At 35.6% G+C, this 143334-nt stretch overlaps 12 protein-coding genes, 1 long non-coding RNA gene and 1 pseudogene across 22 annotated transcripts; 9 read left to right on the top strand and 5 right to left on the bottom strand.

Moving 5' to 3' along the window:
• Window positions 1-8761: 8761 nt before the first annotated feature.
• LOC142619341 (dual specificity protein kinase YAK1 homolog) lies at window positions 8762-29042 on the top strand. 2 transcript variants are annotated; one of them, XM_075792409.1, is made up of 18 exons: window positions 8762-9516; window positions 13849-14045; window positions 15528-15681; window positions 15805-15914; window positions 16008-16077; window positions 16187-16269; window positions 16387-16465; window positions 16556-16596; window positions 17317-17439; window positions 18557-18707; window positions 19073-19187; window positions 19405-19487; window positions 19584-19658; window positions 23058-23132; window positions 23258-24072; window positions 27617-27769; window positions 28192-28537; window positions 28721-29042. In XM_075792409.1, exons 1-17 carry the CDS (start codon window positions 9331-9333, stop codon window positions 28505-28507), a joined length of 2826 nt encoding a protein of 941 aa, XP_075648524.1. In that variant the 5' UTR covers window positions 8762-9330; the 3' UTR covers window positions 28508-28537; window positions 28721-29042. The 2 variants fall into 2 exon arrangements, with proteins under 2 accessions (XP_075648524.1, XP_075648523.1); XM_075792408.1 differs by having other exon boundaries at window positions 28192-28496.
• Window positions 29043-31095: 2053 nt separating this feature from the next.
• Window positions 31096-37125, top strand: LOC142620882 (RNA polymerase sigma factor sigA). 2 transcript variants are annotated; one of them, XM_075794186.1, is made up of 10 exons: window positions 31096-31348; window positions 32162-33014; window positions 33765-33963; window positions 34080-34172; window positions 34546-34674; window positions 34855-34908; window positions 34999-35076; window positions 35188-35250; window positions 35911-36023; window positions 36770-37125. In XM_075794186.1, the coding sequence occupies exons 2-10, from the start codon at window positions 32323-32325 to the stop codon at window positions 36900-36902; spliced, it is 1554 nt and encodes a 517-aa protein (XP_075650301.1). In that variant the 5' UTR covers window positions 31096-31348; window positions 32162-32322; the 3' UTR covers window positions 36903-37125. The 2 variants fall into 2 exon arrangements, with proteins under 2 accessions (XP_075650301.1, XP_075650300.1); XM_075794185.1 differs by having other exon boundaries at window positions 31120-31348; window positions 36765-37125.
• A 1021-nt stretch (window positions 37126-38146) lies between these two features.
• LOC142620880 (uncharacterized) lies at window positions 38147-61237 on the bottom strand. Of its 5 annotated transcripts, none has more exons than XM_075794181.1 (6): window positions 57803-61237; window positions 57568-57657; window positions 56875-56998; window positions 56285-56437; window positions 55659-55730; window positions 54653-55008 (listed from the first exon to the last, which is right to left on the bottom strand). In XM_075794181.1, the coding sequence occupies exon 1, from the start codon at window positions 61049-61051 to the stop codon at window positions 57869-57871; it is 3183 nt and encodes a 1060-aa protein (XP_075650296.1). In that variant the 5' UTR covers window positions 61052-61237; the 3' UTR covers window positions 54653-55008; window positions 55659-55730; window positions 56285-56437; window positions 56875-56998; window positions 57568-57657; window positions 57803-57868. The 5 variants fall into 5 exon arrangements, with proteins under 5 accessions (XP_075650298.1, XP_075650296.1, XP_075650294.1 ...); XM_075794179.1 differs by having other exon boundaries at window positions 56170-56437; XM_075794183.1 differs by lacking the exons at window positions 54653-55008; window positions 55659-55730 and adding an exon at window positions 38147-38159.
• On the bottom strand, window positions 41594-44836 carry LOC142620881 (septin and tuftelin-interacting protein 1 homolog 1). The gene is made up of 2 exons (XM_075794184.1): window positions 44706-44836; window positions 41594-44579 (listed from the first exon to the last, which is right to left on the bottom strand). Exon 2 carries the CDS (start codon window positions 44577-44579, stop codon window positions 41964-41966), a length of 2616 nt encoding a protein of 871 aa, XP_075650299.1. The 5' UTR covers window positions 44706-44836; the 3' UTR covers window positions 41594-41963.
• Window positions 47491-54100, top strand: LOC142618563 (maltose excess protein 1, chloroplastic-like). Its single transcript, XM_075791509.1, has 9 exons — window positions 47491-48070; window positions 49398-49571; window positions 49913-50203; window positions 50364-50453; window positions 52201-52302; window positions 52508-52626; window positions 53266-53328; window positions 53432-53493; window positions 53702-54100. Exons 1-9 carry the CDS (start codon window positions 47822-47824, stop codon window positions 53782-53784), a joined length of 1233 nt encoding a protein of 410 aa, XP_075647624.1. The 5' UTR covers window positions 47491-47821; the 3' UTR covers window positions 53785-54100.
• Window positions 61238-62746: 1509 nt separating the features above from the next.
• LOC142618849 (pentatricopeptide repeat-containing protein At2g27610) lies at window positions 62747-66242 on the top strand. Its single transcript, XM_075791882.1, has one exon. The coding sequence runs from the start codon at window positions 63286-63288 to the stop codon at window positions 65908-65910; it is 2625 nt and encodes an 874-aa protein (XP_075647997.1). The 5' UTR covers window positions 62747-63285; the 3' UTR covers window positions 65911-66242.
• A 4519-nt stretch (window positions 66243-70761) lies between these two features.
• LOC142620299 (subtilisin-like serine-protease S) lies at window positions 70762-75920 on the bottom strand (annotated as a pseudogene).
• A 4638-nt stretch (window positions 75921-80558) lies between these two features.
• LOC142619977 (uncharacterized) lies at window positions 80559-86821 on the top strand. 2 transcript variants are annotated; one of them, XR_012841623.1, is made up of 9 exons: window positions 80559-81190; window positions 82868-83388; window positions 84540-84590; window positions 84680-84787; window positions 85606-85701; window positions 85824-85922; window positions 86002-86061; window positions 86155-86290; window positions 86555-86821. XR_012841623.1 is itself a non-coding variant. In XM_075793393.1 (8 exons), the coding sequence occupies exons 1-8, from the start codon at window positions 80686-80688 to the stop codon at window positions 86218-86220; spliced, it is 1506 nt and encodes a 501-aa protein (XP_075649508.1). In that variant the 5' UTR covers window positions 80559-80685; the 3' UTR covers window positions 86221-86503. The 2 variants fall into 2 exon arrangements, 1 of the variants encoding a protein (XP_075649508.1); XM_075793393.1 differs by lacking the exon at window positions 86555-86821 and having other exon boundaries at window positions 86155-86503.
• Window positions 86822-89808: 2987 nt separating this feature from the next.
• On the top strand, window positions 89809-94267 carry LOC142618299 (putative folate-biopterin transporter 7). The gene is made up of 2 exons (XM_075791206.1): window positions 89809-90250; window positions 93058-94267. The coding sequence occupies exons 1-2, from the start codon at window positions 89992-89994 to the stop codon at window positions 94116-94118; spliced, it is 1320 nt and encodes a 439-aa protein (XP_075647321.1). The 5' UTR covers window positions 89809-89991; the 3' UTR covers window positions 94119-94267.
• A 1212-nt stretch (window positions 94268-95479) lies between these two features.
• Window positions 95480-96427, bottom strand: LOC142621173 (uncharacterized). Its single transcript, XM_075794491.1, has 2 exons — window positions 96166-96427; window positions 95480-95900 (listed from the first exon to the last, which is right to left on the bottom strand). The coding sequence occupies exons 1-2, from the start codon at window positions 96341-96343 to the stop codon at window positions 95707-95709; spliced, it is 372 nt and encodes a 123-aa protein (XP_075650606.1). The 5' UTR covers window positions 96344-96427; the 3' UTR covers window positions 95480-95706.
• Window positions 96428-108532: 12105 nt separating this feature from the next.
• Window positions 108533-110097, bottom strand: LOC142621211 (uncharacterized). Its single transcript, XR_012841724.1, has 2 exons — window positions 109958-110097; window positions 108533-108770 (listed from the first exon to the last, which is right to left on the bottom strand). It is a non-coding gene; the product is annotated as an uncharacterized LOC142621211 (long non-coding RNA).
• An 11311-nt stretch (window positions 110098-121408) lies between these two features.
• On the top strand, window positions 121409-123057 carry LOC142621204 (cytochrome P450 89A2-like). Its single transcript, XM_075794524.1, has one exon. It carries the CDS (start codon window positions 121418-121420, stop codon window positions 122945-122947), a length of 1530 nt encoding a protein of 509 aa, XP_075650639.1. The 5' UTR covers window positions 121409-121417; the 3' UTR covers window positions 122948-123057.
• Window positions 123058-124715: 1658 nt separating this feature from the next.
• On the top strand, window positions 124716-128549 carry LOC142618986 (uncharacterized). 3 transcript variants are annotated; one of them, XM_075792061.1, is made up of 4 exons: window positions 124716-125095; window positions 126668-126828; window positions 127608-127755; window positions 128282-128549. In XM_075792061.1, exons 2-4 carry the CDS (start codon window positions 126708-126710, stop codon window positions 128385-128387), a joined length of 375 nt encoding a protein of 124 aa, XP_075648176.1. In that variant the 5' UTR covers window positions 124716-125095; window positions 126668-126707; the 3' UTR covers window positions 128388-128549. The 3 variants fall into 3 exon arrangements, 1 of the variants encoding a protein (XP_075648176.1); XR_012841409.1 differs by lacking the exon at window positions 127608-127755; XR_012841408.1 differs by lacking the exons at window positions 126668-126828; window positions 127608-127755.
• A 12047-nt stretch (window positions 128550-140596) lies between these two features.
• On the top strand, window positions 140597-141259 carry LOC142620300 (uncharacterized). The gene has a single exon (XM_075793691.1). It carries the CDS (start codon window positions 140597-140599, stop codon window positions 141257-141259), a length of 663 nt encoding a protein of 220 aa, XP_075649806.1.
• The last annotated feature ends 2075 nt before the right edge of the window (window positions 141260-143334 follow it).

The raw sequence follows: 143334 nt of genomic DNA on the forward strand, positions 1-143334 counted from the left end.
AAACTGGACCTATAGTGGCGTTTGTGAAATGCCACTATAGGTCCAAAAAACGCCACTATTGGCCCATTTGGGCTATACCAGCGTTTGCTATAGTGGCGTTTATCTATAGGTTTGCCCTATTTTTACTTCCCTTTCTCTTCATTTTGGTTGGCAGTGGCCCTGGTGGGGAATCAAATTGATACATTGAGCGTTTACACATAAAATAATGCCACATGACGAGTATGTGAATGATAAAGTGGGTAATACATAGCTTTATATCATAGCCTTAAGATATTAAACAAAAAAATTGACAATTTTTTTGAGAATATGTGGTACAAGTAAGTTAAATGGTTTGGAAATTCAAATATATATGGCAGGAGTTTGATGACTTTATGAACAAATAAAATTCAAGGAATAACTGTGAGCACCTTGAGGCATGGCCACCATGACTGCCAACTGAATAGTTATCTTGGGTTTCTGCCACCAAAAAAAAAACAGAAGAAGAAGCAGAATAAGAAACAATAGTTCCCTTGGGTGGAGTGGTGTTCAATGTGGACTCATCCTATAGATGGGCTTAGGACTTAGGAGTATGTCACAAATTTCGTGGGTCAGGTGGAAAGAAGTTGTCACTTGGTTATAGTTATAGGTCCAAAAATCAAATCTGAATCCAAAGGACTACTTGTGTGGACTTAAGTCCAGAGTTATGGGTATATTAAACACTCAAACTATTCCAACTGTATGGTTGGCCTTCACTCATGTTGACCCATATTTGACAAAATTTTACTGAGGAAATCCTAACCCAATCACATAATTTATTTATTACGTTAAGTATGCACACAAAGATTACACATGCAACCCCCTTTTTTTTCCTAAAAGAAAATAAAATTAATGACTTTACGCTTTATTTGTTTCAGCAATGATATTTTCTAGAAAATTTTTCAAAAAACATTTTCTATAAAACTATCTTATTATCATATGTTTTGTAGCAACCTTAAATAAGTTGAAAAACAGTTTCTCAACTTTCCTTATTTAGCTTGCTATGAGATAGAATTGTTATCCACAAAAAAAAAAAAAATTAGTGGAAAACAATTTGTAAAAATAAACCATACTTCTTATGTTGACTAAAGATAGTTTTTCTTTGACTCATTTTTTCTGATGCCACCTAATACTGAAAAATACAGAAAACTATCTTTACACAATGTTTTCCATTGAAACAAATGAAGCATTAATGAAAAGATATCTCATCAAACCATTTTGTAGTAACCAAAACCATGCATGTAGTAAAGTTAGAAGCATGTGATATAATTAAAAGAGGAAATAAATATATATTTAGCCTTTAATTATTTCAACTAGCTTGTAACCTCATGCATATGCATGTATACACTTAAAAATATACAATAAAATGCATAATATAATTCCTATATATATAATTTAAATACTATTGATAGTCATTTTTATATTTTGTTAACTCTTTTAAAAAAATTTATAAGGATATTATTAGGTATAAAATGTAAATTGTCCATTTTAAAAATAAAAAAATATATTGTGAATCACTTTTTTTTACGATTCATTTATTCTAGATTCTTTGGTTTTATTACTTAATAACTCACTTGGATGAATATTTATAATGTAGTCCCACATTTGATTCTAAAATTAATAAATAAAACTCTTTAAGAATAAATAATTTAGGACACATGAGGCAAAATTGGAACTCTAATTTGGAATTCTAATTTGAGTTTCTCTAAGCTTCACCTATTATTATATATATAGATATAGATTTTCCATGTGATAGAAAAATAAATTCAACCACCACGCACCCTTGGTGAGATGGTTACTCCATAAGTATAAGTGCTTGTGGGGTGTGGAGGACAAGAGTAGGGATTCAAGTCTTCAAGAGGGAGCTTTGCACACATATACACTTAGATTAGGTTAGAGTAGAATTTCTATCTTGTATAAAACAAAATAATAAAGGTAAGTTCAAATTTAAATATAAATTCAAATTCTCTCATAAAAAAAAAAAGTCTAAATTCAAACTCTTTCATAAAAAAAAATATATAAATTCAAATTCAATCTCAAAATGAAAATTTGATTGTCTTGATTATGCTTAATTCTATCACGTGAGGCCAAATCACACGTACTAATGTGAGAATCCCTCTGTCCATTATTGGTTTAGAGTGTTTGGACCAAACACATGTGAATGGATTAGACTATGTTTAATTGTATTTCAAAATGCTGACTTGATTATGAACATTGTATCCCCTAGATAGATAGTTGTACATTTAGAGGCGCCACTTATTTTAATTCTTAGGAAAAAAAAAGCCATATAATAAAATAAATTCATCATTTTAATGATAACAAATGTGTAATTTAGATTGATTTAAATATAATAAGAACATTACATGGCTTTGATCCTAAATACAATTTAAGCCAATTACATGAATTAAAGTCCTAATAACATTTTAATATTACATTAGACATGACCAAGTGTATGGACCATTGATCTAAGATTAGAGGCTAAGTTACGGGGTGGAAATGTGTTAGGTATCCATCTCGCCCAATAAACTGATCTTCTAGAGTATTGGTGGCTACCATCATGTCATGTCATATCCAACCAACATGTCAAAAGAAACATAAAAACAAAATTTCATTCATAGAAAAATAGATCTAGCATCTGGGGTTTAATTTTTTTGAGGAAAGGTTTAAACATTCGAATTGAAAAAACAAATCTAGCATGCTTTGATCCTAAATCAACCTCTATCATTTATAGATAAACATGTTTTCGACTATTTGCATGATAGGAATGATTTAAGTATTGCTATGGTTGGAGAGGAGTGGACTAGGAGCTACTAGGATCAGGAGTTGTTGTTGCTGTGATCAGGTGCTGCTCTGTTGTTGTGCTGCTGTTATGTTGTAAGCTAGATAGTAGGAGGGCATAAGTTGGGAAGTTAGTAGTTATAATTGTGCATTTAGTTACAGCTGTGTCAAGTGATTAGATGGGCAATTAGTTAGTTAGAGGTAGTTATAGTCTTGTATCACTGTAACCATAGCATGGTCATTCTATTACAAAGGAGTAATTTGTTAAGGAGTAGGAATTAATGAAGATTGATGTACAATTCACTACCCTTACTCTCTCTATTCTCTATCTCTCTCTCCCTATTTCCTTCACTGTTCCATTCATTCTCTAAATAGGCCTAGTTCCCTCGAAGAACTACCAAAATTGCTTTCCTCTTGATTAGGATAGGAACCAGCAAATTCCTATCAATTGGTATTAGAGCTTACCTCTATCACCATGGCAGAGACTTGATCCTTTTCTGTTCTTAGTGATAAAATCGATACTCTCTATCAAACTTCAGATCTACATGATCAAGAATTACATGCAATTCACCAGAAATTAGATTTTGTCACTAGCATGTTGCAGACCCTATCTCAGACTGTGCAAGGATTAACTAAGGCTGACAATCAATGGCGACAGAAACCAGCCTTACCAGAAAGACCTTTGTCTCCAAGCCATCCAGAAACAACCTTGGCAACCATTCCCAGAGTAGTGAAGTTGGAATTTCCAAGGTTCAGGGGTGAAAACCCCTCAGGTTGGGTTTATAAGGCTCATCAATTTTTCCAATTGTATGGCACTCCCCCTAATCAAAAGATTCTTCTAGCTTCTTATCATGTGGAGGAGAAGGCCCTGATTTGGTTTCAAGAAGCAAAAGAGGCTAGTCAGTTTACCAGTTGGGAGGCCTTTGTGAGATCCTTACATGTGAGGTTTGGTACATCAGCATATGATGATCCAATGGAGACCCTAACCAGGCTTAGAAAAGTAGGTAGTGTGGCTATGTATAAGAAACAGTTTGAAGCTTTATCAAATAGAATCAAGGAACTATCAGAGAAGCACAAAATGGGCTATTTTTGAGTGGTTTAAAGGATGAGATCAAGTTACTAGTTAGAATGCTTAACCCCCAAAACCTAAATGCAACATTTAAATTAGCAAAAATTCAAGAAGAATATCTGATGGCTAGTAGGAGAAACATCAAATCTTGGGGTGATGGGCTTAAAGCTTCAATCTTTATTCCTCCATCACTAATCAAGAATGACCCTAAGAGTGCAAAGATGGCAATCCAGAAGATTTCCCCTTCTCAAATGGAAGAAAGGAGGAAGAATAGATTATGTTATTACTATGATGACAAGTGGTTTATAGGGCATAAGTTTAAGACTCCAGGAATTTTCTATATGGATGGTTTACAAGGAGTGGACAGTCAAGGTGTGCAAGATCTTCAATTGGAGTAAGTAACTAATGAACAAGCTTCTCAGTTGGAATTGCAGCATGAGGTGGACAAAATTCCTGAAGGAGTGGCTAAGATAACTCTTTATGCCTTGTTGGACAGTCCATCACTAGGTACTATGACGCTGTGGGGAAGAATCAACCATCAAGAGATGGTGATCTTGATTGACAGTGGAAGCACCCATAATTTTTTGGATATTGCACTTTGGAGGTTGTTATAGTTGCCTCTTTCAATTCAAGATTGCTTTGAGGTTAAGGTAGCTAATGGAGCTATTCTTCAAACTGAGGGAGCATGTCTTGATATTCAACATAGGATTCAAGGCACCCTTTTTAGTGTTGATTTGAATGAATTACCCATGGGAGGTTATGATGTAATATTGGGAACTCAATCGTTGTACCCTTTAGGCTTGATTCAGTGGGATTTCAAGAAATTCACCATGCAATTTGCTTGCCATGGCAAATCAGTTCTGCTCCAAGGTCTCAAACCTTTAACTCCTACCGTTCAAGATGGAGATTAGTTCTTCAAGCCCACTATCAAGAAGGGTTTGGTATTGCAGATTATGTCTTGTTCTTCTCCACTTCCAGCTATACAACAGTGTCCAGCCATTGATGATATGCTCCTAGAGTTTGCTAAGGTTTTTGAGGTACCAGTTCGCTTACCACCCCTAAAAGGGCATGAACATCAGATTATATTGAAGTAAGGTACCTCACCCATTTGTGAAAGGCCTTACAGGTATTCTTTTTATCAAAAATCTGAAGTTGAGAAAATTGTGCATGAATTGCTTGAAACTGGTTCTATTAGAGTTAGCCAAAGTCCTTTCTCTTCTCCTGTTTTGTTGGTTAGAAAGGTAGATGGGAGTTAGGGTATGTGCATTGATTATAAATCTTTAAACAAGGCCACTGTAAAGGATAAGTATCTTATTCTTGTAGTTGATGAACTGTTAGATGAATTGTGTGGTGCTGCCATTTTCTCTAAGTTGGATCTTAGATTAGGATATCATCAAATTAGGATGAAGGAGAGTGACATTGATAAAACTGCATTTAGGACTCATCAAATTAGGATGAGTGACATTTAGGACTCGTGAGGGGCATTATGAGTTTCTTGTTATGCCTTTTGGTTTGACCAATGCCCCTTTAACATTCCATTCATTTATGAATCATATCTTTAAGCTTTATTTGAGGAAGTTTATCCTAGTCTTCTTTAATGCCAACTTGGTGTTCAATAAGTCTTTGGAAGATCATATTGTTCACTTAAGGGAGGTATTAGCCGTTCTACTTTCCAACTAGTTGTATGCCAAGAAATCTAAGTCTGTCTTTGGTTGTGGAGAGGTGGAGTATTTAGGCCATCTTATCTCTGCTCAAAGGGTCAGGACTCATCTAAAGAAAACTGAGGCAATGCAGCAGTGGCCTATCCCTAGGACAATTTAGGCTTTAAGGGGTTTCTTGGGACTGACAAGTTACTATAGGAAGTTTATTTAGAATTATGGTGTTATGGTAGCTCCATTGACTGCTTTGTTGAAAAATGATGCTTTTCATTTGTAGTAGAGTGTGATGCTTCAAGACTTGGCAGTGGAGTTGTTTTGATGTAGGATCAAAGGCCTTTGGCTTTCTACAGCCAAGCGCTTAAAGAAGGAGTTTGCATTTGTCCACTTATGAAAAAGAATTCCTGACATTAATCACTACAGTGAAGAGATGGAGATCATATTTGGTTGGCAAGCCTTTTATCATCAAAATAGACCAACAGAGCTTGAAGTTTCTTTTGGAGCAAAGAGTAGGCACTCCTGCTCAGCAAAAATGGATTACCAAGCTTTTAGGGTACTGTACGGGCGCCACCTTCCTTCAAGCCCACTTACTCAGAGGCCTATAGAGGTAATAACAAGTGTAAGAGCCTAACGCTGATCACGTGTAAAAGCACTCACGGCATGACCAGCAAGTGTGGAGTCTCGCACGACATCACTTAGGGGATGCCGCATCCAAGCAGGTTGAACTCGGGACGCACGGCATCACTTAGGGGATGCCACTGCCGAGCAGAGAACCTACTGGCAGAGCGAGTTCCAACGCTACTGTCACCTTCTCCCACCCATCACCAAACATCCACTTAAGTGAAATGGTATTGGACATTCCTTCCATTGCCTAGGGAGTGCCCCTGCCGAGCACAAAGTCTAGCGGTGGAGCTAGTTCCAATGCCATTGCCACCCTCCCCACTCAAAATCAGGCATCCACCTAGGAGAAGCAGTATTGGACCTCTCCTTCCACCCACCAAGAGAATGTTCATAACCATTCTACTAACTATGGCTATAAATAGGCAAGGAGGATTCAGTTGGAATGGTTGGCAATTCTGGAGAGGAGAGACTAAAGAGAGAGAGATCAATCATCCTGGAAGAAGAGGGAGAGTGATAGGGAAAATTAGGGAAACTAGGTACTAGGTTTGCCGAGCATAGCATCACCCGTTGTAGGAAATCCGAAAGCCCACCATACAAATAGATTGTGAGTGCAAATACATCTTAGGCCCAATAACCATATTTGGGTCCGCACAAGTACTCTTTTTTGGTTGAATATAAGAAAGGTAAGGAAAACAAGGTTGCAGATGCACTCTCTAGAAGATTGGAGGGCCTTGATGATTTGTCTGATGACTTGTCTGTGGTAGAAAATTAGAATGCTCAGCTGTACCTTATTTCTTTTCCTTGTCCTACTTGGTTGGATGTTTTGAAGGATGGTTATAGGACTATCTCATAGTACCAACAGCTGCTCTCTAACTTGACAGCTGCTACCCCATCTAATACTCACTTTTTTCTTCAGAATGGCCTATTGCTTTAGAAAGATAAAGTGTTTCTAAGTTCCAACTCACCTTTGAAACCTCTGGTCCTTCAACATGCTCATAATAGTCCATTGGGAGGTCACTCAAGGTACTTGAAGACTGTGCATCGTGTACAACATGATTTTTTTTTTGGTATGATATGAAGAAAGACATCAAGGAGCATATCAGAACTTGTGAGACTTGTTAAAGAATCAAAGTGGATACCATTAAACCTGCTGGTTTATTGCAGCCACTCCCTATTCCTGCCAAACCATGGTTGGATATCAGTATGAATTTCATTACTGGTCTCCCAAAATCTCAAGGTTATTATGTCATTTTGGTTGTGGTTGACAGGCTTACTAAATTTGTACACTTCATGCCCTTGTCACATCCTTATATGATCAAATAATTGTAATCTTTGTTTATATACATTGAAAACAAAGGTAGGAAAATGAAACCTATTCTAACAAACTCAAAATATACCGCTATATATACAGTGTTAACAACTTTCAATCAGTACTTAACTTTACTACTAACCAATAACATTAAAGACAAATTTACATTAATGAAACATGATCAACTCGCATGATTACTTAAAACAACTATCATAAACATGTAGCTTTTTTTTCTTGATACTATGAATCAACCTTGTAACGGCGACTTGCACTTTCTGGCATATATGTAGAGATGCACGACATGTCGTCTAGCATGCATCAAGCTGAAAAAACAAAACTATATGTTGTTTATGTCTTCTCAATGCCAGTTTTAACTTAATTCTTTTGACTTTTGGCATATCACAAGTCCGATAATGCTTGAAAGAACATTATGATGAACGATGCAAATTGTTGATTAATATCACTGTAGGTATGAGTCTTATTAAGGCATTTATTAATAAATTATTTTTAAAAAGTTTTAATACCACTAATGAGAAATATAAAAATGTGTATAAAACAATGTTTTACTTTTTCTTTTTTCATAAAAGATTTTTAAAAACACTTCTTAAATCAATGCTCTTAAGATATATAATTAACAATTTTCTATTCTCATGTAAGTCAATAATCAATATATTGACTTATTAATAAAAAGTAATCAATACAGGACATTAAAAATTCAAATTTATGGTATCTCTAAAAAAAGAAAGAGAAAAAAGCAAAGCTTTTCAGGATCTGGTCAAGCTCACAATCAGTAACTTGAACACTTAAATCATCATTGCTTAAGACAAGAAGACATTATGTTTACTATTACCACAAGAAATAATAAACTGAAATTATAGTGTACAATTTGAACTTGTATTTTTTTTTTTTTTTTTTGTCGTGAACTTGTACTGGAATTTAATTATAGTAGTCGTATATAGCACGTTAAACGCAACCCTTCAGATACGACTTTACATTGTTACCCAATTAACATTAAATTAAATACAGCAAAAAGTTTATTAAAAAATAATTAAAAAAACCCAAAAAATAAGGTAAAAGAGTTTATCCATCAATAAAGCTGACATGGCCATGTGATTGTAAAATCGGACGGTCAGAATTGCGTGAGGTAAGACATGTAGTACAATTTTTAAGGAAAAATATATATATGAATAGATTAATAAGAAGTGCTTTTGTGCCAACAACAACAACATAAACAGAGAGAGAGAGAGAGAGGCCTATGTATGTATGTGTATGTTTCTAAGTTCCCATAAAATAACAAATGTGAAACACCTATTTGGACGAACAATAACAAAGAAGTTGTCTGTCTCCTCCAACAACAATTTCTCTCACGCTCTCTCACTCTATCCAAATTTCCTTAACCCCATCAATCTCTATCACTTAATTTTTTCTGTATTTTTTTTTATTTGTATGTGTTGTTGATCTCCAATTCATTACCTTGTTGTTATTTCAATTTCTGATTGTGGGTTTGAGAGCTTCGAAAAGAGAAAAAAGATAGTAAATTTATAATCAATCTGATAGATTATGATCTGGGTCATTGATGATTTGAGAGTTGGGAAGCCGTGATCGATTCTGTGAATGAAGAAGGATGGGATTGGAATCGGTCGGGGTTTTGAACGTTGAATTGGAAAAAAAGCTCGAGCCCCAATTGAGCAATTGGGTTTTCGGGTCGGTCCGATCGGTGATCGGGTAATTGAATTGGGATTTTTTTTGTTTTGTTTTTTGGGTGTGCTTTCATTGTTGTGTTGTATTTTGAAAAAAGGGGTGTGATAGAATCGATGTGGAAGGAATTGGGTGAGGTCAATTTGAAGGTGGGAGTTTGATTTTAAGGCTTCTGAATTTGGGTCATGGATGAGGTGAGCCCTAGCAATGAGGGTAAGGATTTGGGTGGTGGAAGTGGCGGTGCCGATGACTTATCGGCGGTGGCGATGGCGGCTGCAGCCGGGTTGAGTTGGCGGCCGAGGCAGCTCGCGTTTAGTCCTTATGGTACTGTGAACAAGTTGCAACCTCTGCGTGTTGTTGTGCGGAGACCTGTAAGTGTTTTGGCTTCTTCTTCTTTTTTGTTTTTTTGTTATGCTGTTGTTGTTATTGTTGTTGTTGCTGCTAGTTATTTTGGCTTCAATTTTTAAGTTTGCAATTTGCATGTTGAAATTTGAGTTTTGGGAATTGAGTATGCTGGTGTTGAAATATGGGGGAGAATGGGATTCTTTTATGTGGTTATAATTTGGAACCTCCATTGGTATTAGATTTTGGAGGAGTGGGTCTTATGGGGAGGGCTTAAGATGTCCCAATTCACAAGATGTTAGTTGTAGTAATGATATTTGCCTGCCACTTCAAAATAGTTGTTAAGGAACAAAATACTTGTTCAAAAATGGCAAAGGGGAAAGAAGGATGTAATGCAACTAAAGACTTTTCCTTTTGAGAATGCAGTTCAATAAAACTTTTAATTTAAATGATTTAAATAATTTCTCCCATAAAAAAGACAAATATTTCAAAAACCCTGAAAAGGGCTTAGTAACAAAGGCACTTGGCATGATTCCCTCAACGTGTACAAATGTTTAAGAAAAGATCTTTCAATCCGGCCCTTCCTATCTCAAGCATTTCTCATTAAATTGAAGTATTCTTGAAAGATGAAAGAAGAACACGGAAGGTTTGAGATGGTAGCCAGCTTGGGTTTAGAGCAACTGTATTGACTAAAGGGGGAAGATTAAATTCTTATAGTTGGCGCAAGTTCATGCAATGTCTTGGAAAGGATGCAAATAATCCTAAAGTGACCTGTTGCTAGCTTATATCCTTTGTAACATCAATCAATTGAAGATTTTACTATCAAAGCTTATCAGTAAAATCATCAATTGCCAATCACTTCCAATCCAACTTTGAATTTTAATTATCTTCTGCCCCTGCTCCATCAATGATGTCCACAGAAAAGCTAAAGTAAAGAAAAGTATATCCACACCAATTATTTCTCATAAAAATTGTGCCTTATGCAGTTCCTTACAAAAGAATACCTTTCAAGAATTGCTAAACTAATTAAAAGTATATCTCCCCCTTCAAAAATATCATTCAACACACCTATTTGTACCCTCCATTCTATAATGAAATTATTTGTTACCTGAACACCTATGTTCTATTCAGAGCATGTCCCATGTGGTAGCAGAATATCTTCCTTGGTAAGTTGTATGGCAATTTCAAGGAACCTCCCTTACTCTAGGAATATATGAAATACCATTCCTTTTCCCTCTTCCTGAAAGAAGTCCCTTTGAACGAAACCTGTAGATACAAGACTGGTGAAGGTAGGCGTGAAATATTGGAATTAAAAGGCAATTGGTACTGTCATTACCCAGGATGGTGGAAATGATAATACTTGATTTTCCTGTTATTTCTTCTTTTTAGATTTTATTGCCCTTTGACCTTTGAAATCTTCTGTTGGTAATTGGTACCGGTGCTTCTTTTTATACATCCAGTTAATTTGGTTGCGTCTCCTTGTTGTTGTTACTAAGTTTAAATATTTTCCAATGAGCTATGATTCAAATGGAGGGTGAGGTTGTGGATTTAAAACCCATTGGATGCATGTGTAACTTATTCATAATAATAAAAAATAAAAACAAGAAAATTCTCTGGCTACCAGTGCTTATGGTATGCTTGGATAGGGTGGGATGGAAGGAGAAGAGGAAAGGGGAAGAGGTGGCGGGAATGTATTTTGTATCTGTCCACCCTAGTTTATTTCACTTTTCCCTTCTTCTTTCCTCTTCCCTTTCCTCCTTTTTTATGCAAACATTGGGATAGGTTGGCAGGAATCCTCATGGAATGCCTTTTTGGGTAACTGGTTAAGGGTATAAAGAAGTTGCATGAAAAAGAACAATTAGGCTTTATATACTCTTTGGAAACCATATTACCCTCTGGAAATTTTCAAATTTGAAGTCCTTTTGTGGCCCTAAGACACAGTGTTCAAATTAAATTGCATTAAAAAAGATAACAACATGTAGTGGGAGATATTTACTATTCAACTTTCTGGGCAAATTAAGATGTTATAGAATTTATGGACAGTTTGTCTCTTGGTTAATTTTTTTTTCTTTCTTTTCTCTCCTTTTGAGTGTTTGTGGTATACTCCCTGTGCACTTGGCCTCAGCCTTCTTTTCTTACAGGAAAAAAAAAAAAAACGGTTTGGGTGTCTAATTCTAAGGTCCTTGGGGCCTCATCTTCCATCAATGCTATTCCTTGGTGCACATAATATGACAGTCCATTTTACTATGTAGATCTAAAGGGCTTTGATAAAAACTTGTCCCAATTATTTGGCATAAAGGGCCACCGGCCACAATCTACTTACTCATAACCATCTCTTGCTTGAAGTGACTATCAACCTCAATATATTTAGTCCTGTCTTAAAATTTATGGCTGTCTGATTATCATTCAAACATCTTAGATTCTTAGTATGCTTGCTATTGAAAAATCCTATTTTCAAAAGGAGATTTTACCCATAACTTGCCACTAGCTGTATAGGCCATAGCCTTATACTCTACCTTCACACTGACCTCACCATTTTTTTTTTGGGGGGGGGGGGGGGGGGATACTGCTTTTCCAAGCAGCAAGAAAGTCAATGATCAACTACTAAAGTGTACATTTCATTAGGGATCTGAATGATTGGGAATTGGATTTAGTGGTGGATTTCCTTCATATTTTGGAATCTAATACCCCTTCAACTGAAAATGGGGCATGAGATGGAAATTGGAGAAGTGGGGAATTTGATATCCATTCGCATTATAATGAGCTGCAAGGTCCCCTCTTCGCCATCATTCCTTGGAAAGGTGTTTGAAGAGTTAAGGCCCCTTGGCAAGTTTCTTTTTTTGATTGGATCACAGCTTAGGGTAAGATTCTCACGGGTGATAATTTGATTGGTGTTACATGTGTAAGAGATGTGGGGAGTCAGTGGATCATCTTCTGCTTCATTGACCCATAACATTTAAGCTGTGGTCTTTGGTGTTTTATTTGTTTGGACTTCATTGGGTTATGCCTCATATGGTATTTGAGTTGTCTGAGTCTTGGCAAGGTAAATTCGGGAGGCATCATAATATAAATTTTTGGAAACTTGTGCCGCATTGCTTGATGTGGTGTATTTGGAGTGAAAGACAGTCCTTGCTAGAGATTAAGTCTTTTTTCTTACATACTCTCCTTGTATGAAGTGTGGCTCTGTCACATTTTTCTTGTATTTCCCTTCCTGTTTTACTTGATCATTGTAATTTTGTTTCTTGATTTGTGCCCCCACAGTACATCCCTAATGTACTTGGGTTGGCTATTTTTTTCTTAATAAAATTTTTCATTACCTATCAAAAAAGAGTAGGGGTTTCGCTTTTGTTGACTGGTGTGTCATGTGTCATTGTGGGGAGATTGTGGATCATTTAATGCTTCATTGTGAGAAGGCTCATTAGTTGTGTTTTATCTTTAGATCTTTTGGGGTTTCATGGGTCTTACCAAGAACGGTACCAGATATTCTTTTTAGTTGGTGGAATTGGGTGGGGAAACACTTATCAAACATTTCGAATTTAGTTCTGCTGTGCTTGATGTGGTGTATATAGAAGGAGCACAATAGGCAAACTTTTGAGGATATGGATAGTTTGGGAGACCAGCTGCTTGCTTCTTTTTGCGGTTTTCTGTTTGATTGGTCTCAGGCTTGGGGACTCACATCTAGTGACTCCTTCTTTTTATTCATTGGTTCTCTATTCTCTTGTAATTAATTTTCTTCTCTGTTTCTTTTTTCTTTTTCTTTTTTTTCTCTCTGTACTTTGTGACTTTTTTTTGGCACAAAGTTGGCTTAATCAATAGAGATTTTTTATTTATAAAAAAAAGTAAAAAATTAAATAAAAAAAAAAAAAACATACACACGTGTCATCCCAAATTTTGTGTCTTGGGTTTTGCATGAACTGATTAACTATGCCTACAGCAATATTATACAAGGCCAAATGAAATTGGAGTAATCAATTACCCTGAAAGTAATCTGTACTTCCAATGATTCGTGTATTGAACCTCATCTTTACTAAATATTAGGGTAGAGGTCTATGAGATACTTAAGACTCACAATTTATAGCTTTAAAAATTTATTTCACACCAAAGTTTTCAATCAATTCAAATTTTCTATTCATATTTTGCTTTATGATACAAACAAAGGGAATGTTCAAACTCAGAATGCCTGGGTTGGAGAAAGGTGGATTTTTCAGTCTTAAGGTGGATGAAATAAGCAGTTGCTATTTCTATAGCTGCCATGTATCAATTGATATAGCATCATAATGACGTTTATATAGTTAGAAGATTACCTAGATCTGAATATACAAAGCAGATATTATGATGACATGTCGCTTTCACTTGTGCAGTTGGTGGCAAGACTAACAAAGGACATTGTTGAAACATACCAATTATGCAATCCACAGTTTAAGTATTCAGAGGAACTAAATCCGAAGAGATACTTAACTACCCCATCCATTGGAGTCCTAAATGATGGCCACGATAATGTGAACTCAGATCTTATTTTAACTGCGAACTATGTCTTAATCAATTCAGAACAGCGAAGGTTTGTTATTCTTACCTTTTTTTTTAATAAAAAAATTTAATCCACTTTATTTCAACTATTCTTTTCGAAATATTTTTCTCCTTTTGCCATATTTCTTCAAAGGGCATTTGAAATTTTTGTTTGCTTGAAGGCATTGGTGATTGTTTTATTGCATCTCAGTATAGTTGTTCAACTATGCTAATGCCAGCTTATGTTAGTTTCAATCTAGGCAAGATATATCTCAACTTTAATTATGCTGGACGAATCACCCTGGGGGTACATACTGTTGCTATAAATATCGTCTTCTCAGTTTCCAGTTTGTAAATATTCAATGTGTAAACTTTTTCTTCATTGTACTTTTGCTCTTGCTTTATGGAGTGAAGTTTTTCTAATGTTTGGGATTCAGTGGGTGATGCCAAGGACCGTTGCTTCTCGTCTTTTTGCATGGAGGAATTCTTTGGGAAACATTATTCCAATGTTTTGAATATGGTAGGCTTGTTTGATGTGGCTCATTTGGAGGGAGCAAAATATCAGCACATTTGAAGACACTGAGAGACCTATTGATCTTTTGAAGTCTTTGCTAGTTGGGACTTTGTTTGAGTGGTCTCAAATTTGGGGTTTTACACAGTGTCTTTCCATTTTTGATTTCCTACAATCTATCATTTCTTCTTCTTGATTTGTTTGTAATTGTTTCAAGTACAATATGTTCACTATCATGAACACGATGTACTTTTTTCATAAAGCTATTATTATCCATAAAAAAATGTGTAAACTTGCTGATGTAGGTTTTTTTTTTTTTTTTTTGCCTCTAACCAATGACATGAGATAGATGCGATCAAAGCATTCTGGCTTTGTCCAAGCAAAAGTATCCAACACCCCCACCACCCAAAATAAAAAATTGTTGGGAGTTCCACCCTCTCTGAGGAAACGAACTATGGGAGTAAAACATTGACGCTGGAAGCACTTTATTTATAGTTCTGTTATATCATTTGAAAAAGACATGAATCTGGATTGAAATTGTACCTGCTGAGATTATCTGATGTGCCCTTTCAGCATGAATGATCTCCATCCCTAAGGCTGAATTCAAGTTCCTATGGTTAACGTTAAACCCAGAAGTTAGAAATGCTATTGTTTGCATCATCATCAGTGCTTGAGCTGGCATAGTTTCTAAAGATACCGTTTTGAAGTTGATAACGATGTAGTGAAATATAAATTTGTTCTGGCATCTTAATACCTGTAGTAGACTTGTAAATTCCTCAAGTTTTTGTGTATGTGTGCCACTCCTCTACTAACGTCTCTGCCTAATGAGGCAATGAGGGACCACACTTGAGTTGTTGGAAACAAACAGATATGATTGATTATAGATTAATGGAAGAAGATAATTTGGTGTACATAGAATATATGTTGTCATGCATTTGTCAAAAATCCAATTTTGGCCTGTTATCTATTTGGTTTTTCATCCCAGGACTAACCATTTAATTGGATTCCTTTTCTCTTTTGTAGATACATTGTAAAGGATGTTCTTGGCCATGGAACATTTGGGCAGGTTGCTAAATGCTGGTGTGCGGAAACTAACAGTTTTGTTGCTGTGAAGATCATAAAAAATCAGCCTGCTTACTATCAACAGGCACTGGTTGAAGTAACCATATTGACAACGGTAAATATTTTCTCCATTATTTTTATGTTTCCCATGTGTAGTGACATTAGTAGTGAAAATTCTGTATTAATTTCAAAATAAAAGTAGCAGTGAAATCTCTGCCTCAATGTTTGTCTTTTGCAGCTGAATAAGAAGTATGATCCTGAGGATAAGCATCACATTGTTCGTATTTATGATTACTTTGTACATCAGCGTCATTTGTGCATCTGCTTTGAACTGCTTGACACAAATCTGTAAGTTACAATGACTAGAGCTTTTATCACCATTCAAAAAATTATTGTTTTAGTCTTGATGGGTCACAGTTTTCATATTCTATGTTTTTTCAGGTATGAGCTTATCAAAATAAATCATTTTAGGGGATTATCATTGAGCATTGTCCAAATGTTCTCTAAACAGGTAAAGCAGCTCTTGCTTGGGATTGGATCTAGTCCTGTAATGGATCTTCTTTGGATTATTTTGTAATTTTCTTCATCAATCTTATATTCCCCCTATTTTTCTCTAATAGATTTTGCGTGGACTGGCTCTGTTAAAAGATGCTGGGATAATTCATTGTGATCTGAAGCCAGAAAACATTCTATTGTGCACTAGGTATGTTACCTTTGATTATAGTTTAAACTCTTCAAATTAGGTAGTTGATGCTTCTTTTATAAAAAAAAATATTATACTTATGTTAAATTTTTTTTTGTGCATATTAAACACCAACAGTGTGAAGCCAGCAGAGATTAAAATTATTGACTTTGGATCAGCATGCATGGAGGATCGCACTGTTTACTCCTACATTCAGGTTCACAGAATGCTTACTCCCAGCCTTTTGCCTCATTATTAACATGCGGAGGATGATCTTATAATTTCATGCCTTTAATTTATTCTACAGAGTCGTTACTACAGATCTCCTGAAGTTCTTCTTGGGTATCAGTATCCTTTTCAGTGAAGTTACCGCTGTACTTTTTATTTTAGTTTTGTCTCTTTGGTTTGAGTTCACTTTCTGCCAAGTTTTTCCCCTTTTAAGCTTTACCTCTCTGTCTACTGTCTTCCTGGGCTGCAACTCTGTTGGAGTCAAACTGATCAGCTAGGCTTAAGCTAAACTGTCCGCAGTTGAGATCGGAATTGAGTTAAAGGAAACCCACTAAAATTGTGGTATCAGGGAAAGCCTCCAGCAATCTATTATTTTGTAGAAATTCGTATAACTAGATTTACAGGATTAATGATTTGCAAAAAGTAGATCCAAGTTGATCCAACTGGAGCTTGAGTTGACTGCTTCGAGCTGCACATATAATTGGTTGTACTCTCAAGTCAACTGGAATATTACAGGATCTTCTATTGAGAAGCTCTGTTGACAGTCCATTAGAAGATTTGTTTTTTGATAGTAATTGTTAGAACACTGGTTGAATGATTATCTTTTTTTTTTTTTTTAAAAGGTTAAATGATTTCACCTTTTCCTTGACGGCTTAACCTTTTGGGAATAAATGATTATTTATCATTAATTATTGAATAATTATTTTGTTAATAATAGTGTTATAAGGGAGGTAGATTTTTTATTTGGTGCATTTGAAATCTTAATTGTGATTTATGTATTCCATTGTCTTTCATCCTATTATTGTGAGTGTTCTGTTTGGTTCTTAACCCTTTTTCCAGATATACTACAGCTATTGACATGTGGTCCTTTGGGTGCATAGTTGCTGAATTGTTTCTAGGATTGCCATTATTCCCAGGAGCTTCAGAATTTGATCTCCTTAGGCGAATGATTGAAATACTTGGGTATGCCCTTTCTTTTTCTTTGTGATTCAAAAGTAATTATCTGTATTTAATTTATCTAGGCATTAGTCTACCTTTTCAAGTTGAGGGAATGTAAAAAAGACACAGGAAGACATTAGTAGAATTGCTAAAAAGGGACATGTCAATTAATGAGATAAGAGAGTATGACTAATTATAGAATCAAATGGCGAAAAGAATATTAGTGAAGAACCCTTATTATTCTATTGAGGATCCATAGCCGATCCCAAAATAATTTTGGGACTAAGGCATGCTTCTTGTTGTTGAGGCATTAGTCTGCTTTACTTGATCTAGGAAATTTTCCTCCTCCAAAGTCATGGATTGTCTGCTTTCAAAAACACAATAGCCAGTAGTGAGGCGACGACGATCTGTAACATCACTAGCATTAATTTCTAGTTCAGCCTTAAGGGGTGGGGGTTTCTAAACTTTGATTTGGTACTGCTCTCTGTCCACACCAAAAGATTGCGATATTTAAGCCATATGTGAAGAAGTGTTTAATCAGCATTTGCTTTATCAAATAATTAAAACGGAGTTTGGTATTTATGCATTGTTTGCTTCAAACTAGCGGTTCCATCTGTGGTATATAATGTTTGGAATAGGGGTTAAATTTACACAACGAGTTTTTTTCTATCATTAATTTTTTTTTTTTCTGGTTCTGCTGCCTTGAGGTAGTCAATTGTTTAATAACATAGATATGAAAGGTATTGATATGCTGTTTCTCCTCTGGCCACTATTTTCATGGAATTGTATATTGGCACTTCTATTGCCTTACATATTTTTGTATTGTCATTACATAAGCTGGCCCTTCTCAAAAGTAACCCCCCTCCTGCCCTCCTCCCTCCCCCAAAGCACCGCAGTTTATCCTGTGTACTAGGGTTGCACCCTTAATTGTGCTATCGTAATTAAATTTATTACTTATCCAAAAATACAAATAAAAAATAAAAAGGGTGTTTCCTTCTTTTCTTTTTCAAGAAAAAAAAATTCAGATTGTGTATAAGAACCAAAGATTTGTTTCATTAGTCACATTTCATTAGTTTGTTGTATGTCTTTCCAATTGTTTCAAACAGAAAACAGCCATTAATATATTGTCAACATTTTGTAGAGGGCAACCCCCGGATTATGTATTAAAGGAGGCAAAAAACACAAGTAAGTTTTTTAAGTGCATTGGGAGTGTCCAGAACTTAGAGAATGGTGAAGTTTCAACAAATGGCAGAAGGGCTTACCAAGCATTAACAGAAGAAGAATATGAAACTGTAAGTGGTTATATTATAGTTATCTAGGTAAGAAAAATCTTTATAGAAGTGAAAATAATATCACATTAATTGAAAATTAATAATAATAATAATAATAATAATAATAATAATAATAATAATAATAATAATAATAATAATAATAATAATAATAATAATAAATAAATAAATAAATAAACAAATAAATAATGAATATCAAAGAAACAACCTCATAAAATCTCTGTATAATTCATCTTTCTTTATCAGTTTATCTTGTATATAACTACAAAGAGTAATCCTTCTCTTATATCCCCCCGCCCATGGAGAGATATTCTGTTTATGTTCTGATGTTTTTCTGTTGGATTGTTGTGTTGCTCAATTATTTTCAGAGAGAGATGAAAAAGCCTGTGATTGGAAAGGAGTACTTCAATCATAAGAATCTTGAAACAATTGTCACAAACTACCCTTACAGAAAGAACTTGCCTGAGGAAGATGTTATGAAAGGTACTCTCTTCTGTTTTTCTGTCTGAAGTAGCAGACACCAATATATTTAATACATGGTTTTTTGAAAAGTATATATATATATATATATATATATATATATATATATATATATATATATATATATATATATATATCGGTCACTAAATATATTCACTAAATGTTGCTACCATCTCTAGAATATGTCACTAATGGCTGTCTTATCATGAACTTGTAACAGAAAGTCAAATACGATTAGCTTTAATTGATTTCTTGAGGGGGCTTGTTGAGTTTGATCCAGCAAAACGGTGGTCACCTTTTCAGGTTGTTGAATTTTGCTTCAACTGTCTCGATTTTGTCATCTCTTATATGAAGTTCAAGCTGCGAAATTAGAATAATTTGTAATCTATATCCATGCAGGCTTCAAAACACCCTTTTGTCACTGGGGAACCATTCACATGCCGCTATGAGCCTCCCCCTGAGACCCCCCGCGTGGTAAGCTGGTCTCTTTAAAAGTTTGTTAATTGGTTCATGAAACTTTAACCTGAGTTGATACAATTGTAAATCAATGTAACAACTATTTTCAGTGTGCCAAGAGCCTTGTTACTCAATGGCATTGCCTGGTCTCCTTTGTGAGGAGAACAAGGGTTCTGAATTATCAAAAGAAGTTCTTTTCCATGCCTCCCACTCATGCACTCTCTCCATCTCAAATTGTTGGTCCTAGAAAATTCAGCTTTTTAAGGGAATATCATAAGTTTATTTTAAATAAAAATGTACAAGTTTCCAAAACTATTCTCATTAATTTAAACTCTAGTGAAAGAATGGTGTTGACTTGTTATATAAAGTAGAGGGCAAGTTAGGGAATATATTCACTGACTTTTTAAAGAGATCTATATTTTGGGACATCCCAAAATGGAATAGAGATTTAACAGTTTGGGACAGAGGTAGTACTTTTCTAGACTCTAGTCTCAGATTTTCTATGTGATTTCTCTCGATATCCTTCTACGCTTTCTTTTCTGAATGAATAATCCTTCTACCCTTTAAACAGTATTACATTTTGTATACTATTGTGAACCCGATGTACTTTTTCAATAAAACTTTGATTACCTATAAAAAAAAATTTAAAAATAAATAAAAACAATATTACATCTGTTGAATTTTGGTATATTTGCTCTTTAATTTTTAATAATAGAAGCAATGGAGAATTTGATATTCGATCTTATCATGAAGCATCAAGAGGTTTGGTGCCTTTGGTGGGAAAGAATTGCTAGAAACTTTGAGTGGTGTGAACGGACTATTTTAGACCTGAAATTGCAGTTTTTCAGAACCTTGTTTGAATAGATGACAGCTTCTGGATTCTTTTCTTTTTCAAACTTAATTGATTTTATTGATCATTGTACATCTAGTATATGTCCTACGTACTTAGTGCATTCCATTATTTTCCAATTAAATTTTCATTTATAAAAATAAATTAAAAGGCATTCAGAGGTGTTCCAATGGGGTGGTTTTTCCATGAAAAAGTGTATGGGTGTACTGAGGCGTCAAAAAAAGTGATTTTTTTTGTGTGGACTGCAGTGTGAGAAAAATTCTTACATGTGACAAACTTTTTAGGAGGGAAATAATACTGATTAAGTGGTGTTGGATCTACCAATGCAATGGTGAAACAGTGGACCACTTATTAGTGCACTTATCTACCAATCATTATTTCTATTGTAGTTTACTTGTTAATATACTTTTGATATGCTTTCTTACTCTCTTATGTCTGACTTTTAAGTAGATCCCCGAACCCTTTTTCAAACTTTTTATATGTTCTACCTTTAATTTAAGTGAATAATACATTTTTATATTAATTGCATATATTTTGACTTTTTAATTAAAAGATATCTGTTTGTAGGTGAGGTGGCACCAGACACAAACTGATGATTGCATTAGCAAGAAATAGTAATATGATTAAAATTGGAGTGTGCTTTTATTTTTTTAGGTCATTTAATAGAAGTTACCTATAATATATATATATATATATATATATATATATATATATATATATATATATATATATATATAAAAACTGAAGTTGTTTGAATTTTAGTTAACCTCATAATATTGTGCCTCATAAACTTTTGAGGCCTCACAATTTTACTCTTCATTATTTTAATCTATATTTTTTAATTGAAACTAAATTCTATTATATATTTAAACCATGCATTAGAATCTTAGCACATCATATTTTCTTTAAATGGTAGACTATATAGTTCCATATACATATACAAAATCAATAAATGCTTAATCTAGTTCCATATACAATACTATCATAATAAATGCTTATTAATGACTACCTTAATTTTCAAATTTGATATTTAGTGTGCGTTTGGATGTGGATTAAAATTTTAAATTATTTCACTATTCAGCTTATTTTTACTACTATTCATGGGCCTCACTGCACTTTTTGAAACTATTCATGGGCTCCATTGTACTATTTTAACTAACTTTTACCTTTATCTATTGTATTTTCAGCAATAAGTTTTCAGTTTCAGCAAAATAAGCAATATCCAAACATACCCTTAGACAAAAAAAATTAAGAGAGAAAAAAACCATATTATTCAATCTTAAGATCTTTTCTGGTTGGAAAGGTGCTTCATGTTATGGTATATCAGTTTTTATTTTTATTTTTTATAAGTACTAAAATTTGATTGTAAGTGAAGATTAGTTCATGTTCATTATGATGAACACATCATAAAATATTACAACAAATCAGGCCAAAAAACAAAATGAGAGTTGGAACACTAAATAAGAGTCACAATGTATGAAATCCCGTGTGCAAGACCAATCAAACAAAGTGTGAATTAACATGAATTTCAGTTGATCTAGCGATCTCTCCCTATCCTCAAAAGAGACTATTACTTTGTCTCCACACTGGCAGAGTAATATTCCAAACATCTGAATGATGCTTCTCAAACCAATTCCTCCACTCAAACAATAGGTTAGCTATTGTTGAGGGCACCACCACTGAACACCAAACACCCTAAAAGCTTCACTCCACAAAGCAGAAGCAATCTTGCAATGAAGCTACAAGTGATATACTGTTTCCCCACTACAACAACACATGCACTAGCCCTGTAGCCATTTATTTATTATACTCTTCTTTTAGGTGTGTACTACTGATGTAGAATGTGAAGGGATTCTAGCATTTAGTAAATTAGGGTTAGAATTGGTAAATACCTGGGAATTTTGTTGAAATTGATTCTAGCAACTACACTTGTGATGCTTTCTTTCACCTATTAGTATGATCTAGTAGTTATTTCCAGCGAGTGTACTCACATTTGTGAGTTCTTAATTCCCCAACCAATTTCAGCAAAGTTCCCAAATCTTTACAAAACCTAACCCTAATTTCCTATACTCTAGAATCCTCCCTTGACTTTCAACATCAATTAATTAAATGTGTTTTGGTGTTATGAATTATTAAATTTATTTTTAATGAGCTAACAGGCCTGGTCCATTTTCGTAAATAATAAGTAAGATCCTTATTTAACACCTAACTAACTACTTATTAAAAATATATATATAAAACCTAACTCCTATAACATTATGAAGGTTTTTTTTTTTTTAATAATTCAATTGTTTCAACAAGTGGGGAGGAGGAAACTGGTTCTCCTCATATAGAAGACCAGGTAATGCCATTGAATCACAAGGCTCTTGGCAACATTATTAAGGTTTTATTGGAGTTTACCATTTGACTTATGAATTTCCTTCATTTTTTATGGTAATATTAATATGCATATCCTGTTGGATATCGCATGCAATTTGTACATATTCTGATTCATATAGCATGCTTAATACACATCTAAAAAGTATTCTTGCCCATGTGTTTATATATTTATCTGTGTGTGTGTTTAGCCTGTTGCTCAAAACATCAATGTGGACCATCACCCAGGCGGAGGGCATTGGTTTGCTGCTGGTCTCTCTCCTAATGTAAGCATCTTGTTCCTTCAATTATTCCATTATTTGACTACTGGGGGTTGTTCATATCTAATTATTATGTCTTATACAGCATTACTGCATTATATTCTCTCTGAAGTATATGTACTTTCACGTAGATTCCAGGCAGGAACAGAGTTGCTCTTCATAACAGCCCACACTTTCAGATGATGCCATATCCACATGCCAACAGTTATGGCAGTGTTGGAAGTTATGGTAGCTATAGTGATACTACTGGCCTTGGTAGTAGCTATGGAAGCTATGGAGATGGTAGCAATATGTTTCAATATTTTTCACCTGTTGGTCCTTCTGGGATGAACATGCATCCACAGGGTAATGTCTCGATGCTGGGAAGCAGTCCTGATGCTAGAAGAAGGGTAATGCCATACCCACATGGAAATGGACTTGGTGTGAGTCCCTCAGCAGGAAATTTTGCACCATTGCCCCTTGGCACTAGCCCCTCACAATATACTCCACCAAGCTCCTATAGTCAAGTTTCTGCTGGCTCTCCTGGACACTATGGTCCAACATCTCCAGCAAGAGGCAGTCATGGATCACCTTTAGGAAAGATGGCTGCAGTTAGCCAGATGAATAGAAGAAAGAGTTGGGGATATTCTGGAAATCCCCAGTCTCAAGAGTGCTCGTCATCTTCTCATTGGCAAGGGCAATTTACTGATGGCTCCATCTCTACACAAGCCGAAGGAAACTCTCAAGTATTTGGTGGTTCACCATCCCATCTGCAGTCAAATTCTAATGCTGCAAGTTGGAAGCAGCATCGAGGTGGAAGTGGAATTGCTGCAGGTTACTCTTCCATTCAGAGCATGCCATGTTCTTCTACGCATGTGCAGTTCCCACAAACTGCAGGAGTAACTAATGACAAGCCTGAGGCTGTTCTCTCTCTTCCTGATCCTGGAGATTGGGATCCCAACTATAGGTAAGGAGAAAAGAAATTTCAGACTGCAATCTAAACTTGCATACACAAATTACAAATATTAGAGAGATATCTGTTTCTTGCACATAAACATGGTTTATTTACGTAGGGATATAAAGCAATCAAAATTGGGACATGGGACACATTCACAACAACCAGTTGTCCATAATTTTAAAAAACTTATAGAGAACAAAGCATCTTGATAAGTCAGACTTGAACAGCTAACTGCCCAATGGGTAAACACCATTGCCTAGGCTACTGGTGTTTGTCACTGAGTGTGTATCTATTATATAATTCTACTATGATGCGTTTAATCCTTGTAGAAGGTATGAATGACATGATACTTTTTGATGTTATTATCAAAAAATAATGTACTTATTGATGTTGGAGAATTTAAGCCCCCCTCCCCTCTAAAAAAATGTACATTAGTCTGGTTGTCTATTATTTCTTTAATGTTATTTATTATTTATTATTATGTTTTTAGTATTTTAAAAGGTCATGTGATTAGCATGTGACTTTTAAAGAAGTTCGACATTTATGATTTATTATCATATGAGATGAAGGGCTAGAAATCTAGGGTCACTAAAGGCTGTTATAACTGGCATCTTTTGAGTTATTGTACGCATATCCTTTCCTTATGTACTATATGAAATTTCATGTTTGAATATTTCTTGAGCTCTTAAAGCCTAGAAATTGATATTTGATTTTTCCAACTTCAATCCTTTTATCCTTTTCTTTGTTGTAATCTTGTTTTTTGCTGTAATTTCATATTAAACTCTTCTTCTACACTAGCTCTTAGTTGTCATCACATTAAGATGTATCAGCTAGGAAGCACGAACACTGACATGGGTACGAGTTCAACACAGCAATATGGCAATTTCTGAAAAGTCAGGATACTACATGGCGGGGATACATATATTAATTAATCATTAAATATATTTTTATTTTTATTTTTAAGATATTGTTAAGCATTTATATTTGATCATTGTTAAACGGATATCAATTTAAGAGCAATACTAGATATTAGAATGAATCTGTGGCTATTAAATGATGTTTAGAATACAATTATTTTTATTTTTATTTTTTTTTAAAGAGTCTAACCCATCAAATACTAATCAGACCATCATTTATTAATAACCAAATCTTATAATTTTAAATATTCAAAAAATATTAAGCAAAGAATTAAAGTTAAAAGTTAGTAAAATAATTCCTGAAAAAAATTATTATTATTATTATTTGGCCGAATACGTTGGGGACACACAGGTAGCAATGTCCGAGGTGTGACCAGTGTCCAATATGTGTCCAACATGGATGTGCAACCCATGCTGCAGTGTCCTTGCTTCCTGGGATATCAAAGCAAAAGAACATATATCTAATGCACAAAATTCATATTTGAGTCAAAGGTTGCAACTTAAGATATAATTGGTCGTGGGGTATAGGAAATCAAGACCAGCAGACATGGATGGTTGAGATGAGGCATATAATGTGTCGCTAGTTTTACAAGCTATTCAATGATAGGAATTAGTGGGAGCCATATGGAGATTCCGGGAGGTGACTGCAAAGGGAACGTGGTCTTGATGTTGAGAATGATGATTTAGAAGATGAAAACTTCTTTCATGATGATAGACTTGTAGTTCATGTGGCACAAGGCAGATTGGAGGATCAGTTGGTGTGTGTAGTTGAATTGAAGGATGAAATTTTTGAAAGAGTTTGTATCATAGACTGGGATTCTCGCCAAGAGATTGATGCACACCAAATGTTCATGCAAATCCTAAGAGTGTGTTTTTGGGACATGTAAGATTTGCATACACAGGTTGATTTGGAGAACCCACTAGTGTTCAATGAATTCCAAAGAGAACTTTTAGAGTTTTAGTATAGATGGATACTTTTACTTGGAAAGATGTGATGTTTAATAATTCTCCTATTGGCATAGTGCTGAATCTTGAGAATCTTTATATTTCTGAAGATAGAGATACAAAATTTTTACATTAATTATCAAAAAAAAGGATAGTGATACAAGATTTGATTATGTTTGGAAGAACTTATGGAGTGAGACTCAATTCGACAAGATTCAAAAGATGCAAGGGTGAAGAAATTGAGATAATTTTGGAACAAAGTTGTATGGTGACAAATGATGGTAATTTATTTTATGTGACTTGTTTATAGTATAAACCAAAGAAAGGTTCTCAAGCTTGTTATGCACGAGATGGGCATATAAAGGTGAAGGAGCTATTTAGCGATGTACTTAAGACAATAAATAAAGAAAGGATGGAAAACATTTGAGATTAAAAAATCATGAAAATTGAAGCTAAACTTGAGGACAAGAGTAATGGTGAATCAGTTGACCATCTCTTTCTTCACTGTCCCGTTGCTATGGATCTATGGTCTATGGTTTTGGGCTTATTTGGTGTTTCTTGGGTTATGCCGCATACTGTTTTGGGGCTGTTAGGGTGTTGGCAAGGCAGCTTTGGTCGTTATCAAAATGGTTATATATGGTCCATTGTTCCCCATGGCTTAATGTGGTGTCTTTGGAGGGAGAGAAATAGTCGTTGCTTTGAAGATTTTGAGAGATCTATTCCGGACCTCAAGCTTCTCTTTTTTAGAACTTTGTTAGATTGGTTGTTTGCTTTGCAAAACCAATCATTTCCTTCTTTTATTGATTTCCTAGATTCTTGTAATTTTTGTACTTGATTTGTCGTACCCTTGTTTACTCCCTGTTTACTAGGGTGCTTCCTTCCTTTTTGGTATCAATATATCTTATTACTTATAAAAAAAAAAATTTATTTTTTCAGCCCAAGGAGAACTGATGCAGGAGAATTTAAGCCCAAAGGGAGGGAGAAAAAAAACTCATTAGTCTTTGTCTTTTTATTATTTGTGCTATTTTATTATTATCATGTCAATTGTATTTTAAAGGTCATGTGATCAGCATGTGACTTTTAATGAAGTTATATGCTTAGGACTTAATTGTTATATGTAAGATGAAGGGTTAGGATTCTAGAGTTTTCAAAGGCTATAATAAATAGCCTCTTTTGACCGTTGTAGGCAGCCTTTTCTTATCTACTTTATAAATTTTCATTTTTGAATATTTCCTTAGCTCTTGGAGCCTAGAAATTGATTGTTTCAACTTCAATCCGATCATCATTTCTTGGCTTTAATCTGGTTTGTTGCTGTAATTGTAATTTCTTCTTACAGGTTTCTTCTACACTAGACTCTATTTTTTTTCGGATAGATAGGATAGAATTTCAAGATCACATTTCTTCTCAACATATCACTTATCAAAATCAAAAATAGATGTTAGACAAATGCAAATTGTTTTGTCATTATCATCATCGTCATCCATTCCATGTATTAATCTGTATAAAACTATTTTGTTTTATGCATGCAAAGAGTGAGCTGAGTATCAAGTCATTATCATATTGAATTATTGGGTTTTATTCCCTGCTGCTTAACTAGATTTAAAGTGTTAATTACTATGCATTTTCTGGTGATTTGAAAACCTTAAGCGTGTTTAACTGTTGGTTTGACAGTTTTTATGTTTCTATTTCAGTGATGAACTTCTTCTGCAAGAGGATGGTTTGGATGTGGGCTCAATGACAACTGATTTCGGCAAAAGTATGCATCTTGGATCTTCAGAACCGTTGGTCGGGGTTGGAAGATTTAACCCTGCCCCAAGCACAAGCTCAATTCTGTCCGTACAAAGGTAAGTTGTGTTTTGTTTAAGTATTCATTTAGTTGCATGGTCAGCTTTTGAATTTCCTAAATCCAGCTTATTTCTTTACAGGTTTATTCCATTTATTGTTGAAGCCTGAAATATGTCTAGTTGTGTGGCGTTGGATATGAACTAATGTACCAAATGACTTGAACTCTTCATAACAACTATAGAATCTTTTGATAGTTTGAGGATTTTGTACATAAATATAAAACACTTTAATTTGGATTAAATTTTCTCAAGTGACCAAATCCATGGACCCATATGTATGTGAGCGAGATTTTGCAGACACTGTTACATTAGATACCTCCTCCCCATAGGGAGTGATGGTGATTAAGGGGCAAATGAGTGGTTTTCTTTCAAATTCCTTTCTATTGTTTATATTACTTATGGTTTTTAATGATGTGCTTCAGACAAAATGGACCTGTTCAAGCATTTCCACATCTGGAGGTGGGTAGCCCTCCTTCAGCTCATGATCCACATTCTGGATATGGCCGCTCCATGTCAAAGCCCTCTCATTTCATGCCTCATATGTCACAAAATTCTCCAAGCCGTTTGGGACAGCAGCAACCTGGTCAGCGTTTCAATTATGGGAGATCTACCAATGTTAGAATTGGTGAATGGAATCATATGAAGGTTCAGCCCCCTCCTGCCAGCTTCAACTCTGGGGGGCCACGTTCTCCTGGGAGTAGCTCATTCAACAATGGCATGTCATGGGGTACTTCCTGACTTGATACTGTCAAGCCACACCAACATTCTGTATTTTCCTTTCTTCTCAATAAGTTTTAATCAGAAATATTAGAGTCAAAATATACAAAGGAATACTTACCTATCCATTTATACACACACTCGCACAAATACAAAGGTCCAAATTATATCTGAGATGAATAGAGGAGATGCAATGAACTGATCATTTAAACTGATCCTGGCATTCTGTTGTAGGGCGTAGGGCCAATCATCCTGTCACAAGCATTCCGCCAACTTCCCGTGGAAGAAAAGACCTCGGAAGGATTGCCTAATGTTGAGTCAACTTATTCTTTTTACTGGGAGGGGTCATGTCTGAGAGTTGGCACAAAAGTTGTACTCAATAGTTCAGCTTCCTAATGGGCTTATGCTAGAAAAATCCCCATCAGACCATATGCTTATTCATTGTGGTTGCAGCAATATAATTACGATTATGATTTCTATTGTCTTCTTGTTACTTATGCATGCAATCAATATTCATTTAGTTATGACCCATCAAGGGCCGTGATTTTTGCGTATATTTCCTGACCACCTGGTTTTGTTGTTTAAGTGTTGCACTAATTGTTTGATTGCCTTTTATTTGTTTGGGGGAATCTAACCTGATTATTGAAGTATTTACACTGCAGCTGCTGAAAAGAAATTCGACAAGGTGTGAGTTGATCTAGGAATAGCCAATAGGTCTTGTAGTTTCTCTTGTTTAGAGATGTATGAATTGTAATAGACTTTTTTTTTTTTTTTTTATCTCCCTATTATTTGTTATATTTATTATGTTTGGTTGAAAAGCCAAATAGTTTATATACGAAGTTTCCACTTTCCAGTCCACTAGGCCATTCTTATTGTAAATTAAACAAGTTTTTCAATTTCTTGAATATAAGATGATGCTGGTGATATTTATTTAGTTGAGTGAATTGCAGTTGGGGACTGGACTGAGAACTGGGGGAAAAAGTGAGTTTTTTTTTTTTTTTGGTTTTTGCTACATGATGATGACAAGTTTGGAAATAGAAGACTGCTTCATCTGTGAATTGATGACCAAAACGGTGGAAAACAATTACATCAACATCAACGGAGAAATGGCTGATTACTCCTGGTTTTGTTTGTGTTTCTTTGAGATATTTATTTTCATCAAATATGCTGTACATGATTTCTGTTACCTGTGGTACCAAGTAACCCATTTTGGCAAAAGGTATAATTAGTCCTTTGAAGCACAAATTTCAATTGACTAACCTCAACAATAGTGGGAGGGGCACAAGATCACATACTGATATCATTTTTATTATAGAACACTAAGCGACGTTAACAATTGTGAAAAAATAGTATCCTACACTTTTGTAATAAAAATAGTATTTTTGGTGAGTTGATGTGAAAATAATGTTCTAATAATAAAAAACGTAGCCTTATCAAAAAAATAATAATTGTTAAGACATGGCTTAGGGGAAAAGTCTTTACTATGCTTTAAAATAAATAAAACTAGTTACGCACAACAATGTTCTAAAACTATCTATACACAAGAATACACAGTTTATAAAGAATGAATTCTTCTGACTTATCCAGTATCATAATCTTATTGTAAGAATAACGTAAATCTAAATTACGAATGGTCTCCCAAAGTAGTAAATTTGAGTATTCCCAGTTCGAAGAGGTCAATTTTATATATGTATATAGTTAGAATTCTAAATGTGGCCATTGGAAAAGGATTCTAGGGACAATATTTTCTACAAGTTTTGAGTTGACCCAATTCACACAATAAATTTCTGGACTTTAACATAGAATGTTATAATTAGTGCAACATTTTTTTTACATGGATTTTCACATGCATTACTTCTGACACAGCCCATTGGTTAAATATCTCATTAAATATGCCTGTGTTTTGGTCTAAATCAAATTGTAGGATAGAGAAGTTCATTTGTTTGTTTGGCCAAGAAAGAGCCAAATATAGAGACGTCCTTTCAGCGTGGTTAACAATTTGTTTTATCCTAGCTATATTTGTGCATAAAAATGCCTCAACAATTAATGTTTAATTAGATAATAATCATCCATCGTCCCTTTTCTTTTTTATTTCATTTCTTCCTCGAATCAAATCATTTATATATTTTTTTCAAAATAAAAGCTGTTGTGTATCCATGTGCATGTACTTTGTTTTTCTATTGAAAATCCATGGGATTGATGCAGCTGATGATCCAAAACTCTGACTCTAGAAGCGTCTGCGTGCATGAAAATTTCTTGGGGTGGTTAAGCTGTGATGTGTTAAAAAATTTATGAAAGATGGGGGTTGTGGGGTCCACTCCATCGATTTTTACTCAAGTTTTATGTTGTTTGGTGGTGTGTGGCTCACCCAACACCAAACAAATTTACACACAAAGAAAGTGACCCCATCTCAACAAAAATAAAAATTTTAAAAAAATAGAAAATATCATCCAAAAAGAGGAAAAGGATTGAGAGAAAGAGCAAAAAAATATAAAATGGTTGAATTTGCACCACCCAATGCAGGACCTAATATCTCTTCCAGCCAATGGCATCTCTTCTTCCCATATCTCTAACTCTCTTTCACAACCCCTCCCATTTTTCTATTTTTCTATCTACTTTCATAATTAATAAAAAAATTATTAAAAATATATATATGATTGGAAAATAAAATCATCCTAGAAAAAAAAAACAAAGACTCTTTCATGTCATACATAGAAAAAATAGAATCAGATGTCAGTTGAAGCTTAACTAGCTGTCCTACTATTACTACTCACTTTGTGTTCACCGTCTCTTAGTCCCTTCATTCTTCTTCTTCTCAACTACCTGGAAGTTTCTCTCTTTCTCATTCTGTAGTGGATTCAGGTATGCCATTCTTGAACACCCACATAGAGCTTTCTTTTATATATATATTTTTTTCTTTAAAACTCATTTTTAGTATGAGTTAAACTTCATTCAGTTTGAATAACTTTACAACAATCCTAACTGAAACTGTTAGAACTTACAACCTTTATTCATCTTCTTTTTTCCTTGTCTTATGAGTCATTAGATTTCCTACCTTCCATTCATTAACAAGTTGAGAGGTAAAGAAAAAGAATTTCAGATAGAAAAACTGTTATATAATTATATTATGGAATTTCTATATGTTTATTGAATATAGAAACAACCCTTCATTGATACTAACACTAGTTATTCATTGAATCTAGAAATAAAAATTGGTTTCTGTTAAGAATTGAATCTGTCATTTGCATATGTTTGAACTTTGGAAACTTGTAATTCTGCAACAAATGAGAGAGATGGATATAGCAATTGTATGACTTTAGATAGAATAGAATGATGGACAAGAATATATGTGACCAACTTAGTCTATTAAGGAAATCCTTAGTCAATTCCAAAATTTTGGGACTTAAGGTTTGATTGTTATTGTTGTCTTTTTCTTTTGAAAAACAAGAGGAAATCCTTTATCATCAGAACTTACTAAGTGTTATCTATGCTGTAATATTCATGTACATTTTGTTTAGTGCAGAAGGTATCTGCTGGTTATAGGGTCTGCTTAAATTGGATACACATACACTCCTTACATAATGTGCCAAACCAATCTTGTGAACAATTTCTTTTGAGAAGAAAAATAAAATACTAACTATATTTTTGTTTTATTTTTTATTTTGGCTTTACCAGAAGAATATCAAAGTTATTTGGGGTACATCTTGGGGAGCAGCATAATCAATTCATTGGGGCTTCTCATTTGAGTTCATTGAAGAACTATAGTTTACGTAAATTTGATTTGCCAAAATTGTTAGACGTGTGATGGTAATTCTACATACACGAAAAGAAGCCATATGATGGCCACAGCAGCAGTCATCGGGCTTAGTGCGGGGAAGAGGCTTTTGAGTTCCTCCTACTATTACTCTGATCTCACAGACAAGCTCTCATATGTTAATGATCATGCACTAGCTCACAATCAAATCACTTCAACTAAGAAAGTGATAAGTTCCAAAAGGTCATCTAATTATAGCCCCAGTTTTACATCATCTAATCAGCAAACACAGTCTATCAAGGCTGTCAAAGAACATGTGGATATTACCTCTTCTCCTTCCACTGAAGAGCCATGGTTTCAGAGACCCACCAGCCTTGAGGAGGAAAGTTCTGATCTCAATTATTCAGTGGAGGCACTTCTTTTGTTGCAAAAGTCTATGCTGGAAAAGCAATGGAATCTTTCTTTTGAGAGGACAGTACTAACTGACTCACCAAGAGGAAGAATTCTCAAGAAAATACCCGTCACTTGTTCTGGGGTATCTGCTCGGCAAAGGAGAATTACAACAAGGAAGAAAAATCTGAACAAAAAAGGTTATATGATGCAACCTTGTACAAATAAGCAGATGAGATCCATGATCAGTCCAGAGCTGCTTCAGAATCGTTCAAAGGGTTATGTCAACGGTGTATTAAGCGAATATTCACTCACTCATTCAGATGTTGTATGCCTGTCAAAGAAAATTAAAACTGGTATCTCCTTAGAGGAGCACAAATTGAGGTGACAACATTTTCTCTTAATCTGATGGATTTTAACATGCTGAACTGTTTTTATTTATCTCCTGTTAACCTTCTATTCCCAGTAGTTCTTCCATATATGAATATATATTCTGCCGGAAGAAGACATGTAGAGCAACCAGTTGATACATAATGAAAGTGTTGATTTGCTTATCTGAAGTTGAACAACTGAAACCAAAGGCCTAGCAGTGCCTCTGGCTCCCCAAATGGGTGAGATTGAATTTGACCCACGGTTCCCCAACTTGACTTCTTCTAGCACCAAAAGAAAAAGTGATCAACAAATGCCAAGAGGATCTGTTTTGTCCTCTTTATAAGTAATGATGATTTGACCCTAGGGATATGTTTTGCTTTCACACTTATAGAAGTTAAACAACTGCTGACAGTATGTATTTGGCTAATTGCTTTTGTGCTCATATCATTTGCATTGCAATACAAAGTGTACTTGAGTTATTCCCTTCGTACTTCTGTTTCATACCAATACATTGTTTCTTTTCATTCAAAATCATGCAATTGTAATAGTAAGTGTGTTTCATGGAAGCCCCTTCAAATTTTTCTGGAATTTTTAGTTTGAAAGAGGAGGGTAGGGGGGAGAGATACAGAGAAAATATCCCTTTCAGAAACTTTCGGGTTTCATGAATGGCTGTCGTTTAAGATTAGAGTATACTTTATGACTCTTCTGGCAGGAGAAATCTCTTACTCTCTTTCTTTTTAATTTTTGAAATGGGACAACCAGGCTAAAGGAGAGGTTAGGATGTGAGCCTTCTGATGACCAACTTGCAACTGTATTGAGGATTCCTCGTGCTGAGTTACAGTCAAAACTGATTGAGTGTACTTTAGCAAGAGAGAAGCTGGCAATGGGTAACATTCGTCTGGTCATGTCTATTGCTCAAAGATATGATAACATGGGTGCTGAAATGGCTGACCTGGTTCAGGTGATCATCCGTTTCTTGCATAATTTCAAATATAAGATATCAGTGAATCCATAAACTAAACTACAGTAGACAATGTGGATTCCGGTTAGAATAAAGCCTTTTTTTTCCTTATTTAGGGTGGTTTGATTGGACTACTGCGTGGAATTGAGAAATTTGATTCTTCAAAAGGGTGCAAAATATCAACTTATGTCTATTGGTGGATACGTCAGGTAAGGCTAATTTTTTTCCAATTAAGATGAGTAAATAATGTAGCCTATGGCAAAAAGTCAAACATATTGCTATCAGCTTCCAATCATCCCTGTATTTAAAATGCTTACAATAGTTTAACCAAGTTTTGTTTTTGGTTCAATTTTATCATGTATGATTGTGTGAAACATTAAGCTACTAAAGATGGTGATCCCTTAATTACCCACACAAAAGAAACAAGGAGCATAAATATTAGTAAAGTAGACCATGTGAGAATAATCAACTCTGGTTTTTAAAGCAATAAATTCCATTCTACTGTAAAATATCTTTCTGCTTATGACTTTGAAATCAATGCCTTCATTAATTATTGGAAAGCTAACCCGATATTCTTACCAGGGTGTTTCACGAGCATTAGTTGAGAATTCTAGAACCTTGAGATTGCCTACTCATTTGCATGAAAGGTTGGGTTTAATCCGGAATGCAAAAATTAGACTTCAAGAGAAAGGAATAACTCCTTCAATTGATGTAAGTTGATTACCATTACCAGATAAGCAGCTACTTTCACTACATTTAATCTTTGGCACACTAAAATATCAGTGAACATGACTAATCCAACCTATAATAACATATAATCACAAACTAGAATGTTTTACCTTTTTTTCACCTTGACTGTCAGTTATCTTTTTGTTTCTACCTTTGTTTCAGAGAATTGCCGAATGCCTGAACATGTCTAAAAAGAAAGTTATGAATGCTACAGAGGTACTACATGTTCGAAATTGTAAATTGTCTAGTACACAATGCTTGGTTTAGTTGTGTAAAATGCTAATTGTATAGTGACATTTTATGTAGGCAATCAATAAGGTCTTCTCTCTTGATAGGGAAGTATTTCCATCTTTGAACGGACTTCCAGGAGAAACTCATCATAGTGTAAGTTTGGTTGTTGCAAGTTAATTCTGTCTGTGAAAAGTTTTTTCCTCAACATTTTACACTTCATTCATATATTATTTATTAACTTTTTTTTCTTTATTACTATTTCAGTACATTGCAGATAATTGCCTTGAGAACAACCCATGGCATGGAGTAGATGAGTGGGCGCTGAAGGTAAAAGAAATAATTAATTGAAAATATAAGACTCAAATGTGTGTTAGCAGACAGTATTTCAAAAAACCATTTAATGATTCCCTTGAAAGTGTTCCAAATCAAATGAATTATTTTGTATTAATTATTGAGCTCCAAAATAGTTCTTTGGGGCTCACCTCAAACCTTATGACTTGATTTTGAATATTGAGTCACCCAAGGGATCAAGCTCTTGACACCATGAGTCACATTCCTCATGCTTTTACCAAGGAGCTTCCTATGGAATTTCAAGAAACACTTTGTACTACGTATTTTTCTTATATAATCTGAGTTTATTCTTTTTACTTTAATTTTTTAGTGCTATTTGTTTTTCAATGAATTTTACAGGATTCATGATACCTTTGTTGTGATATCTCATGTTTATGGCAAGATTGACTTTTAGCAATAAAGATCTCCTGAAATTGCATAGGCTAATGATCATGGAACCCATTTCTCAACTAATCATGTGCTACATCTAGCATCAGGAAATTCACAGATGACCTATTGCTGAGTTCATGACCTTTTGTGTATTTTTGTGTGCTTAACTTGTTTCCTGAATAATGATTGTCTGACAACTCTTTACTCTGTATTCATGTTTCTGGGCTGGTGAAGAAATAATAATTGTTGCCTGTAATACATTTGCAGGATGAAGTAAACAAGCTCATCAATACGACCCTTGGAGAACGGGAAAGGGAGATTATACGTCTTTATCATGGTCTGGATAATGAATGTCTTACCTGGGAGGATATTAGTAAACGGTAACTGCAAACTACATAGTACTATTTTCCTAGTAAAACCAGATGTGATGCTTTCTTATAAAATCTTTAGATGCATGAGAATGTTTTTCAAAATAAACATGTTTACCGACACTAATCGTAAGCTCCTATGTTAAATCTCATGTGCCTTCAGTGAAACTTTTTTTAATGGATACCAAACTAAATATATGAATAATTTTTTATTCTACAAAATAACATTTATGTTATGTGTGTGTGTGTCTTTAACATGATTTATTGTATATGTTTTTTTCTCAAATACATGAAAATTTCATCAAGTTTTTTATATAATTCGAGACATATATTTTCTTTCACTAAGTTGTGTAATTATCCTTTAAATTAATATTCTTTAAATATATTTGAAATTGAGGTTTTTTTCCTGGTTAAATAAATAAAAGATTACACATTAGAGAATAACAATAGTTTCAGACACAAAACTCTATACAAATCAATTAATTTCAGATAAATTAAACTCTCTGATAGAAAACTTTTCAGCTTGATTTTTGTTCATGATAGTATTTCAAGTGAAAATGTGGTTTGCTAAGTTTCAAGGTTGTCTTAACTAACTGCTATATTTGACTCTAAAAATTAAAGGTTGGATCATGTATTGGTTGTGTTTATTGACTTTATGCTTCTAGGATCCTTCTTGCATGCAAAACTGTACAAAGTAATTAGTTTTATATCTAGTTTTTTTTTTTTAACAATTATATTGTGCTTACTCTTCAGCATAGGTTTGTCCCGAGAAAGAGTCAGGCAAGTTGGGCTTGTTGCACTAGAAAAATTAAAACACGCTGCAAGGATGAGGAAGATGGAGGCTATGCTAGTGAAATACTAATTTGCTGCATTTCATCAAAGACCCCATGATTGTATATATACAGAAAAGAAAACTGTATCTTCAATTTGTTTTGCTAATCAAAAATAGTTATAGAAGATTATGTCAGGGTTTATGACCCTAACTTTCTGTAACAAGAATTAAAGAAAACACTGATTAAGAGCCTGTAAGTTGGAGCGGAATTTTTTTCCTGTATCATATGTTGGGAGGGACAGAATCTCTTATGTGAATCAGATCTCATTTTCTTTAGTCACAGTACTGAACCAAGAAGTTTCCTTCAGGACCTTGATGTGCAATTAGCCAACACTGTTTTGAAGTTTACATTCAACAAATACACACAAAAACAAAAACAACAACACTGTTTCGAAAATTATTTAACAAACTATCAGGAATGCTTTTCAGTATAGGAGTTTTAAATGAATAGCAAGAAAGCTCAAAATACCCTTTATCGTTCCATCAGAAGCAAGAAATTTTAGAATTGAACATGGTTCTTGATTATGCCGATTTTGAATGGAATAGAATTAGTACCTAAAGAGTTTAGAGGAAAACATATCTTTTATTTGGAACAACAGAAGTTTTACAAAACAAGTTATTGTCTTCTATCACTATAACATGATTAAAAATGAAAGAAAACTGCCTAGGTCAAATACATCTGGCCCAGGCCATGTATAAGATTTTGTGTTGTCTTCCCCCTCTATCCCTTGGCTTCGGGTGTTCCAGACTTCCAGCGCACTCAAGAACCATGAATTAAAGAGGATTCATGAATTGTGGAGAAAATATTACAAATGTTACCTGTTGAACTAGAAATTTGGGTGAGATTATACAGCAGAAATAAGTTGTCATCAACTATAAGCCTCAATCAAGTTTAGAAAATTCAATGGATTTTAAGTAATAAGATGCAAATAGAATAAGAGTGAGTTGGTCATATTGGAATAGATACAGCAGAAGCACCATTTTAAACTTTAGACCCGTTTCTGAAAGTTTTGATGTGTAGGCAATTGCTGATTCTAACGTATCTATCAAGCATGTTTCATGTTAAACAAAAATAAAATAATAAAATGAAGGAGAGGATTTATGTTTCTATAAACAATATTTTTATAAAGTTATGCAAGTGATAAAGAAGTAGAAAACTCGAGCAGTCTCCTCTTTTAAAATGAATGATTATTTACTTATATAAAATAAATAAATGATAATAAAATTAGAATTTACCAGAATGGCAGAATCATGATTCTGGAAAGCTATCCCAGCTTTCTAGGATCCATGCTCCTCCAGCACAATATTAGACCACCCTAGTAAGGATATCAAACAGTTGAAGCTGTGTAGTGTAAGCGTAACATAAAAAGTATAGCTTGTCGTCCAAAATGCATTTCCACAGTAGCATCTATAGAAATGTACCGTCAGTATATACAATAATCAAATAGTATACCAAAATTTTTTCTTTTTCTTCTTCTTTTTTTTATGAATAGAAAACTTAATAGTACACCAAACTATTATCATCATTGTTCATGCAAATCATTTTATGGTAATTATAGCCAACTAAATGCAACAGCAGAGTTTTACTATTCAAGGAGCACAAATCATATCTTCACAACGAGAAATTAGACAAATTGTTTAGTATATGGAAATTAAATCTTTTTTTTTTTGTTTTATCTAACACTTTAAAAGGAAAGAATGTATAGAATCAACATTCAAATGTGGCAGCCCTGATTTTTTTTTTTTAATTTGATAAGTAAATAATTATCTTTTCATTAATAAGAAGAGCATCAAAAATTGTCCTTGGCATCCCCCATTAACTCAAAAAACAAAAACAAAACACAAAAAAACAAAAAACAAAAAGAAGAAGACTAATGACCAAAGTTCTCTTACCATCAAACAACAAAAAAGCAACAATATATGTGCTTCTGCATTCTTCTAGCACATACAACACCAGTTAACTATAATTATACCCTTCTCAAGAAGATTGTCCCCTGTCAAAATGATCCCTGATGCAGCTATTTAACCAAAAAATCCTAACCTGTGTGGAACCCTTTTCTTCCAAACATTCTTCCATGGAAACCCAATATCCCAGTTTCCTCTGAAGACTTTATAATAGGATCTAGTATCAAACTGTCTAGAACATGATAGCCTCCAACATATTAAACTGATATTACCATTAACAAAGCAATAAACTAAATGCAAGAGAAGTAATAAGGCTAAAATCAAATGAATATCACCATCCTACATCCGTATCAACTTGGCCCCCTTTTGTGTTCTTTGAACTAATGCTGTAAAGTTCAAGACATGGAGATAACAATTATAGAAGTACTATTCAGAACTTCAGATACGCCAGCAAATCAGGCTTTCTGTGGCTCCGTTTCAGGGCCCGTCTTTCCACTCCAATAGTTCAACCAGCAGGGCATGTTTGTAAAGCTTATGCCGGAAGGCAACAAATAACTTAAAGCAGACCAAAAGAAATCAAAAAACAAAACTTAGTGCTAAAAAGAAGAAATATAGTAAAGATTTGCCCACAGAAGATTCACAAGGAACTAAGAGCTCCATATTATATTTTGTAGTTTACAAAGGGAAGTGCCATTCACTGGATCCAAGAGAGCAAAAAATAAGACCAAGGCCAGAATAGAGCATGAGAGGAGCTCCTTGATTTTCTGTTTCTCTTTACTTTTAATTTTTGTGCATGGTCACAAAATGACAAAATACAGTGTGAGAAATTATTACCTTTGATTTGACATTTATGTTCTACTTAATGAATATTTTGCCTTCATTCTTTCCTATAAGAGTAAAACCAACCTCTATTTCTGGTTTGAAGCTTTGACTAGTAGTTTAACATTTCTTCCTTTCCTGTATTTCCCAACACTCTGGAAAATGGAAATGCCATTATGTTTATAGATTGCCAAAAAGGGATGAAGAACTTCTGCAAAGTAAACATTACAAGAATATTGCTACTTAAATGTAACTGGGCATTGCAACTCAGTAGTACAAATTGAAAGGATTCACCAAGTCTCCAAGACCCAAACTCAAAAGAACCAAACTCCAGAAACCATGGCTCTTTCCACTGTAATACATAACATCTACTTTATATATTAAATTAAATCATAGATCATATCAATGGCTGGAAAAATCAAGGAATCAACTAGTAACCAAACCAAACACCTCAGGATAGAGATCAAGAATTGATGTTTTTTCTTTAAGTATCAAAATAAAATTGCAATGAGAGAGAGAGAGAGAGAAAATAATGTCTGCAGATGTTGAAAGAATGGTGAAGAAATCATGCACCAAGACTTAAAGAGCATAGTCATAGTAATGGCACCTCCCTAGAGCTAGAATGATATAATTGACAAAAAAGAAGACCAGAAACGTAAATGAGCCCCCCATGCTACCAGAAGATCTACAAGTTGTAGGTTGCAGTGCATAAATAAAGGTTCTCTATCGGATCATATATATTGATTAAACTTATGAATGCAGTTTAGAACCCCGAGTTCAAAGCGAGGATTTACACATGCAAGTCCAGAACAGGAGGCTTTCAACCTTATTCTCAGTGTTAATCTGGCAAAGATGCTCAGTAATAATGGCTAATGGCTGAAATCTAATGCTACTTTCATATCAGTTTAGTGAATAGTAAGGTATGAGATATGAATGACACAGGCCAAACCAAGGTATCAAAAATGCATACCATATTTGAAGTACTTCTCGGCAAGCATCCAACTGGAGAATTGGAATGTTGTTGTAAAACATACTTTTATTGGTCCTTGAGCAGCTGGTTATCCATAACAGAAATTCCCTGCGTTCTGCTTTTCATCCCATCTCCCATATGCTCTTTTCTCTTATAAAGTTCCTTCAACAGCCTCCAAGCATTGACCTCCTTTCCTGGTTTAGAAAAAGCAGAATTGTTGATATATAAAAGGGTACTTTCACAAGGGATGAACCATTTCTCATGCATCTCTGTGTATGATTTTTTTGCTTCGGCTCAATATGACACTTTCAATTTTCTGTCCAACTCTGGTCACAGAGAACCACAGATTAGTTTGTTGTAAGTTAATGAATTAGGGGATACCCCTCTCACTTGCATCTCATTTAGAAGCTCACTAGCCTGGCCCAGTTTTCCCACCTTACAAAATCACTAATAAGCACATTGTAGGTGTTAGTTTTGGGAACAATGCCTTAAGTTACCGTTTCACCATAAAGTTTTACTGATTCCTTTTATTTCCAATCTTACCATGTCCAGAAACCAAAGTATCATAAGTAGAAGCATCGGGGATAAATTCTCTTTCCTACATTTCACCAAATATTTGTCTGCCCCTCTCATGAAATCAAGTGTGTTTATTTTCTAGTTTTTCTTGTGCAATTAGTCTCCCTTTTAAGATATATCCTAGATGAAAAGATAATACAATAGTTTAGTAATGTAAATCGTTAACATGAGATCACAAGCAATTTATATAGCTCTTAGTAGCTATAGTGGCAAGAGGCTTGGTTCAGTGAAAATCACTCTAGGTACTGATTACTTTGTAACTCCATTATGGGAGAAGGGCCAGTTGAGATATAGCTCATTGGCTTTTCAAAATTAAGATTGCTTTGCACTCCAATCAAAAGCAGATTATGTTATCACAGGAACTTCTTCAAGGTCAATATGGTTGGCACAAATCCAATGGAACCCAATCTGAGTTGGGTCCCAATTTGAATGTAAACTGCAAAAGGATTTAGAATTTCCATGCCAAGAATTCAATTGTACAAGTTCCCAAAAGATAACTGCAAAGATGAGTCACAACTATGTATGCACTTCAATAAATGCAATTGGTATTACAGAACAAGCTACCTTCCAGTGCCAACTATCTAAGTGAAAAGACCTACTATTTTTAACAACATAGTAAGTATAAGGGCAAGACATATTTACAAAACAAGAAAATAGGAGAAAATCAAAATGGAAAAAAAATGTTAATGTCAAGGAAAATTAAATTTAGATATCAATTCTTACAACAAAAATCCCAGTCATGACAGGCTGGACCAATTAGGACAAGCTAACCTGTGACTTCAGAATCTGAATCTATGCCTAATGAATACGCTCTTAAAACCAGAAACACTGCTCCATCTCAACACAGAGTTCATCGTCTCTTTGAAAGAGAACCATGCTGCTTGTCCAGTAAGTCTTGAAAGGATACAAGGGACCACCCTTCCTCCGTTTGAGCATATAACTTTTGATTTAAGTGATCAACAATAATGCTGACGTTCCCAAATCCATATATCTGGTGCCCGTTGTGCATCCTGCCTACCTTTGGCTTAAATAGTAAGCCATGTTGTTGAGCATGGGCTTCAATAACTTCTTTCAAGCTCATCTCAGCACCACTCGTATCATCCATATAGGTTGCACCACTGAAACTCGCAGCAGCTTGTTGTGCAGCTGCTTTCTGCTGAGCCTCAAACTGCCTTTGCTCAAGTACCCTAAAATAGCTAATGTTCTCTTTCAAACCAGGTTGGACCACCTCCAAACCTTCCACAGTCTGGTTCATCATCTCAAGACCACGATTGAGCTGAAACCGGATACTTTCATTTGCAAGAAGTTCCTTCGGAAGAAGTTCTTTCCAACCCAAATACCATTTTGTTATCTCCTCAAAGTTTGGGCTCGCTTGTAACCAATGATACAAGACCTGTAGCCACTTGGAAAAAAAGAACCTCTCCATCATATCAACCATAAGATGAATTGGTACATCAGAAGCCCACTTCATAACCCAATAAAACTCATCAAGCTTCTGATTAGCGGGGTTTACTTGAAACTCTTGCAGAACAAGCTGCAACTTAGGAACTATAAATCTACGCATAAGCTGTTCCCAACTTGCTGAATCAAACACAGTCTTCCAAGGTGACAATATAGTATAAGCAGACACATCACTTGGATGCCAAGCACCAAGAATTTGACTCAACTTAACACGTATCGTTTGATAAATACCCTCCAATTTGTGTCCCAAATACGGTAACCATGGATGCACCCAAACATGGATTGGAACAGTTTCCCGTAATGGTTCCCAAGAGCCCACTGCACCAGTCAGTTTAGGCATAACAATGTTATCCAAAATAAAATGGAGAACTGATGGAGGTAACAACTTTTCCCAAGAATCCATAAACCGAAGCATTGGTTCTGGGTCCCTAGCCTGCCAAGTGTTGACACCAGAAATTCTAACAGCTGGTAACACAACTTCGGAGATCAATTGGGAATAAGGCGAAGCAGTATCCCAGATATCATGACATTCTTCACCCTCAAGTACTCTCTTCCACAAAGATACAACCTCTAACCCGTGGAAGGGATTCTGAAGAGGATCCCATCCCTGAAACACTCTGATAAACAAAGGCAGAGCATACGAGCAGGCAATCCAGGACAAGTTACACAACTTGTAATCCTCAGCAAATTTACTCCTTAACGCACTGAAACGCTCCGCAAGTGAATCCAATGTCAACTTCCCCACAGAATCCTCTTCCCCCAATTGATCCAACACACTCATTATCTCTCCCATACTATACAACTGCTTCTTCTGCCTCTCAGCCTCAATCATCAACCTATCCTTATCCTCCTTCAATCGCTCTGCCGTGGCCTCCTCGTTCCTCAAATCCCTATCAATCTTCTCTATTTCAAGCTCTGCCAAGTCCACAATAAGCTTCACATTGTACTGAAGCTCCGGCATTGGAACATCATCCTCCCTTGCCTTTTCCTCAGCATTCAAATTCTCCAAATTCTTCAACACCCGAACCTGCGGTCCCCTCATATCATACACCTTCTGAACAACCTCAACCTTCTCCCCTTGCTCCGCCTTTCTCGCCAACAACTCATCCGCAGTAAGAAACTCCTCATCCTCCTCCTTCCTCTTCCTCGCCTGCTTCGACCACCGCTTCCCTTTCCCTCTCCCCACACTCTCACTCCCCAACAAACCCTTCTTCTTATCCACCTCCAACTCCTTTATTCCCACCGGAGCCGCGAACTTCTCCGCCTCCCTGAAATCATTAAACCCCATACCCATTTTCTTCGGCCGCATTTTCGCCTCAATGGGAGCCACAATCCCTTGCGCATTCTTCCCAAGCCCACCACCTTTGTACCCCATTTTCTCCAACAATTTCATACCAATCCCTTTCGTGTGCTTCTCAAACACACCAACAGAATTACCAGTACCACTCACAAAACCTTCATCTTTCGCTCTCTTCCCCTTATCCAATTTCACCTTCTCAGCCCTCTCCTTCTCTCTCCTCATCGCCCCTTCCTTAATCCTCTTCCCAAACGCCGTCGGCAAAAACAACTCCTCCTCCTCCTCTCCCTCCTCCTCCGCCGCCTCCTCCTCTTCGTTCCGGCTAACTCCGTTAGTCCCCGAACCAAACCCTAGACCCGACCCGGAGTTGAACCCGACGCCAAGACCGGGCCTATCGTCGGCGATATCTTCCTTCAAATTTTCTTCAATTTCTTGGGTGGGCATGACGGTACCGGTGGAGATGAAACTGACCGGCTTGGTGAGGTCGGCTTTCTTGTGAAGATCGCGATTCTTGCGACGCTTCTTGGAGGACGACGAGTAGTCATCGGAATCGGAGGCCGAGTCCGCAAAAACGCCATAGAGAACGTCCTCCTTGGTTTGAGAACGCTTCTCCTTGCGCTTCCGATAGTAGAACTCGCCATTGATCCATTGTGCGTCCTCGTAATCATTATCCATACCGAATTTCTCCATTTCTTGATAATCATCCATCTTCAACAACAACAACAACAAAAAACACTAGGGTTTCGAGTTTCGAATTTGCAAGAAACCAAAACCAAAATCCGAAACAACACACTAGGGTTTTCGAATTTAAAAAATGAGACTTAGAAAGCTAACCGAGTGAAAGTAGTTGTTGGTGTTGTTTGAACAGTCCGGACCCCAAAGCTCGCAATCGGAAGCGAGTTCGAAAGTGTACAGAAGAGTAGACCAGAGATTCGAGTTTAGCTTAATAAAAGTCTAAAAATAACAGACCCGTTGAGCCGACATAACTCATGTCGGTTACAAAGAAAAGCCCAATATAATAGCATTAACCAAACAAGGCCGGCCCAAGTCCTCCACTACAAAAAAGTTCTCTCACCCTTTTAGATAAAAAGGCCTCCAAACCAATCCCAATTATGAAAAAGCCCAAAATATTTATGGTATAATTTTTTTTTTTTAAGGTTGTGAACCATTTTTTTTCCATGAGTGATTTTTGAGATACTAAAAATTGTATTATAAAAGGCTTACAAATTGATATGAAACTTTCATTAATTAGGTTTTTAAGTTCACTAACAAGGCCTCCAAAATATTAAACTAATAGAAACATATCTCAATAGCTTGAAACTTTAATTTTTGTAAATTAATATCCTATATGATAGACTATTAACATTAGCTATCTAATCTCTCACATTACCACACACCAAACAATTTCTAGCTCTCTCTTGTCGCCAAAATATACATTCAAAAATTAGATTGCAAATTTACTCAACCATGCATCATCTTATATCCAAGATGAAGTAAACTTCTTTTAAAAAAAAAACACTTTTGTTAAATTGTACTTGGAACTATAATATTTAATTATCTATATAAATATAAATTGATTTAGTTAGTATTAATTCATCAAATTAACCTTAGATTCTTTATTATTAAATTTAATGTTTAAATAAAAGTCCACCCTTCAACTTATCACCTTAGGTTTCAAACTATTCCTAGCCAACCTTGTATCGAAAATAAATCATATCTGCTAAATAGGTCATATTCCATTTACTCAAGTACTAGAATAGTCATACCTCGATATGACACAAACATAACTCACCAACAAAAATTGCCACTCATAACCCAAAGATGAACTTAGATTAGGTGAGTGTTTTGACATCAATGAATGGTGTTAAGATATTATGTATGTTCATTTTCTTTTGTTTTTTTTTTAAGATAGAATTTTTAATATGGATAAAATGTTCCTCCAATTCATTACGTGACAATTAGAAAAACAATCTATGTATACTTTTAATCATCTAACATAATTAAAAGTTACGTGACTTTTTAAAATATTTTAGCAAATCATGTCATTAAAATACACTATTGGCCCTATTGGGTTTGGTTCAAGGAGCATGAAGGCCCAACCATCAACCCATTTAATCCAAGTAGGCCCAAGCAATCAAAAAGGAGTTTTGACCAAAGGAACAAGTAGCCCGAGGAAGGCGTTCAGACAAAAATGATCCAAAGAAAGTGGGAGGAAAACTACGTGAGGCCGAGGGTTATGATACAAAGGAGGAAAGAGTGACTAGTGTAGACAAAAAGAAGAGGAAACTTCTCAGAAAAGCTATTATCACCTCTACATTGAATGCACTGCAACAACTAAACCTACTTCATTAATGACTAAATAACATGTGAACAGTGCCAACACAGCCTGTTACTTATTCAGCATGGCCTCAAAAGGAGGGATGAGACAAGTATCTTGAGGGAGGATCGCATGGTCTCAAAAGGAGAGATGAGACAAGTATCTTGTGAAAGGATCAACAACCCTCCATGTGGAGGGTTAAGATCGAAGCAAAAACACTATAAAAGGGAAGAGATCCCCAGTGAACATGGATCAGATCTCAAATATTAGAAAAAATGATATTCATACTAGTATATCATTTAGTGTCAAAGGTTCCTTGGCCATTCCGAGGAAGATAAGTTAAACACATTTACCCTTAACAACAATCCTTATGCTAATATCTTGTTGTATTTTTATCTTTGAATAAAAATTGTTATTCAAAAGTTCAACTGTTGGTCCGAACACCCATATTTACAAATTAATTATGGTGGACCTCAATCCAAGCCCCATTACATCCTGGGCTTTCAAATTTTTAGCCCATATAACTATGTATTATTTTATAAATTTCCATGTAATTAGTAGAAGGAGATTTCTCCAATCCAGTTTGGAGGAGAACATTTTTCTTTTAAAAATTGTTGCCATATAATTTTAAATCATTATATCGTTTTTTTTAATGGATCAATCATCACACATGTAAATCATTATATCGTTTTTTAAAATGGATCAATTATCATACATGTAGACAAAACGACTATTTAAAAATTTCCTCGAACATAATTACAACTTACAAGAAGAATCAAAAGAAAAAATGATACAAATGGAGGACGAAAATGAAAACATTTCAAGCCAACCATATAAGTCAGAAAGTATTTTATTATATGTTATTTTTGATAACCAGAAAGTAAATATTTACAATTTCAAAAGTACAATAATAAAAGAGTATGATAATATCTCTTTTGACATGATAATAATTAACATATTAATTAAATTCATAAATAAAATTAACAATTAGAAATGAATATCAAGTCCTTATTGCTAAGGATTAACTAATAAAGACTTATTTAGTAACGTTATTTATATTTTTTAAAAATACGTATAAATAAAAAAATATGTAGGATAATATATAATGTTATTTAAAATTTAAAAATGGTTACTTAAATACCATGTCAAACCGCCCGTAATTTTTCTGAAATTAAGTCAAAGACTCATAGGCAGACAGCTCACGAGCTTGGACGGTGGACAATGAATACTCACTTTCACTTGGATTGGATTTCGGATCCAGTGAAGTCTCTGCTTCTCGTACTTCTTCTATTCTAGTTAATAATGCATTAAATATCTCACACATTGCATCAAATCTCAATGCACAAACACATCAAAAACCCACCGTACAAATGCAGCAAATATCACTGAACTTTCCACGTGTCCTCCCCAGACTCCCCACATCTCACCCCACCCCAATCTGCACTGTAACACTTTTTTTCTCTCTTTCACGTTTCACCAAGTACAGACACTGTCACTGCCACTCTCTTCTGAGTCCTATAAATCTCTTTGCTTCAGGCAAAACACAATCTTTTTCACTCTCTTTTTGAGTCTCTTTTCTTCTGAAAGTGTTGTTGTTTTACTACAAAAAGGTTGAAAATCCAATCCTAATTCAATGGCTAAGTCTCTAGTAGTTTCCTTTGGTTGTAACAAGGTACCACATAGTCTTCAACATCGTACTTTGTATCCAAACAATTGCCACTCTCTTCCACCACTAAAGCCCACCTTATCTTTGACCCTTCAAAACCAAAACCAAAAGTCTCTATCTTTGAAATACAACTCGCTCACTACTTTGATAAACCGACGAGTCAGTTCTCCGATTACTGCTGCTCTTGACTCGGATGTCCCACATCCACTTCACCAGGTATTTCCGCAATCCCAACTCTCTGTTTTATGTATTATGATTGTTATTAACAAATTGGTGCTAGTTTCGTTGTGTTAAGTGTTTAACTAATGCTGTGTTTGCCAGCTGAGAAAATAGTATGTCTTTACCAATGAAAGTAAGAAAACCCCACTAACAATTTCTGGGTCTGCCGAAAAATGAACAACAGACTAAAGTTTTGCTCTTTGTCGGTTGTGGAATAGTTGCACACTTTGTTGACTTGGATTTCACTTTTTCCAAATGATCATTTTGTATTTTTTTTTTTTTAATTGGGGTGTAGAATTCTTATCCAAAAGATTCAATTTCTTGGCCTTTTATTTATTTTAGCAATGAAAATTCATTTCTCGTTATATGATTCTTAATCTCAAGAAATGCATACCTCAGCAAACTTCTGATTTTCTTTTTGGTGGTCGTGGGTGACAGAAAGGTTGGGGCACTTGTTTAGTTTAGGAGCACTTATTTGACTTGGATCTTATATTTCAAAAGATTCCATTTCCCTTTGTACTTTTTTTTTTTTGTTTGTGTTTTTGTTGTCAACAAATGGAGCTTAAGGTAAACCACACATATGAATAGTATGAAAATAAAAGCTTTGGCTAAATAAATTTTCCATTATTTTGGGCTTTGATATACAAGTATTTGGCCAGAGGGGAGCGATTAATGGACCAGCTAGAAAGAGTGAGTAGATTCAAGTTGAGAGAATGAAAAAAAGGTAGAGGAAAGACCAAAGAGTAATGTTTGTAGAAGTAGTAAAAAGTGACACGTTAATGACGAAGATAACAGAGAGTCTGAATTTAGTAAAAATAAATTTTAAAAAAAAAGAGTATAACTTAGGATAGAATAGAATAACGGAAAATAATTCATGTGGCTAAATCTGGCTAATCTATTGACAATTCATAGCCGACCCCAAAAAATTTGGGACTATGGCTTGTTGCTTTTGTTGTTGTATATATAACTATTTGGCTTGGTTCTATGCATTCTCTTTGGATCATCTATTGTCTAAGATTTCAATGAATTGCTAATCATTAATCCTGTCTTTTGTGGTAAATTATTTTGATTTCTTATATCTTGTGCTTTCTGGTTCTTAAAAGCTTGACTTCATTCAGCAGATTAACTACTTCAGAAGCTCAGTTAATCCCCACAATTCTGAGGACCAAGAACATTGTTCTCCTATGATGTCTCAGATTATTATTATTATTATTATTTATTTATTTTTTTTTTATATTATTTTTCTATTAGCTTGCATAAGCTGAATTGTAAGCCCTTGGTTTGAGTTAAATATACTGATGGATTCTTTTGGGGGTTTTGAAAGGGATCAGTGAAATTAAGGAACAGTAAGAGCTTTGAGCAATGGGATTCATTGACAGCAAAGTTCTCTGGAGCATCAAATATCCCATTTCTGTTGCTGCAACTGCCTCAGATCATCCTCAATGCTCGCAATCTTTTGGCAGGGAACAAAACAGCCCTTCTGGCGGTCCCATGGCTGGTACAGCATTGCTGTAGCTTCTTAATCATTTATAGAAAAATTTTAAATTCTTTTTAATCTTTCAATTTATTATTGTTTAATGTAACCTCAGTTTAGGCTCTTAGAAAACATTCAGGCAAAAGTAGACATTGACAACATCAAGTTTTAGAATTGACATTCTTTTCTTAGGCTTTGTTGAGTGATGTTGCAATCCTCTTCTGTTTTTATGTTATGGAGAAAAGATTCAAAACTTCAAACTGTCCCACCCCCCCTCCCCCTTCCCCCCTCCCCCCCTACTTTTTACTATCAGCCAGACAACGCATTGCCTTTGGAACCTAAGGGACTGAATGTTGTTAATGCAGGGAATGTTCACTGGTTTACTTGGAAACCTTTCACTGCTCTCATACTTTACAAAGAAGAGGGAGAAGGAGGTGATTGTTGTGCAAACATTGGGCGCAGTATCACAATATGTGGTATTCCTGCAGCTTGCAATGGCAGAAGCCATGCCTCTACCTTATTTTGTGATTACTTCAGTTGTTGTCGCAGCCGGGCTTATATTGAATTTCATGTATTATTTTAATTTGCTCAATGCCGAAATCTGGCGCTTTTGGGAAGATTTTATCACTGTTGGCGGGCTATCTGTCCTCCCCCAAGTAATCTCCTCCAGCCCCTCTCTTTCTCTCTCTCTATTCACATGCCCAAACACATACACAAACATCTATTCTAAAATTTATTTTGGTATTTAGGCAATGACAATATTTATTTATATCTGGCACTTATAATTCTGATCCTTTTAAACATGTTTGGATGCAGATTATGTGGTCTACATTTGTCCCATATATACCAAATAGTATCTTGCCTGGGGCAATAGCTTTTGTTATAGCTGTCACGGCTGTTATTATGGTAAGCTTTACCTACCTGTGGGCTGTTTATCTACTTTTATTCATGTTACTCTGATAAGATATGAGTCCTAAATGTGGTGAAACCATTAGAACATGAATCATTCAGTTTAGTTCTAGGTGCATAAAGTTTCCTTTCTCTCTCTCATGTTGGTAGATTAAGGGAGAATAGAACTGTAACAAGGGCAAATATAGCTGATGGGAACAATGTGTGCTGGATCATGGGTGAATCTCTTCATTCTAGGAGTCTGGATGCTTAATTACTCTCTGTAGTCAGATGCCTTTTGAGTTACTTAAAATAGTCTAGGGTGTGAAGTCTACCTTGATTTTCACATTATTGAACCTCATTGAATAAGGCGCTCTTTACAATCACTTTCCATAACATAAAAATTCCTTCTCTGAGAGAAATTTTAGATTATTGTTCACTGCATGCACAAATAGAACCACTAATAAATGGGGTCCTCTTGCTATTCTTATGTATTAGTTTCATGTCAAAGAGAACTTAAGGAAAATGCATTCTATAATTTCTCCAGGCACAGCAGCATCAGTGATTGCCTTAATTTTGGAATCCTTGGGCCTGAGCAGACCTATCAAAATTAATATTAGACAACTCAAGCATGTGTGCATTGTAGAAAATGATAAAGAAAGGTTGCTCTGTGTCAAAACATGGTCAACTTAATACAAACAATAACTTCAATAATAATAGAATGTTACAATTCATTTTACGTGGTTTTTCTTTTTTTGAACTTCACTTACTGAACCAAATCAAGTACACACTTAAGCGACCTGGCCTTGTCATGTACAGTTCTAAAACGCATCATTCAGGTGTATGTGTTGATCTTTACTTTTGTATTCAAGAGCACCAAAATTGATCTCTGATGATTTTTCTCTCTATATGTTTGCCTGATCCACCTAAAGGTCTCCATTACCTGAGTAATGTGGGATCAAGCTCCCACTATTGAGCAATAAAAGTGCTGATGTACAGGACATTTTATTTATGATATTATCACAGTTCAAATAATTGAATAACATGCTGATGATTTTTAAAAAATTAACTTAAAAAAAAAAAAAATTTATAATCCTGCTATAACCTTGACCAGGCACATTAAGTGGTAAGTCTCAAACCTTACAGGTTTTACATAATTCAGTGTGTTTGGATTGAGAGAAGTGGAAGGAAGAGAAGTGAAGTATTTCAAAGTTTTAATTACTTCTTATGTTTGGATCTTTAATGAGAAGAGAGTGAAGACAGAAATGAAAGGAACTAGGCTCTCATTGTACTTCAGTCCAAAATTGAATGGATTTGGTGAAAACTGGAAGTGTTCATGTATGTACAACATTTAAAGCATATTTACAAATTAATTATGACACAAAATCAGTAGAAACTATTTAGGAAAAAAAATCTTCTCTTTTCTTCCTTCCGATGCTAAAAAAAATAAATTACTACAAACTTCAATGCACTTCTTATCAATTTCCTTTGTGTCACTTATTTTCATTCTAAAATTGCCAAACTGAAGCAAAAAGATCCTATCCTTTTACCTTCCCATCCAGACATAATTCATTTGTAAAATTGTTGTGAGATTAATTTGTTGTCATTAACATAAAAGTGACTAATTCAGGGTTCATTATCTGCAATAGATGCCTTTAAAAAAAAGTTTTGTCATTCTTTTTAATGTTTCTTAGATTAAGACCAAGAAATGGGCAGTCCGATTCAGCTCTTTTCCCCCCTAACATGAAGCTGCTAATATTTGCAGGCACGAATGGGTAAACTTTCTAAGGAAGGTGTCAAATTTGTTGGAGGAATATCGGGGTGGACGGCTACACTTCTCTTCATGTGGATGCCAGTTTCACAAATGGTAATCTAATCTTGTGGTGCTGTCTTAGAATTGTGACATTTTAAATAGGAAAATTTATTTTGTATGTGTTAGATCAATAGTTGATCAATCAAACTCATGTGAAGAGGAGAGTTAGAATAATGGTTAAATGATACAAGATTAAGCTTCAAGTCAGCTGGTAGTTCACCGGTACATACACTGACAACAATTTGTGCTTCCTGTTCAGTGGACAAATTTCCTGAATCCTGATAACATCAGAGGCTTATCAGCTTTCTCAATGTTACTCGCTATGATGGGAAATGGACTTATGATTCCACGTGCCCTCTTTACTCGTGATTTTATGTGGTAATGCCCTTGTCCTTCTACGCTCTTTTAGATTTCAATGTTGAATAAGATATTCATAGGTCTGTTTTAACTTGCTAATGTTCCAAAGATTAACCCTCTGCATTTCAACTCTAGAAGAATAAGTTTGTTCTAACTTGCATTTGAACGCCACATTGCCAAAATAATTATGTGTATCATCTATTATGGTATTGTTTCTAACAATGCCTACCATGCTATATACTGTAAAAAGATTACCATCTAACTTAGTTCTTGGGTGAAAAGAAGGTATTCCTATGAAGTAACGAACTCTGATTGTTATCAGTTTCCATATCAGAAGGGGTGTGATAGGTGGAGTTGTTTGTCCAAGTGGCTATCTCCACTCACTAGAAATCTTCTATATAACATATTTATGACCTATACCAAATATATCTAAACATTTTTAGGTACGAATGGGAAGTATCATAGAATTCTTGAACATATATCATTTAACTTCCAGGGAGTTAGATACCAACTAATAAATTTTAGTGAACTCCTTACTGACCTGGTTTTAACATGCTTTTTTTTTACTTAATTCTTTGATGTTTTTGTTTTATTCGTTGATGCTTTGATGAATTGTTAACTATATATATTAGTAAAAAGTTGGTTCAATTGTAATTACAGGTTTCTTGGTTCAACTTGGGCTTCTTTGTTTTATGGATATGGGAATATTCTATGCTTGTACTGGTAAGAAATCCCTAATGAATAGTCCATCTCTACATATATTTTTTTTATGTTTACTGAGTGACAATTTGATCTCAACTGAAACTGTGTTGTATTGTGATTTCAGTTTCAACGCCATTAGTAGGGAATTCTTCTTGGCAGCAACGATTGGTTTGTTTTCGTGGATAGGTTGTCCCTCTATCCCCCATTCGTGCTATGAGTTGATTTTTATGAGTTTTTATAGACTGATAACCTTCAGCAAACCCCCCCCCCCCCCCCTCCCTCCCCCAAATCTTTGGGTTTCTTTTTTTAATTTATTTTATGTGCTTGAGCCGCTTGGTTCTAGAATTGAACATGGGAGGAAAAAAACCCTCTAATATAATTCTCCTTACAACAGGAATGGCTCTGTGGAGAGACCCCATAGTGTATGGATACAACTCACCTTTGAGATCCTTAAAAGAGTTGGTTTTTGGTTCTTGACTTGAAGCCAAGTTGATGCTGCAAATGGAGCTCAACTGATGTAGAAGCGACGTGGTCTCAGATCCTAAGCATAAAATGCAACAATTCTTTTTCTGCTGGGATGCTGGTGCAACATCTGCGACAATAGTGTGCCGCCCTACAAGCTTCAATCATACAGCATTTTTACCATATTACCACTGCTTTTTATCTATGAAGGGAACTCGAAATAGAACATTGTAACTTTTAAAATGATAGTATAAAATCAGCTCCAAAATAGTCCTGCATATAGCATAATCTCCTATAATAATTTGTCCAATTTCAGTCACTGGTTGTTTAAGAGTGTTCTTTCTCTCTAGGGTCAAATGCCCTCATTTGTCCAACTTATTTGTTATTTGTTCAAAAATAAATGAGGCTACAAGGGATGTTAATAATCATCTCCGTTGGAACATTTCTTCTGATTGGTAAGTTGTGGATCAGAGATTTGAATCCATTGCTTCATCTTCCAATTGGGCATTTGAGTTTTGAATCAATTCATCCTCCATCCCATTCTAAGGAGAGGAGGTTCTCCTTAATTTTTGGATGTTTCAATCTAGTAATTCAGCTCATTTCTTAAAAGGTTTAAACTATTACATGACCATTTTATGCAAGCCAACTAGTTTGAAGTTTCACATTCAAGAAATATACAGAAAAACAAAAATGTATGAAAAACTGGCAACATAAACTATCTGGAAATGCTTCTAAGTATGGGAGTTTAAAATGAATAGCAAGAAAGCTCAAAATACCATTAATCATCCTATCAGAAATCAAGAAATTTTAGAATTAAATGCTGTTTTTGATTATGCCGATTTGGATTGGATTGGAATGGAAATAATACCTAAAAAGTGAAGAGGAAAACATATATCCTTTATTTGGAACAACAAAAGTTTTACAAAAGAAGATTTTGTAGTGTCTTCTTCTCATCTCTTGAAACAAGTCTTCCAACATTCTGAAAAAAGGAGCTCCAAGCCTTCAACATGTCCCCTATATAGGACCAGAAAAAGTCTCAAGATTCTCTCTCTTTGGTCCAAGTGCACTTAAATGGAAACAAATCCCTTCAAAAGATATGGACAAGTGGCTATTGACGTTTTAGCAAACTTGGAACGCATTTAGGTCCCGTATCTCTTGAACAAACAAGACATGGCTTTTCCATGCATCAAACTTTTCAAGACCTTTTGATCTTGGCCCAAAGTGCAAAGTAAATTGATTCTGCAAAACAACGCATGTCAAGCTAAAATATATGATGCCAAGCAACATCCATGGATGCCTAAAGTGATACAGAAAGAGAAAATATGAAACAATAAAGTCTAGTTGTTATCTTGAGGATTAGCTTTGGGCGTCCCAGTGCACTTAAGGACTGAATTAAAGAGAATTCATGAATTGTGGAGAAGATTTAATAAATTTCACCCGTTGAACTAGAACTTTGGATGAGATTATTCCACAAAAATCAGTTGTCATCAACTATAAACGTCAATCAAGTTTAGAAAATTCAATGGATTTCAAGTAATAAGATGAAAGTAGAGAATAGGAAGAGAAAATAAATTGGTGAGACAAGGGAAGATAGAGTTTCTTTATTGGTAGAGAATCAGAAGATAGAGTAGGTGGTTTGTCATATTGGAATAGATACATCAGAAGGTATGCAAGAGAAAAAAAGTGGATTTCAAGTTTTTAATAACAATTTTTTAATAAAGGTATGCAAGTGATAAGGGAGTATAAAACTCAAGCATTCCCCTCTTTTAAAATGAATGATTATTTATACCAAAAAAAAAATGATAACATATTCAATTACAATGAAGTTTATTATTTAAAAAAAAAAATATATATATATATATATATATATATATATATTTAAGAGTTACCTAATTCATGATTCTGGAAAGCTCTTTCAGCTTCCTGGCATCCATGTTCCTCCAGCAAAATATTAGACCAACCTAATAAGGATATCAAACAGTTGAGACTGTGTAAGCACAAGATAAAAAGTAGAGTTCACCTTGCAGAGAGCATTTCTACAGTAGCATCTTTACAAATGTACTTTCAATATATACAACAATCTATAGTATACCCAATTTATAGCCAACTAAATGCAACCGCAGAGTTCTACTATTCAAGGAGCACAGATCAATATCTTCACAATGAGAAATTAGACAAATGGATTAGCATATGAAAATTAAATATTTGTTGTGTTTTATTAACAGTTAAAAGGAAAGAATGAATAGAATCAATGTTCAAATGTGGCAGCCCGGTAGTTTTTTTTTGGTAAGTAAATAATCTTTGTATTAATAAGAGGAGCATCAACAACTGTCTTTGGCATCCCCCATTTATCTCCCAAAAAAAAAAAAAAAAAAGACTAATGACCCAAAGTTCTCTTACCACCAAACACTGAAGTAAGAGGCAAAATACTGTATCTGCACTTTTCTTGCTCACACAACGCCAGTTAACTATAATTATACCCTTCTCAAAAAGATTGTTCCCTGTCAAAACCAACCTTGATGCAGCTACCAAAAAATACTATCTTGTGAGGAACCCTTTAATCCATATATTCTTCCATGGAAACCCAATATCCAGTTTCCTCTTAAGGCTTTATAATAGGATCTAGTATCAAACCGTCCAGAACATGATAGCCTCCAACGTATTCACCCTGATATTACCATTAACAAAGCAATAAATTAAATGCAAGAGAAGGGGGGAAATAATAAAGGTAAACTGTTTTCCACAAATATGCATTGCTTGATGCTTTGGTATGACATGCAGAATAGTGATATCATTTAACTGAACAGCAGGAATGTCCCAGTTGATAGACACACAAAACCTAAGAAATTAAGAGAGATTATATTTTATAGTTTACAAAAGGGCATTGCCATTTGCCATTCACCGGATCCAAGAGAGCAAAATAAATGAGACTCTAAGGCCAGGATAGAGCATGAGGGGAGCTCCTTGATTATCTGCTTCTCTTTACTTTTATTTTTGTGCATGGTCACAAAATACAGTATGAGAAATTATTACCTTTGATTTGAAATTTATGTCTTACTTAATAAATATTTTCCCTTCATTATTTCTTACAAGAGTAAAACCAACCTCTCTTTCTGCTTTGAAGCTTTGAATAGTGGTTCAACATTTCTTCTTTTCCTGTATTTCTTAACACTCAGGAAAATGGAAATGTCATTATGTCTATAGATTGCCACAAAGGGTGAAAGAAATTCTGCAAAGTAAACATTAAAAATATTAGTACTTAAATGTAACTGGGCATTGCAACTCAGGATTAAAATTGAAATGATCCACCATGTCTTTGAGAACCAAACTCAAAGGAATTAAAGAAGAAATGGCTCTTTCCCTGTACTAAATAATGTCTACTTTATAAAATAAATAAATAAATCACAGATCATATCAATAGCTGGAAATATCAAGGAATCAACAAGTAACCAAACCAAACAGAAACTATATGTATATGGATTGTACTCCAAGCCTCATGACATGGATAAAAAATTGGTGCTTTCTTCTCTGAAAGTGAATAGGTATCAAAATAAAATTCAAAGAGAGAGAGAGAGAGTGCTTTCTGTAGATGCTGAAAGAATGGTGAAGAAATCATGCACCAAGACTTAAAGAGTCATAGTGATGATGCCTCCCTAGAGCAACAACAATAGTATTGAGAAAAAAGAAGATTAGAAATGTAAATGAGCCTCTTATGCTACCACAGGATCTACAAGTTGTAGGTTTCAGGTCATAAATAAATGTTCTCTATCATATCATAAATAATGATTAAAAACTTACGAATGCAGTTTAGAACCCCCAGTTCAAATCAAGGATTTACACATGCTGAGTCCAAAACAGGAGGCTTTCAACCTTATTCTCACTGTTAATCTGGAAAAAATGCTAAGTCAGAATGGCTAATGGCTGAATTCTAATGCTATTTTCATATAGAAACAGACTTTAATCAGTTTGGTGAAAAGTATGGTATGAAAATATGAACGCCACAGGCCAAGACCAAGGTGTCAAGAAAGCATACCATATTTGAAGCACTTCATGGCTGGCATCCAACTGAAGAATTGGAATGTTGCAGTAACATATACTTTTATTGGCGCTTGAGTGGCTGGCTATCCATGATAGAAATTTCCTGTCTTCTGCTTATCATCCCATCTCTCATCTGTTCTTTTCTCTCATACAGTTCCTTCAACAGCCTCCGAGCATCAGCCTTCTTTCCTGGTGTAGAAAAGGTAGAACTGATACATAAAATAGTACCTTCACATGGGATGAACCCTTTCTCATTCATCTCTGTGAATAAACTTTTGGCCTCAGCTCGATATGAAGCTTTCAATGTTCTGTCCAACTCTGGTTGCAGAGATAGATTGCACCAGCCACAGACTAGTATGTCGTAGGTTGAAGAATTAGGGGACACCCCTCTTACCTGCATCTCATTTAGAAGTTCTCTAGCCTGGCCCATTTTTCCCACCTTAGCAAAATCACTAATAAGCACATTGTAGGTGCTAGTTTTGGGAACAAAGCCTTTAGTTACCATTTCACAATAAATTTTTACTGATTCCTTCTTATTTCCAATCTTACCATGTCCAGAAACCAAAGTATCATAAGTAGAAGCATTAGGGACAAATCCTCTTTCCTTCATTTCCCCAAATAATTTGTCTGCCTCTGTCATCAAACCAGCAGCTGAAAGACACCCTAGAAGGAGATTGTACGTAACAATATTTGGAGAAACTCCTTCAAGCATCATCTGAGAATACACATCAAAGGCCTTATTTACATTGCGGTTTACACTAAATCCCCGTATAAGGGCATTGTAGGTAATAGTATCTGCTAAAATTCTGCTTTGTTTCATATCTTTCAATACTGAAGTGGCTATCCTGGTCATCCCTAGCCTGCATAAGGTAGCAATTAGAATGTTATAAACTGACCGATCAAGTTTAAGCCCCATATCTAGGAGTTTCTCATGCATTTGCAAAATTGCATCTGCCCTGTTACTCTTTGAAGATGCATCAAGCAGAACTCTATAAGTGGTTAAAGTAGGGTGAAGCCCCAGAACCAACATTTCACTCAAAATGTCCACTGCAGTTTTAGTATCACCAACTTCACAAAGCCCTATAATCAGAATGTTACAAGTGATTAAATTTGGCAGAAAGCCTTGGTTCTTCATCTCATTCCAGAGTTCAAAAGCTTTTTCCAAGTTCCCTTGTTTGCAGTATGCATTCATCATGGTGTTGTATGTAGCATGGTCTGGAGACAAACCCAGTTCTCTCATTCCAGTATAAACAGATTCTGGTTCATATTTTCCTAACCTCAATAGACCGTTTATCAGAGCATTATATGCAACAACATCAAACCCTATATTTCTCTCTGTCATTTCTTGGGCCATCTTAAGAGCAGCTGACTCCTTTCCAAATTTGAAGAAGCCATCCATTAAGGATGTATAATTAACACGGTCAGGTAACAAGCCCCTAGACATCATATCTTTCACCAGTCCCTCAGCCTCCTCCATGCTTCCTCCTCTTTTCATATTGTTCACAAAAGCATCAAGTATAAAATTGTTTTCCTCTAATCCTCTGATTTTCATTTCATTATATAGATCAAGAGCAGTTGCTTGCTTGCCTGCCTTGAAATAGCCATTAATCAGTGTTACATATATAAAAGCATTTGGCAAGAAATTTCTTTGCACCATCTTCCTCAGTATATTGACAGCTTCATCAAGCATACCTTTCTTCACATAGCCATTAATTATAGAGGAATATGTAATTATTGTTGGAGAAACATGCTTCTCTTCCATTTCTTTAAATACAGACTCTGCAGTATTCATGTCCCCTAACTTGCAGAGCCCATCAATTAATGCAGAATAGGTGATATAGTTTGGAACTAGATTAAGTTTTGAACATGTTCTGAACATGACTTCAGCCTCATTAGCTTTCCCAACCTTAAAAAGTCCATCCATAAAAGCAGTAAGTGTGACCACATCGAAAACAATGCCACGAACTACCATTTGGCTTTGAAGGATAAAAGCCTCAACAGCTCTCCTTGCCTTAAATAAGGAATCAACAAGGATAGTATATGAAACATGATTAGGATCCACACCCATCTTCTCCATCTCTCTCATAAGTACATTTGCTTCAGGTAGTCTCCCACGCTTGCAAAGGCCATATATAATGGAATTGTAAGTAACTACATCAGGAAAGAACCCATTCATAACCATTTCCTCATACAAAGAAAATGCTTCCGCCAGCCCTTGCTGCTTACAGTATGCACTAATGAGGGTAGTGTGTGTAATAAGGTTTGGTTTCAAATCCACACTATCATCAATATTCAGAAGTGCATGATCTTTGTCACTCCAAGACCCAAAAACCTCATCCATAAGACTCTTGGCCTTCACAAAATCACCCGTCTTGCAAAACCCATTTATCAAAGTATTATAAGTAACAATATCAGGCAAAAAACCATCATTTCTCATACTCTCCATCAATTCGAGCGCATGAGTCACTTCCCCAGCTTTGCAATACCCATTAATCAATGTGTTCAAACCTATAACATCTCCACAAAACCCCCTACTAACCAAATCATCCATAACCCACTCAGCATAACTTACCAATCCAATTTGGCAAAACCCATTAACCAAAGTATTGCAAGTAAAAGAATCTATACAAACACCCTTCTTTACCATCTCAGACAAAAACCCAAAAGCCTGATGAGCCAATCCTTGTTGACAAAAACCCCAGATGACAGTATTATAGGTAACAGTATCATATTCAGCATTCCTAAGCAAATCCAAAGCCAAACCCAACTGACCCACTTTACATAAAGAATGAACCAAAATGTTGGTAGTGAAAACATTGGGCAGAACCCCACAAGAGAGCATTTCATTGTAAAGAACCCATACCTCAGAAACTAAGCCAGCAGCATTGAATTCGTATAGAAGACGATTCCAGAGTGGCAAAATGGGAATAATACCGTGACTTCTCATATGGAAGAAGGAGTCTGAGGCTTTGGAAAATCTTCCACAGGACAAGTAGAGGTGGATGAGGGTGCAGAAGAATGAGGCATAGAGATGAGACTTTGGAGGTGGGAAAGTGATGGCATTGGTTTCATATTTTGGATGGGAAGAGGTGTTTGTGAAAGAGGGAAGAGGGTTTTGATGGGGTTTAAGGTTTAAGAGATGGATTGGATTTGGATGCTTAGTTGAGGATGAGAAAGTGAAGGATTGGGAGAGAGATGCGAAGTGAAAGAGGGTCTTCTTTGTTTGCTTCTTCAAGTGCTGCATCACCTTTCAGGTAAAGCTTCTATTGACTGCTTCTATCTGCAGTCTGCTCCCTTAACTATTTATGCTTCTCTTTTCTGTTCCACTGCCTTCTTCTTCTTCTTCTTCTTCTTCTTCTTGTTTTTCCCCTGTGACTGGCTAGTTCCGTAGATTTTGGGGGTCTCTTTTTCACCTAGCTCAACTGTAATCTCTTATTATTATAGAGGCATAAGAGACATGAATTTTGAATCCAACTTAATTTCAAAATGACCTAATAATAATAATAATAATAACGGAATGTTATAAGTTGAAATCTTATTACCACCGCAGAGGTGGCTTAATAGGCCGAACTAAAATTTTTACTTCGAGGGAAGGAGACTAAACTATCGTATTGATTCACAATGCAAGAAAAGTAATATACACATAACTAATATATTGCATACAAAAGTTAAGTTTCTACAAATTTATCTTATATGAAAGCTTTACATTTTTTTAAACTCTCTGTTGAGTATACACAAATTTTCTAATTCGCTCTACTGAAATGTCATAATTAGGGGCCCAAGTATTTTCTTGGGAAGGGAGAGTTTATATATAAAAAAAAAAAAAAAAAAAAAATTAGTGAGTCTTATGTTTACCTATTACTAATTAATTTTTAAAATTTTTGTAGGGGCATATCCTCCCTTATGTTAGACATGGTTTCATCCCTATGGCTCGGTGAAGGAATGCCCTTATAACCCATTTCACCTGCAAGCCTAAGAGTTATAGGTTAGTAAGTTGAAATCCTATCATTAGTGGCCATAGCCTCCCTTATGTTAGACATGGTTTCGTTCCTCTGGCTCGGTAAAAGAATGCCCTTATAACCCATCTCACTTGCAAGCCTAGGAGTTATAGGTTAGTAAATTGAAATCCTATCATTAGTGGCTATATAATAGAAAACCTTTATAACCTATCTTACTTACAGTTTAGAAATTAAAGTTATGAGTTCGAGTAGTGGCAAACCTCATTATTGCATGAATGGTCTTATGATATGCATGAGTTAGAATTTAAGTGAGTTAGGTACAGTAATGACACCTATGAATCAACCATATTTTGAGAGCACATAATAATCACTCCTAATAACTTACCATTAACTGTTTGCCGGCATTACTGCTCAAAACTAATGCTTCTCTTTTCTACCCCAAAATCTGCCCTCTATTCCCAGTTTCCACACTTTCCTCTAGAGTCTGTGCCTTAATAGTAGGCCCAATTTCTCTCTGCCGATTATTCTAAAAGGCCCAATTTCTCAGGCCGAAATCATGTGATAGGAAGTCCATCTAGATTCTAGATCCACTATGTGATGTATTGGGCCATGAATTAAAAAAACCAAAACCCTAACCCCTTACAGTGACAGACTTCAGAGGTAGAAGTTTCTTTCTTCTTCGTTAAAAGGTTTGGCAACCTTAAAATGTGAAGTACTTTAAAACTTAAAAAAGAACCCAGTCGACCCACCTGCTATAATATAAGATTCTAGCGCGTATGTTATTATTTATAACCTTAAAAACATCCACATAGATGAAAACTTATAATCTATTTTGTACCCAAAAAAAAAAAAAAAAGCTTTTTTATTTTATTTTATATAAATAATAATTTTATATTCTTTTTTTAATATTATTTTACACACCCATTAACCTATATATATATTTTTTTTGGGTGGTTAAAAGGACATAAATAAGACAAATTAAAAAGCCAAAATGGCTAAGTTCGCCGCTGAAGCCTACAATAATTAACCCCATTAACATTAGAGCATAACAACTCCTTAACAAAGTTTGGGGCTGAATCCCATCAAAAAAAAAAAAGTTTGGGGCTGAATCAAAAATACAAAATTCTTCCTCCATCGTGCTACCATTCCTTGCAAGCGCATCAGCACTACGATTTGCTTGGCTCACCCTGGCATGAGGAATTTGGCTTAGCAGCAACCTGCAATCCATGCCGAGTTGGATAGCTAAAAACCGCCCATCCCTAAGAGCCCAACACTCTCCTAACATGCTGGTACCAATTCCATTAACCTATTCTTCTTCTTCTTTCTTTTTCCTTGTCTCTGCCGTTTCCTCTTTCTTTTCTTCCTCTTTCTCTCACGGTCAAAACCCAGAAGCACCATCACAAGCACTCCATCAACACCACAACCTCACAAGCACCACAACACTTCTCCAATCCAGAAGCACCGATCAAAGCCCACATCACCGATCAACCATTCAAACCCACATCAGAGAGAGCATAGCATGACTCTGTGTTTCTCTTTAAGGACGCTCACAAAGCAAACACTGAACACACTCAAACTCTTTCATTTCACATACCACACTAATCTTCTGTCTCATTCCCATGCCAATGCCATTGCCTTTGACCCTTGGACTTCAGATTCCAGCTTCGTTCACCATGCACACCACCCGTTCGACAAAAGTACTCAGAAAGACCTTTCAAACTATAATCACTTGCTTTTCGAGTACTCTCGCACTCATTGTAACCAAGAGGCTCTCAATATCTTTGTGAGTCTTCATCATTCGAGTTTACCTGTTGATGGGTCGACCATGTCGTGTGTGTTGAAGGTCTGTGGATGCTTGTTTGATCAAAACGTGGGCAGGCAGGTGCATTGTCAATGTATAAAATCTGGGTTTGTGGATGATGTTAGTGTTGGGACTGCTCTTGTTGATATGTACATGAAAACTGAGAATGTAGGAGATGGGAGGAGAGTTTTTGATGAGATGGGTGAGAGAAATGTGGTGTCTTGGACTTCATTGCTCTCCGGTTATGTACGGAACGGGCTGAACGATTTGGCCTTAGAATTGTTCTTTTTAATGCAAGGCGAGGGTATTAAGCCTAACCCTTTTACTTTTGGAACTGTTTTTGGAGCTTTGGCAGACGATGGTATGGTTAAGAAGGGAATTCATGTCCACACAATGGTAATAAAGAATGGTTTTGAGTCTACCGTGTTTGTGTGCAATTCTTTAATTAATATGTATTCAAAGTCAGGGATGCTTAGAGATGCTAGAGCTGTGTTTGATAGTATGGAGAAGAGGGATGAGGTTTCGTGGAACGGTATGGTTGCAGGCTGTGTTACAAATGGACTTGACTTGGAAGCTTTTGAAATGTTTTATCAAATGCGACTTGCAGGTGTAATGCTTACACAGATGATATTTGCTACCATGATTAAACTATGTGCTAATGTTAAAGAATTAGGTTTTGCTAGACAGCTTCATTGTCAGGTTTTGAAAAATGGGTATTGCTTTGATCACAATATTAGAACGGCACTTATGGTAGCTTACAGTAAGTGCAGTGTTATGGATGATGCATTTCAACTGTTTTCTATGATGCATGGGGTTCAGAATGTTGTGTCATGGACGGCCATGATCAGTGGGTACTTACAGAATGGTAGAACAAGGCAAGCAGTGAATTTATTTTGCCAAATGAACAGGGAAGGTGTTAGACCCAACCATTTCACTTATTCTACCATCCTTACGGCTCAACCTGCCATTTCTACTTTCCAACTACATGCACAAGTCATTAAAACTAATTATGAGAAATCATCTTCAGTAGGAACTGCACTTTTAGATGCTTATGTTAAGATGGGCTGCATTGATGAAGCTGCAAAAGTATTTGAATTGATTGACGAGAAGGACATTGTGGCATGGTCAGCAATGGTAGCTGGATATGCTCAAAGAGAAGACACAGAGGGAGCTATTAAAATTTATCTCTGGTTGGCAAAAGAGGGTGTCAAACCAAATGAGTTTACCTTTTGTAGTATCGTTAATGCCTGTGCTGCACCTTCTGCAGCGATAGAGCAGGGGAAACAATTCCATGCTTGCTCAATCAAATCAGGATTAAATAATGCTTTATGTGTAAGTAGTGCTCTTGTAACCATGTATGCCAAGGGAGGAAATATTGAAAGTGCAAATACAGTTTTCAAGAGGCAAGGTGAGAGAGACTTAGTTTCATGGAACTCAATGATCTCTGGATATGCACAACATGGTCATGGGAAGAAGGCTCTTGAGATATTTGAGGAAATGAGAAGAAGAAACTTGGAAATGGATGACATAACATTCATTGGAGTGATTTCTGCATGTACTCATGCAGGCTTAGTGGATGAAGGCCAAAGATACTTCAACATGATGGTCAAAGATCACGACATTGATCCAACAATGGAGCATTATTCTTGCATGGTTGATCTATATAGCCGAGCAGGACTGCTTGAAAAGGCCATGGATGTCATAAATGGGATGCCATTCCCTGCAGGTGCAACTGTGTGGCGAACTCTCTTGGCTGCTTGCCGTGTTCACCGCAATGTAGAGTTAGGAAAACTTGCAGCAGAAAAGCTCATTTCACTTCAGCCACAAGACTCGGCTGCATATGTCTTACTATCTAATATTTATGCTGCTACAGGAAATTGGCAAGAGAGAGCTAAGGTGAGGAAGTTGATGGATGAGAGAAATGTGAAAAAGGAAGCTGGGTACAGCTGGATTGAAGTTAAGAACAAGACTTACTCATTCTTGGCTGGTGATCTTTCACATCCCTCGTCAGATCTTATTTACTCTAAACTTGAAGAATTAAGTATTCGGCTGAAGGATGCCGGATATCAGCCTGATACAAATTATGTGCTTCACGATGTTGAAGAGGAACACAAAGAAACCATCCTTTCTCAGCACAGTGAGAGACTGGCCATTGCTTTTGGATTAATTGCTACACCTCCAGGAACTCCTATCCAGATTGTGAAGAACCTTAGGGTCTGTGGAGACTGTCACACTGTTATTAAGTTAATATCAATGTTTGAAGCCAGAGAAATTGTTGTCAGAGACTCAAACCGATTCCACCACTTTAAAGGAGGTTTATGCACATGTGGGGACTATTGGTGACAATACATTTGGGAAATGGGTTCTACCTGAAGTTTTACAAGGGTTTCTCACATCAACAAGACAATTCTTAAGCAAAGGAGCCACATAACTTCTACACGCTCACATTGCAAAGAGTAGCACAAGAACTAATATCCTAAACGTTAATAATGTCAAGGCTTACGAATCAATATAATTGATATATCCTAGAGTAGATTCTTGTAGTGATTGTGAATTTGATGCTCGTTCACATTAAAGAAGTTCATATATCAAGCCTTAAAAAAAGTATGAAGGATGACTACATAAGTGGATACTTTGAAACTTTTTGTCATTATGGCAGGAGGTTGATATCTTCACTCTTTTTGTCTGAAGGTACTTTTTTCCATTCTGCTGCTAAGTGCTAACACATTGGTTTGAGACGTGGCAATAACCTTCAGGTACTTGGGAATGGTCCCTTTCATACGATTCTATTTAATGGATTTTCTAAGTGTAATTTGGTCAATATGTCAACTTAAATTATCAAATATATTTCTTTTCAAAATTATGGAATAGGATAATGCTAGATAATCTCTTCACATGCATACTTTTGAGATTATAGGGCATAGGATTAATGGGAGTTATATTGATTTGAGGAACTAAATGTAGTTAACCCTGTTTCACTTCCATTGTCTTCAGTATTTATTGTAGGTGATTACCAAAAGTTACCTTACCCTCTTCTTTTCCTTTAATTTATCTAAGCTAGCAGTCTTGTCTTTTGTTATTAGGATTACTTCATGATGAAGATGCTACCATAGCGTGGTTAGAGGGGAAAAAAATTATCCCCTTTGGAAACTTAAGGTTAAGGCAAAGTTCAAGAATAAGAACCCATGGTAGTTAATTAGGTAATTAGTATTTTATTTTATGTTTTATATGGTTTTTCTAGGGTCAAGGAAATTTTAGTAATTTTTTAGTTGTTGGGCATGGGCGATAGTTGTGGGCCTTGGGTTTTATTTTATTAATAAGTCTTATTTAGTTTATGAGTCTTTATGCATGAGCTTTGATTCAACTCAATTATGATTTTTTTTACTATTCAAAGTAAAGTCCTAGTTCTATTATTAGTATATCTAAGTTTGTTATTGTACTCAAAGAAGGGGGAGTTAATCAATAAAAGATTTGGTGTTTTGAGTATTGAGACGTGTTGGCCTTATTGTTCTTTTCCTCTTTTCTCACATCTCTCTTTGTCCTTTTTGGTATGTTGTCACTATTCATATGAACTGTTCATGCTGTTGTTCTCAGATTGTATGCATAATTGATTATCTCATATCACAGTCCTATTCTCTTGGAGGCAGGGGGAATGGCAAGGGGAAAAGTCCGTTCAGATTTGAAAATATGTGGTTGAAGACGGAGGGGTTTGTGGATAGGGTTCAATCTTGGTGGAATCGACATTCTTTTGTAGGTACACCTAGTTTTGTGTTTGCAAAAAAATTAAAGGCTTTGAAAGAGGACATTGTACAATGGAATCGTCGAGAGTTTGGTAATGTAGAGCGTCAAAAGAAACAATTACTGGAGGAGTTGAAAACATTAGACGCTAAGGAAGGGGATGTTGGTCTAACTGATGGGGAGATATGTCATAAGGGTAGATTTGAGGTCTCAGGTGGAGCATCTTTTTTCTTTGGAGGAAATTTCCTGGAGACAAAAATCTAGGATGTTATTTATCAAGGAATGGGATAATAACACTAAGTTCTTCCACAGAATGACTAACTCCCATAGACGGTATAATCATCTGAGGACCTTGGATGTGGATGGGGTGGTTTTTGAGGAGGAATCTAAGGTAACTAATCAAGTAATCCAGTTTTATAAAAATTTGTACGAGGAGTCTGAGGGGCGGAGGCCTTTTGTGGAGGGTTTGGCGTTTGATCGTATTGGGGATATGGAGAGGGTTTGGCTTGAAAGGAAGTTTGAAAGAGAGGAGATACTTCAAGTCGTACGTGATTTGGGGGGGGACAAAGCTCCAGGTCCGGATGGGTTTACTATGGCATTTTATCATCATTGTTGGAGAGTGGTGGAGAAAGACGTGTTAGCGGTCTTTGAAGAGTTTTTTCAACATTGTAAATTTGAAAAATCTCTCAATGCTACCTTCATTGCTTTGATTCCTAAAAAGAACGACGCCTCTAATATTAGAGACTTCCGACCTATTAGTTTGGTGGGGAGTGTGTATAAAATCTTGGCTAAGGTTTTGGCAAATCGTTTAAGAGTGGTTTTAGATCAGTTGATTTCTGAGACTCAGAATAGCTTTGTGGGTGGGAGACAAATCCTTGACTTGGTTCTTATTGCGAATGAGTGTGTAGATAGCAGAGGGAAAAGTAGGGTTCCTGGAGTCATTTCTAAACTTGATATTGAGAAAACTTACGATCATGTGAATTGGAAGGCTTTGCTATATTTGTTGAATAGAATGGGCTTTGGAGTGAGGTGGTGTAAGTGTATCCGTACTTGTATTTCCACAGTTCAGTTCTCTATTTTGATTAACGGGTCTCTAGTTGATTTTTTTGGTAGTTCAAGGGGTTTAAGACAAGGGGATCCACTATCTCCTATGCTGTTTTTGATTTTGATGGAGGTGTTTAGTAGGATGTTGAGAAGAGTGGAGGGAGCTGGCTTGATCCGTGGTTTTAAAGTTGAGGGTAGGAGTGGTGGTGGGGAATGTGTTTCACATCTATTGTTTGCAGACGATAATATCATTTTTTGTGATGCAGATGTGGAGCAAATTCTTCATATTCGGTTATTGTTACTTAGTTTTTAGGCGGTAACAGGTTTGAAGGTCAAAGTGCACAAGAGTGAAATGGTTCCTATAGGGGAGGTTGATGATGTGCATGCCTTGGCGAAAATTTTGGGTTGTAGAGTTGGAATTTTGCCTATGTCTTATCTTGGCATGCCGTTAGGGGCTTCGCATAATTTCCCTTCAATTTGGAATCCTATTTTGGAAAAAATTGAGCGGAAATTAGCCAGGTGGAAGAGGTTGTATTTGTCTAAGGGGAGTCGATTGATGTTACTCAAAAGTACGTTATCTAGTCTTCCTACCTATTTTCTATCTCTATTCACCATTCCTACTCATGTGGCTAATAAGATTGAAAAGTTGCAAATGGACTTTCTATGGGGTGATAGCAAGATTCATCTAGTAGGATGGGATAAAGTTTGTGCGCCTATAACTAACGGTGGTTTGGGGGTAAGGAAAATTACTACTTTCAATAAGGCCTTATTGGGGAAATGGCTGTGGCGGTTTGGGAAGGAAGATAGTCGGTTATGGAGGAGGTTGGTAACGTCAAAATATGGGGAAGAATGGGGAGGGGGGGATGGACTTGAAAGCTAGGTAGGGGAGTTCATGGGTGTGGTTTGTGGAGAGGTATTTGCATGAGATGTGAGGTTTTTAGCAAGAATTGTCAGTTTGTTATTGGGTTGGGGAATAGAGTGAGATTTTGGCAGGATGGGTGGTGTGGGGATCAACCTTTTCAAGTGGCTTTCCCAAGGCTGTATGGTATTGCCATTGATAAGGAGGCATCTGTAGAAGCTTTTTTGTCAAGGCAAGGAACGGAGGATAGAAAAATTTGGGATGTTCGTTTTATTCGAGAATTTAATGATTGGGAGATGGATGAAGGGCTGCATTTTCTTTGTATATTGGGAGCTAATACTCCTCCAATGGATGTTAGAGACCGGATGAGATGGAAGTTGAAGCCTAATGGGGAGTTTGACACCCGGTCGTATTATAACAAATTGCGGGATTCTTCCTCAATTGTCTTTCCTTGGAAAGGAATATGGAGAGTAAAGGCCCCTAGGTGAGTTTCTTTTTTTGTTTGGTGTGTGGCGTGGAACAAGATCCTTACGGGTGATAACTTGAGGATATTAAGGGGATTGAATTTTGTAGACTGGTGCATTATATGCCGGCATTGTGGAGAGACGGTAGATCACTTACTTCTTCATTGTGAGATGGCTTTTCAGTTGTGGAGCTATGTTTTAAAAACTTTTGGTTTGTCTTGAGTCATGCCTAGATCGATCCCAGATTTGCTTTTTGGCTGGTGGAATTGGTTGGGGAAGCATTCGTCTCAAGTTTGGAACTTAATTCCATTGTGTATCCTATGGTGTATTTGGAAGGAACGGAATCGGAGGACTTTTGAGGATTTGGTTAGTTCCAGTGAGGATTTGGTTAGTTCCAGTGTTCAGATGATTGCCTCTTTTAGTGGGGTTCTTTTTGATTGGTCTCGAGCTTGGGGACTCACGACTAGTGATTCTCTCCCCTCTTTTCTTAGCTCTCTTTCTCTCTTGTAATTATTCTATTGTTTGGTTTTCTTTTTTGTTTTTTCAGTTTTCTCTTCTCTTCTTTTATTTTCTGGGTTTGCTCTATGTTTTTCATGCATAGAGTAGCCTTTCGTATATATAACATTCTTACTTATAAAAAAAAAAATGCATAATTGATTTTTGTTTCTTAACTCTTTGTCCTACATCACATGTATTTTGACTGCCAATGCTACGGATACATGGAATGTAATTTGTAACTTTTACATTGCCCTAAAAATGTTGGCAGGAATATATTCATAAGTGCAAAGGCAATGATGCATACTGTTGATGTTTCCTCAATGGCAAGATGTTTCTAACATTTTTTTTTCTTACAACCCACCAAAAGAGGGGGGGTGGGGGGTGGAGGATTTGAATCTAGGTTCATAAATGTAGTTAACCCTAAAAGACATCTTTTCCCCGATGATTTGAGGAACTAAATGTAGTTAACCCTGTTTCACTTCCATGGTCTTCATAAATGTGCATCTTGTTTCCTCAATGACAAGATGTTTCTGGGGGGGGGGGGGGGGGGAGATTTGAATCTAGGTTCTCCTCCATTGGAGAACTGGGAAGTGCCACTAAGCAACAAGGCTCTTGGTAGATGTTTCTTAACAATTACTATTTCTTGCGGTCGAAGTGATGAGGTAAACTTCATATTTCATGTTATGATTTGAGGGTATGAAGCCTCAAATGGTTTTGGAAACTTTATAGTCATTCCACATAATATTCTTGACATTTAGCTACAAAGGTGTGAGAGTATAAATTCTAAGTTACTTGCTCATAAACCTTGTTTATGCGAATTTAAAACTTCTATGCCAGTTGCTTTACATTTTGCCTCTCTCTCTCTCTCTCTCTCTTCCTAAATGAAGCCTGTCTCCATCTTAAACCCTCTTTGAAAACAAAATGTTCCCATATGAAACCATGGCTATAAGAACTGACATGTTCATTTCTCACATTACACAACAGAACTATACCTCTTCACATACTTTAAAATCTAAAAGTTGCTGAAATAGAACTTCATAGCTGAAAGAGCAAGCTATTTTAAGTAGAAGGATCATGCCATATTTTTGAATATATGTAGCAAGAGCAGTGGATGAGATAATGACTAAAATAAAATCAATATTGCGAACATATGTAGTTGATCGCTTGTTCCTACATAGAAACCACATTGAGACCAATAGGACTCCTGACCCTATGGATACCATTGCTTCATGTCAAGGACCCAAACACAAAGCTCCCATTGATGTTCTTGAAGGGGATGAAATCAACCCTGAAAGACATCTTTTCCCCGACCTTTGTAAACTTAAGTTTAGCAGGTGTAACTTTGACTTCAACACCAGTTGGGTAATCAATAGATGCAACATATACTGTTGGATCTTTACCATAATATGTGACTGTTCTATAAAGTGATAAACTTCTGTTCATATTGGCAACACCAATTGAAGGGTAATCTAAATTGTAGGAAGGTGTAAGAGGGTTCTTGCAGTGTACTAGTTCCCCTGTAATGTTCTTCAATTGTGCAGGGCTTGCCCCAGTGCTACATAGAAAATTGATGATGTCATGGGAGTTGAAATCATACACGAGTCCCGAATTTAATACTCCAGTGGGGCTAATGTGTTCGGATCCGTAGTCAAAAGGCGTGGTCGGAGTTCCATTTGGATCTCTTCCAATTGCATGTTAACTGTTACCTAGAACCATTGCTGTGGTAATCCATAGATTTTGTACAATTAGAAACATAAGTAAATTCTGACATTATAGTGTAAAACAACTTACCTGTTGTCATTATTGCTAACATTATGGCTGTTGGACTCCAGGAAGGTTGGTACGATTTTACAATTGCTGCAACTGCAGAAACATGTGGGCAAGACATTGAGGTGCCGGAGATTATGTAATAATTGACAGATTGTTTAGTAGTTGATGTAGTTGCTACTGGAGACCATGGTGCCAAAATATTCAATCCAGGTCCAGTGATATCTGGCTGCAATAGAAATTATGCATCTTTCGGTAAGAGTTTATGGAGTTAACTTTTCTTTATCTACATGTGGTGGTCAAGATATATCCCTTTTCATGTTGGCATAATCTTTTGTTTCTTGAAGCATTTTGAGTGAATGTGCATAAGTATAAATTGAGAAGACTAAATAAACTTACCTTAATAATGTCTATAGTTATAATATTTTGCCCTATGGAAGAAAATACAACCACCTCTGGTGCAGGTTTGATGTTCAGAACTGTTATAGTTGGGGAGATTTTACCAACTGGATTCTTGTAATGAGAGAAATAGTTGCAATCAACTTGAACTATTGAATTATTATTATTTTTTAAATAGTGAATCCATGTTTAATTAATTTTTAGTTGCATTTATTTTGGAGTTTTTCCATTCTTTCATTGACAAATGTTTTTAGCGCACAAAGCTTGAAAAACTCACTTTTTTGAAATCATGCATGCTTGAAGCTCTTTTGCTTCTTCTTGACCGATTAAAGTGCTTGGGATGACAAACTGAAAGCCAACATCTTTGATAGATGGATCAATGAGTATCAATCTAACAGCACCAGCCTATCTTTAAAAAAAATGCTTTTTTCTCTTCGGTCATCAGTAAAGGTTTCAATCGTGCACACCACGATTTTCCCCTTAACTAGGGTTTGGTCCAGCGTATTGTTCTTGCAAAAGCTGATACAGAAAGGAGAGGAGCCAAAGCTTTTAAAACAAATAGATCAATGATGGGATGGCAATTTAGAGGTGTTGGGTGGTTGAGCATCATGAAATCAGAAAATATGTATACAAGATGATTAAACTATATGATGCTTATGACTACAAAATTGGAAAGTCTTAGTTTAGGATAATAATTTTTTTGAAAAAAAAAATTCCTTTTTACTTGTCAAAAAATCATTTTAGTATGAACATTAAGATGCTTAAGAAAAAAAAAATTTGTATAATTTAGGAAGAAAATAAAAAATATGTACAAGACTTCCATATTGATAGAATTTGAATTTGCATAAAATGTAACTAGATTGATTTTCATAGATTGACCATAGCTGAATAGAAACTAAATACTAGAGAAACTGTTATTTTCCCATCAAACACAGAAGATACCTACCATTCTTTGTTGTAATTCCAAGAGCAGCTGCAGCACACCCAACTATCAAACCATAATAGGTTTCCATCTTGATTGGGTTTAAAGAGAAACCCTGAGAGCACGGAATTTCCATTTTAAATTAAAATCTTTCCTATATAACTTTATATTTGATAAAGAGGTGGGGTGGAAAATACCAAATTTACCTTTAGAACTTTTGAATTTCCAAGATAAACAATTGAATGGAATTCCTTGTCCACTGAGCTTGCAGCAACAGTAAGAATCCAAGGAGCAACATTGGTTGCAGTACCTGGGAAAGCTGAGTTTCTGGCTGAAGCAGATACTAGAATTCCTCTTTGGAATGCATGGAAAGCTCCAATCGAGATTGCATTTTCAAAATAACTAGGCTGGGGAGAATCAGGGCCAATAGAAATGGAAAGTATATCAACACCATCACTAATGGCATTATCCAGGGCGGAAAGAATGTCAGTTTCACTGTACATGTCAAACCAACAAGCCTTGTAGCATTTGGTGCACCACCTCTTGTAGTACCTCTGGCCATACCAAATAGGCTGACATTAGCTACTATGGATCCAACTATTGTTGAGGCAGTGTGAATTCCATGCCCATCACCATCTCGAGCTGACCGGAAGAAAGGGAGGTTAAAAGATTCCAAAGGCCCAGACTCTGCTTCAAACCCTTTCGAATAGAACCTGGCACCTATAATCTTCCTAAAAATTCCAACCCAAATGACAATGTAAGCCCATGGTAAGTTTGCATTCATATAATAGCTATATGGTTGTACCATATATACAATGGAATTGGTTGGTTTAAATACTAAACTTTGTGGTTGTTCTAAGTCAGGAAGAATGTGGTGTGTCAATCATGGAAGTGGATTCTTTAGTGTTTAAAATGGTTGGTACCTGTTTCAGTTGGCCAATCTAAAATGTTCACCAGTAACATATTCTCCCTTGAATTTCTTAGGTACAGGACCCTATCCTTTATCATTGAAGCTCTTTGATTCAAACCAAATTCTTGAAATATACAATGTGAATTCTATGTTTGTAATAAAATAAAAGAAGAGTTTAATGAGAAATTAAGATATGGATTTTTACCTATATCAATTACACCAACAATGATATTTGAAGTTGATTCCATTGGCATTTGATTATATTGTAGTGCAGAATCTATTCCTAGAAATTCCTAGGAATGTGTTGTGCGGAGCTTATTCATCTTGCTCTGAAACACGGAAACGACCAAATCTTTCTGCAGTAGAAGCAAGAGGAATTCAATTAGAGCATATCTATGCTATCACCAATGGCTTATGATGCTTATTGTTGTTGACCATGTGTTAAACTGTACTTAAACCACCCCCCCTCCAAGAAAATGTTCAAATTTTGAAAGAGGGGTGAAGATACATTTGAATTTGGAGACAGTCTATTTTACCTCCATTGTGGATGTAATGATCAGTGTTGGGTCATGTATTTCACTTTGTTTTACCAAAAACAAACAAATGAATAAATATATAAAATCAGGTACCTTCAAGTTGTTGTGCTTGCTCTGGTGTGAGCATAGTTGAGAAGCCTCTGAAGCTTTTGTTGTAATGGTGAATTGCCAATTGTTGTGCTCCATCAAAACTGAAATTAATTATGTTAGTACTATGACAACACTCGGTTATGAAAATCTGTAGTTTTCTTATGATCTTGTTATTTGATGTCTCGTAATGAAAATAAATATGTAGTAGTATTAGCCCTTTATAGTCCTTACCTTCTTGTAATTGAAGCAAGTATTTCATGGTTGGCTCTAACCACAGATTCCGAATTGGGGTGAGAGTGTTCCCCCATGTAAACTATGTAATGCTGCAAATTACAAGGAAAAGGAAATAAAAAATAATTAAAAAAAAAGTAAAATAAACTTGTGTTAGTTAAAGAACCATATGCCTGAACAGTGCTAGCATTGCCAATGTAGAGTATTTCATTCTTACACCACTCAAATTTCTTTAAAAGGAGCACTATAAGATTTCATGGTTATCCCATGCATGTTGTATTCAAGTATTTTGTTTTCTTTGGGGCTTTTTGGTTTTTAGAGTAAGATTAGGGATTGAAACCCAACTAAAAGTGCCCCTAAGCTAAGAGGCTCTTAGAATTTTTTTTGGGGGGGGGGGGGTTGGTGTGGAGAGAGAGAGAAGGGGCTAGAACTCAGGTTTTTTTAGAACTGATAAAGGCAGCTATGCCTGTAATATTCATAATGTTGACAAATAGTAAAAATTGTTTTCTTTTTGTTAAAAAGAAAAAGGTAATCGAAAGGGGAAGTCTCAATATGGACAACTACAATTAGAGGATTGAAGGATATAAAAGAGGATGTGATCCATAATTCCACATCAGCATTCTTGTGTGTTTCGTATAGTATATGACTAGCACATTTGGTAATTAATTCTTTATTGTGAAAGAAAATGCACTCTTGAAGGTTAAGGCAATTTCATAATGTAAAACAAGAGCCTCATTTCATAGTAGGAAAAAGGGCTCGAACTCTTAGTACTAACTCTTGCTAAACGATTACATTGTCTATCTCCCTTATCCCCTACCTTTGCATCGGCGGCGGTTGCATGCACGAAAGCAAATATAATGAAGAACAGAATAGTGAGAACTTTAACTAGTCTCATGATTTATGTTAAAAATTGCAAGATTGCAGTAGCTGAAAAAAGGGAAACGTTAATGCTTGTGCAAAATAATTCAACCCCTTTTTATAACCAAAGCAATACAAGTTCAAATGTTGGCTTGATGCTTCTTTGTTTTAAGTTTTCATATAAGCTGAGATACTCGGATGATACAAATATGATTGTATGTGTTTAACAATTTTGAAAGCTTCCATATGAACTCTTTTGGCTTTTGGCCGGCTTATGCTGTTTTGAGAATGAAAGAGTCATATATGACATTCAAGTTTTAACCAAGGTATATTATAATACATTAGTGAGGAGTATTATATACTTATGGAAGAGCATCTTGTCCAGTAATTGTAAGTAAGCTATTGGATCATATCAAAAAGTATAAAGAATATGCTAACTATAGGATTACATATTGCAATTCGAAATGCAGTTTCTGTAGAATCCATAAATTAGCATACAAGACATATCATTATATAATTTTCATTTATTAATGACGAGCTCTGTACTTTTGCTTGTTCATAACCGGCTAAAGACTGTATACTTGATCTCATCATTAATGTTTTTCAGACTCGCAAAGAACTTAAGATGTGAAATATTTGGAAGTTTGATGTCTAGAATTTTAAGCCTTAAAAAGATGGTTTGTGTATTTCATTATGACTGACTAATTGTAATGGGAGGAAGAGTGATATTGCTTGAGTTAAAAACCTGTATAAACACAAAGAAAAACTAGATAAAGGACAAGTATAGATCATTGAGGCTGTGAAAAACTGAAAATAGACTGGATAGTTCATAGATTAACAACAAACGTAGCCCCTTGAAAAATGATGGAACATTTGGATCTAAGGCAAATGGTAGAAGAATTCATCAAATTTCTACATTTGCAGACTGGTTATATGGCACCCACCATCCATCCTACTGAACAACATTTTCTAGCAGCCATAGCAAATGCTTTAGATCAAACCTTAAGATCAATACACTTTTAAATCAGAAAATTAGTATGCAAATACAAGAGTACCAAACATTAAAGGCAATCAGCATCACATATGCCTCATGTTCACATTCTAGGGTCATAATTCTAAAACTGTTCTTTACACAATTTGGGACAAGTAATTCCAAAAGTATCAAACCTCAGTATTTCCTTCAGAATATAGAAACAGGGAAGTCAAGTCACCTTCCCCATGTGAAGAAGCTTAATAAAAAAGATACAATTCACTGGACCAAGCACTGATGCATAAATATATACAAATCACACCAATATTCTCACAACTAGTGTGTGGATCAATGTGATAAAATTTTATCAAATTATTCATCCTTCCTCTCCAAACTCCTTCGTGAATCTCTCATGGACATCAAGGTCAGATTTACTCACTGCAGGCCTCTATCTTGCAAGCACCATCATAAAATATGCATTTGAAATAGAGGGTGGAAGGATCTGCATGTGTGTTAATTAGAAACAACCATTTGGTTACTTTGTAGATAAATGCATATCTTAAGATCCAATTCCTAAGGTGCAGTATATCAGGTTTGTCTAATATAAAACTCAAACACATGTCTACATTGACCAATATAGTACGAACAATATTATATTTCTCAAGGAGAATCAAATTCAATCCAGTTATGTGTTTCAATTTAATTGCAATACCTATCATATTGTATCAAAGAAATTGTACCTATGTTTTGTCGTAACTTGTTTTAGAGATCATTCACGGCATTTGGTAACCTGTGAGGCCAAAGTGAATAGAAATTGAGCCCATATCATGGATTCATGAATTGAATTTGATTCAATACATGTTTTGGGAGTCACAACTTCTAACATGATTCATGAATTCATGTGAACTGGCCAACAAAGGACCAAATCCCGTCAACTTAGCTCATCTTTCTAGTTTCTATTTAATTAAGAATTTAAAAAAAAATCCCATACTAATATCCTCAATAATTCACAAAATACTAAAGACTTCCAATTCAACTTATATCTAGTCTAAACAAATAATTGAATTGCGAATATTTAAAAAAAAACAATTGAATTTCAAAGACATTGAATTAAATTAAATTAAATTTGAAGTCAATTCAATTGCAAATTGGTTCCATAGTGATTTTGGATCCATAGAGTTACCACTAAGGTACAAGGCTCTTGGCAGAGAAGAACAGAAAACTAAAAGAGAGCAATGAAAAAGGTAACTGTTATTCATATCCAAACTATTTGCCGATACCTTTAAAGCATGTCATTGTGCTGCTAGCTCCAGCATGGTAATTTGAACAGCACCTGGCTGCTCTGGTCCACATGGAACCCAAATATCACTAGAATTATTCACAAAGAACATTGCATCTCGTGTTTTACGAACAGGTTCAAGCATGGCACCTTTAAACTGCCAAATTTAAGAAAACAATATAGAGGGCACTGTCACTATGGTTAGTTATTTCCAATTGACTTCCCTCATAATATTTATAAAATAAAAGACAACTTGGACTAAAATTTAAAGCATAAAATGCCAAGTATCTTCATGTATGCAGCAAACTTACACAAACAGAAATATCTGAACCTGAAAAGCCCTCTGTCTAGAAAGCTAAGCTTTCAAAATCACTTTCTTCTATATTGTGAGGAGTACCATCTAAATGCACCTGTAAAGGTTAAAAAAACATCATAAAATTTTTTGGAACATGAAAAATAATGCTCATATAACCAGATGATCTTTTCTTCTCTTTTTTTACTGAAGGAAAAAAAATTCAATTATGGTGTCCGTTACTTTGAACATGTGCTTTCGGGCCTTATCATATGGTAGAGGAATGTACATACGCTTGTCAAAACACTGTCGGATGGCCTGCAATTAGTAATGCTCAGACACATAACAGTTTGAATTATTCAAGAAACAATTACAAAAAGCAAACTTCTCATGTTCCCCTTTACCTCATCTAAAGCATAAGGAGTATTCGTCACTGCAAGAATGAGAACCTTTTGATCGTTGTGCCCTACACCCTAAAGCATCACAAATAAAATGTCCTGTCACTTCAAAATCAAGAATTTATCAAAACCATTCTGGAAAAGTATCATACACACATAGCTCTTATATATTGCATTCAAAAGTTATATGTCTAAAAATTTATCTTATATGAAAACTTTACATCTCTCTAAACTCTCTATTGAGTATATGAAAATTTTCTAATTAGTTCTGTAAGTGCACAATTGTACCTGGACCCAAAAACAAGTGTTGGGCTCAGACCCAATGAGCCTTATACAATAAAATTTGTAGAGTATGGATTTGAAATCTAGGTTCGGGATGTTGGAAGTTTGATTAACAGGCTAAAGTGCCACTATCTGTGCAAATGGTAAACGAATAAGACAAAGAGACCTCCTCGGACGTAAGCCGAAGAGGATTTGTATATATATTCTCTTTCTATGCCAAAATTTACAATTCTTAGTTCCTTTTTTTTCTCAGGTGTAGATCCCCCTTCTCTTTCCTCTCTCGTTTCCTTATATACTTCTTCTTCACTAGTTCATCCACGTGTCATACAAATCTTCCCATTGGATACTTGTCCCATCCACCACCTTCTTGAAGTCTTCAAATAATAGCAGGGAGGCTAAATCCTACTGTTCATAGGTCATTTTCCCATTAATGCGGCTAGAGAGGTAGATGCAAGGCCTTTAATGTGGTGGTAGCAGTTTTTTCCTTAGATATTTCTCACATGTCTCTGCTTCAAAAGGGTGCTTGGATCACCCTCTTACCCACCAGTTCTTCCAAAGTTCTGCCTCTAACCCGTTTAGCAAGTCCCAGGATCATTGCTGGACCCGTCCGAGGAGACATTCCTCCTCGGACAACTCCTCGAACTACTACAATGCGGATTGACTTGTGAGCCTAGAGGCCCTGATCAAATCAAACTGGTACCAGTCAATCAGGCCCAAATCCCAAATGTTTATTCAAGAGTTTTTACCCCCCACAAGTTCCACATAAATGTCATAGTTAGGGCCCAATTATTTTCTTGGGAAGGGGGAGTCTATATAAAAAAAAAATTAGTGAGTCTTATATTTACCTATTATTAATTAATTTTTAAAAATTTTGTAGGGGCCATGGCCTCCCTTATGTTAGACATGGTTTCGTCCCTATGGTTTAGCGATAGAATGGCCATAACCCATCTCACTAGCTAGCCTAGGAGTTATAGGTTAGCAAGTTGAAATCCTATCACTAGTGGCTTAGTAATAGAAAGCCTTTGTGGTCCATCTCATCTGCAAGTCCAGAAGTTACGAGTTCGAGTAGTAACAAACCTCATTATTGTATGGGTAGTCCCATTCTAAGCATGAGTCAAGTTTAAGTAGGCTAGGTACAGTAATAACACCTACAAATCAACCATATTTCGAAAGCACCTAATAATCACTACTAATAACTTACCATTAACTGTTTGCCGGCAATTACTACTCAAAACTAATGCTTCTCTTTCCTACTCCAAAATCTGCTCTCTATCTCTTTGCCGGCATTTAATAGTAGGCCCAATTTCTCTCTGCCGTTTATCCCCCCCAAAAAAAAAGGAGGCCCAATTTCTCAGGCCGAAACCATGTGATAGGAAGTCCATCTAGATTCTAGATTCACTAGGTGATGTATTGGGCCATGAGTTAAAAAAAAAAAAAAAAAAACCAAAACCCTAACCCCTACTTCAAAATTTTCTGTCATTTTCTCTTACTTTCCTTTCCTCTGGGAAAATCTCAGGCATTTCTTCTGATCCACATTTCCATTGCAATGAAACAATAACAACAACAACAACAACAACAACAATGGCCACCAAGTCACAACCATTCTCATGGTCACGTCTCCTCCTCAACTACCAATTCCTGAAAAAACCCACAAAACCCCCACTCCACTTTTCACGGAAAATCTCTACTTTCACACACTTTCCCACCTCCCAAACACCGAAATTCTCATTTCTAACAAAGATCCATTACTCCACAGTCTCCGATAGGGTGGTCCATGACCTCCTTGCCGAGGTGGAGAAAGAGAGGCAGAGAGAAAGAGAGCAGAGGAAAAGGGCTGGCCTGGACACCAAAGACATTGATGCTGAGGATGAGGAAGATTACATGGGTGTTATGCCATTGATAGAGAAGCTTGAGAAAGAGAAGCTTAAGGACACTGGGGAATTGAACCGCTACGAAGAGCGTTCGGACTCTGATAGCGATGATGATGACGAGAGGTTTAGCAATGAAGCAGTGAAGAAGAGGAAGGATGAGTTTGATAGGAAGTTCAAGCGGCACGAGGAGTTGCTTAAGAACTTCACTGAAGCTGGTATTGAATGCCTTCCACTTGTTTGTTTGTTTGCTTCTTTGGATGATTTGTGATGTTGAGTGGAACTGGAGTGATACGTTTGGATGCTTGAAAAGTGTAGGAAAAGACTAAAGAATGACTTTTTAATACTGGGTTTATAGTTATCTCATGGTTTTGTTTGTAATGTTGAGTAGAACTGTAGCAGAGTTTGGTATGATGTGTTTGGTAGCTTAGGAAGCATGGGAGTGGGAGAAGTATAGAAAATGGAATTATTTTTATTTGCAAGTTTGCTAATCTTTACTAAGAAATTTTAGCTCAAGTGAGTAAAGTGCAACCTTTTAAATTACAGGTTTGCACTTGAAATGTAATTATCATTTTTTTAGGTTTGGGGGGTGGGGGTTGAATGAACATTTTTGTTATCTTAATAATTTAATTTATTTTTGAGTAGCATAAGTTTTTTGCAACTAGTGGGTTGTGGGAAATGGTACATTCAGCAGCTCTCAATTAATATGATGACAGTTGAAGAGCTTTGTAGAAGATGATCCATGTTAGATAAATATGAGTAATTAAGGCTAATCCCATCTTTACTATTAAAAAGAGAAGAAAAGTTCTAACCTCAAGTGTTCTTAGTGCATCCTATTGGATGTTATGTTCGATAGACTTCTGAGCTTGGATTCTTTACAATTGGATCAGGGAGCATCTTTTCAACTTTGGAAGAATTTCTAGTAACCTCCCTCTCATTACCATTTTGATATGGTAATGTCCTCACGATCTATAGAAAGCCTGAAATAATATATGTATGTATTCACATTCTAAAGACTGCATTTAAATTTAATTGATTATTGCATCTAAGGTGTTCATCTCGTGAACTCTCTGAATTCTTTTTTCTGTTATTATCAATAATATTTCTTTCTTATTTAACAAAAAAAAAGGGAAAAGAAGATAGTGGAAGAGATTTTCCCAACTCCATCTAAGTTCTGTGTGGAGGGAAGAGAAGGGGAGCTGCGGGGGGTGGGGGAAGGGGACATTAATTTGTTTTTCTGGCCCTGCAGTCTTTACAATTGTTGGGTTTTGTTTTTCCTGACAGCTCATATGCACCTAGCAAACACACTCACGCTCACCATGCATACAGGCAGTAACATAAATTAATATACGTTTGTATGTCATTCTGAGTTACTTTCATTTTTTATTTTCTGTCTTTTTGCCCGTTCTGTAAATTGAGGGAGCACTAAATGTTGCTGAATCACAAAGATAATACAATTAATGTCTTCCCTGCAGACTTTCCCTTCAGTATGGGCTTTATATGAAGTGCTCTTTGTAACTCAGCAGAAAATTTAAATTTAGTTAGTAAAAAGTTCTTGCTCTTTCACAAACTAATGCTCATGTCCAACATTCTATTAGGGTTGCTATGTAAGGAAGAGAAACTGTTAATTTTTTTTAAAAATGACTTCAAATGTTGACATTTTTGTTTTCAAACATTTTTATTATTATTTTTTATCCATTTCTAAGTTTCTGTGCAACACAATGGAGGGTTCATGTTCTGTATTTTGTTTTTTCTTCTTTTAACTCCCCATAAGAATGGGATGGAGGACAAGGTCATAGGTTGAAGTCTTGTAGAGTGTGTGAGTTTCTTACCAATAAAAAGAAAGTGTTGTTTTATATAAATTGATGTGAGATTCTTTTTGGCATATCTAACAGATACACTTGATGACGCATTCAAGTGGATGTATAAAATAGACAAGTTTGAGCAAAAGCATTTCCGACTCCGCCCTGAGTATCGGGTCATTGGTGAGTTGATGAATCGTTTGAAAGTAGCAGAGGGAAAGGATAAATTCATTCTTCAACAGAAATTAAATAGGGCTATGAGGTTGGTGGAATGGAAGGAAGCTTATGATCCTAACAATCCTGCCAATTATGGAGTTATTCAGCATGAACAAGTTGGAGCCTCTGCTGATCTCTTGGACCAACCTGGATTTGAGAGGGCAAAGCAATTGATACAAGGGGACGACGATGATGAGGAAGAGTTTGATGACATGAAAGAGAGGGATGACATACTGATAGCAAAGATTAATTCCATTGACAAAAAACTTGAAGAGAAGCTAGCAGAGTTGGACCATACATTTGGAAAGAAGGGGAAGCTTTTAGAGGAAGAGATCAGAGATCTGGCCGAGGAGAGAAATGATTTGACAGAGAAGAAAAGAAGACCTCTTTACAGGAAAGTAAGTGCACGCATCATCCTGCTACGTTTTTCATTGTTAATTGATAAAATTCAGCATACTTGAGGGTTTCTGATTTTTTTTTGTTGTACTAAATATTCAAAATTCATCTGGTTGACATTGTGATGTGAGAATGGGACAAATTCTGTAAGTTGTAGCTTTTTGTTCTCTTTTTTTCCTTTTGCTCTTTTCTTTGTCATGCAAATCATTTGGTTTTGAGTCTCTTTGTGGAGAAGTTTCTCTTGCTTTTCTTGGTTTTTCAATTCATAGAATTAAATATAACCATAATGGGTAGCATTTTAAAATGATTAAAAATTGTTAATTATATTGGTAAATTACACATGCACCTAGTGGATCGGGAACCCAAGATTCCACCTAGCCCTTCTATCCCATTATTATACGAAGAGGAATTGCCTTTGAGCTGTAGCTCGTTGGCATGATTATAAATTGTCTAAATTTAAGCTCATTCCTCACTATTCATATCAAGGAAAATCATGTCCTGCTGGAGTGGGATTCTATTCATTGGTTTGTGTTTTTCTTAGATACGTATAAATGCCTAGCTGGCACCATGATTGCTTCAAAAAGTTCTTTGGAACTTTTTTATCACAAAAAAAAAAAGTCAATATGACCTTGAGCTTGTAGGTTAATGCCTTTATTTCTTAGATTGATCTTTGTTTAATAGACCATTGCTTAAAAGATTAAACGTATTTCTGATACTTGACTCCCATTCCTCTACGTTCAGTGTCTCATTTCTTGAAGGAACTTGGTTGATGTGGAAGCCAGTTAGAGGTCAAGAGTTCAAGTATTGTCATGAAACTCATAACACACACACACACACACACACACACACACACACACACACACACACACACATAGTGCATAGTGATTGCCTTGTCCTGAAATCTCTATGCTGGTTTTCCTGGGATAAATAGTTGTTCTTTTTTACTCAAACCTTTTATGATTTTGACTATACTTAATAAAGTTTGTTCTTCATTCAATTACTTTTATATTTTATATCCTGCACTTATCTTCATTATAAATATGTTGCAGTGTTTTCCGGTTTTTTCAATTAGTTTTATATTTTTCTCCATGCAGAGTTTGTTCTTGGTTACCTATGTTCCTTCATTCAATGAGCTGTTATCATTTAATTGCAGGGTTTTGATGTGAAATTGATTGATGTCAATCGAACTTGTAAAGTTACTAAGGTATTGACTCCCTTTTTTAATTTCTTGTTATTGAGAATAATGTCTATCTAATTTTTATTTATACAGTATCTTAATCATATATACTGTAGGGTGGGCAAGTGGTCAAATACACTGCTATTTTAGCATGTGGAAACTATCATGGTCTTGTTGGTTTTGCTAAAGCCAAGGGCCCTGCAATTCCTATTGCTCTTCAAAAGGTATTTTAATTGGTTCTATCAGTTCTTTTATGAATTTGGGGTCCTTTTTGTTTATCTGCTGCTTTCTAACTTCTTACTGTTTCAAACTTACTTGATTTGATTACTGTATTACATTCAGGATTTGGATATGAGCCAAACTATGAATAATATGCAATATACGTTGTACAATACATAGATACTCTTTTGTTTATGTTGTACAATAACAATACAGTATATATAGGATTTTATATCATTTGTATAAGAAATATCAAAAGGTATTTTGATGCTCTTGATGCTCTTGATGCCCATGTTGAGATTGTATCTGTTATTTTTTTTTAATATTATCTAATCTAGTCTTTTATAGGGAAAAGCTCCAACATTTTTATCATTTCAGCTGATTTCCTCTCATGTCCTTTGGTGCTACATGCAAGGCCCGAGCTTCTTGGGAAATGCATTGGTTTCTTCTATATTTATTATGTTGCCATTTACATTGCTCTATTCTTATTTCAGTGAAGTCCACTTTATTGGCGTTGTTTCTTGACTGCCCCCTTTCTGTAGAAAAAAGTGTGGTTGGTTGCATAGGATCATGCACTCATACTTAAGAAGGCAAAATTATTAAACCCTGTGAGGGTGGTAACCATTGCCACCCCTTTTCACTTTTTGAAAATTTTAACCATGCTTCTTGTGTGCAAAATTTGTGTTTTGCGTGTTAGAACATAAATGAATGAAGAATTTTGATTTCAATCCCAAGAGACAATGTTGTGGTGGTTTGCAAGTGCCCTCTCTTATGTTACTCGATATTTTTGAATGCCTTAATTTTTTGATTTAAAATCAACCAGGCATATGAGAAATGCTTTCAAAATCTCCACTATGTGGAACGGCACGAGGAGCATACAATTGCACATGCAGTACAAACTGCATATAAGAAGACCAAGGTATATGTGTTTTTGGTTTTTTCAGTTTCCATATCTTTTTCTATTTATATTGTCTCTTTTTCTCTCTTTCCTTGGTTTCTTTGTACAATTACACCTTAGGTTTAACCTGCATAATCTTTTAGGTATATCTCTGGCCTGCACCAACTAGGACAGGTATGAAAGCTGGAAAAACTGTCCAAACCATTTTGAATTTAGCTGGTTTTAAAAATATCAAGTCCAAGGTAATTAACTACCAAACTGAATCCAAGGATTATATCATGATATCTTGGTATTTACTCTGACAACAAAAACTCTTGGCAGGTTGTTGGCTCAAGGAATCCTCACAACACTGTTAAGGCTCTCTTCAAAGCTCTGAATGCAGTAAGCTGCTCATCTTTCAATATTATGGGTGCTTTAAATCTGTATATTCTTCAAAATTTCATGTTGATTTGTTCTTATCTGTGAACTTTCCAGGTTGAAACTCCAAAGGATGTTCAAGAAAAGTTTGGCCGGACTGTTGTTGAGAAGTACTTGCTGTGATAGGGTTTCATTTTTGGGTTGACAGCAATTCTTCCAGTTTTGTAGTTTGTTTCCTCAAATCTAACAGAAGGTTGTATTCCTTTACATATTAGATGATGAAATGGCAAATTTTTTCTAGTTGTTCTATTGTTTTTTTTTAACCCTTGTATGTGATAATTATTTTTCGCCACTACTGTTACTTTCTCTATTTTTGTGCTGACATTTTTACCAGCAAGATAAAGGGGGGCAATGTTGTAGACTTTTTGTTGCAAATAAAATGATAATAGACACAATTTTATCTTCATCCATCAGAATTGAAAAGAATATGATTTGGTTAGTGCATGTGATGTCACAGGGGATGGAGAACAGGAAAAGTATTCATTGCCTCACTGGGTAAGCTGGGAATGGTACTGTTTGGGGCAACCTTTCAAATCTTTCTTCCCCCACTTACCCTTCCTTCAAAAGACTTGGATTTTTAATGTTATCACTCTTGTTATATGTAAGAATGGTTGTGAAGTGTGATTTTAAGATACCTTTTAAATATCATTAAGCACAAACCTTGTTAAATTGAAATTGTAGTAGGCTTTCAATAGGAAATTTAAAAAAGCCTATTTGACTATCAAGTTCTGAAAGGCGTGTTGCCATATTGAATCTCCCAACAGGAAGACCTCTCCAGATACAATGTTTTGCAGCTACACCCTCAATGCATTCTTCAATAATACTTTAGGCTAGTTAATTTCCTCAGAACAAGAAATTTTCAGACCTCGGGGATAAATAATTATAAATGATATAGGCAACAGGAGGTTTAGCTGGTTTCTTGGTAAAAATGCCTCGTAAAATAATATGGATATTGTTAGCTTTAGTACTTGTAAACATAAACACTCATCGTAGATGATCGGTCGTCTTTTTGGCTGGAAGATCATTTGTTGTTAACATTAATTATGGATGATCATGTGTTTATTGGCTCACCTATCAATCACACGTAAGTTGTAAAACATGCGCGTATGTATTATGTATTTTTTAAAATAAATAATTTAATAGTTACCAAAATCGACAATTTAAACACATAGGAGACAATGCCATTGAGCTAGAAATATGTTTTTTTTATAGTAATGCTACTGTCACAAATAATATTATAATATTTTTATAAACTATTGATGTGACTAATTTTTTATTGGATGATCATATGTTTAACATTAATTATGGATGATCATATGTTTATTAGTTCATCTATCAATCACACGTAAGTTGTAAAACATGCGTGTATGTATTATGTATTTTTTTAAATAAATAATTTAATAGTTACCAAGAGCGACAATTTAAACACGTAGGAGACAATGCCATTGAGCTAGAAATATGTTTTTTTTAGTAATGCTACTGTCACAAATAATATTATAACATTTTTACAAACTATTGATGTGACTAATTTCTTATTGGTTTTCACTTGCCCATCATTAACATCACTTTTTCATTTACCAATAACCACTCACCACATCAACAATTTATAAAAAAAATTTGTAAAACAGTTTGTATCTTTAGCATTACTTTTTTATTTATTTATTTATTTTTTTATACCAATAATCACTTACCACATCAGTAATCTGTAAAAATTTTTGTAAAAAAATTTGTATATTTAGCATAATGGCCTTAAGCAAACTTGTTTCATATTTTGAATTGAGGTTAATACTATGAAACAAGTTTGCTAATGGATGTCCTTAGGGAATTGGTTAATAATCCATTTAAAAAAAGTTTTTATGGGGAAGAAAAAAAAATTAATATTTTGATAGTCTTTTCAATTTCCTATGAAAGTGGTGTCAAAATTTTCTTAAAATAGATTGTTAACCAGTACCTTAATGGCACTCATTTGCATGGCTTTTTTTTTTTTTTTTTCAATGGATAGAAATATGTATTCTTAATGGCCTTGTTTCATATTTTGAATTGAGGTTCCAATAATTATTATTTTTAGGAGAGTAAAGTGAGTATGAACAAATTTCGGATAGTTTTGCTTGGTTGTCGGTGTTGCTGTTTAGCAGAAAAAGTTCATTCCGAAGTATTATTTTTAATCTGATAGATCACGAATCAAACATGAGTCTCAATCCATGCATATAGCATGTGTTTGTGGATGTACATAGATATCAGTTTTGGACAATTGTTATTTGGTAACCGGTATGGACTAGATATGGTTCATAACTTCATAGGTAAATTCAATCTGTATATGAATATTAGAACTTAATAAATTGGGCCAACGGAGGGATGACTTAGTTGGTAAGATTCAGACACTTCGTCTAACCCACTTAGGTTCGAGTCCCGCTGCCAGCAGGAGTCCGTTGGTGGGCATCCACACAAGTGGGTCCATGGGCTTCAACCTTAGCGCCTTGCCCGGGGCAGGCGTAACCTAGCTAACCTTTATTTATTTTTTTAACCCAAAAAAAAAAAAAAATAAATAAATTGGACCTTGGACGTGTCATAACCTGGGCTGGGATCTGCTCTTTTTTTTTTTCATGGCTACAATGGAATCATTAATCTGTTACCTTTTCTTGAACATTGAGTAAAGTCCTTTGTTTTGTACAGAAAAAGAAAAATAAGATAGGAATATCGCTTTGGGTAAAGTTCTGTGGGGCTTTGGACTTGTATTTTATACTCTTCACCTCATCTTTTATCATCCCATCTTTGTGACTATTGCATTCTTTATTAGACCCCTAATTTAATGTGGAAATCACCAAGGATTGCTAGCTGTAGTGTTGTAAAGGGGATATTCCTATGTTTTCTAGACATGTGACAGAATATTCTTAAACCCAGATCTATCCCTTTTTTTTTTCTTCTAATTTTTAATTTTAATTTTTTAGAAAATCTAGATATTTCATTTCATAAAATTGAATGATTAACCTCCCATTATTGTAATTTAACTAATATTTTCTAATATTTCTAAATGATGTATCCAATATCTAAAATCTCCCACGTCAACTATCGGTATATTAAAAAAAAAAAGTTAGAAGTTTAAAAACTAATCTAGTAATAATAACATCTTTTATGATATAAATTCTATTTCATAAATAGTCTATTACCAATTGTTTTTTTACGAAAAATCACATAAAAAATAATTAAATATAATATTTTTAATGAATATGTTCAAAATTAAAAAATCTCCTTTAAAAAAAAGTATATACAAATGTAATCTATTTATTTAATTAAATACATTTTTATAGATTTAATACTTTTACCAAACCTCTTTCTAACTATCCTTTCAAGTGTATTTGGTGGTGATCCGTAGATGCATACTAGAGAGTTCAAAATCCAATATACATATGTCATCATGAAGCTTAGGGGAAAATGATTAGACCACCTATGAGTCAATTTCTTTTGTCTTGTAAAAATCACCAAATTCATTCTCATCTGCAATCGTCATTTCCTTGTAACATATCATTATCATATAAAAATCTTTATAAAAACAAAAACAAAAAAATCAGTAAAAGAACCTATAGAATATTCTAAACCCAAATTTTTTATTTATTTATATATATATATTTTAACTTTTTTTGACATATTCTACTTCTACACGTAACTAATAAAAAAGCAAAAGATTCAGACCGAAGCAAGAAACAAAAATTCTAGGACAAGCCAAAAAAGAGAGACACGTCACCAGCAGTAACAACACGTGGCACTGACTAACACCACCAAAAAACACATACTATAAAGCTAGTACTAAACTGACCAAACTACAAACACCTTCAGTCCCAGATTCCAGAACCCCTTTCGACCTTTTAACGTTACACAAGTCTCAACAGTAGATTCATGGTCTCGTCGGATCGTAACGACGAGAACCCGACCCGGAAAATTCTGGGATTCGGGTTCTTTGTACAAGGTTTCAGGTGCTTTCCATGGATGGCTGTGAACTTTTTTCTCAAGGATGGACTCAATGTGGACCCCTCTACTCTTCAGCTTCTTCAAAACTCGGCCAATCTTCCTATGGTTGCTAAGCCCTTCTACGGCGTCGTATCTGATGCAGTGTATATCTATGGTCAGCATCGCATTCCCTACATCGCCATTGGAGGTAGGTACATCAAATTGTAAAATAAAATATAGATATTTTTTTTATTTCTATTTTTTGCCATCTTTGAGGCCTTGTTATTACGGTAATACCTCTCCGAATTGCTGAGATTAGTGAGTGTAAATTGACTGAATTCTATTTTATTTTTTGTTATTCTGATTTTCCCAATATGACTTTGAATATTTTGTGCTGACACTGATAAAGTGGTGGCATTTTCTAAGATAATGGAAACAGTGATGGTGATTTGGATCTGATAGAAATGAATTTTCGTACTTTATGAATTCTTAATGTTCTTGGTTTTTTTTTTAATAAAAAAGGTGGAGGGTTTTTTTATATGTAATACTATTTAATGTTTTTTAAAGTCTGTATTTTATGCTCTGAGCAAAAGCAAAAGTTGTAGAGATTCAATGCCTGAATGCTTTTTGCTTTATGTGGAAAGCACATTGTTCCCTTATTCTTTTCTTAACTCATAAACCTTAATCGTTTATCTAGTATACTAGTTGTTAACTCTTTAATTGTTGTTTGTAATGTCTATGTCTGATTTATTTAATCTTAGTCAACATTTGTCTCAAATTTTCATTTCACACTCATTACTTGCTTACCATACTTTGGTGCGAAAGCAATGCACTTTTATGGCCAATTTCGATGGAGGGGGAGCAGAGTAGGGTTGGCAGTTCATTCTATGGTTCCTTTGACATATCAAGTTATTAGCAGTATCTTATAATTCAATCGACCCATTGTGCGGACACACGCATGCAAGGTCATGTGAATGCATGATGTTGCAAAAATCTAAAAGCCATTAGCTCACATTTTTGTAAGCATCTATTTTATGAATAGTTTTCCTAAGCCAAAGAATTGGATACCATTATGTTCTATAGGACATTACTATAATTTTTCTTTAATGTTTAGAGAAGCAAGGTTGATTAAATTAAGTAAGTTACACACGCACCATTGAGGTTTAAACCCACACCTTACCTTCTATCCATTCTTATTAAAGAGAGAGTGCTATTTGAGCTAGAGCTCGTTGACAATATGTAGACTCTTATTGGCCCTTGGATGAAGAAAATCCTGGAATTCATAACAATGGGAAAGAAAAAAAAAACACATTACCACAATTATTACAGAAGAACAATACTTTATTGATAAGATGCCTGCATTTGCTCTACATGCTGTGTAAAAGCTTCTTTAATGGAGTACTTCTTGGGTAGCCATTTTTTAACAATATAGGAAAGATTTTGGTGGAAAGACTGACTTCATTCAACTGACTGTGTTGTAATTTCATTCATTAGTAAAAATAAGCAGGCCTAATTTATTATCATAATAATGACTTTCTTGATTTCTTATGCAGAATTGATTGGGCCATAGCATTGTCGAATACTTCACAAAAACAAATTTCATTAGAACTTATCGAAGAAATTTCATCTCCTCTTAAGTTATCATGTGTTTTTTCCAATATCTAGTTCAATTTGTACTTCTTTTGCACTATCCATAGTTTTTTTAAGCAATCCAATAAATTTCTTGCCTGAAACAATTAATCTCATGTATCCTTGCCATTTTTCATGTTTGCTTCCTAGGCTAATTTTTTTGTTGCATAAAAACACGAAACAATTAGTTAACGTATTGTCTTGTGCCTATTTCACATCTTTAATATTGCTAACTCATCTTGGTTTCAATGCTATACTATCTGATGTGAAGTAGGTACAAATTTATGGAGTCTTTCCTTCTTTCAAAAAAGATATGATGAAAGTCTGCATGAGTTATACTTTTACACATCCATAGAGCTCAAATTTGTTAACTTAAAGTCTTAAAGTCTCACTCAGAATTTTTATTTATTTATTTATTTTTTGTATCAGTAAGTAAAGAACTTTATTAAAGAAAAAAGAAAAAGAAGGCCGAGCTGAAGTACACAGGGAGTATATTAAGGACACTCATGAAAAACGAGAATAGAACAAACAGGCAGCACGAGAAATTAAGCCATAAACCAGCTGCCCAGAAGAGCCAGAATATCCACAGTTGACCCTACAACTGAAGCTATTTGATCTGCTTTTGTTTTTAAAGGAAAATGAGAATTCGGTCATTAGAGAGAGAGAGAGAGAGAGAGAGAGAGAGAGAACTCTTAGTCAGTCAACTTTTGGCACATTCAAAAGCTATTTTGGGCTTGGCTTGTTGGTCACCTTTCCTTTTATGAGGAAATGAGAAATTGAGCAATATGGGTCAGAATTTGGTGAGTTTTGGAGCTGCGTTGCAGTTGCTCTCTTTATGGTGTGTTTGGATGGTAGGATTTGGGCACTTGGATTTGGATTTGGGTGATTAAAAATTTAAAATCCAAATACCTTGTTTGGATAGATTGCAAAGGGTCAAGGATTTGTATTTGACAAATCCGTTAAGGTCCATGAATTTGAAATAATTTTTTAACCTATAGAATTTTAGAAATCCGTATAACATACTTAAATATTTGGATTTGGAATTAAGACATTTCAAATCTATTACTTGAAAATTCAAATCCAAATTCAAGTATCTAAAAGCAACCTTATAAATTTTCTATAAAGCTAGAATTTGACACTGAGAGAAAGGGATGTTTGCAAGAGATAAAGTTTAATACCTATAAAAATGATTATCTGAACTTACACCCAGCTAATTTGCTTGTGCTTGTAGATGTAAGGTCTGATTAATATTATGATCCCTTATAGTTCTAGATGGATGTACTTGACTTTTTTTTATTTCTCTTTTAATGTGTCCATTTATTGTTTTCCCAGTGCAATATGATTCTTATTTGGTCTCTTACTAATCCCACAATTTTGCTGTTGCAGCTTTGTTACAAGTAGTGTCATGGCTAGCTATAGCAACCCTCTCCCCATCAAGCATGTCAATCTACACGATCTCCCTATTTCTCCTTCTTAGTAACCTTGGTGCATCAATAGCTGAGGTTGCAAATGATGCTATAGTTGCAGAGGTAGGTAAACAACCAACTTCCTCTTCCAAAAGTTCTCAATCATCTTCCTCAGGACAGCTCCAAGCATATGTTTGGATGGCTTCCTCTGTTGGTGGAGTCCTCGGAAACCTATTAGGTGGTATTGTCATAGATCGAACCTCCCCCCAAACTATGTTCCTGTTTTTTGGCCTTCTCCTTGCCCTCCAGTTCTTTATAACGCTTACAGTTCGTGAAAGCTCTCTTAACCTTCCCAAGAGCACAGCTAATGCTGGGATTATAAAACAACTTTCAGAGCTCGCAGTTGTATTAAAAAAACCCGAGATTGCTTACCCAATAGCATGGTTTGCGGCATCTTATGCCATAATTCCAGCATTAACAGGCACCATGTTCTTTTACCAGATAGAACATTTGAAGATCGACTCAACGGTGTTGGGTCTTTCTAAGGTGTTTGGTCAGGCAGCAATGCTTTTATGGAGCATCATTTATAATAGTCACTTGAAGTCGGTCCCACCGAGGAAACTGATTTCAGCCATTCAGGTGTTGATGGCGGTTCTTATGATATCTGATGTCTTGTTTGTAAAGGGGTTTTATCGAAATATGGGTGTGCCAGACTCTCTATATGTTGTGATTTTCTCAGGCTTTTTGGAGGTTCTCTTCTTTTTTAAGATTCTGCCATTCAGTGTTCTGATAGCGCAGTACTGCCCTCCAGGATGTGAAGGATCTCTAATGGCATTTGTGATGTCTGCCATAGCCCTTGCATTCATAGCGAGTGGATACTTTGGTGTAGCACTTGCATCATATATTGGGGTTACAGGAAATAATTTTTCAAGGTTTCCGGTTGGCCTCCTAATACAGGCAGTGTGCACAGTTATGCCAATCTATTGGTCATCATGTATACCTGATGACGTGAAATCCAAATCGAGGAGGAAAAAGGAGTAAACACTTGATTTGTAAAGGGATGGAGGTTTATCCTAGCAGCTTTTTAAAAATTATTTCTTTTTTAGGGGTTTTATCTGTTATTAGTAATGATTTTTGTAAAACGATTTCTTTGTCATTTGTTTCAATATATATAGTCATTATTCATACTAGTGGTATGTCTGTAAGGATCAAATAAAAATTACATGGAAATTAGCTACGCTTGTATCATTGAAATGGAAGAACAAAATAAATGATAGATGATAAAACGTTGTTTAGTACTAAGGTCCACCGTTGAAGTGGGCCTAGTGAAAGCATATGGCTGAATAAATTGGAAAATTCGGCTATAATACTTTGGCTGTTGTTGGTATTCATTGGTTAGATTGTATCTTGCATCATTTCTCCGAAGGTTTTAAGTAGTAATTTATGATTATTTAGTAAATAATTTTAGAGGTTGTAGGGGGCCTTTTAGGAAGGGTGAACCTTTAAATTATCACTCTACATCGTTATTGTAATTGTGGAAATATTCTATAAAAATATATTGAGTATTTAAATTTCATCAAATATAATTAGATTAAGGTGGCACTCTGCTTTTTGCAGCAGTAGATGAAAACTTCATTCAATCTGTCAAGGATGTCCTTTATCCTTACGCAGTTTAAAAGGGAAAAAATGGTCTAGCTACATAAGTTATTTCATCTTTGTTTTTTTCAAGGGGAGTTATATAGCAAGGGAAAAGTTAATGAATGTACTAAAGGCATTGGTTTATTAGTTTATGATATATTTTTAGAAATTTTTTATAGAAAAAAAAAACCCAGCTTTTTTGATATCTTTATATATTTCTCAAGAAAGTAATATTAAAAGTTTCCTAAAATGGTCCATTAACGATTAGCAATTGCCCCAAGGGCATATGTTAACATGACCTATAAAACAACTAGCCTAAACATTCAATGTCTAGTATTTTGCTCTACAAACAGTAGAAATTGATATAGCATCTCATCATCAAAAAGTAAAGGCAAACATATTTTAGCTTTATGAATCGGTGACATAATGCTAACCATTATTGCCCAATTTGAATTGTTGTGTTTTAAACTCGTGAAGTAAAGAGCATTAACTTAGGCATGCCTTTGTTGGTTACCTTAATCAAACACCATAACATACAACGAAATAGCAAATTAGCCAATGTTTAACTACCCAAAGCATCATAATCCATAGACATATTCTCAAATTTTTAACACACACACACACACACACACAAGCAAAGCATAAGCATATATTCCAGGCTACAATTGCAAAACTTGCAACATTCTATGCTTTGCTTCAAACTGTCAACCACTCAATGCAGCACACCACTAGCATAACCATTTGAAAAACCATAATCACAAACATGAACTAAAACAAACCTTAATTAACACTACCAAACTGTCTAGCAAATCAAAGCACACAAACATCATCTAGAACAGAACAGAACAGAACAGCACAGCCCAGCCAGAGGCTGAACCTTCAACACTTTGAGCTGAAACAAGCACCACCACTACTTTCAGTCAATCCACTACCTACTACATTGTGATACCATAGCACAAAGAAACACATTATATCAAACATACTAACATATCTACACGCGGCCATCCCACAAGCAATCCGACCGGACTTTACCGGCTTTCAAAAGGCCCTCGATTTCTTCAGGCGGGTTCAAACCTAGACTCCGAGCACGCTCCCAACGGGCCAGTCGAGTCATCCCAAGGCACGGTCCATATGCCATGTTCATGTCGAATTTCCGTAAAATGTCCTCATTCTCATCATTGTCATCTATCACCCCCAAAAACCAGAAACATCAAAAATCCATACATTAGTACATTTGAGAGCAAACACATTGCTTAATTAATAATTAAGCAAATCTTGATCGTTTGAAAACCAAATCAATTTCAGTGCCCTAATTTCTTTTTTTGAAAACGACATCGTATTCAGTATTTTCTTTCTGGGCAAAAAACAAGCAAATTTGAAACCCTAACGAAAGAATATGCATAAGAATCTGAAACAAAACCCTATAAATTTATGAGAGTGGGAGAGAGACCTTTGAGATCAGGGGAGCCGTGAGAAATGAGAGCCGAAGGTTGGGTGATATCGGAGCCGAAAGTGGCGGCGTTTTTGAGCGATTTCTTGGTGGAAATCTTGGAGTTGGAGGGCTTTGAAACGCCGCTCTTCTTCCTCTGTCTGTAGAATTCCTTGATGTTTCCTGATGTCGTTGCCATCTCTATCTCTCTCTCTCTCTCTCTCTCTCTTCAAATTTTTGAATTTTGAATTTTGTTTCTCTCTCTCTTTCAATATCTCAAGGGAACAAGGCTGTGCTTAAATAAAATTTGAATTTTTTTATTGCTTTATTTCGTTTTTGTCCTTGTAATTTTACATATTTTCATTTTTGTCCCCATATTTATGTATTTTACATTTTTAAACACTATACATCGTATTTATTTTTATTCCCAACTAACAAAAGAGTAAAAAATTTGTTTTGTTATTATTATTATTATTATTATTTTGATTATTTCATTTTATATAGAGAAAGTGTAATAATAGAGATATAAACTTTTTTACAAAAAAATTTACAAACTATTGATGTGATGAGTGATTATTGGTAAATAAAAAAGTGATGTTTTTGTTAAGTTATTTAATTTTTATTTTATTTTATAAGTAAGATGTTTATTGATATCAAAAAAGGAAACACCCTAGTACACAGGAAGTGTACAAGGGTTAAACAATCAAGAGCAAAAATTACAAGAATCTAAGAAATCAAGAAAAGATAAAAATGATTGGTTCCGCAAAGTAGTCAACCAATCTATAAGGGTTCTAAAGAAAACTAGCTTCAAGTCTGAGATTGATCTCTCCTTATCTTCAAAGCATCTGCTATTTCTCTCTCTCCAAAGACACCACAATAAGCAATGTGGAACAATCATCCATATTTTCATTTTTGTCCCCATATTTACGTATTTTACATTTTTAAACACTATACATCGTATTTATTTTTATTCCTGATGATGCCGAAAATATCACCAATGAGTTGCAAGCGCTCCTCAAACGAAAGCAACACCTGCAAAAAGAAAACGAAGGACCTAGAAGAGAGCACCGGTGTGGTGTCGGCCGAATACCCTCCGAAGGTCAAGTTAGAATCTTGTTCCTTTAACCCTAGAGTGCTAGAGTTAAGAATATTATGCGTACCTTCATACTTAGGGTTTCTGGGGTATTTATAGTGGGTAGAATTACCTTTGTTTGAGGATACAACTTCCTTCTCAAGTTCCTTTCCATATAGGAGTCTTCTTAAACGTGTGCCGCAAGGAGTCTAAATATAAACGTTTGCGTGGGGATAAAGCAGAAGCTTATCTGAAATATATCAAACGACACGCCACGTGGCATCCATAATTAATTTATACAAGACGGATATTCAGCAACCCCTAACCGTCATAGCTGGGTCAATCATGGTGTCGATCCGTCCTCACTGTTTCCGTCCATTTACTATTTTTATCCCCTTCAGTTGCCCCCTTCATTCCTTGGATCCGTCCTTATAATCTGACGGATCCATGGAATGACTAAAAGCAATGTATTAAATGGGGACGGTCTTGGCATACCATGACGGATGACACGTGGCCTACATTTCTGGCGAAGAGCACGTGGCCCTCATGGATTGGCTGTTTACCCAAACCGAGGCGTCGCTTCGTATTCCGCGCCCTCTACTCTATAAAAAGCCAAATTTTTCTCCCCTTATTTTACCTTCATATGAAAAACTTGTGAGCAGAGCACAACCGTCACAACTATCGTGCCTTCCCGTCATTTCAGCAGATCCGTCCGTCGATTCTCGTCAGAAATCATTTCGATTCGGTACGTATTCCAAGCCTTTCTCCGTCTTTCTTTGAATTTCACTGTTTTAAGTGTGTTTTCTTTAGAACCGTCGGTGTCTTAGGTTGTACCGTCATAAATGTAGGTAATGTCTAGTGCGTCAAGTAACCAGTCGTTTGTCCGCGAGGGGGCGGGCTACGATGAAAAGTTTCCGTCAGGTCCAAGAGATCCTGACACTTCAAGTGAAGAGAGGGATCCGTCAAGTACCTCTTCTTCCCTTGATGGTGGTCTAGAGACGGAGAGTTCAGAATCGTCCAGTAGTAGCTTGGACGGTGTGGATCCTCCCGTCCAATCAATAATTGGCCCAGATGGCCTTAGGGAGTTCGTCATGCTGCCTCTCTGGACGGTAAACGATTTTAGGTCGTCCATGACCGAATCTCAACTCAACACACTTAGGACAAAGTACCAAATACCAGACAACATCCGTCTACGTCTTCCCAACAAATCCGAGAAATGCTACTACGGGGGTAGACGGTGTTGGGATCTACGAGCAAGCTTTAAAGGCGGGGCTCAGATTTCCCTTGAGTTCTCTTCACCGTCGACTTCTTCAATACCTTGGTCTGTCCGTCACCCAAATCTCCCCAAATGCCTGGAGAGTGTTCATTGGGGTTGAGGTTTTGTATGGGGCGATGTCTGAAGGTGCCAGAAGGTTGACGGTGGAAGAATTTTTCCATTGTTACCGTCCAACAGAGATCGTCAAGTCCAAGGGGATGTATAGCTTTGTAGCTAGAAGTCCCTTATTGAGGCTCGTCAGTGACACTCCAGACTCAAATAGAGACTGGAAGAGTCGTTACTTCTTTTTAGAAGGGGACGAATGGATGTGCCGTCCAGGAGATGTAACTAACATGCCCGTCGACACAACATGGGGCATAATGCCTCCGTCGGGTATGTGTACCCCTTTTTTGCTTCCGTCCGATCTTTGAAGTCAATTTAATTTATTTTCTAGGTCTAACCGTCCTTTATTGCAGCTCGGGACCGTCCTCAGGTTGACTTGGAGAAGTGGAGTTTTTTGGAGAGAATTTTTAACAAGACAAAACTGCAGGAAAGAACTTGGGCTCAACTCGTCACACTTGATACTCTGAATTGGTATTGTGACGGACCCGAACCTTCATCCGCTGCCCGTCAATATGATAACAAAGTTCGAAAACGTAAGTTCGTCAAAACTATACCCGTCTTTCATTTTTTCTTTTGCTTTACTTTACCTTTCCTCTCTCATCCGTCTATGATTTGCAGAAATGGACGCCGCCAGGAGGAGAGCCCTTATCAAACAGCAAGCAGCAAAGAAAAAGCAGGACGGGGGTCAAGCAAAAGGGACGACCCATACGGTACCGTCAAAACGAATCCAACATGAGAAGACGGACCGTCCTCAGAAGAAACAGAGGACTACCGTCGAACCCGTCGTGGCCTTACAAGCTGAGAAAACGCCCGTCAAACACGGGAAAGGCAAAGGTTTAATGAAGGGTCCAACACCTCCAGGGGAGAAACCGCCCGTCCTCTTTCGGGAAGACTCGAGCTATGCTCTCGAGAAGATGTCGTCCATGCTGACTGCTGACGACTACGCAGACCTTGGAAACCACTCGACGGAGGCGATGGGTGAAACGGGACTCTTCACCCTTGCTCAGGTAATTTTGGATCCGTCTAGTATTGTAGCTAAGTTCCTTTACGCCCGTCATTATCATGACATCGTTTTTCTTTTGCTTCCAGGCTATGGTGATGATGAAGGGGCTTTTTGGCCGTTGCCTTAATCATGAGACATCCATGGACCGTCTGAGACAGAAAAACAAGACGATGGAGGAGGAGTTACATGAGCTGAAGACCTATAAGATTAATATGGACAGAAAGCTCAAGTGCTCGGAGCAAGTTAGAGGCGAAGTGGAGAAAGAGAATGGGCATCTACGTGAACTTTTGAATAATAAAGATAAGCAGCTGACGGAGACGGTGTCGAAGCTTGACAATGCCAAGGAGATAGCCGTCCAAGAATATCGTGATTCTGAGAATCTTATAACGGAGCTTGGAAACTCCTTTGCAGACGGGTTCGACGACGCTATCCGTCAGGTTAAGTCGTCGTACCCTGAGCTGGACGTATCTCACATCAACATTGATGCTCAAGGGCAAACACTCGCGCAATCCGTCCAGTCAGAGAGTACAGATGAAGTGTTCGCCGTCACTGCTCCAGCCAATGAAGGTGAAGTTCAACCTCCTACTCAGCAAGACGACGGTCCATTGGACGGGAACTCATCTCCGAAGAACGAATAGAACACTTTTCCTTTTGTAAAAATTTATCACTGTTTAGTGAACTTTTGTTTGAACCGTCATTTGTAATTTTTAAACTTGACTTATCAAACCTTAAATGGCATGTTGCTTGCTTATTATCCGTCGTATATTCAGATAACCCGTCCATTTGTGAACGAGATTTTCTAATCTTTTTGTGTAGTCGGCCTTATTTTATGGAGTTGTAATATGGGATAATCCGTCCACTTTTTAGACTTAAGGTTTTTTACCCTTTGGGTTATCCATCCACTTTGTGGACTTAGGTTTTTTAACCTTTGGTTGATCCGTCCACTATGTGGACTTGTAGGTTTTTTACCCTTTGGGTGATCCGTCCACTATGTGGACTTGTAGGTTCTTCACCCTTTGGGTGATCCGTCCATAGGTTCTTCACCCTTTGGGTGATCCGTCCACTATGTGGACTTGTAGGTTTTTCATCAGCATGCATTTTTTAGAAAAAATTCCACTCATAAGTTCAATAAACCAAATTGTTTATGAAAAAGAAAAAACTGAGCTCTAAAAAGTAAAAGCTATAACTGTCTAAAATTAAACTGGAAAGTAAGGCAGTTGGTATCGTGACTGCTGCACTTATTGGTAGTACTTCTTCAGGTGCTCCGTGTTCCAGGGATGGCTTAACTTCCTTCCGTCTAGTGTCTCCAAGTAGTACGTTCCCTTCCTGTGCCATGAAATGATTCGGTACGGGCCTTCCCAGTTGGGACCCAGCTTTCCCAGGGATGCATCTTTCGTAGCGCCAAGCACTTTTCGTAACACTAGATCTCCAACTCTGAAGTCTCGGTGCCGAACCTTAGAGTTGTAATGTTTTGCCATCATGTCCTGATACCGAGCCAGTCTTTGAGCCGCTGTTGCCTTGACTTCATCAACAAGGTCAAGCTGTAGGCGTAATGCTTCAGCATTCTTACTCTCGTCATAGCTTTCCACACGGTAGCTCGTCAACCCAACTTCTACCGGTATGAGGGCTTCGGCACCAAACGCTAATCGAAACGGTGTCTCTCCCGTTGGCGTTCTTGCCGTTGTTCTGTACTCCCATAGGACACTTGGTAGTTCGTCTGGCCATATGCCCTTTGCCCCCTCGAGCCGGGTCTTGATGATCTTTAATAAGGACCGGTTCGTGACTTCAACTTGTCCGTTAGCCTGTGGATGAGCGGGCGACGAGTAGTGATTCTTGATTCCTAGCTGAGAACAAAAGTCTCGGAACGCATCGTTGTCGAATTGCTTCCCGTTGTCCGACACGAGTACTCTCGGAATCCCATATCGGCAGATAATATTTCTCCATACAAAGTTGCGAATATTTTTCTCCGTGATAGTAGCAAGAGCTTCCGCTTCCACCCACTTGGTGAAGTAGTCGATTCCTACTACCAGGAACTTCAGTTGTCTTGCCGCCATTGGAAATGGACCCATGATGTCCAATCCCCATTGTGCGAACGGCCATGGGGCTGTCATAGGTGTGAGTTCCTCCGTTGGCTGCCTAATAAGATTGCCGAACCGTTGACACTTATCGCAGGCTCTCACGTATACATGGGCATCCTTCTGCATTGTCGGCCAGTAATACCCAGCTCTGAGTAGCTTGTGTACCGCAGACCTTGACCCCGAGTGGTTTCCACAGATCCCTTCATGAACTTCCCTCATTACGTAGTACGCTTCGTCATGGCCCGGGCATCTTAGATAAGGGCGGGAGAATCCTCTTTTGTAGAGGATGCCTTTGATCAGTATGAATCGGGCAGCCCTAACCTTCAATTTTCTTGCGTCTTCCTTCCCGTCTGGAAGCTTGCCGTCCTTGAGGTACGCCACAATTGGAACCGTCCAATCATCTCTAGTGATTAGTTCCCGCACCCGAACATTATCTAGTAACGATGAATATTGGACGAAGGACAATACCTGCTTCCGGGACGACCATAGGTTCGGCCGAAGCTGCCTTTGCGAGTTGATCCGCTTCTTGATTCTCTTCTCTCGGTATCTGAGTTATCGTGAATTTGAGGGCACTCGTCCGACCCTTCACTTCTTCGAGGTACCTTCTCATTCGTTCATTCCTACAATCATAACTCCCATTAACTTGGCTAGCTACGATTTGGGAATCGGAGTAGACCATTGCTTTCCCGGCCCTGCCGCTATTGCAAGCTCCAATCCCGCCACCAGGGCCTCATACTCCGCTTCATTATTCGTAGCAGGGAACTCCAGACGGATCATACATTCAATCTTATCTCCTTCTGGGGTATGGAGTACAACCCCGATTCCTCCCGCATGCTTATTGGAGGATCCGTCTATATGAATTCTCCATGTAGGCGTCTCTTCTACCCCCTGCTCCTCATGTGTAGTGAATTCAGCAATGAAGTCTGCCAATATTTGTCCTTTCACAGCTGTTCGTGGCTGGTATTGGATATCGTACTCGCTTAGCTCGATAGCCCACAAAGCCATTCGTCCGGCGGTTTCAGGATTGTGCATTGCTCTCCGTAATGGCTGATCCGTCAGGATTATTATTGTGTGTGCTTGAAAATACGGCTTCAGTTTTCGAGCTGCAGTTACAAGTGCGAAGGCGAGTTTCTCTATCCGTGGGTACCTCTCCTCAGCGCCTTGTAGCGCCCGGCTTACAAAGTACACAGGTTTCTGGACCTTCCCTTCCTCTCTAATGAGAGCCGCACTTACCGCTGCCGACGAGACAGCAAGATATAGGAATAATTCCTCCCCCGGCGTAGACGGGCTAAGTAATGGCGGGGCAGACAGATATGCCTTCAACTCTTCAAATGCCCTTTGGCATTCGTCCGTCCACTCAAAAGATTTCCTTAGTGTTCTAAAGAAAGGGAGACACTTGTCGGTTGCTCTTGATACGAACCTATTTAAGGCTGCTATCTTTCCCGTCAGGCTTTGTACTTCCTTCACCGTCCTTGGAGGAGATAGATCCATAATTGCTTTCACTTTCTCGGGGTTGACCTCAATGCCCCGCTGGGACACCATGAACCCTAAGAACTTTCCCGCATTACTCCGAATGCGCATTTGCTTGGGTTCAGCTTCATTTTGTACGTTCGAAGAGTGTCGAAAGTCTCCTGGAGGTCCCTCAGATGATCCGACGCCTTTACGCTTTTTACCAACATGTCATCTACGTAGACTTGGACGTTCCGGCCAATCTGGTGCTCGAACATCTTGTTCATTAATCGTTGGTACGTGGCTCCTGCATTTTTAAGCCCGAATGGCATCACCTTGTAGCAAAAAAGCCCTTGACTCGTCACAAATGATGTCTTCTCTTGATCTGTCTTCTCCAACTTAATCTGGTTGTACCCCGAGAAGGCGTCCATGAAGCTCAACAACTCATGTTTTGCGGTGGAGTCGACTAAAGCGTCAATCCGTGGGAGCGGGTAGCTGTCTTTAGGGCACGCTTTATTTAAATCCGTGAAATCAACGCACATTCTCCACTTCCCATTTGACTTTTTGACCATTACCACATTTGCCAGCCAGTCTGGATAGTACACTTCTCGTATGAAGTCCGCTTCTCGTAGCTTCTGCACTTCCTCTGCTGCAGCTCGATCCCTTTCGGGGGCGAATACGCGTTTCTTTTGTCGGACTGGAGAGAACGAAGGTGATACGTTTAATTTATGGACTATGACCGTCGGATCTATCCCTGGCATGTCGTCATGGCTCCATGCGAATACATCTTGGTTTTCTTTGAGGAAGAGTAGGATCGCATGTCGAATCGTTTGGTCGACCGAGGTTCCTATCCTGGTAGTTCGATCGGGCCTTGAATCATCTAGTTGGACTTCTTCCAATGTCTCCACGGGTTCCGCCACTGTTCTCTGTTCTTCGATGCTCATTGTCTGTACATGGTCATCCATCTCCATCATGGCCACGTAGCATTCCCGTGCAGTTACCTGATTTCCGCGTAGTTCTCCAACCCCATGTTCAGTGGGAAACTTGATCATCAGATGGTAGGTTGAAGTGATGGCTTTCCATGCATTGAGAGTAGGACGTCCGAGTATGGCGTTGTATGCTGAAGAACAATCCACCACTAAAAAGGAGACATTTTTAGTTATCTGTCGTGGGTAGTCTCCTACCGTCACCTCCAATGTGACGGATCCTAAAGGATGGACCCGGGTTCCCCCGAAGCCGACGAGGGGCGCGCGTGCCGGGATCAGGCGCTCCTCTGCAATCCCCATCTGCTGGAATGCAGGATAGTAGAGGATGTCTGCTGAGCTCCCGTTGTCTACTAGAACTCGGTGGACGTTGAAATCCCCTACCTGGATGCTAACCACAAGTGCGTCGTCATGGGGGTGGTGAAGGCGCCGGGCCTCGTCTTCAAAAAACTCGATGCTGGAGCCGTTTCGCCGTATTCTTTCTAATGAAGGTCCCGTCGATTGGACACTCTGTACCGTCCGTAAGTAAGTCTTTCTGGCCTTCTTGGACGATCCTACTGAAGCGTTGCCCCCCATTATCATCCGTATGTTTGCTACCGGTGGTCTGAGACGCTCGTTTTCCCGTCTAGGATTCTGCTCCTGAGGATGATCAGTTCTTTCCTTCCTCACGAACCTTTGCAACCTTCCTTGCCTTATAAGGGCTTTAATCTGTTGTTTCAAATCAAAACAATCCGTCGTTTCATGGCCGTGGTCCCGGTGAAAGCGTCAATATCTATCTCTTGGCCTCTTGTTCGGATCTCCCTTCAACTTGCCCGGGAATGTCAAGCTTCCTTCATCTTTGATTTGCATTAGCACTTGGTCAATTGGGGCTGTGAGGGGGGTGAAACTTGTGAACCTCCCTGAAGGCGGTTTGGGTCTCCGGTCTTCTCGTCGATCTCTGGTTCTAGCCACTTTTCGTCCGTTATCTGGTTTCATATCTTCCTCTCTTTCCCTTTTCTTTGGTTTGTAGTCTTCTCTGGCCAGCAAGGCATCCTCCGCGTTCATATACTTCGTCGCCCTGTAATAGACATCGGACATAGTTTTTGGGTCATTCTTACATAGGGAAAATAAGAACTTACCTTCTTGTAACCCGTTTGTGAATGCTGCCACAAGTGTCTTGTCGTCGGCCTCGTCTATCGAGAGGGATGCCTTATTAAAGCGGGCTATATAAGACCTTAAAGTCTCACCCTCTCGTTGTTTAATTCCCAATATACATGCAATAGACCTCTTGTGTCGATGACTTCCGATGAAGTGTGACACGAACTGTGCACCTAATTCCTTAAAAGTGCCGATGGAATTAGGCGTCAACTTGCTGTACCAATCCCTCGCAGGCCCTTTCAAGGTGGTGAGGAAAGCCCTGCACATGATTTCGTCCGGTACGCCCTGAAGATGCATTAGAGTTCTGAAAGACTCCAGGTGATCCAACGGGTCCTTGGATCCGTCATAGTTTTCCACATGGGGCATTTTAAACTTTGAAGGGACGGGGTATGAATTCACCAACGCTGTGAATGGTGAATCCGTTCTATGGACTAGGTCGTCCAGATTGCTGGATACTCGTCCCTTAAGGGCGTTCATCATTGCATCCATACGTTCCCTCATCTCCTGCATTTCGGTAGCTATGTGAGTCGGCACCGGGTCTAAAGCAAGCGGTTGATTGGTTTCTTGTCGCTCGGGTCTAGTCGGAGCGTTGCTGCCCTCAGGCCTTTCCGCGTTCCTTCCTTCGGGACTAGCTCCCTCCTGATCTTCCTGTGGTGCGCTCTGATGTGCAGTTATTTGCCGTAACTGCTCTTCTAGATCATGATTCTGCTTAGTGAGGCGCTCAACCGCCGCTGCAAGCGTTTGGACCTGCCTTTCCAAAGCGGTGGCGCGTGGTTCGTCGCCTTGATTGTTGTTCGTTGCCATCGATCGGGTGAGTGCCATGCAACTCTTTGTCTCAGGGATAGAGCGAGGCTAATATAATCCGAAGTTTTTCTTCCTCCTCCTTAGTGTTATATTTCCCACAGACGGCGCCAACTGATGATGCCGAAAATATCACCAGTGAGTTGCAAGCGCTCCTCAAACGAAAGCAACACTTGCAAAAAGAAAACGAAGGACCTAGAAGAGAGCACCGGTGTGGTGTCGGCCGAATACCCTCCGAAGGTCAAGTTAGAATCTTGTTCCTTTAACCCTAGAGTGCTAGAGTTAAGAATATTATGCGTACCTTCATACTTAGGGTTTCTGGGGTATTTATAGTGGGTAGAATTACCTTTGTTTGAGGATACAACTTCCTTCTCAAGTTCCTTTCCATATAGGAGTCTTCTTAAACGTGTGCCGCAAGGAGTCTAAATATACACGTTTGCGTGGGTATAAAGCAGAAGCTTATCTGAAATATATCAAACGACACGCCACGTGGCATCCATAATTAATTTATACAAGACGGATATTCAGCAACCCCTAACCGTCATAGCTGGGTCAATCATGGTGTCGATCAGTCCTCACTGTTTCCGTCCATTTACTATTTTTATCCCCTTCAATTCCCAACTAAAAAAAAAGTTGTTGTTATTATTATTATTATTTTGATTATTTAATTTTATATAGAGAGAGTGTAATAATAGAGATACAAACTTTTTTACAAAAAAATTTACAAACTGTTGATATGATGAGTGATTATTAGTAAATAAAAAAATGATGTTAATGGTAGACTTAGATGAAAATCGAAAAAAAATTGGCCACAACAACAATATAGAAAAAAATATTGTAAAATAAGTTGTGGCTGAAACATTACTTTTAGAGAAAGAGGGAGTGAAGGACAAACAAGTCAAACTTCCTCTTTTCCGTTGCCTTGTTAGCAAGAACACTTGCATCTCTCTATTTACACAAACTTAACACAAAATGAGATTGATGTAATTTAATCTTATTTTAAAAACAAGATGAGCTCAAACTTATTACCAAACTTGATTATATGTTCAAAATTTGTTAATTTTCTTGTCAAATAAGCTCAAATTTATTCACGAACTACTTTATTTATTTATTTATTCTTTTATCAAATATTAGAAAAGCCATGACCAAAAGTTTTACTTACCATAAATCTATTCTAATAATTAATAACCAAATTATAATATACAAAATGATTTTCATTTATAAACTTATAAAAATTACATCTACATTCTACCAACCTTATATTGCTATTATATATAATTTCTACTATAAAATTGACTATTTATATTACCAATAAATTATAATTAATATTTTTATTAGCTTATTTACAAATTTACATTATCCAATGTCAAGTTTGTATAAGTATATTTTTAAACATATATACATATAATATATATAATATTATATAAACTTAAATCGAGTCACATGCTTACGAGTATATTCATGAACATATTATTATGTTTGAATTATTCTTGTTTAATAGTCAAGCCTAACTTTAAACTTGAGTTTGACTTGTTTTCTAAGTCAACAAACATAAATAATTCTTTCCATGAGCCAAGCTAGAGCTAATCATAATTAGCTCACTTTATTTGGAACCGAATGTACAAGGTTCTATTTCAACTTGTAAATATAAAATTGTTATTTAACCACTATTTATGCTTAAAGCCCGTTTGGAATTTTTATAGAAAGGTATAAAAAGTAAATCTTTTAAGTGATAGAACTTTTGATTTATACTTTATAGCTTTACGATGAAGAATTTCAATTCAAAAGTTCTTTAGTTTTGGCAAAATACTGTGTTAAAGTGATTTGACTTTTGAAGTTGTTGCACTTATTTAGTAATTAAATTGACACCGAGCTTACAGGCTTGGGAAATGATATAAAAGATGACATAATAAAAGTGATTTGTATTTTCACACATGAATCCAAATACAAATCACTTTTATTTGGATGGCAATATCTAGAGTTGGATTTGGATTTGAAATCCATTTATTTAAAATCTTTTGATTTGAAATCCTTTGATTTTAAAGTTCCTTGTTTGGGTCTTTTTAAACAAATAATGATTTGAAACTTATCATTTGAAATTTTATTGTTTGGATACCTAAATTTGGATTTGAATTTGGATTTAAATTTAAAATCAATAGAATATATTTTATGATTATTATTTTTCTTAATCCTTCCACATTTTAATTTTAATAACACTTTTAATAAATACATGAGGTAATATTGATAATTCTTTTTTTTTTGAGAAACAGGTAATATTGATAATTCAATTGACAAGATAATGACCACATATCTTTAGTTGTAGACAACTAAAAAAATATCTTGCCAACTATTGACAACTAAAATTTTTATATCAACTAGAGAGGAAACCCAAATGCATGGATTTCTTCACAACATTCAAAATCTCAAACTAAAAAATTATTCTAAAGTTCATAACAACTAAAAAGTTATATATCAAGAGAGAAAAAATACCCAAAATAAGTGTATTGTCTTCCCATTTCTAATATGTTTTTCAAATAATGCAAAATTTAATATAAAAATTATACATATACATATATAAATATAAATATAAATATAAAGTCTCAAATAACACGACAATACTGAGATTGATATTCCTCAAACATTTCCTTTGCTAAAACATCTTGAAAAGCTGTCCACTTTTTCGTTGAATGGACATATCTCTTCCATCGTTGTTCATTTTTTGTCTCTGTTTATTTTTCAAAATACAAACTATATATAAGAATCTATAACTAATAAAAAGGTTATCAAAGAAAATCCATGAAATCACACTAAACAAACCAATGTAATTGCAACTACAAATATGAATAACAAATAGGAAATCCAGTAAAGTCAGCATTCTTTCCAGTAAAATTCTAATAAAATCTTCTCCACCAGTCCACCTATAATCAAATGAAAGACTAAAGCTTCCCATCTTTTCAGTGTATTAATTATAGTGTTTGATGGAATTTAAAAAATATAAAGCACAATTAAATCACAATATGGTATTCTACAGGTCAGTAACTCCTTTCTTTATATGTAAACTAGCAGGGGTTATGCTCATGATTGAATTCATGCATAAGATGTCTCACTAGGCAGAAGCATTGTTGTACAGTTTTTTTAAATATTTATCATGTAAATGCAAGAACATAATATAAGACTCACAAGTCTCTTTGCTTAACCAAAGAGAGTTGAATTTGAAATCCTTTAACAAAAACCAATGGACAAAAATACATACCAATATGAATAGCTTCATTGTAGAAAATGAAAGAGAAAGCTTGGGGAAATTATATCTTCTCTTTGACGGTAGTCAACTTAGTCAACTATAGAGAATTTTCCTAGAAACAGATTCAACCACAGGAAACACAACTGGAGGCACACATTGCAAACTGTATATTAATTGTTAGCTATGTATAAAGCTATGAAAAAATTAGTTCCCAATTTCTCTTGGACTTGGATGTTTTCCTTGTAATGTATGTACATCTAAGTAGCTCAAAATCTCAGACTAAAAACTAATGCATTAAAATATATAGCTCACAGAGTCATTTCATCAAACAGTTCATTGCATTTCAATTATACCAACTTTGAACTCTAAAAAAAATAAAATCTCCAACAATTTCTTAACAAAACTAAGCCAGCCCATGCTTACCAGTAGATACAGACCGACATAGAAAAATCCAAACGAAAACCACACAACCCAAATACAAGCAAAATCAAAAAGAGAAACAGAAAATCCACAAAGAAGTCAAAAAAAGAAAAAAAAGAAAAAAATACAAGACCCACAGATAAACCCAAAATCCCATTGATATTTTGCTGAAGCAAATTTGGAATTGAAGGAGGAGAGAGATGAACAGGCTAAGAAGACGAGAGGGTTAGTGCGAACTTAGAGAGACAAACCTGAGCACCATGGTGATTGCAGCTTCAACGTTGTTGTCGCAGCTTGAGGCAGAGAAGACGTGAGCTTTGCGTGAGAGGATTTCAAATTCCACCGTGTACGAGGGTATTTGAAATCCATGGATTTGAGCCTATCAAATTCTGGTTGGTTTGATTTGGGACCAAATCCAGGTCCATTCCTTTTAACTTATCCAAACAAAGGATTTGGATTTGGGCCCTCAAATCCAAATCCAAATCCTCAAATTCCAATCCAAATCCAAGGGATCCAAACAGGCCATAATTTAGGAATGGTTTGGATTAATTGTTTTAACAATTGTGTTTTTTAAATATAGCAATTTTAGATAGTACATTTTAAAAACATGATTTTTTAAAATTACATATACGCATTTGGTAAAAATGTGAAAAAGTGATTCTTTTTTTAATCACAGTTAAGCATTAGGATAATATTGATCTAAAATTGCTGTTTTAGGTTCAAATTTTCAAAAAGGACCTAGACTATTATTATTATTATTAATGAAGTTACTAATTACTACTAAATTTGTAGAGAGAATGAGAAACATTAATATAATTACAAAAATAATTTTTTTTGAAGAATAAATATAAAAAATAATAAAATGTTCACAACCACAATAACGAAGAATTATATTCTTTGGATGACCATGTATTTTTTTAGAGAAGTAATAAGTCTATCACATCTTCATAACAAATTTTAGGTGAGAAGTTGTTATTGGTTCTAATTTAAACCAACCATTAAAATTACTTTTTTGCACAACAGATCAACCCGTCATTTAAGATTTATTGTAAAAATGTTGTGGGCATAACATATATATATATATATATATATTTATTTTATGTGGAGAGACTAGGAATATATCATTTGCAATCAAACATGATTTAGGTAATCTTCACTTGGTAGTCTTCACACACAAACAAACCTATAATTGAGACAATCTTTAAAATTTATATGAACAAAGTTTCTCTTCAAATTAGTTTAGAGATAAATCTTTCAAACTCCTCGTATATCTTTTTATTGAATGTGTATTTTGAAAATTTAATCGCTGGATTGTATGTTCTTATTATATCTTTAATGTTTGTAAAATTTCAATAAAGTTAAAGATCAATTGCTATGTCATTAAACAAATGTAAAAACTTTAAGTTTTTGTGATTTAAACTTGTGTATATAAAATAATTTTATTGATCAAATTTATATATATAATAATAAGTGAAGCTGAGAGAAACTCAAATTAAAATTCCAAATTAGAGTTCTAATTTTGCACCATGTGTCCTAAATTATTTATTCTTAAAGAATTTTATTTCTTAATTTCAGAATCAAATGTGGGACCATATCATAAATATTCACCCAAGTGAGTTATTAAGTACAAAAATCAAAGAGTCTAGAATAAATGAATTGTAAAAAAAAAGGTGCTTCACAATAATTTTTTTTAAAAAGGACAATTTACATTTTATACCTAATAATATGCTTACGAAATTTTTTAAAGAGTTAAAAAAATATAAAAATGATTATCAATAGTATTTAAATTATATATATAGGAATTATATTATGTATCTTATTGTTGTGAGAGATAGGGAAATGAGGCCTCTAAAAAAAGAGAGAGATTTTTGAATGCTTTTTAAGGTATCTCTCTTTTTGGGTAAGCGGGGTGGAATCGCCACTTAAATCTTATACAAAAAAGAAAAAGAAAAACTAAATATAAAAGTACATGACTGAATAGTTCCTTTCATTGATTAAAAAAAATACATTTTGTAAATTGAAAATTAAATGACTTTGGGTCCTAATTACAATCTACCAAATAATTACATGACTTTAGATCTTAGTTACATTCTACTCAAAATAAAAATAAAAGACAAGGCCTAGATCTACCTATTCAAAGATCTAAATTCGAAAGCTAGGTTACGGAATGAGAAGGTGTTAGACACCCATTCCGCCCAGACAGACTTTGGTCTTCTAGACTCTTGTGATATATGTACCCCTTTTATGCATGCTATGAATGATATGTTGCACAAGTAAAGTAAATTAAATCACACAAATTTATTTATGAATGCATCATCTTTTTTATTTAAAAAATTCAGATTTGTTGTTGTGAATAAAAAATTGATTTCGGTTTGTAAAAAAATTAGATCTGTTTTATTGTGTAAAAATAGTGGTTTTTGGAGAAAAAATTCAGATATGTTTTTTATTTAATTAAAACAAAGTTTTTTGATTTGTTAAAAAAATTCAGATGTGTTTTTTTTTTTTTTTTTTTTTAAGAACTTTTAGAAAAAAATGGTTTTTTATCCTGGTCTAGTGGCTAACGTATGAGACAGTAGCAATTTTTGTGAAAGAAAACTTAGCAAGTATACATGACTTTACGAAACTCTTAAATAGGCCTCCAAGTCTACAAATGTTTTTTTTAAACAATTATTCAATCAATAAAATTCAGACTTTTGTCTTTTTATTTTTTAGTGGATTCTAGACCCTTTCTCATTGTGGATTCAAGGACCTTTGTGGATTCAAGAAACCCTCATGGATTCAAGGTTATTTTAAGAAGGAAATGTGTTTTGTTCTTTGTTTTCAAGAAGTAGACATGTTCTACTTTTTTATGCTTCTGCATCTCGCATCAATTAGTATTATAGTCTTGACTTATCTTGGTCTAGTGGCTAACGTATGAGATAGTAGCAATTCTTGTGACAGAAAACTTAGCAAGTATTATGTGACGTATAGCTAGCATTCACAAATATCTTTGCTAGGATGCCGTCATTGGAGCATAAAAACAATAGGGATAACTGTCACAGAGACATAACTAATGGACAACCTATTGGTAAGCAAATTTCATATAGGCCTTATTAAAGAATTTCTAGTTTTAATGGCTATTTTTATAAAGAAGATTTTCTTGATTGGTTACTTGATCTAAATGATTTATTTGACTTTAAGGATATTTATTATGAGAGAATAGTTAAACTTGCTTTGTATAACCTTAGTGAGTATGCCTTATAGTTGTGGGAACGAATACAGTCTGATAGAATTAGATGAGGTAAAGACAAAATTCCTTTATGGCCAAGGATGAAAAAGATGATTGCTATCAACTTTTATTCTATGGATTGTGATGAAATCTTTTGAGAATCGATTGTGATGAAAGCTTGTCATATACAAAAAAGGATTATTATTGGTCAAGAAGTTCACACTTGAATTATTTTAAAGAGGCATATATTCCACCATTAAAAGGAGAATAACATGTTGGAGAAAATACTTTTCTTGAAGAATATGCAGAAGTCAAAGAAGAAAATATAAAGATTTTTGAGGAAATTAATGAAGACCTTGTTATAGAAGAAGAACCTAAAATCAAGATTTTGGAGGAGATTAATGAAGACCCTATTATAGAGAAAAATCTAGAGGTTGAGATAGTAGAGACCATTAAAGAAGAAATTATAGAGGAAGTTGTTAACTATCTCAATGAAATCAAGTTAGATGATTGCAACGTTCAATATCCTATTATTTTGGTAAGAGACATCGAAACAAAGTTTATTGATTTTATTGGGGTGGAAATATTTGATTTGATCATTGACTTTTATCTAGTGAATATTTTCATTTGCATGAAGATCAAAGGACAAGAAGTTCAAGTTACCCAATTGATGACTTTCAAGTTTGGTAAGAGTACAAAGAAGATGAAGTATTCAAAGTATTTGTTCTCTTGGCATGCAAGATTTTAGATTTCAACCATCAACTCGAGAACGAGTTTGTTTCAAGTGAATGGGTCTGATGTAGGACAAAATCTACAATTTAATTTTTTGTAATTATTTAAAATTTCGTATTTTTATGTAAAAAAAGTTGTTTTATGTTTAAGTGATTTATTTCCTTGTTTTTAGGTGCTTTTAATGTTTTTAGGTCAAATTTGGTTTTTATTCTGGTTATGTATTAGTTAGGGCTTATTTTAAAATATATTTTCTTGTCTGTTAAGCTTTACGGAGCCCTTAAATAGGCCTCCAAGTCTGTAAACTTTTGATGGATTTCAGACCCTTTTTCCTTGTGGATTCAATAAACCCTGGTGGATTTGAGATTATTTTAAGAAGAAAGCGTGTTTTGTTTTGTTTTGTTTTTTTTCTAGAAGTAGACGTGTTTTGCTTCTTGACGCTTCCGTATCCCGCATCACTTTCACTTCGACTTGATCGAGGGTGATAAACTTTTTTTTACCTGTTTTTTTAGATAGGTGATAGATATCCTCTAGGTATTTTTAATTTAAATTTTACTTTTTTTTTTTTTTTGGGGTATAGTCTTGACTCTTGAGAGGATTTGTTAACCCATGAATAGGAAGGGGGATAAGGGTTCTCTACTTCCACCATGTCAGAAGAGCCATATTCTAACCATACTTATCTAATTTCTTCACTCTATACCTCATATATCATTGGTGGTATTAAATATTAGGGTGGTGTTTATTTTACACAATGTATTTACTCTATTTTTATAACTTAAAAAAAAGTGACCTAAATGTTATATCACCTTTTCAGTTATTAACTCATAGCGTGAGTTTCAGTTAACTCAACTGGTAAAATCTTTGATAGTTGAATAAGAAATTTGGGATCAATCTCCGCCTACACCAAAAATCGACGGATGTCTTGGTTTGGTGTGGATGCCATAATTTAAAACTCTAAAATATATATATATATATATATATATATATATATAAATTGACCCACCTATCATGTGAGAGGGGGGAGCATAGCTCTAGGAGTACCCAATAACTTCCCTTGATTATATTAAGGTATTCCATCATTCATATCTTCAGATTCAAAACAATATGCTGAACCCAACTGGTCCATGACAAAAGCAAACATCTTTCTTGCTCCTCTTTCATAATATAGTACATATTCTGTTTCCCTTCGAAATCTAAATATTGTGGCAACACCAAAACATGGTAGTTTTCAAAAATCTACACACTAGTCAAACAATCCATAAAGAAATTATCCAAAGAGCAGTTGGGTATGCCTTTTGTGCTCAAAATGTGGCTGTCAGTAGGCCTCAAGTTGAGAAGTTCATCAGATGGGAGAGACCTCATAGGGGTTGGTTTAAGCTTACCATTAATGGTTCATCGCTAGGTGTAGACACCGCATTTTGTACTTTTTTTTTATTTGGGCGCCCATTCCCCAATGATGCTCAAACTCTAAGGCCCAAGTCCAGTTTAGAACCCAATTAGATGTTAAGTTGACTTGAAGAATATCCTTTTAAATGAGGAAAAAACTATTTTTGGAAATAAAATGACTAAAGAGGCCCTCAGTATACGTACGTGGGCAACGGCCTGAGTACGTGGGCCAAAGCATATGTACGCAGGCGTATGCAGCTAGGGTTTCAGAAGCATGAAAATGACAAGTTTTTTGCAAAAAAATGGCTGGGGTTTGGAATGAATCCCACATCATTTGGGAGCCGTTCCAAACCCTTTTTTTTTTTTTTAACTATAAAAAGCCTTACATGGTACATTTTCAAAACACACAAAAATCCCATAGGAAAAACCTGAGATTCACTAGAAAATAGTGAATTAAAAGGGAATTTTTCACAAAACACCTTCCAATTTTATTTGATTGAGACCTTTTCTGGCCCTAATTCTTTAAGTTTAAGATTACTAATCACGTGTTTATTGATTGTGATAGATTTGATTGAGGGGAACGATAAAAAATCAAGCCTAGGACCTTTTTGCTTTGAGGTATTCATTCTTGCTTCCCTTTTCTTTTATGTCTCTCTTTTTAGTTTTAATCTTGTTTTCTTTGTCTTGTTTTGTGTTTAAATGTTTTCCTAGGTTAGTTTTATAGTTTCCTTTATATTTATAGGCATGCAAGGTTGTTAGAGTTAGGGTTTTTCTTTTATACTCTGTTTTTTTGCTTGTCTGTTTCTGGGTTAGGGTTTAGGTGTGTTTGCGTACGCATACTTTGGTATGCGCGTGTAGGCTCGAAGTATGCATACGCATGTAGATGGCCTACATACGCAAGCCTATGTATGTGCATGCATACTTGTGCTCAGAAACCCTAATTTTGATCTTCTTGTTTCTTTTGCTTTGTTCGTTTTACCTAATATGCCTCAATTTGACCTTCTTATATTCTTTTTGAGTTGCTTTTTTTTCTTTGTTCATATGTTTTTTTTGTTATTGTATGTGATTAGGTTTTTTTCTTCTTCTTAATACCATGCCATGATCATGCATTCACATGCTCATACATAGTGCCATAGGTGCCGAGTTGCTGCAAAGTAATTAAAGGGTAAGTCATGCATTGAAAATGTTCATGCATTGGTAATATGATGAATATGCTTGTTTGATGTGTGATTTCATGTCTAAATATATTGGAAAACATGTGATGAATCTATGTCTGCCCACCATGCCTATTTTGCTACCTTGGTATGATATGATAGAGCATGCTTAGATGTATGATTAGGATGTGATGAATGCCTTAATGCCATGATTAGATGAATGTTAGGATTATGTATGGTTTTGGCTCTTTATTGCTTTATGGATAGATATGTGTTTTGGGATGAATGATGCCAAGTTGATTGTTAGATGTATGCTAGCGTGTGTGTGAGTTAGAATACAGGTGTTGAATTTGTTTTTAATAGGGTTATGACATAAGACACAACTATGGGTGGCCAACCTTAGGGTTGGGCGATCTTGGGTGCCTAACACCTTTCCAAGAGCATACCTAAATTTCGAACCCATACTCTGGTAGTAAGATCAAAAGTCCTTCCTCAAAAAGGACGCTACATAAATGGTTCCTAGACCATTGCAAAAACTAGGTGGCAACTCCAAAATGACCCCTTGTGTCAATACTAGGCAATCCTGGTGTGGCAGGTGGGGGGTATACTCCAGAATGACTCAGGCTTATGGGTTAAGCCTTTTCTAGGCACATAAGAACCACAACAAGCTTCCTAGTTGAATTTTGGGCTTTGAGGGATGGCCTTATCATGTGTCAATATCTTCAGATTAATGCTGTAGAAATTGAGTTGGATGCTAAAATTGTTGTTGACTTGATGAACAATTCTAGCAATTCTAATGATGTAAATTCTACTATTGTGGTTGATTGCAGGCTCCTAATTTCCCAAGTTCCTTAAGTTAAAGTGTCGCAATGCTGCCGGGAAACCAACCACCGTGTAGATGGCCTTACTAAATTAGGAAATCAACAACTTGATTATGATATTATGTTATATGTATTACAACTCCCCCCCTCCCTGTCCACGAGACATTTATCTCTCTGATTTGTGTTGTGTTTACCATGTAAGGCTTTGTCCCTAACTCTGATGTTTCTATTTCTCTTTTTTAGTTGAATGATATTTCCTTTTTTGATGAATAGTGTGTAATTGGTTTTACTTGGTCACAATTTTTTCTTATGCAAAAAAAAAAAAAAAAACTTGTTCATCATCCTTATCTCTCTATGCATCTCAGCTCTCCTAAAACCTCTTCTCAACCTTTTCATCAACAAGAAGAGCAATAAGCTTCCTCTAGGACCCTTTACCTATGAAGCACCGACGCAGTTGGGAGGGTGCCGCGTCTGAGTTTTTTTTTTGTTTTGGATTTGCGCCTAACCAGGCCAATTCAGCTAGAATTGAGTCGTATTGGCCTAATCGAAGCATATTAGCCGACGACCGAAACGACAAAAAATGGCCGAAATCGTTCTTTAATCATGCCGGAACAATTGCTCAATGATCATACATAAATCTCATTTTTTTAGAGATGATCATGATTGACTTGCTCCTCGACCTCGTTTGGTTGCCAAGAAATGATTCCAGGCGCGCCTCATACTCTTGCAGAACTGCTACTCTGTTTTTTTTTTTTTTTTTTGAAACTTACTGCAACTCTGTTGGCCTGTGACAAGTGATTTACAATATAAAAAGACTTTGATTAACCAAAATGCTCGTTGCTTCGTATTCTATTGGACCCCCTAGTTGCACCCAAAGTCATGTGGCTGTTTTGGCACATGTGAAGGACATAATTGGAAAAAAAAAGGTGCTGCTTTATGTTTAGGATTTTTTCTTTTTCTAAAAAATTATAAATAAAAAAAGAGTAGGGTCTTGACTTGTCAACAGTGAGGCTATCATAGACAAAGGTTATGAGAAGAGGAGGCCTTGAAAAATTCATTTTTTTTAAAATATTTTAATAATAAAAATATATAGAAAATATAAATAAATATATTTTTAATAATTTTTTAATCGTCACACCTACAACTTACTTTTTTAAAAATTGCTGGGTCTAACATCCGCACTTGCACCCGAATCCAAAACGCACCCGTGCTTTACAATCCCAATACTTAGCAGCTTCCTATGGATCCACAAATCTTTCTCCGACCTTGAACCCATTTTCTGCAAACTCCATGCCATGTACGGACCCATAGTCACCCTCAACCTCGCTTTCTGCCTTGCTATCTACGTTACCAACCACTCTATCGCTCACAAAGCTCTTGTCCAAAACGGTGCCATCTTTGCCGAGCAACATCAACTAGAGCAAAGTGTTCTCAAGTAACTCGAGCAAAGTGTACCGTCCCACGTGGCACCTACTTCGCCGCAATCTCAGTTTCAAGATTCTTCACCCTTTGCGCTTGAAATCCTACACTCACGCGCGCAAGTGGGTCTATAGTATCCTCTTCAATCGTCTTCGTGATTCTCACTCCAAGCCCAGTGAAGTGCCAATCGTCGTTAAGGAACATTTCCAAAACTTCATGTTCTGCTTATTGGTTCTTATGCGTTCTGGTGAAACCCAGATTAAAGAAATCGAAAATGTCCAGAGTAAGGTGAGTTTGTTGCGTAAACATTCTTTTATTATGTTCTTCTTCGAGAAGGAAATGGCGTGTGGTTCATGTTTGGCCAAGCATGCTACGTACGTTTCTATTCTTTAGTCCTATTCAAGTATGGTCAGAGGATGTGCTTGTTTTCTTCTGTAGTTGTTTTTCAAAAGATGTAAAGTTTAAAGTAACGTAATTATTATATTAGTTCTATTTAAAATAAATAAATAAATAATCAGCCTTCTATAGTTATGGTATATACATTCTACAAGTTAGCACAGGATGGTAAAAAGAAAGTTATATTGTAAAGGAAAAGATTTCTCCACAAACCAAACTCTTTATATATATTTTTTGATTTGATGTAACTTTTGATAATTTATTAGTTAGATTTCATGTTTTTAACGTGTATGTGAAATTTTGTTCAAATAAGATGTTGTTTAATACTTGATGAATAAACATATTTTTCATACATAATTTTACACCACAAAATCTTGAAATTTAAATATTTGATAAATAACATAGCTATTGATCTTTGATCTTCTTGAAATTTTGCAAGTATGAAGGATATATTAAAAACATACAATCCAATGGTTAAATTTTTAAACTTCACATCCAATAAAAAAATATAAGCAGTTTTTTAAAAGTTTCTATTCTAACTAGTTGAAATTTTTTCATTGAAATCTTCGACTTAGCCTCTTAGTTTGATCTTGTGAAAGTTTTGGTCAATCTCAATTGAAGCAGCTTGTAAACTTTCTATAACAAAACTGATATTTTTTCTTGGGGAAATTCTTACATGCCCCAGCATCTACGTGTGGGGCCCACCCTTTTATGCGAGAGGATGAAGCATTGCTCTTGAGGCCCCTAAGTATTTCCCCACTTATTTTGTGGCACTTAAGTTTTTCAAGGGCTGAAAATTTGTCATATTTTATCAAGGGTTGTAGGCTGAAAATGTAAATGTTTTGGAACAAAACTTGCCCGCTCTTTTTTCTCACATTTATTTCAATGATGTTTTAACTCTGAGGGACTTAATAACCTTTGATATAAAGTTTAGTAATATATTCAAGTGAATTTGTATTTATAGATTGTATCAAAAGATTTTAGTAAACTCTCGATAAAAGAGGGTCGAAATAACTAAAGTTTGTTGTAGCAATAATATCCTCTTCAATCGTCTTCGTGATTCTCACTCCAAGACCAGTGAAGTGATAATTGTCATTAAGGAACATTTCCAATACTCCATGTTTTATTTATTGGTTGTGAAACCCAGATTAAAGAAATCGAAAATGTCCAGAGTAAGGTGAGTTTGTTACGTAAACATTCTTTTATTATGTTCTTCTTTGAGAAGGAAATGGCGAGTGGTTCATGTTTGGCCAAGCATGCTACGTACGTTTCTATTCTTTAGTCCTATTCAAGTATGGTCAGAGGATGTGCTTGTTTTCTTCTGTAGTTGTTTTTCAAAAGATGTAAAGTTTAAAGTAACGTAATTATTATATTAGTTCTATTTAAAATAAATAAATAAATAATCAGCCTTCTATAGTTATGGTATATACATTCTACAAGTTAGCACAGGATGGTAAAAAGAAAGTTATATTGTAAAGGAAAAGATTTCTCCACAAGCCAAACTCTTTATATATATTTTTTGATTTGATGTAACTTTTGATAATTTATTAGTTAGATTTCATGTTTTTAACGTGTATGTGAAATTTTGTTCAAATAAGATGTTGTTTAATACTTGATGAATAAACATATTTTTCATACATAATTTTACACCACAAAATCTTGAAATTTAAATATTTGATTGATAACATAGTTACTAATCTTTGATTTTCTTGAAATTTTGTAAGTATGAAGGATATATTAAAAATATACAATCCAATGGTTAGATTTTTAAACTTCACATCCAATAAAAAAATATAAGAAAATTTTAAAAAATTTCTATTCAAACTAGTTGAAATTTTCTAATTGAAATTTTCGACTTAGCCTCTTATTTTGATCTTGTGAAAGTTCTGGTCAATCTCAATTGAAGCAGCTTGTAAACTTTTTATAACAAAATTTTTTTTTTCTTGGGAAAATTCTTACATGCCCTAACATCTACGTGTGGGACCCACCCCCTCATGTGAGAGGATGGAGCATTGCTCCCGAAGCACCTAAGTATTTCGTCACTTATTTTGTAGCAAAGTTAAACACAAAGTTTTCTTAAGTGCTCAGAGGTGGGACCCACAATTTTGTAGCAAAATCAAACACATAAATTTTCTTAAGAACTTAACCCTCATCTGAGAGGAGGAAGCATTGCTTTTGAAGCACTTAAATTTTTCTTTAGAAAGTTTGTACGTGTTTGACTTTGTTACAAAACCCCACATAAAGTTTTTTTAAGAAAAACTTAAGTGCGCCGAGAGCAATGCTCCCTTTTTTCACATATGTGAGAGGAGGGAACATTGCTCTCGGAGCACTTAAATTTTTCTTAAGAAGGGAGTATTGCTTTTAGAGCACTTAAGTTTTTCTTAAGATCAATATGAGAGAAAAGAGCATTGTTCTCAGAGTACTTAAGTTTTTTTTAAGAAGAGAGCATTGCCTTTGGAGTGCTTAAGTTTTTCTTAAGGAAAATATTGCTCTCAGAGCACGTAAGAATTTCTCCAGTCTTTTGGCTTTTTTTTTTTCCTATTCCACCTGTATATATGGTACTAAGGTTGGCCTTTTTTAGCTCATATTCAATCAAACATGGAAGTCTGGTTCATCATCGTCATCTCTCTCTGTATCTCAGCACTCCTCAAATCCCTCTTTTTCAATAATGTCTCTGAAAATCACAATAAGCTACCTCCAGGACCCTTACACATCCCAATACTCAGCAACTTCCTATGGCTCCGCAAATCCGTCTTGGAATTGGAACTCACCCTTCGAAAACTCCATGCCAAGTACGGACCCATCATCACCATTTACATAACCTTTGGCCCAAATATCTTCGTTGTTAACCGGTCTCTCGCACACAAAGCTCTTATTCAAAATAGTGCTATTTTCGCTGACCGACCAGCTACTCCACCTACGGACTTGATCGTATCTAGTAATAAACACACCATCAACACTTCCTCTTATGGTCCCACATGGCGACTCCTTCGTTGCAATCTCATTTCAGAGATTCTCCACCCTTCGCACATGAAATCTTACTCTCACGCACGCAAGCGGGTCTTGGATATTCTCCTCAATCGCCTTGGTTCCAACACTGAATCTATTGTTAAAGGTCATTTCCAATACTCCATGTTTTGCTTGTTGGCTCTTATGTGTTTCGGAGACAAACTCGGTGAAACCCAGATTAAGAAAATCGAAGAGGTTGACCGTCGCTTGTTTTTGAGCTCTGGTCGGTTTACTATACTCAATTTTTTCCCCAGTATTGGAAGGATTTTATTTCGTAAGCGTTGGGAAGAGTTGTTTCAACTTCGGAAAAACCAAGATGATGTGTTAATTCCTTTGATTAAAGCAAGGAAGAAAGTGAAGCAAGAAAGACAGAGTAAAATGAAAGAAGAGAAAGAAAATGATGATGAGTTTGTAGTGTCGTATGTGGATACATTGTTGGATTTGGAGCTACTAGAGGAGAAGAGGAAGCTTTCTGAGGAGGAAATGGTTAGTTTGTGTTCAGAGTTTCTCGAAGCGGGTACGGATACTACGTCAACAACATTGGAGTGGATTATGGCGAATATGGTAAAATACCCACAAAGCCAAGAGAGGCTTTTAGTGGAGATGAAAGGGGTTGTTGGTAATGCAGAGAAAGAGGTAAAGGAGGAAGATTTGAACAAGATGCCTTATTTGAAAGCAATGGTTTTGGAGGGTTTAAGGAGACACCCACCTGCCCATTTTGTGATACCACATGCAGTGACTGAGGATGTGGTTTTGGATGGCTATTTAGTACCAAAGAAAGGTACTTTGAATTTCATGGTAGCAGAAATGGGGCGGGACCCCAAGGTTTGGGAGGATCCTATGGCGTTCAAACCTGAGAGATTCTTGAATGGCGGAGGAGGAGGTGTGTTTGATATATCTGGAAGCAAAGAGATTAAGATGATGCCATTTGGTGCGGGGAAGAGGATGTGTCCTGCTTCTGGTTTGGCAATACTGCATTTGGAGTATTTTGTGGCCAATTTAGTTTGGAATTTTGAGTGGAAAGCTGTTGATGGTGATGAGGTTGATCTATCAGAGAAGCCCGAGTTCACCATTGTGATGAAGAATCCTCTCAAGGCCCGTTTATCTCCAAGGCTTTGAATGGTTAGGTCTACTAGACCATGACCATGATAGTGTAATTTGGAAATAAAGTCTACAGCTGTATTTAATAAATTTTCACTAAAAATGTTTCTATGGCATTTTTTATATGTACTGGGGTTTGGTTATTTATTATTTTGGTGTTATTATTGAGGGGACTTTTTTTAAAAAAATAATCAAATGAGAAAAGACTATAATAAAGCACAAACATAATACAAAAGGAAATTCAAGGCTTTCTCCTTCTCAATAACATAAGCAAAAACAGAGGGAGAAGCACCCAATACAAAACAACCAGAGAAATTGTTAATAATAGACCAAGTAGCTAACACATGAACAGCTCTATTAGATTATACCTTAGTAGGTAACAACATGGTTAGGGAATTAAATTGATGATGGTAAGATTCTACTTTCTTAGAAGGTTAGATTGCCCTTCAATTTTTTTTGCAAATCCGCTTCTGTTAAGTTTCCTATTCCTGGAGCCTGCCACCCTGATAATGAGTTGCCACTCCCTATTGAAGTTATGGTTTTTGGTGAGCTATCGGGATTCTTGAATGTGGAGACGTATTTTGTTGAAAGCTTTTTGATGCCTAAAAAATATCATAATAAAAGTGAATTCTATTTTCACACATGAATCAAATTATTTAATTTAGGAACGGTTTGGATTAGTTGTTTTAACAATTATGTTTTTTTAAAATAGCAATTTTAGAATGTTTATTTTGAAAGCATGATTTCTAAATTCACAAATAATTTTTTTGGTAAAGATGTGAAAAAGTGAAGTTTATTTTATTTTATTTTTTATGGATAAAGTTTAGCTACAAAATTGGTTGTAGCCTTAGGCTATAACTTTTACTCAATAAAATAAACATTACTACATAATTTAATTTAACCGTTGAATTGCATGTTCTTTATGCTTTTAATATATATATATATATATATATATATATATATATATATATATATATATAAAATTTTGTATCAATCAAATATTATTTATTATATGATCTATAAACTTATATTTTATGCATAATTTTAAACTACAAAAACTTGCAATTTAAACAATTTATTGATGACATAGCTATTGATATTTAAATTTCTAGAAATTTTGCAAGCATGGAGGAAATAAGAAAAAAGATGTAATCTAATGGTGGATTTGTCAAAATTCACCTTTAGTAAAAAAGATATTAAGGTTGTAGTCTTATGCTATAAAGATTTAGGTTATGCTATAAACAATTTTTTTATTATCACATATGTTAGGTTCTAAAGATTTAGATTTAAATATTTAGAATCACATTCGTATTGTGTTGGCAAACCGAAACAAAGCATGTCTAGTCTATGTGTTTAGGTAATGCTTAAAAGTGGTGGTTTCAAGGTTCAAGTCCAACTAAATGTAGAAAAAAGAGAGTGGTTCTGCCTTGCTCGATCGATCGAAAATCACAGGTCCAGTTTTTCTGCAAATTTTTGAACAGCCTAAGCCTGTGAAAACATTTAGGGTTTCATTTAAACTTCTCTACATATAAAAGGAAAAACCCTAACTATATTTTGAAGACTTTTAGAAGACTTGCGTGTTACTCTTTATGAGATCTAATAGATTTTGTACCTTCTAATTATACAAGAATCTACCGTACCGTTCAAAAAAATAGGAGTACAGTACCCACCTAAATCTAAACCATTAATTTAATACTGTTTTAATCTAGATCATTCATATAATTTTAAAGGATACTAGTTACGGGTTAAATAGGTTATATATATAAACAAAAAAGAAAAACAAAGAGAAAATAACAAATCAATGCTTCGTCGACGCTTTTCTCTACCTTTGTCTCACGTTTGCCTCTCTAGATTCCTCTCCTCCAATCCAACCACAAGAACCATTTGCTAATCAAAACCATACCCACAATAGAAGAACCAGACAGCGGTGCACCCACAAATTTCAATCCAACTCGGCGGTGTACCCACAACCTCAAATCGGTGGCTCTTCTTCTCTTCCAATCCAACTTGGCAGCGTCACTCTCTAGCTTCTTCTCTTCCAATCCAACCTCATCGGCAGCGCACTCATATCCAATCCAACTTGGCGGCGCTTCATCTCTTCCCATACAACTCAGCGGCGCTTCTTCTCTTCCATTCTAAATTGGCGATGCCACCCATAATCTTCAGGTTCTTTCTTTATATATGATTAACACGAATATGGGTTTATATTATTTCTCTAAACTTTGTGAGTTTGTGCCATTATTGTTTTGTTTGAGTTTTGGTTCTTATATATTTGACAAATTAGTCTTTACACTTTGAGTTGAGATGTGAGACGTGAAACTTGAGTGAGACCTATTGGCTCACCTGATTTAGAAACATATTATTATAATTTTCTTTAATAGTGAAATGTCGATGGGATATTTACTGGACAAAAGATGAATTCTTTTTTCATCTGTTAGCATTTTTTGTTAGACTTCATTATTATTTATTGTTATCACATTGTTAGTTTTTGGAATAGAGTTACTGGATTGGAATTTGTATTAAGTGATGTTTTTGTCAAACTTCATTATTATTTATTGTTTTCTCATTATTTTTGCCGAATTGATTTCAGTGTATTTTTTGTGATACTTAACCAGATTATAGCTGAGACTTTGTTTTTGCCTTCTCTTTATCACACTGTACAGTGTCTTGTGAAGCACCCAGAGAAGTTCTAAAAATTCGGAATGTCACCTAAAAAAGGGGTCATTTTCTAGAATGGTTCATATTCCATTGTGCCTAAAACTCATTTATATCTAAATTGCTAAACTATTATAATTTCACAATGGCACCTGATTGTTGATTTCTGCATTCTTCCTTGGACTTTCCAGTAGAGAAGTTATTTTAAATAAAAAGATCAGGTTGATAATGTTGAGTTGGATCACTTTGGTTGCATCTGAAAAAATGATGCCTCTCTTATTTTGTGTTCATCTTAGACTCTTTTTTTTCCTGAAGTTTGTTGATTGCTCTTTTAGCTCAGTTCAAAAGGCTTATATTCTATTTTCATTCTTCCTTATTCCTGTTTATATTCCGTGCAAATTTGGTAAAATAGTTAAGGCTCCTCCCTTACCTGATGGTTCTTGATATTTGTCTTTGTGGTAAACCTGTGAGGCTTCTTATTATTTCATTTCTTTTTCTTGCAGCTGGATTAAAACTTTGGCTCTGAGTTGTTGATATTTTACATTGTGTGGGTTACATAAATCCTGTTTATCGATGGTCTCTCATTTTTCTTGTAATATCTTAATTGTTGTTGCGGAGAGGAAGCAGTGTACACATTTAATTTAATGATTGTTCTTGGAGGACTGCTCTTCCACTCAAATACTGTGACTTTTATGCTAGGGTAGTTGGCTAATGGAAGTCCCAAGGCTGGGGATTATGAGTAAAACAGGCTACTTATAAATTATCATGAAAATTTGAAGAAGTTCCAAATTATGCATGGTTATTAGGAATGGAAAACACAAAAGTTCAAAATTTTTCACTTTACATAGGAATGGAAAACACAAAATTTCACTATCATACTCATCTGAATGTTGCTGCATATAGTTAGTCATTTGAGACCATAATTTTTGGGAATATTGGTCAGATGCGGGAGGGATGTCTCTCAGTAATCACATTGTAAAGTTGTAATTTATAACTATTTTATATTAGCTTTAATTCTATGCCAAATTTAATTGCAATTTTCTCAATCATATTTTCCTGTATTTATGTGGTTTCAATTGTAAGGGATGAGTGTAATAGAGTGTGAAGACTAAAGTTTAAAACGATGAAGAAGTGGATTTTGCGAGTGCCTCACGAGAAGCTATCCTGCGAAATAGCCACGTGTAGAGCACGACTGGAAGGTGAAGAGTCATGCCAACGTGGAGGATTTTGTGAGTGTCTCACGGGTAAGGCCTTCCCCTGAAGTACTTGCGAAACATTCTGTTTGGCTAAAAGGTCATGTTTTGTTTTACCAAGTCTTTACCTACACTATATATACCCTCATTACCCACTTATTATAAGGAGTGCTATTAGAGAGAAAACCCTAGAAAATACACTTGAGAGTTAGAGATTGTTATACCCACAATTATCTACATATTTCCTTGTGGTTTTCCTCTACTCCTACTTTTCCATCTCTAAATCCATGAGAGGTAGATAGCCCAAACACTTACCACACCCAATCTGAGTGTCAAGTGAGATTTTGGTACTGTTGGAAAGTATTGGAAGGAGCCATTCATTGGCAGATGTAATCGAGCTGAATTGTGGGATCCGGAAAAGTTAGAGAAGATAAGGTTTCAAGAAGCTAGTTGGTAGTAGGAGCTTGGAGGGCTCAAGTACATTGGGTAGACTAGGCTTGGAGGGTTTTTTGTTATTTATGTACTTCAACTTATTCTCTAGTGGATCGATTTACAGCTTGGAGGGTGGTGGAGAGGTTTTTCGCTGGGTTCTTCGGTTTCCTCTTTGATAACACATCTCGGTGTTATCTTGTATTTGCATCTCTCTTATCTACTCTTTAAGCTTATCTTTTATTGTTGATATTGGATGAATATGGCTTAGGGTAGGTGCATTGGTTGTTTGAACTCATTTACTCTTATTCCGCACTTAGTTTAAGTTAGAGTAAAAACAATCTAGCCGTAATTTTTATTTGGGGGTTTGAACAAGCTCTTGTGTTTTCACACATTTTCAGATTTGGGCAAAATGCATTTCAGGAATTCATATGAGAAGCTGCATCTCATATTATTTTTGGTCACTGCTCTCTGCTTCCTGGTTTGGTTGCTTTGCAGAGATCTCCATTCTCATTTCTTGACTGAGGACCAAGTGCTCTCCACTTCCTGGTTCGATTGCTTTGTATAGTTAGGTTTTATATTTATCAAATCTTCGGTGACATGTCTGTTGAACTTAATGTATGCCTTTTTGGGTCACAATGGAGCAGGGCTTTCGTGTCCTCCATTACTGCATTTGCCATTTGGTTTTCAGTTCTCAAACATTGTTATTTATGGATGAAAACTTAAGTGATGAATTGGAAAAGCAAAAGAAATCTGTGGGCCTAATTGGCTACGAACGTTCAAGTTTATGCATGGTTATTTTTACTACTACTACTACTTCTTCTAGGTAACTCTGATGTGGCATGGTAGTGTACGAGAAGGTAACTCTGATGTGGCATGGTAGTGTACGCTATGACTTTGAGATGTAACGAACACTGTGTTCCTATAAGGTGGATCATGTTTAAGGAATTACTGAGAATTTGCATGTGTTATTAATCATGGCTGTTCTATTCCACCAGTCTTATGTTTCCTTTTTCAGGTGGTCAATAGTTCTCTGATTCACTAATCTTCAAACTTTTTTTCTTTCCTTTTTCAGGCTAGCCAGGAGTATAATAATTGAAGATGGCATTGAATCCAGGCTTACATGGAATGCTGATAGACCCCATTTTGTGTCTGTACATCTGGTGAAGAGGGTTAGATAAAATATTAGTTTGTTGCCTTACTCTTGGAGTTAGAACCTATTTGTAACTTGCAAAATGGCTTATTTGGCATCAAACTTTCTCTGTGTAAAATTTTATCTAAAGAAAAGCACTTAATTACTCATATTACATGAAGTATTGTTAATGCATTCATGCCAAAATTTACCAGAATTACTAATTGCATTTGTCGCAGTTGAAAACTCAAGTTGAATAGGTAATACAACTTAACTAATGCCAGCCCTCTAGGATGTTATTGCAATATTTTTGTATGAACCCTTTGACATCCAATTTGCAAGCAGCTGATTTTGGCTTTTGATAGGGAATCAAATATACTTAGTTTTGCAAGCAGCTTCTTAATTTAGTTCATCACTTTGTCAAATAAGCCAACAACAAGATTTGTTAAATAACGATTGAATGTTTAAATTGAGCCAAGTTTTATGATTTCTTACAATGTAATATGATATTGTCTTATGACTCTAGGTGCACACCATAACTCTAGGTTAAGCATAATTAGATTTTATTTGGCTTTTGAATCCAAATTTTCACAAGATGTCCCATAACCAAGGGTAGTGCAAAAATTTCCTGGTTGAACTCTCTTAGCATCCTCATCAATCAAACTACATAAATACACATCAACTGCCCCAGATCTCATAGGGGTTCCTTTCCCCCTAGATATATAGTTATTACATAATTGTTAGAAAGTATATTTTATTATTTTTGAACAATTTTATCTCGAATAATCAGTTTATATCCAGCCTCCTCCAACACAAATTCCACGCAAATAAAGCACCACAACAAAGCCTGCACATCCAAAGCTTCACATATAATAATTTTTTTAGCTGTTTTTTTTTTCTAGTTCACAGCTTGCACATTCAATGACAAGAATATCATTAGCTGTTTTCATTAGAATGCATAATTTATTTACTTCTCAATTCTACACTCTCTTTTCCTTTCATATCTGGGATATCAAGTTCTTCAAGAACACGCTCCGAGGCCTAAATTTGTTTTAGGTTTCATTTTCAAGTTCTTCAAGAAAGCACACTGAGGCCAAAATTGTTTAGGTTTCAATTTTTTTTTTCTTCTTTAGAGTTTATAGTTACATCATTGTATGGTCTTAATATATAGCTTCTTTGGAATCATTTAGAGGAGCAAATGTTTCCTAACAAATAATTATTGCTTTGGGTCACCATTTTTTCATTGAGATAATTTAACACCATAAAGACACCAAAAAAAATTGAGATGTGTTTGATTAAAATACCCATGAGATGTCAAAAATCACCAAGTTGTCTTGAAAACCTCTAACATGACCAAAATATCTTTACAATCACTAAAAAAAAGAAAAAAAAAAATCCAAGATATCACTCTAACATGGCCAAATTGAGTGGTTTTGATGCTATTATGGTAATTTTCAAAAAATTTAGTATTTTAATCATTCTAGGTATTTTTAGCGCTACTTTGTTCATTTTCAGTGTTTTTTTAATTATTAATTTTGAAAGTTTAAATATGTATTTTAGTAATTTTATAGGTTACTGAAGGTACTATGGTAATATTTGAGGCATTGGGGTATTTTAGTATAATTCATTGTTAACATTTTAATTATTATCAAGATTGTTATAAATCGACGAAAGTACAGTCATATATGATGTTGGTACTGCCTAATGTGACTAAAAAAATAATAGGACTGTTTTTTTTTTTTTTTTGGAGAAGAAAATAATAGTACTATTGAATAAAACAAAAGTATGATCATATGTGATTTGGTACTGCCCAATGTGACGTTAGAACCATCAAATGTGAGAAAAGAATAATGGTACCACCAAATGTGACAAAAGTAAAATCAGATGTGATGTTGGTACCGCCAATGTGACGATGAAACTGTCAAATGTGAGAAAAAAAATTAGAGTACCAACGAATGTGGCAAAAGTACAGTCGTTTTTTTAGGTTCTAAGCGTATTTAAGTAATTTTTTAGGTTACGGGGTCATTTCAGTTATTTTTTAGGTTTCAGCTTCATTAAGTTTTTTTTAAGGCTCTAAGGGTCTTCTGGTAGTTTTAAAGGGTTTCAAAGGTATTTTGATCATTTTCAAGTGCTATGAGGTATTTACGGTCATTGTTTTAGGTTTTTTGGTTATTTCGATAATTTTTTTTTAATGTTTTAGGGTCATTTCAGATTAGTTTTTTTAGTATCTAAAGGGTATTTCGATTATTTTTTAGGTTAGAGTGTATTTAAGTCATTTTTTTTTGTTTTTGTTTTAGGGTCATTTAGATCATTTTTTAGGTTTTGAGGATATCCCAATAATTTTTGAGAGTTTCAAGGTTATTTTGGTAATTTTTAATTTTCAGAATGCATTTTGGTAATTTTAGTATATTTAAGGGTATTTTGAAATTTTAGAGACTTTAGGAGTATTTTTGTTATATATATTCGTTGATTATTAGGAAATTTAGTGGGATTGGGTTGGGTTGGCTACGCCCTTATGTAATGTTGGTACAACTTAATGTGATAATGAAACTATCAAATGTGAGTGAAGAAAAAAAATAAAACCATTGAATCTGACAAAAGTACAGTTGTATGTGATATTGTTACTGCCCAATGTAATAATGAAATTGTCAAATATGAGAAAAAAAATTAGGATACCACTGAATGTGAAAAAAATATAGTTAGAAGTGATGTTGGTATTGCACAATGTGAGGATAGAATTGTCAAATGTAAGAAAAAAATTAATGGAATTATCGAATGTGATAAGGGAACTGTCACATGTGATGTTGGTACTGCACAATATGGGGATGAAACTGTCAAATGTGAGAAAAAAAAGGGAACCACCAAATGTGACAAAAGAACTGTCACATGTGATGTTGGAACTGCACAATGTGAGGATGAAACCGTCAAATGTGAGAAAAAGTAAGAGAACCACCGAATGTGACAAAAAATTGTCATATGTGATGTTGAAACTACACTATGTGAGAATGAAACTATCAAATGTGAGGAAAAAGTAAGAGAACCGTCAAATGTGACAAAAGAATTGTCACATGTGACGTTGAAACTGCACAATATGAGGACGAAACCATCAAATGTGAGAAAAAGGTAACCTAGTATAGCAGATTACCTACTAGTGGGTACCATACCTCTTTTTTTAAGGGGGGTTACGGTAGAATTATCCCTTTAAGCGATTGAACTTTTGATTTATACTTTATAGCTCTACAATGAAGAATTTCAATTCAAAAGTTCTTTAGTTTTGGCAAAATACGGTATTAAAGTGGTTTGACTTTTGGAGTTGTTGCACTTATTTAGTAATTAAATTGACAATGAGCTTATAGGCTTGAGAAATGATATTAAAGATGACATAAAAAAGTGATTTGTATTTTCGCACATGAATCCAAATAATTTAATTTGGGAATGGTTTGGATTAGTTGTTTTAACAATTGTGTTTTTTAAATATAGCAATTTTAGAAAGTACATTTTAAAAACATGATTTTTAAAATCACATACACATTTGATATAATTTGAAAAAGTGATTTTTTTAATCATAGTTAAGTATTTAGATAATATTGATCTAAAATTGCTATTTTGGGTTCAAATTTCCAAAAAGGAATTAGATTATTATTACTACTAGCTTGTAACCCCATACATATGCATGGATACACTTAAAGATGTACAATAAGATGCATAATATAATTCCTATAAATATAATATAAATAATATTGATAGTCATTTTTATATTTTGTTAATTCTTTTAAAAAATTTGTAAGGATATTATTAGGCATAAATGTTAACTGTCCATGTTTTTTTCAAAAAAATTATTGTGAAGCACTTTTTTTTTTTTTGTGATTAATTTATTCTATACTCTTTGGTCCCATATTTGATTCTAAAATTAAGAAATAAAACTCTTTAAGAATAAATAATTTAGGACATATGACGCAAAATTGGAACTCTATTTTGGAATTCTAATTTGAGTTTCTCTCAGCTTCACATATTATATATATATATATATATATAGATTAATGAAGTTACTAATTACTACTAAAGTCGTAGAGAGAATGAGAAACATTAAAATAATTACAAAAATAAATATTTTTTTTAAAAAATAAATATAAAAAATAATAAAATGTTCATGTAAGGGCGTGATTTGGATCTAAGCCCAAGAAGTAACAAGATTAGGGCTCAAAGAGCCCAACACAATGAATTTGTAGAGATTGGGCTAAAAACTAGGCTTCAATGAGTTGAACAACGCTCACAGTGGATTAAAGATAGTAAGAAAGCAAAGAAAAACAAGCTCTATGCAAAGAAATCATTCCTTGGCCAAATCCGAGGAGAGTAGTTATTGAATATATTTCTTTAGACTTGGTTACAATTTCAGTTCTTGTTGCTACAATATTTTCTTCACAGATTTTCATATGAATGCCCCCTTTCTCCTGGAGGATTTCTTACATTATATAGCCTATTTCCGCTGATCTTGGCCCTCCATTTGTTGGTCATGTAGGCCACTACTCGAATGCTTGTCCCATCAGACGTTTTCCCAAATCTTTTGTGAGTTGCGGCAACCAAGACAACACTGTTCAGGGGTTTTCTCCACAAAAATGTGGCCAGAGGATTTGGTGGGATGCAATAAATGTGGTGGCAGTTACCATCCCTTCAGACACACCAGGATTAACCCCCTCTCTGAATCCCTTCCTCTACAGTGCGACCTCCTCTGGTAATGTGCCATTGACGTGGCCAAGGCTCGCCTTTCTGGCCTTGCCATCCGAGGGTATGGTCTTCTCGGAATTGCCTCGGTCTCCTTGGCATCGGATATGACACGTGGCATTGTTACCTTATCAAATTTCTGCTTCCCACAGTTCATAACCACAATAACGAAGAATTATATTCATTAGATGACCATGGATTTTTTTAGAGAAGTAATAAGTCTATAACATCTTCATAAAAAAATTTAGGTGATAAGTTGTTATTTGTTCTAATTTAAACTAACTATTAAGATTACATTTTTGCACAACAGAAATAACCTGTCATTTAAGATTTATTGGAAAAATGTTGTGGGCATAACATATATATATATATTTTTTTATATTTTACGTAGAGAGACCAGGAATATATCATTTACAATCAAACATGATTTAGGTAATCTTAACTTGGTAGTCTTCACACACAAACAAACCTATAATTGAGACAATCTCTAAAATTTATATGAACAAAGTTTTTCTCCAAACTTGTTTAGAGAGAAATCCTTCAAAATCCTCGTATATCTTTCTATTGAATGTAAATTTTGAAAATTTAACTGCTGGATTGCATGTTCCTATTATATTCTTAATGTTTGTAAAATTTCAATAAAATTAAAGATCAATTGCTATGTCATCAATCAAATGTAAAAACTTTAAGTTTTTGTGATTTAAACTTGTGTATATAAAATACGTTTATTGATCAAATATATATATATATATATATATATATATATATATATATATAATAATAATAATAATAGGTGAAGCTGAGAGAAATTCAAATTAAAATTCCAAATTAGAGTTCCAATTTTGCGCCATGTGTCCTAAATTATTTATTGTTAAAGAGTTTTATTTCTTAATTTTAGAATCAAATGTGGAAACATATCATAAATATTCATCCAAGTGAGTTATTAAGTACAAAAACCAAAAAGTCTAGAATAAATGAATTGTAAAAAAAAAAAAGTGCTTCACAATAATGATAAAAAAAGGACAATTTACATTTTATACCTAATAATATCCTTACAAATGACTATCAATAGTATTTAAATTATATATATATATATATATGAATTATATTATGTATTTTATTGTATATCTTTAAGTGTATCTATGCATATGCATGGGGTTACAAGCTAGTAGTAAATAATATCTGATTTGAACGAAATTTGATATGTATGTTAAGAATATAAGGAACGTGAAATTTTGACTAGATTTTCAAAATTCATACCCAAAAGTGAAATATATTAGAAGTTTGAAAAGTTTTTCTCCAAAATAGTTTGGAGAGAAACTTTGTTCGGTTAAAATACACATTTTTTAAAAAAAAAAAGAAAGAAAAAATATTTGACCATTCTTGTTGAATAATACAGTTAATTTCTCTTCTATTATTTTGTAAAAATTCAAAGATTGACCCTTGTTTGGGATTTTTCAACATTTGTGCAAATTAGATTAGAATATCATCCACAAATTGGGTAGATTTCTTTCAAGCTTTCTAACGTATGACAGAATCTACAATTTAATTTTTGTTATTATTTAAATTTTGGTATTTTTATGTAAAAAACACTATTTTAGGTTTAGGTGATTTAATTCCTTGTTTTAGGTGCTTTTAATGCTTTTTAGGTCAAATTTGGTTCCTATTATGGTTAGGTATTAATTAGGGCTTATTTTAGAATTTATTTTATTGTCTGTTAAGTTTAAGAAGCTCTTAAATAGGCCTCCAAGTCTGTAAAAGTTTTTTTTAAAACAATTATTCAATCAATAAAAATTCAGACTTTTGTCTTTCTATTTTCTAGTGGATTCCAGACCCTTTCTCCTTGTGGATTCAAGGACCTTTGTGGATTCAAGAAACGCTCATGAATTCAAGGTTATTTTAAGAAGCAAACATGTTTTGTTTCTTGTTTTCTAGAAGTAGACATGTTCTGCCTTTTGATGCTTTTGCATCCTGCATCAGTTGGTATCATAGTCTTGACTTGTCCTGGTCTAGTGGCTAATGTATGAGACAGTAGTAATTCCGGTGACATAAAACTTATCAATTATTACGTGACGTACAGCTAGCACTCATAAATATCTTTGCTAGGATGCCGTCATTGGAGCATGGAAACAATATGGATAATTGTCACGGAGACATAACTCATGGGCAACCTATTGGTAAGCAAATATAATATAGGCCTTATAAAAGAATTTCTAGTTTTAGTGGCTATTTTTATAAAGAAGATTTTCTTGATTGGTTACTTGATCTAGAGGATTTATTTGACTTTGAGGATATTTATTACGAGAGAATAGTTAAACTTGCTCTGTATAACTTTAGTGAGTATGCCTTATGTTGGTGGGAATGAATATAGTCTGATAGAATTAGATGAGGTAAAGACAAAATTCGTTCATGGCCAAGGATGAAAAAGATGATTGCTATCAACTTTTATTTTATGGATTTTGATGAAATCTTGTCATATACAAAACAAGATTATTATTGGTTAAGAAGTTCACACTTGAATTATTTTAAAGAGCCATATATTCCACCATTAAGAGGAGAATTACATGTTGAAGAAAATACTTTTCTTGAAGAATATGTAGAAGTCAAAGAAGAAAATATAAAGATTTTTGAGGAAATTAATGAAGGCCTTGTTATGGAGGAAGAACCTCAAATCAAGATTTTGGAGGAGACTAATGAAGACCCTATTATAGAGAAAAATCTAGAGGTTAAGATAGTAGAGACCATTAAAGAAGAAATTATAGAGGAAGTTGTTAACTATCTCGATGAAATCAAGTTAGATGATTGCAATGTTCAATCTCCTATTATTTTGGTGGGAGATATTGAAACAAAGTTTATTGATTTTACTGGGGTGGAAATATTTGATTTGATCATTGACTTTTATTTGGTGAATATTTTCAATTGCATGAAGATCAAAGGACAGGAAGTTCAAGTTACCCAATTGATGACTTTAAAGTTTGGTAAGAGTACAAAGAAGAAGAAGTATTCAAAGTATTTGTTCTCTTGGCATGGAAGAATATAGATTTTAACATCAACTTGAGGACAAGTTTGTTTGAAGTGAAAGGGTCTGATGTAGGACAGAATCTACAATCTAATTTTTGTATTTTTATGTAAAAAAACGTTATTTTAGGTTTAGGTGATTTATTTCCTTGTTTTTAGGTGCTTTTAATGCTTTTTAGGTCAAATTTGGTTCTTATTATAGTTATGTATTAATTAAGGCTTATTTTAAAATATATTTTCTTATCTGTCAAGTTTTATGGAGCCTTTAAATAGGCCTCCAAGTCTATAAACTTTTTTTTTAACAATTATTCAATCAATAAAATTCAGACTTTTGTTTTTCTATTTTTTGGGTGGATTCTAGACCCTTTCTCCTTGTGGATTTAAGGAACCCTCCTGGATTTGAGATTATTAGATGAAAATGTGTTTTGTTTCTTATTTTCTAGAAGTAGACGTGTTTTGCTTCTTGATACTTCTGCATCTCGCATCCCTTTCACTTCAACCTAATCGATGGTGTAAACTTTTTTTTCCTTGTTTTTTTAGATAGGTGATAGATAACCCCCTAGGTTTTTTTAATTTAAATTTTACTCTTTTTTTGTTTTTTGTTTTTTTGTATAGTCTTGATTCTTGAGAGGATTTGTTAGCCCATGAATAGGAAGGAGGATAAGGGGTCTCTACTTCCACCATGTCAAAAGAGCCATATTGTAATCCATATTTATCTAATTTCTTCACTCTATACCTTGTATATCATTGGTGGTATATAAAATTAGGGTGGTGTTTATTTTACACAGTGTATTTACTCTATTTTTATAACTTTAAAAAAAACGTGACTTAAAAGTTAAATCACCTTTTTAGTTATCAACTCATAGTGGTGGGTTTTAGTTAGCTCAACTGGTAAAGTTTCTAATAGTTGAATAAGAGATTTGGGGTTCAATCTCTGCCTTCACCAAAAACCGACAGATATCTTGGTTTGGATTGGATGCCATAATTTAAAACTCTAATAAATAAATAAAAATAGACCCACCCATCATGTGAGAGGGGGGAGCATAGCTCTAGGAATACCCAGTAACTTCCCTTGATTATATTAAGGTATTCCATCATTCATATTTTCAGATTCAAAACAATATGCCGAACCCAACTGGTCCACGTCAAAAGCAAACATCTTTCTTGCTCCTCTTTCATAGTATCGTACATATTTTGTTTCCGTTTAGAATCTGAATATTGTGGCAACACCAGAACAGGGTGGTTTTCAAAAATCTACCCACCAGTAAAGTAATCCATAAAGAAATTATCCAAAGAGTAGTTGGGTAAGTCTTTTGTGCTAGAAATGTGGCTATCAGTAGGCCTCAAGTCGAGAAGTTCATCAAACAGGAGAGACCTCATAGGGGTTGGTTGAAGCTTGCCATTAATGGTTCATGGCTAGGTGTAGACATCGCATTTTATACTCTTTATGACTCGGGCCTCCATTCCCCAATGATGCTTAAACTCTAAGGCCTATGGCCAGTTTAGAGCCTAACCTGATATCAAATTGACTTGAGGAGTGTTAAAATGGAAAATATAACCTTTAAATGAGAAAAAACATGTGTACGTAGGCACATTCCTGCGTACGCAACTAGTGTTTCAAAAGCATGAAAAAAACAAGTTTTTTGCAATAATGGCTAGGGTTTGGAATAAATCCCACATTATTTGGGAGCCGTTCCAAACCTCATTTTTTTCTACTATAAAAAGCCTTACATGATACATTTTCAAAACACATAGAAATCCCATGGGAAAAACCTAAGATTCACTAGAAAATAGTGAATCAAAAGGGAGTTTTTCACAAAACACCACTCAAGTCAATTTTATTTGATTGAGACCTTTTCTAGCCCCAATCCTTTGAGTTAAATATTACTAATCATGTATTTATTGATTGTAATAGATTTGACTAAGGGGAACGATTAAAAATCAAGCCTAGGAGCTTTTTGCTTTACGGTATTTTTTCTTTTCTGTCTTTCTTTTTAGTTTTAATCTCGTTTTCTTTGTCTTGTTTTGTGTTTGTATGTTTGCCTAGGTTAGTTTTATAGTTTTCTTTATGTTTATAAGCATGCAAGGTTGTTAGAGTTAGGGTTTTTCTTTTCTGCTCTGTTTTTCTGCTTGTTTGTTTCTGGGTTAGGGTTCAGGCGTGTCTACGTACGCATACTTTGGTATAGGCGCCGCAGGCTCAAAGTATGCATACACATGTAGATGGCTTGTTTATGTAGGCCTATGTATGCGCATGCATACTTGTGCCAAGAAACCCTAATTTTGATCTTCTTGTTTCTTTTGCTTTGTCTGTTTTACCTAATATGCCTCAGTTTGACCTTCTTATATGCTTTTTGAGTTTCTTTTTTTCTTTGTTCATATGTTTGTTTGTTATTGTATGCTAGATTAGGTTTTTTTTCTTCTTCTTAATACCATGCCAGAATCATGCATTCACATGCTCAAAAATAATGCCATAGGTGCTGAGTTGCCGTAGGGTAAGTAAATGTTTTGGCTCTTTATTGCTTTATGGATAGATATGTGTTTTGGGATGAATGATGCCATGTTGATTGTTAGATGTTTGCTAGTGTGTGTGTGAGTTAGAATACAAGTGTTGAATTTGTTTTTAATAGGGTTAAGACATAAGACACAATGATGGGAGGCTAACCTTAGGGTTGGGCGATCAAAGGTCCTTCCTCGAAAAGCTATATATATATGGTTCTTAGACCATTGCAAAAACTAGGTGGCGACTCCAAAATGACCCCTTGTGTCCACACTAGGCAATCCCAGTGTGGCAGGTGGTGGGGGTATACTTCGGAATGACTTAGGCTTATGGGTTCAAGCCTTTTCTAGGCACATAGGAACCACAACAAGCTTCCAAGTTGAATTTTGGGCCTTGAGGGATGGCTTTATAATGTGTCAAAATCTTCAGATTAATGCTGTGGAAATTAAGTTGGATGCTAAAATTGTTGTTGACTTGATGAACAATTCTAGCAGTTCTAATGATGTAAATTCTGCTGTTATGGTTGATTGCAGGCTCTTAATTTCCCAAATTCCTCAAGTTAAAGTGTTGCATTGCTATTGGGAAACCAACCACCATGCAGATGGCCTTGCCAACTTAGGAAATCAACAACTTGATTTTGATATTATGTATTACAACTCCCCCCCTCCCTATCCACTAGACATTTATTATTCTGATTTGTATTGTGTTTACCATGTTAGGCTATATCCTAAGTCTGATGTTTCTGTTTCTCTTTTTTAGTTGATGATATTTCCTTTTTTGATGAATAGTGTGTAATAGGTTTTACTTGGTCACAATTTTTTCTTCAGCAAAAAAAAAAAAAAAAAAAACCTTGTTCATCATCCTTATCTCTCTCTACGTATATTAGCTCTCCTAAAACCTCTTCTCAACCTTTTCATCAACAAAGAGCAATAAGCTTCCTCTAGGACCCTTTATGATAGGACCAACGAACCTTCTTGCCCAGACGATCCCACCAGACACCTTCGTCCATCTGGCCAAATCATGGACGAAGGAAGGCAAGCCATTAATAGAGGATTCAACACCTCAAACAGTTACCAACTAGCTATTAGACCATTGGAAGCTTATCAATACCCATATTAATGAGCCTAGAGGTAGTACAAAAGAAGCATTAAAACCACAATAAAGGCCACAATGGCTAGAAGCAATAGAGCCATATATAAACACCCTTCAGAACCAGACAAGGTACATACACACATCCTAAATATGCTAATACACCATAGCTATGATATTCTAAGCTCTCATAATTTCTTAAAAGCTTCTATACGCTGACATTATTATCGGAGACTCTGTGGTAGGCACCACATCAGTGACCACTTAAGAAGGGCTTATCATGGCAATTGCAGGCATAAGGACGAGGTTGTTGCCTTATCTGGACGAACCTACTCAACTGATGATTTCCACATCATCAGTTTGGCGCCGTCTGTGGGAATGAAATTTTTGTACTTAGGTTCGAAAGCGTAGTTCCATTTAACTTACAAGTCCAGATGGAGTCCAACCTTCCCCAAGATTCTGCAGCATTAGTTTTGCAAATCCAGATACTTACAGCTAGTGTGGAGGAGCTTACCAGACAGAACCAGGAGATGAGGCTGCAACTGTAGCAAGAGGAGAATCGGTTTAGGACCAATCGGGATGACAATAGTGATAGTCAAAGAAGGAATGACCGTTGAAGACCCACCACTCTAGAAGGACGAAGCTCAGACCTTTTCAGGGAAATGAGAAAGGAGATGGACGAGTTGAGGAGCGCAATTAAGGAAAAAACAGATCGGAGCCTAGATAGGATGGTTAGAAGGATGGATTCACCCTTCATTACGATGGTCCTAGAATGCCTAATGCCATCGAAGTTTCATCTACCTTAGCTTGAGCCATTCAACGGACTGAAAGACCCTCTGGTTCACCTCAACACTTTTAAGAAAACTCTAGATCTTTAATAGCCCCCTGAAGAAATACTGTGTCGTTCTTTCCCCACCACTCTCAAAGGAGCTATGAGGGAGTGGTTCACAAAGTTACCAACGTCGTCCATCAATAACTTTGAGCAGTTAGGCAATTCCTTCTTACGCCACTTCGTCGGGGGACAACGCCTGAGAAGACCAGTAGACCACCTGCTTACCATTAGACAAGGAGAAAAGGAGACCCTAAGGTCATATGTGAAGCATTTCACTCGAGAAACTTTAGAGGTGGATGAAGCAAATGATAAAGTAAAGCTAACAACCTTTAAGGTTGGTTTGAAGTCTAGGGAGTTTGTGGTCTCACTCGTGAAGAATCCCCCTAAGACGATGGCAGAGATGCTCCTAAAGGCGCAGAAGTACATGAACGCCAAAGATGCCCTTGCAATAATAGAAGATGTAGAGAAGTCCAATGAAAGGGAAAGAAAGGAAGATGACTTGAGAGGAAGAAAAAGGGAGCAGACAGATTGTCAGAATAATGACGGGAACAAACAGAAAGATGATAAAACCCATCAGACGGTAAAATTCACTCCTTTAGTTATGCCTATTGATAAAATTTTGGGACATATCAAAGATGAGCATTACCTCAAATGGCTAAGGCCATTGCACTTGTCACCTAATGTGTGTGACAAGAAGAAATATTGCCGTTTTCACAAGGATCACCACCATTACACAGAAGATTACAAAGACCTGGAGGAGTAGATAGAGGAACTCATCTAGAAAGGGAAGTTACAGAAATATGTCAAGAAAGGAGACCCTAGTAGATCCAGAGATAATAGCAAGGACAAGCACGAAGCCTCTCCGAGGGATGAGAACCACACATCTTATCATCCATCGAGTGCAATTAGGGAGATAAGGACGAACACAAGAGGGCCATCCACAGGTTGATCGTTCAGATCCCTCAAGAAATCACAACAAAGGCAGGTGAACAGCATCCACAAGATACCACCCTTGAAGCAGAGTCGGATGGATAGGGACATCCTTTTCTTGGAAGAAGACGCTAGAGGAGTGAAGCAACCGCATGATGACCCCTTGGTTATAATGCTTATGATAGAGGGGTTCAACACCAGGAGAATTCTTGTGGACAACGGTAGTTCTGCGGACATCATCTATCTCTCTGCTTTTCAATAGTTGAAGTTGGATCCAGGTAAACTACGTCCCTTTGAGTCCTCTCCGTTAGCTTTAGTGGGGACAAAGTATATCCCAAAGGCATAGTGACACTAACGGTCATAGTGTGGTCTTACTTGCAACAACTGACTCATTAAATAGACTTCCTAGTGGTAGACTATCCTTCTTCATACAATGTGATCATTGGGAGGCCTACACTCAATCGTTGGAAGGCGACCACATCCACCTATTGCCTGAAGGTAAAGTTCCCAACAGAAAATGGAGTAGGCGAGGTAAAAGGAGATCAAGTACTAGCTAGGGAATGCTACCAAGTAGTGTTAGCTGCGAAGGAAAACCATACGTGGATGATAGAGGAAGAGAAGGTGAAAGCCTTGGAAACTGTGGAGTTGGTAGACGGAGAGCCAACAAAGACTACAAGGGTAAGGACGACCCTGAGTACAGAGATGAAGAAGAAATTAGTCCAATTCCTCAAGGAGAACTTGGATGTCTTCGCATGGAACCACGAGGATATGCCAGGCATATCCACAGAGACCATCCAACACAAGCTGAATGTTGATCCCGAGAAAAAGCCCGTCCAACAGAGACGATGGGTCTTTGCTTTAGAATGAAATCAAACAATCATGGACGAAGTAAATAAACTGCTAGCAGCGGACTTCATTCGTGAGGTCTGCTACCCGAATTGGCTGGCCAACGTTGTCCGTGTAAAAAAGGCAAATGGAAAATGGAGGATGTGCGTAGACTTTACGGACCTGAACAAGGCCTACCCAAAGGACAGCTTCCCCCTGCCAAAGATAGATTAGCTAGTGGATTCCACAATAAGACACAAGCTCCTTACATTCATTGATGCATTCTCGGGATACAATCAGATAAAGATGACAAAAGAAGACCAGGAGAAGACTGCCTTCATCACAAGCCAAGGGCTCTACTACTACAAGGTAATACCTTTTGGATTGAAAAACACATGAGCAACCTACCAGAGGTTAGTAAACAAGATGTTCAGCAAACAGATCGGAAGGAACATGGAAGTGTACGTGGATGACATGCTCGTCAAGAGCAAGGAAGAGTTTGCTCACCTGGGCGACCTCTAAAAGACGTTCACTACCCTTAGATAGTATTAAATGAAGTTGAACCCCAGCAAGTGTGCCTTTAGGGTAGCATTAGAAAAGTTCTTAGGGTTTATGGTTTCCCAAAGAGGGATAGAAGAAAACCCAGAGAAGGTGCGAGCCATACTAGAGATGACGTCGCCCAAGACTATGAACAAAGTCTAGAAACTCACAGGAAGAATAGCAACACTCGACAAGTTCATCTCTAAAGCAACAGACAAAGGCCTGCCTTTCTTCAAGATGCTGAAGCAAGCTTTCACCTGGATAGAAGAGTGTGAAAAAGCCTTCCAGGATCTCAAACATTATGTGAGCAATCCAGCCCTCTTGAGCCCGTCCAAAGAGGGAGAATAGGGGTGTCAATTCGGGCTAGCGTGTTAGGTTCGTGTTGTGTCGAGATAGGGGTATTCAACTAAATAGCTCAACCCTAACCCGACCCATTTAATAATTGTGTCATGATTCTTCAACCCTAACCCGACCTGTTAACAAGGCAGGTTGACCTGACCCAACCCATTTGACACGCTTAATAAACGAGTAATGTTGGGTTGA

The sequence above is a fragment of the Castanea sativa genome, chromosome 12, assembly GCF_040712315.1.
Source record: "Castanea sativa cultivar Marrone di Chiusa Pesio chromosome 12, ASM4071231v1".
NCBI classification, from domain to species: Eukaryota; Viridiplantae; Streptophyta; class Magnoliopsida; order Fagales; family Fagaceae; genus Castanea; species Castanea sativa.

Bases quoted from the DNA above. Each gene is read 5' to 3' on its own strand.
- LOC142620300 (XM_075793691.1), top strand. From the start codon at position 140,597: ATGAGGGAGTGGTTCACAAAGTTACCAACGTCGTCCATCAATAACTTT.
- LOC142620882 (XM_075794186.1), top strand. From the start codon at position 32,323: ATGATGGCCACAGCAGCAGTCATCGGGCTTAGTGCGGGGAAGAGGCTT. The intron at 33,015-33,764 runs GTGACAACATTT...TGGGACAACCAG, and splicing joins TTAGAGGAGCACAAATTGAG to GCTAAAGGAGAGGTTAGGAT. The intron at 34,675-34,854 runs GTAAGTTGATTA...CCTTTGTTTCAG, and splicing joins GAATAACTCCTTCAATTGAT to AGAATTGCCGAATGCCTGAA.
- LOC142618986 (XM_075792061.1), top strand. From the start codon at position 126,708: ATGAAGAAGTGGATTTTGCGAGTGCCTCACGAGAAGCTATCCTGCGAA. The intron at 126,829-127,607 runs GTAAGGCCTTCC...ACACATTTTCAG, and splicing joins ATTTTGTGAGTGTCTCACGG to ATTTGGGCAAAATGCATTTC. The intron at 127,756-128,281 runs GTTCGATTGCTT...TTCCTTTTTCAG, and splicing joins CAAGTGCTCTCCACTTCCTG to GCTAGCCAGGAGTATAATAA.
- LOC142620881 (XM_075794184.1), bottom strand. From the start codon at position 44,579: ATGGATGATTATCAAGAAATGGAGAAATTCGGTATGGATAATGATTAC.
- LOC142618849 (XM_075791882.1), top strand. From the start codon at position 63,286: ATGACTCTGTGTTTCTCTTTAAGGACGCTCACAAAGCAAACACTGAAC.
- LOC142620880 (XM_075794183.1), bottom strand. From the start codon at position 61,051: ATGCAGCACTTGAAGAAGCAAACAAAGAAGACCCTCTTTCACTTCGCA.
- LOC142621204 (XM_075794524.1), top strand. From the start codon at position 121,418: ATGGAAGTCTGGTTCATCATCGTCATCTCTCTCTGTATCTCAGCACTC.
- LOC142618299 (XM_075791206.1), top strand. From the start codon at position 89,992: ATGGTCTCGTCGGATCGTAACGACGAGAACCCGACCCGGAAAATTCTG. The intron at 90,251-93,057 runs GTAGGTACATCA...TTGCTGTTGCAG, and splicing joins TCCCTACATCGCCATTGGAG to CTTTGTTACAAGTAGTGTCA.
- LOC142619977 (XM_075793393.1), top strand. From the start codon at position 80,686: ATGGCCACCAAGTCACAACCATTCTCATGGTCACGTCTCCTCCTCAAC. The intron at 84,591-84,679 runs GTATTGACTCCC...TATATACTGTAG, and splicing joins GAACTTGTAAAGTTACTAAG to GGTGGGCAAGTGGTCAAATA. The intron at 84,788-85,605 runs GTATTTTAATTG...AAAATCAACCAG, and splicing joins TTCCTATTGCTCTTCAAAAG to GCATATGAGAAATGCTTTCA.
- LOC142618563 (XM_075791509.1), top strand. From the start codon at position 47,822: ATGGCTAAGTCTCTAGTAGTTTCCTTTGGTTGTAACAAGGTACCACAT. The intron at 52,627-53,265 runs GTAATGCCCTTG...TTGTAATTACAG, and splicing joins TTTACTCGTGATTTTATGTG to GTTTCTTGGTTCAACTTGGG. The intron at 53,494-53,701 runs GTTGTCCCTCTA...TCCTTACAACAG, and splicing joins TGGTTTGTTTTCGTGGATAG to GAATGGCTCTGTGGAGAGAC.
- LOC142621173 (XM_075794491.1), bottom strand. From the start codon at position 96,343: ATGGCAACGACATCAGGAAACATCAAGGAATTCTACAGACAGAGGAAG. The intron at 95,901-96,165 runs GTCTCTCTCCCA...TGGGGGTGATAG, and splicing joins CGGCTCCCCTGATCTCAAAG to ATGACAATGATGAGAATGAG.
- LOC142619341 (XM_075792408.1), top strand. From the start codon at position 9,331: ATGGATGAGGTGAGCCCTAGCAATGAGGGTAAGGATTTGGGTGGTGGA. The intron at 19,188-19,404 runs GTACTCTCTTCT...AACTTGTAACAG, and splicing joins TGAGGAAGATGTTATGAAAG to AAAGTCAAATACGATTAGCT. The intron at 19,659-23,057 runs GTAAGCTGGTCT...GTGTGTGTTTAG, and splicing joins CCCCTGAGACCCCCCGCGTG to CCTGTTGCTCAAAACATCAA.